Genomic DNA, 138,745 nt, shown 5'->3' on the forward strand with positions numbered 1-138,745 from the left:
GAAAACACAACTAAACAGGTAGAGGAAATGAACAAACTGTTCCAGATCTGAAAATGGAAATAGAAGCAATAAAGAAAACAAAAACGGAGGCAATCCTGAAGATGAAAGATCTCACAAGGCGAAGGGGGAAAAAGTCAATTTAATCAAACCTAGGAAACCCAAAGCCTCTTTTCAGAGCCTTTCTCCAAAGTAACTGAACGCTTATCAAAAGTGGTGTGTTATGAGGTTTGTTTCATGTATTTATTACCCCACCGTTTTCTCGAATCCTTAAAACCATTTACATTGTATTCCTTCTATTGAGCCAAATATAACCTCCCCCCCCCCATCCCCGTGAGGTGTACTAGGGGTTGAATGTTCTTTAGAGTTTAAAAGATTGGGACTGTGGCCTGGGTGTGGTGGTACACACCCTTAATTCCATCACTCCAGGGGCAAAGGCAGGCTGGTCTCAGAGTTTGAGGCCAGCCTGTTCTACAAAGCGAGTTCCGAGACAGCCAGCTACACAGAGAAACCCTGATTCAAAACAAATAATTCAACACTTACCGAATTCATGTTAAGACCCCTGGAGAACACATTTACTGGAAAACAGCTAAGCAGTATGTAATCCTCACTCGGATGCGGATTATGTGCGGGACTGACGCGTCCACACAGCCATCCGCCAACACCAAAACCAGCTACAGGGGTCAAATCATTTGGTGGTATCACAATTAGACACATTTCCACTCCCTTTCCCCACCTCTTTCTGGAAACCGAAGTTGACAAATTCCAGGGTCCAAGGTTCCGATCAGTAAAAGCCGTTTTTAGAAGTTATTACCCAATTCATGTCTTTTCCTATGGTCTGAAACAGAAAAGGGAGCCCTAAGGAAAAGCCTTTTAATGACAATTACATTGATTCCCACGAAAACTTCCACTTCTTTGCAATAAGGGAAGTTGCACACTCTGGCTGCAAACACCCAAACCGTCCTCCGCCTGCAGAAAACAAAAGGGCTCAACAGCCAATTATATTGTTCCTGCAGCCATGTGGACCAATCAGGATCCGGTCGTCTGTATAAAGGTTGGTCGCGAGGCGTTCTCCTCCAGAGTTTAGTTTGGGAGCTGAACTGTATCAATGGCACGTACGAAGCAGACGGCCCGCAAGTCCACCGGCGGCAAGGCCCCGCGCAAGCAGCTGGCCACCAAGGCTGCCCGCAAGAGCGCGCCGGCCACGGGCGGCGTGAAGAAGCCGCACCGCTACCGGCCCGGCACCGTGGCGCTGCGCGAGATCCGGCGCTACCAGAAGTCCACGGAGCTGCTGATCCGCAAGCTGCCGTTCCAGCGCCTGGTGCGCGAGATCGCGCAGGACTTCAAGACCGACCTGCGCTTCCAGAGCTCGGCCGTCATGGCACTGCAGGAGGCCTGTGAGGCCTACCTGGTGGGCCTGTTCGAGGACACGAACCTGTGCGCCATCCACGCCAAGAGGGTCACCATTATGCCCAAGGACATCCAGCTGGCCCGCCGCATCCGCGGTGAGAGGGCGTAAGCTGCTCTCCACGGTACTTTCTCAAAGGCTCTTTTCAGAGCCACCCATGTCTGCATAAGGAGAGCTGCTTCCTTTTAAGTCTCGGTCTTTTAGAGCCTTAACACATCACTAGACAGGTTGGCTTTTAATCACCCCTTTAGTTTCGCTCAGTGTCTCTATAAAGATGTACTAGTTGGGACAACCACTTCTGGTAGATTGTGCTTAAAAGGATTGGGTCTAGTGCATACATTTGGTGGCCAATATGTAGCCTGCTTTCTTGTAGGACTTTTAGGGAGCTGCCGAAGGCACATGGTAATAATGTAAAAGCCATTTTCCTTACAGTTGTGGGAGAGTTTAATGTCTTAACCCTGGCTGTAAGTCCCCACCTGCCCTTTTACCGCCTAGGAATTAGCAGTGATCTGCTTAAAAACTGGGTGTAACCATGCACAGCGCCACCTGTGTACCTGGTGCTCTCAGGCCAGAACTGGGTCCCCTGCCACTTTAGTTCTGGAGGCTTGTGAGCCAGCAAGTGCATGCTGGGAATCCGACGTCTTCCGGGAGTGCCGCAAGCCTCTGCTCCGACCCCAGGAATGCAACTTGTGTTAGTTTAAAAGTGTTCAGAAATCCCCCGAGAAACGATTCAGCCCGTGCAGAAACAGGAAGAACACCAAGTGGGAGATGCGAACCTCACAACTAACTAGCCAGAGTACTAAAACCAGTTTTCTGCGACACGTGTTAGGAGTCTACCCTCCGTTTTCCTTTACATCAAAGCATTCAACGTTTTCTGCCCCAGTGGCTATGGAACATCCCTGTCTCTACTTGTCAGTGAGCTCATTGGGAAAAACAAAGAAACAAGAGCTAACTAACTAACTAACTAACTAAGGAAGGAAGGAGAAGTTCTGGTCCCTAGCAATCAAGCGCCTTCCTGTAACACTAGTATAATGGAGGCTGGTAGAGAGCTGAGACAAACTGGCTGCCTTAACCACCACGTCCCTCAGCTGAGGGTTGGAGAGTTCACCTTGATGGCAGAAGGCAGACAGCGATCAGGCCAGTGCCAGCCTCTAGCCACACACGCTCAACCCGCACCACAAAACCACACAGTAGCACACTCACCGCACACAGACACAAGTAAAGACTATGGGTATGACAACATCATAGCGCTTCCTATTGGAATTAACCCCTAAAACAAAATAAAGTCCCTCCCCGAGAGAGGGACCTTCTGAAAAGGAAGGTGACTGTTTTGGGATGAAGGCCCATGAGGACACGGGTTGGACACAGGCTAAGACCATCTACAGACAGAGACATACAAAGATCTGTCACTCACTCCAGAAGAGCTCACACAGGTTTCAGCTTAGCTTAGCTTGTATTTGTTTGTGTTCGGGTTTGCCCTGACCAATACTCACAATTTTAAGCTTTCCATCAGTCCCACATTTTGAGCTCTCAGTTAGAATGACATGAACTGCTTTTTACTGGCAGTGATCAGGCATGGCTGCGTGTATGTGGGTATTCTGTTCCTGACAACATTTCAAGTGACGGGACTCTCACAGCAGCATGCTTGTCTTCTAAACAATCCCTACACACTCCAGTACACTTCATCTCCCATAGAAGAACCCAGCTTTGCTTTGGTGGATGGAATGGCTGCTCAGTGAGAGATGCCACGCTCTGGGGGCATAGCCTAGCGAGCAGGCAGTGATGTAGTTTATTAAGGCAAGGACCAGGAAAAAGCTGAGCTGTTGAGCGATGGAGCTAGGCTCTATTTTTAATTGGGTATTTTTGTTTATTTGTTTGGTTTTTTACAGGAAATCTATAACTTAAAACAGTAAAATAAAGGGGGTAAGTCTTGGATAGACAAAAAGGTCTTGAATTCAGTAGTATATCAATATATATATATATATATATATATATATATACGTTAAAACTAAAGGAAGAGGCTATTTCTTGTTACCTTTTGCCTTATGATCAATATTAAACTTGCTAGTTTTCCTTGTTTATATCAGTTGTGAATCTGCTTACATACATTCTCTGCTGAATGTGTTAGGATTGTGCAACAGTTATACGAGACTGGGTCCACATGGGAGGTTTTATTAAGGGAAGGGGGAGGGGGTCACAGAGACTGTCTCTGGGCAGGGTAGGAGAGAGAAGGACAGGGAGAGAAAGATATGGTGGGAGGAGGGGGTGCCCCAACAGAGAGAGGGGAAGAGCAAGAGACAATAGAGAGCAAGAAGGCAAGAGAGACAAAGTGGTGGGTGGATCCTCTTATGGAGCAACTGAACCAAGCCTGCTTGGTGGCAGGCTCTACTACCTGGCAAGGGACACATGATGACATCATAGGTTGCTAGGCAACCCAGAAGCAGGCTGCCTAAATACTAACAGATTGCCCATACTACCCTTAATAACTATTCCCTTTAATCCCCAGAGAAGATGTTACCTTTTAAAGATTTTACCCTGTTAAACCAGCATGGCCCCTGCTCCTCTAAGTCCGTTATATTTCTTCATCCTTCTATGCTTTTTGCTAGATGGTCTCTGGCTCAGACACTATACTTATGGTGGGGGTGGGGGAGGGGGTCTCAGGGTGAATTGTTTCTGAGAGAATAATTAGAATCTAAGGAGGTAAAATAACAGGTATTTTGCCTGATCCTTCCTGAAATGGCAAAACTGTTACGTGATATATAAAACTTCTTTCAGATGTCCAGATTTCCCTTCTGCTCATATGGGCAACATCAAGGGTATCTGACCTCACTGTCCTCCAGATGGTCTTCGGCTTTTCAGGAGAGACTGAGCTTTTGCTGAGCACAGGTTGTCCACTTTATTAGTACTTTTGGAATTGGGATGACAACCACTGTTATCACTGCAGCTTCATTTAGTATTCATCCTGTATACATAGCTGCCTAGTGTAGAGTAAGCTCTTAAATCACTTCTATATAGCAGGTTTGTTTTTGCTTTTTTGTTTGAGATGGGGTTTCTCACCGTATAGCCCCGACGGGCCTGGAATTCACAGAGCTCTGCCTGTTTCTGCCCCCTGAACACTGGTATTGGAGATGAGGGGCACCCATGTGCAGCAATGTTCCCAACAGTCATGGGAAGAGTCAGCGGCATAAAATAGCAGGCGACATCACTGGATTTTTATTAATCTGTAGACCCACCTCAAACCGCAGAGATCCTTTCTCAGACTTTGGCTTTTTCAAACTCAGCAATCCCAAACATCAGGGACCGTATTTACAGTTATGGACCATCCTACGCCTGGCTTGTAAAATTTCATTTTGGCGCTGGAGCAGCACAATCATACATACAAATACTGGGTCACTACAGAAAATGTAAGTTGTGTTTCTTAATGTGTATGTTAATAGAGCAAACTCTCCCTACCTATAACTCCAGTTCCCTCTTACTTCCATGCTGAGCCATAAACGGAGAGCTAATCAGAGGTTAAGTCAAAAACAGAATTAAGCTAATACTGCCTACTTTCTTTAAAAACCGTATCTATTTCAAATTACATCCGTTGGAAGGGTCGGGTATGCATATCTTCTTGGGCAGCAGCACGGCCTGGATGTTGGGCAGGACGCCGCCCTGCGCGATGGTGACGCGGCCCAGCAGCTTGTTGAGCTCCTCGTCGTTGCGGATGGCCAGCTGCAGGTGGCGCGGGATGATGCGCGTCTTCTTGTTGTCGCGGGCCGCGTTGCCGGCCAGCTCCAGGATCTCGGCCGTCAGGTACTCCAGCACGGCCGCCAGGTACACCGGGGCGCCGGCGCCCACCCGCTCCGCGTAGTTGCCCTTGCGGAGGAGCCGGTGCACGCGGCCCACGGGGAACTGCAGCCCGGCCCGGGACGACCGGGTCTTGGCCTTGGCGCGGGCCTTGCCGCCCTGCTTGCCCCGACCGGACTTCGTAAACCAAACCCTGTGTACAGTAATTTACGTGCAGAAAAGCTGTTCACGCTTTATTATTTACAAATGGCGCTAAAAGTGAAGATGTAGCATTCGTTGAAACGCTAGTATCATATTAACCAATGGAAGCACAAGTTTGAAATATCTGCATTCTGATTGGATCCATGTAACTTCGAATTAACCAGTAATTATGTGCTTCACTCTCCACCCTATTTGCATAAACTCATCTATCTAAGGCGCGAGCTCGCCCTAGTTTGTATGTGGGTAACTTTTTGTTTCTTGGCTTGTTAACAACTTTCTGACATGCCCGAGCCCGCGAAGTCCGCGCCCGCCCCAAAGAAGGGCTCCAAGAAGGCAGTGACCAAGGCGCAGAAGAAGGACGGCAAGAAGCGCAAGCGCAGCCGCAAGGAGAGCTACTCGGTGTACGTGTACAAGGTGCTGAAGCAGGTGCACCCCGACACGGGCATCTCGTCCAAGGCCATGGGCATCATGAACTCGTTCGTCAACGACATCTTCGAGCGCATCGCGGGCGAGGCGTCGCGCCTGGCGCACTACAACAAGCGCTCGACCATCACGTCGCGGGAGATCCAGACGGCCGTGCGCCTGCTGCTGCCCGGGGAGCTGGCCAAGCACGCCGTGTCCGAGGGCACCAAGGCCGTCACCAAGTACACCAGCTCCAAGTGAGCGCCCGGCTCACTCCTGACCCAAAGGCTCTTTTCAGAGCCACCAACACTTCTTTTGAAAGGGCTCGTACCTCACACTGGATTTATGTTCATGGTTCTTAATCGTTTTCTTCTACAAGTTTCAAGTGTTTCCAAACACGTACATCGCGTGAGCTTTGCGGCTAATTCGCCTGAGCATTCTCAAACTTAATTATTAATTGAAGTCCGCCCGTTAGCGATTTCCATGTTGTATCCATCTTGGGCCCATCTGTCTTTAACACAGATTTACATTTTTATTTTTTAACAGCCTCAAAACTGGGGAGTTGCAGTCGGTTCTGTTAGGAGTCTACCTGGGTGTGCTCTGGTGTCACACTGCACCGTGACCTGACTAGTTCTCAACTACTTTTCATTTTGTTTCCTGGGCACCAGGTCTCTTAACTCCCTGGCTTTGAATTTGCTCTAACCACCCAGGCTGGTCTCCCTAGTTTTGAATCTTCCTGCCTCAGCCTCTTGGGGAGATGGTTTTACAGGCCTCTAACCGAGTTGGACATAACAACTCCAGTTTTCTGTGGTTGTATATAAGAACTTATGATTGGTATGGTGTCGCTGTTTCAAAATTGAATATAGAGGGGAGACAACCTCATACGGCTGTAATGTGGTTTTCATTTTTATTATTGTTTTGGCATTCTGCCTACATGTAGTTTGGGTTTTGTTCTTGATCAAAATACTAGGTAAGGGTTCAGTCAAGCATAATAGGAATTTCCAGAAAATGAAAATTATTTCTAAGTCCTCTCAATAGGCTAATAAATGGAATAGCGTGGTAATTAAATGGTCACCTAAAAGTAGGTAGTCTGAATATTGTCCTATTTTGCTTTATGTTGCTGTTGTAAATACCACGACCACAAACAATTTGAGGAGGAAGGGTTATTTGGCTTACAAACCCTTTGTGGTTTAGTCCATAACTGTGAAGAAAGGGTAGGAATTCAAGTAAAGGTGGAAAGCAGACTCATTCAGATGCTTTTCTTCCCCTGCCAGGACCTGAAAGCTTGGCTCTTCCAAATCAATCCTTGTGAAAAGGCCCCACAGAATTATCTACAGGTCAATCTGATAATGGCATTTTCTCGGTTGAGGGTCCCTCTTCCATCAGGTGACCCTAGCTTGTGTCAAGGAGACAAAAACTAATCAGCAAAAAAATCAATGAAATATTGGTACACAGATGCTCAAAATGAATTTTAGCTAGGTATACTAAGATATACTGTCTAACTGTTTTGTCTATTTATCTCTGATCTCTCTAGTATCCTGTGGAACAAATTCTATTGTCTTTCTTCTTTTAAAGTCGAAGAAATTAGATGAGAATGGACTGAAGTCACAACTTATCTCCTATCTTGTGTGAGTGCAAAAACTGAGCTACGAATTTACTCTTCTCCAAAACAATCACACGATCCTCGAAAAGGAAATATGTGACAGAAGCAACAGACAAAAAAAAGGAAACCAAAAAGGAAATGGTGACAGAAGCAACAGACAGATCGCAAGGCCTCACCAAACGGGATCTCAAAACACGTAGCAGAAATCAAGTGGGGAAGCATTGTTGAGGCAGTCAGATGGATTTATTCCATGGAGGCCCTGGCATAACAGTGTCTCTTCCTGGAAGACTTTGAAGTAGAAATAGACAGCGTCTGTGGAGGTACCATCACATCAGTTGCTCACAACTCAAAGCTGGGGAAGCTGCAATCAGCAGGAGATCCCTGTTGAGCTTTCCGTCCATAGCTGTTTCCCATAACCGAAGGACTCGGATTTGGGGAGTTTTTGTGCGTGCATGTGTGTGTGTGTGTGTGTGTGTGTGTGTGTGTGTGTGTGTAACCTCTTAGAGATGGTTCACCTTCAAAGGACACAATATTTTTATAAAATATACAATATTTTTCTGTTCCATTCCTTCCCTGCAACATCAGGGGAGCCAGCTAATCCTTACACAAAGGGTCTTGTAAGCTTGTAAGAGACTTTGATTCTTTTGGCATTGGTGGGGGGAGGGGAGGGGGCGACAGGTTGCCTGGGGTGTTCAAGACATGGTTTCTCTTTGTAGTCCTGGCTGTCCTATAGACCAGGCTAACTTCAGTTTCCAAGATCTGCCTGTCTCTGCCAAGTGCTACAATTCAAGGAGTTGTCAACACCCACCTGTAAGAGACTTTGAGACTACATACTTGGGTCAGAGCTGTTGGGGAATGGTTCATCAACCCCACACTCAGAGGCAGCTTTTCAGTGAACTCAAACAGCATACGGCAATTTACCTATATAATGAGCATCATACCCACTCTGACAGTTCCATGCTTGAGTCGATGAAGGAAAACTAAATACTCCAAACTAGGGAGAGATCTGGAAATTTCTATTCCTTCTTAGTGGGGGAGGGAGACAGGCAAACTAGTGGAGCCACACCCCTAGTCTCGACTTGCAGAGCCCCCAGAGAAAACTCATGATAACACATTGCTTTGGAGTGGTTTGTCTTTGTTAATTTAAAGGATATTCAGATCAAGAACCTCCATGAACCTGTTGTTTCCAAAATGTCCTCAGCTTGCACTGCAAAGGGCAAAATTTGTGGTGTCATTTACCAAATACCTCTACCTCATCTATGCAAAGAATGTTAAATATATGAGAAAGAAATTTCCATTGATGTGTGAGAAAGAGGGTAATAAATTGATGTTATAAAAGATTTGCCAATAAACATACATAGGAAATACTGAGCAGCCCTCTCCTATGCCTCACGAGGAAAGTCTTTGGTGTAGGGGGCAGAGGAAGCCCTGAATGAGTGAATGTATATTGTGGACATGGCCATGGCCATATCAGAGGCCCTAGAACCTCAGACCCATGAAGGCATGGCGGAGCTCCTCACTGACAGGGAGATGCCCAGACACAGGGCAAAATCTGCTCTTCCCGTCCATGTGTGGATGCTGACAGAGCATGCGGGAAATGTCCACCTCAGCTCCCCTCCCACAGGGCCCAAAATCTGTTCCCCTACAGATAGTAGCAAAATGTGTCCCTTGATCTAGCTGTACGCCATAAACCCTGTCTCCTTGTTTACCTGTACGTAATAACCCCACCTCTATGTCCAGTGATAGGCAACAGCCCTGCCTCCTGTTCAACTCTATATAGGAAACACTGAGCTTGTGGCTGTGATTTCTACAGCCGAGAGGCCAGGCCATCCAATCTCAACCTTCTAGCCATTTGTCTTTCTGTGTCTCTGTCTGTCTTTTATTTCCTCATAGTCCCAATCATGAATGACCAAGTCCCTGGAGGCCATTTGGGATGTGCCCTCTGGACTTTGTTTTGTGGGCATTTTTCAGTATGATTTCCCCGATTTGTTGCCCTAATTTTTAACAGTGTGCATGAATTTCCTTGTGATTACTGATCCCGAGAGCTGCATTGGACGTTAGTGCTGCGTTAAATCACCCAAAGACAAGAAGTGACTCAAAAGCAGGCACAGGGCCTTCACCAAGATTGACTTCCCATCAGATGACATTTGCAAGTGGGTTTCCTAGACCACTGCTATTTCATTTGAAGATCCAGCGGTGGGTTAAGAGGTCCACGACTTCTCAGGCTTAATCATTTATCGACTGACTCAGGAAATCAAGGAAAAGTACTGGACTTTCTACCACACTTTCATCATGAAGGATTCTGGTCACTGTTTTAAAAAGTAAATGTCCTATTCAGGATTGGAAGGGGGATGTGTTGAGATGGCTTGTCAGGTGATCAGGCTCTTTTAATGACATTCCCAGCAGAGGAAGTAGGACTATGGTGGAGCTCAAGCAGCAGCCCACAGAATAAGGGGAAATCCTTTATAGCCTATAGAGGCGGAAAGTGTGTGAGCATGGCAGATTATTGAAGGTCCCAAGTAAGGTATATGGCCATGATTTAGAAAGCTCTGTTGTGGTGAGCTAAGGACTAAGGGCCTACCAAGAGTCTTCTGCTGCTCATCCTATTGCCCCACCCTACCCTGGAGATGGTAATGACTAGGAATTTAGCAGTTTAGAGAAGAAATTAGATAGACTATTATGCTCATTAAACACGGCAGTGATTAACTCTGAGTCATCAATAATGCGCCATTGTCCTATTAAGAAAGGGAAAGAAAAACATTTCCCTTTGCAGTCACTTATCCAAGAGCAAGTGCAAGTCTGAATTATCTGTCTGCTTCATGCCCGCTGTGTCTTGCCTATTCTGCATTAATATCTGCCTGTGTGAATGTACGAGAGTCTGAATCTGTGCCTCTCTGAAGGCTGCCTTGTTAATCTGTCCCTGTATCTTCCTTCTCTGTGTGTCTGTCTGTCATATGAGCCGTGTGAATGGTGTCTGTCTCTATTGAACAGAACAGAAAGCATCATGTTGCCCATAGAGCAATGGTTCTCAACTCCTGAAAGGTCGCATATCAGATATTTACATTATGATTCATAACAGCAGCAAAATTGCAATTATGAAGTAACAATGCAAACATTTACGGTCGTGGTCCCCACAGCACAAGAAACTCTGTTAAAGGGTCACAGCATCGGGAAGGTTGAGAGCCACGGGCTCAGAGAACTCTTTAATGGTTTTGCAAGGGTGACCCGTCCCACAGGTCTGTCAACGGAGACCCTGAGTGGGAGAGTGGGAACGGAAAGGGACAAGTGACGCAAGAAATGAAGACCAAGACAGTTTCTCTGATCAAGGTCTCAGTTTATTCGAATTTTTCATACAACTCTACAGGCAGGGCAGAAGGAATGTAGTTGCCTTTGGCAGGGTTACTAAGTGACTAGGAATTGCAGGATGGCCCACCAGAGGAGTCAAAAGATGGGCTAATAATGGTGGTTTGGAAAGTTCCTCAGAAGTGTTACTTGGGAAGCCCGGAGGGAGAGGAGGGTTTAAGGTATTTCAGGATGATGATCTTATCGAAAGCTCCAGGTCAGCCAGGAATGCACTATTGTATCCAAGCAGTAGGCCAGTAAGCCAGGCCAAGGCAGATGCCAAAAATTCAGGGGGCAGCAAGGTGCCAGAAGGCCCCACACACAGGGGGTTAAGTCACTGGCTCTAACAGGCCCCAAACAGACCAGACTACAAGTATTATTGTTTATGAACCAATATCCATGAATGTCATTTTCAACTTGTATGGTATATTTTAGAAAGTTGCTTTCAGTTTCTGTATTTGTTGCTTTCAGTAAATGATGCATGCACATTATTTAGGTCAGGAGTATGGAGAGTCCATAACTTAAGATAGACTTTAAAAGATGATTTCACGGAAAATCCAAGACAAGGTTGAATGTTACATTGTTACATTTTAAATGCAGGTTAAGCAAATAGACTAGTCTAACAGTCTTAAAAAGTGACTTTAAGAGGTTTTGTTAACTCTGGTTGTGAGCTTCAACAAGAGTTCAAATCTCTTAGAATATAAGAGATATTTTCAGAATATTACATAAGCACAGATGTGGCTGTTTTGGGTTCAAACGCCAACCCAGACTCTGTTTGGCTGCTTTCGTTAGTTAGCAGCTTCCATCCTGCCTCATCTCATTTCATTATATAAGTTTAGTTGGGATTGAAAGGGCTCGTGAAAAAAAAAAAAAAAAAAAAAGACAGCTTTGTTATTTAACAAAACTAAAAATACGTTAGTGTGCCTTATAAAGAGTTTTTGTGATACATATGATTAAGAGTGAGAAGTGGTGGGAAAATATGACAGGGTAAAGGATGTGAGCTATTGTTACCACACAAGCTTTGGTTACTGCAGCCCAGCGGGTTCAAATACCAGCGGGGCAGAATAGCAAAGAAAATGTAGATGTGCCTGTGATTACATGTATATATATTCACTGTATAAGTTTTGTTTCTCTAGAAATCCCTGATTGATACACATGCCTGGCTGATTACAGTATCTGTCAGTCTATAGAAGAGAAAATTCAGCGGGCAATGAAGCCTTCAGTAGAATGGGCAATAAGAAGTATACACTTCTCTGAACTGGCTCTCAGTGTGGAGCGGTGGTGGCACTCTTTGACACTACACTTCTCATCTGTGGATGAAAAAAATATGTCTATCTCAAAGGAATAAAAGAGACGGCTTATTCTAGCCACAGAACTTGGCTTTTTAGTGACTCTCTTAAAATTCACCAAACTGCGGCACTTTTACATGCTGAGGACATGAAGGAAATTAAGCTTTGGAAGCAGTCTATGGCTAACCTCTTGCCCCATCTCCCACCTCCTGGGGTCTGGCAGGGGAACGTCTGTAATCCCAGTACTGGGGGAGACAGAGGCAGGAGGATCTCTGTGAGTTCCTGGTCTTCAGACCGAGTCCAGGACAGTCAAGTTTGTTACACAAAGAAACCCTGTCTCAAAAGAACAAAACAAAACATGGGTTGTTTTCCATTCACAGGAATATTGTCTCTGCAGGTAAAGTGGAAGGGTCAGGCTAAGGCCAAAATTGTCTTTGTGGCTCGGATAGGCTGACACAACTCCGTATGACCCGAGGCCCAACCCTGGGACGCAGACCTGGGCGCTCTTAACGTCTCAGCGATCTCTCAGTGAGAGGCCAGAGAATTAAAAATTAGGTTTCTTGGGGTACTGAGCCATAAGTTTAAAAGTTTAAAAAGTTGACCTTGCTGCTTCTAGGTAGAGCCAGACAAATGCAGGGAGGAGCTGACCTGGCTGCACATTAGAGATATCGGTTGCCAGGAAACCGGCTGGGATGGCCCCCAACTCCTTCCAACTCAAAGCTTTGCTCCTGAAAAAGAGCACAGACCGAGCTCGTTGCCCCTCTTAGCCCAAGGCCAGCCGTTTCCCCTTGTCCTAAAAAGCAATGTTTTAGATAAAGAAAGTTTTGAGGGTCCCAGATAGAACCTTCTGAATGTGTCCTCTTCGGAAATGTGGGGTGTGACTCTTATTTCGTCAAAGATAGTTGCAGTCCCCAGGATGTAAATATTTAAAGGGTCACATTTCTGTGTTAATTCAACAAATTGTGTCCGCATCTCACTGTTCTCAGGGTTTCTGGCTCCTTGCGAGTATGACTTTCAACCTGGGCTGGAAGTGCTCAGAATAGGTTGTTTGTTTGTTTTCATGCTGTGATGGCTGTTCTCGGTTGTCGACTACCTCTGGAACTAACTAAAACCCAAATAGCTGGAATTTTTCTTAATTAAATCATTTGTAGAGGGAAGACCCACTTCCAAACTGTTATCTTTGAGGTGGGAAGACACACCTTCAATCTGTGCTGCCTCCTGGTGGTCTCTGAGGGTCCCGTGAACCTGGCGTTACACCTGCATGGTCCCCTTGAGCTGCTTAGTAGAGTCCTCTTCTTTGTTATGGGGATTGGACCTAATGGCTGTTGCAAATCACTGACAGGTCTCTGTTGTTATGGAAATGGAGCCTAAGTGCCTGCCATTCCTGGTGAATAAACGGTTATCTCCTAGCATCCTAGGTTTACTATCTCTAAGTGACCTAGTTAGCACACCACTGATTTCCAGGGTATTTGGGAGGCAGTGCTCCCTCACCTAAAGTCTGAGTATCTCCTAAACAAGTCTGCTGTTGAGTAGTCCTTTATGACATCACTTCTATTACTTTGGATCTCTTCCATGTCAGTGTGGCAAACACAGGAAGGAAAGAGAACAACTACATGAAGATATTATTCATCTAGAGCTAGCGCTTAGGATACACAGGCGGGAGAATCAGGAGTTCTAAGCCATCCAGGACTACATGGCTACCTCAGGGACAGCTGGCAATGTTCGGACTTTGACAGGGACAGCTTGTTTCAGCAAACAAACAACAAATTAAAATATAGCCATTTTGTCTCAGTGCAAATCCATTAGTCCTTTACAACATTCAATTCTGCTTTAAGTTTCGTCTGCATCAGCATTGTCTCTGCCTCTGCAGGAATGAAGTAGCTTTGCTCAATTCCCGTGTTGAGGGAGCCGTCATCAGCATGGGTCTTTAAGATGAAAGAAGATACTAACCACTTTTTGACAACTCCATAATTTAAATCTTCTGTGATGAATTAATGAAATATTAAAATATGATAAAAGAGTGTCAAAACATTTTTAGATATTTTCCCTCACACTTGAAATCACAGTATTTAAACCTTTTTTTTTTTTTTTTTTTTTTTTGATGGAGGGCTGGTTCAGCAATCAAGGGCACGTGTTCTTGCAGAGGCCCAGGGCTCTGTTCCCAGCACCCCACAGTGACTCATGGCTATCCATTCGCCACTCCAGCGTCAGGGGCTCTAACTGCCTCTTCTGACCTGCTGGGCCTCAGGAACACAGGGGGTGCACAAGCATCCATGTGCAAAAGACACTCGTACACAGAATAAAATGAAAAACTTGCAATTAAAATTAAAATAAAATAAAAAACTTGAACATTTTGAATGGCAACCACATAAGGGCAATAACTCTGTCCTACTATAATCAAGAAGTTACTATCTTAGTGACAGTACTTCATCTCTTGTAAAGAACTCAATCAATAAATCAAGGCAAGTGGCCAGTTTCCCTGATCAGACTCAGTCATCTACACTGAAAGTACATTTTGTGCATAAAAATTACATTTAAAAAATGTTTAGGCTGTAACTGTAGATGAGAGATAGAAGGCCATGTACGAGCTTTTGGCCCTAATTTCTCACAAGAAAACACAACAATCACAACGTCTGGGTATGCCGCTTATATTCATTCATAACACTCACTGCTGGCTCTAGTGAGTATACTAAATTTTTAGAAGCCTTTGGGGAGAAAAGGTACTGTTAATTAAATAATCTAACCTTGTGTGAACAAGATCTCTGGAAAAGAAGTCCTGTCTGCAAAGACTGATTAGAACTTCAGCCATGTGGTGACACAGGACTGTTGCAGTGCCAAATCCTAACTACACCTCATCTTGGGCACTGTTTAATCTCCTAAACAGCCATTCCTTGCCCGCCTCTGTGTTGGGCCTAATAAACATCCTATGGCTAACATATAAAACAACCTTCTGGAATGTAGTAACCTAATAGAAACCCTAATTTTCCACCGATCAAAGGGCTAAAAATCTTGTCAGCTAACAGCATTCTTTTTAAGGCCTGTGGTGGACTGTTCCTCATCTTGCAAAGATCTAATGACTGTATTCAAGGGGTGAAGTAAAGAAACGGCTGTCGCGACTGCTCCGTGATGTGGTTAAGGTTTTTACTATAGATATGAGAAGGGGAACAACCAGAGGCAACTGGAATATTTGAGGAAGGTGTAGACGGTACGTGGCCAGCAGATTGGAAACGCCCAGGATGATAAGCACTAGGAAGCTAGTGTGGATTTTGGAATGTAGACAGCTGAGGGAGCCTAGGGGCCACCATGGGCCTTGATATGCAGCCTTAGGTAGGCATTGGTTCCTTCTGCCAGAAGAAAGAAAAATGGCAAAGGGGAACCAGTTTGACAAGTTCCCGAGGAATGATGGCTTTTATCGACTGCCAGGAATTCTATAGTCCAGGCTGAGCCCATTGCTGGATGTATGGAATGCTTTCCTGAGTTCTGAGAAACGGAGATTCCCTTAGCACCCATGTAAATCATGCATCAGCCTTATGTCGGGTTGCCAGCCTGCCCAGAGGTGAGACCATTGTTGGAGTACCACAAAGCTGGGAGTGATTTTAATTCGGCAAACACTCCTGCTGCAAATGAGTCAGGGGCGCAGCTCTGGAGAGTCGGGGCACGGCTCAGGGCTGCGGGAGATTCCCTACCTGTGCGAAAAGTTCCTCAGTTGACTTGGAACTCTGGGGTTTTCTCCTCTTTGGATTGTTTTGTTCAGTTTCCTTCTCCTCTTTTTCTTTCTCTTTTGCAAAGTCACTTCACTAGACCCAGGAAGGACCCTTCAGTCATAGAAATTCGTTTTATGAAACTTTGTGGCTTCCCCCTCATGTTTTTTTCCTTCATCTTCCAGTCAGCACACACACAGCTGAGGAGCTGTTCCATTTGAAGGCCTGGAAGGGCCTGGACTTGGGCATAGTGTCCGGTTTCACTTGTTTTATTTTCTAAATAAGGATATATGAAGCTTCTGGATTAAACAGAATAAATTACTAATTTTTTTAAAAGAAAACAAATGGAGATTTTTTTTTTAATTGATAATGACCTCATACGCACGCCAATATATTTCTAAGTGCCTGGAGTTATGGATTTTCCTAGTTGGCGCACTGGGCGCCGGGGTCCCTCCGCAGCGGCCCGCAGCGCCCTCCCCGCCCTGGAGAACCGGCCCCTGCGGAGCCGCTCGGTCTTTCGTGCTTTGCACAGCGTCGGTGAGCGGATCGCGAGCACAGGCAGAGGCGCCGGTTCCCGGAGAAAGCGCGGGGAAACCGGAGGCGCCTTTTCTCTCCTCTTCCCGCCTTCCCCTCCCCCACGGCGGCGGCGGCGGCAACTTCCCGCCTCCGCGCACAGGTTCTCACTTCGGTCCGCCGCCTCCTGTATAAAGGCGGGAGCTCGGGGCAGCAGTTCAGTTGCCAGCTCGTCTGTGTGCAGAATCATGTCTGGTCGCGGCAAGGGCGGGAAGGGCCTGGGCAAAGGCGGCGCCAAGCGCCACCGCAAGGTGCTGCGTGACAACATCCAGGGCATCACCAAGCCCGCCATCCGCCGCCTGGCCCGGCGCGGAGGCGTGAAGCGCATCTCCGGCCTCATCTACGAGGAGACCCGCGGGGTGCTGAAGGTGTTCCTGGAGAACGTGATCCGCGACGCCGTCACCTACACGGAGCACGCCAAGCGCAAGACGGTCACCGCCATGGACGTGGTGTACGCGCTCAAGCGCCAGGGCCGCACGCTCTACGGCTTCGGCGGCTGAGCTGCCCGCTTCCCGGTCGCTTAACAAAGGCCCTTTTCAGGGCCGCCACCTCCTCCACGAAGGGCTGCAGCATTTTTCATCTGGCCAAGATTAACTACGTCTTGCATTAACAGGTACCACGTATTTTTTTCCTGAGACCTCCCTGGCTGTTCTGGAGTTCGTTCCTAAGAGTGGGCAGATGAGTTAGAAATTTAGAATTCTGTTTCTGTGCTCAGATACAAAGCAGGACTCCAGCTTACAGGCACAGGTCGGTTATAGGGAGATGTTTACGCTGGGGAGAATGAGTTCAGCCTGTGCATGCATCACCAGCGTCCCGTAGGTGGGCTACTGTCCAGCCCGTGTTCACTCCGCAGCGACTGGTATTACAGGCCTTTGCTACCCAATGACATTCCAGAGCTGATCCTTTTTTCCTTCCAATAGTTTTCTTATTTTGCAATGTCTGGGTGGCGTCCCCCCCAATATATGACTTGCCAGCAGGTACTGTGGTTTGATGGTTCTTACGTCTTTTCAGATTTACGACTCAGTTTACATCAGTGTCAGTATGTGAGTTTGCATGTTAACTTGCCTGCAGAACTCCCAGTCCCCAAACTATTTCTGCCCCCCTCAGAGACCACATCCACTGGGCCCCTGAAATAGCATCTGTCCCTTAGTGACTTATAAATTCCTGCAGCTTAAGTTTTCTTCCCTTGCTTCTGAAATACATCCAACTCTTTATTCACTTGTAAGTTTAATAGCCTAAGAGTAATAAGTGCAACACAAAACCGCTAGTATCCTTTCTCTGATCTTTTACTTGAAAATGAAAACAACTAAGCAACAATAAAGCCCAACCATTGAGAATCTTATGCTCTCTACCATTTAAAGGTACTGCAGAGATGTTGGATACTAACTTGAAGTTTTCTCGTTGTTAGTGATTTGATCTTTTTGGTTTATATGTCCAGTGGAATCGCTCTTTATTCTGATATGTAGTAACTTTACTAGGAAATACTGCTGTGGTGGTTGAACTCTTTTTTGCCTGTGTTCCTATAATGTTATAATTTAACATTATCACCCACGTACACCACTAGGCAAGCACTGATGGTATAAAACAACTTGGATAAAATTTAAATGCAAAATACAGTTTATTAACTCAATTTGTGGCTGGACCACTTGCTGTTTCCAACAGTTCACTTCCTGGTACCCTCGGCGCAACTCGGTAAGACAGGAACTCCAACTCCAGGTTACACAGGTATCTCACACTTACGAATTTTAAAAAGGGGGGGGAATCACTTAAATGTAAATGCTAAAGCAAAGGGACACAGACGGAGCCAAGATTTTACTTTATGTATTTTTTTTAATTATTTTATATTTTTGAGGTAAGGTCTCACATACCCTCAGCTGGCCTTGTTAAAGTAACTTTTATTCGTTTGATATAATCTCAGTGGCTTACTGCATCTAGTCTCCACACAATCTAATCTAGGCCTAGAATGTTTCAGCCTCTGAGGCTTACTAATGCTGAATAAGCTCACACTTTCTTTTTCTTTCTTTTTTTCTTTCTTTCTTTCTTTCTTTCTTTCTTTCTTTCTTTCTTTCTTTCTTTCTTTCTCTTCCTTTCACCTTCCTTCCTCCCTCCCTCCCTCCCTCCCTTCCTCCTTCCTTCCTTCCTTCTTTCTTCTTCTTCTTTTTTTTTTTTAATCTGAATTCTGCCTGGCTGGTTCAACTCAGCTGTTTTGGCTCAGATTCATCTCCAAGCGGACTTTTTCAATCCAGTGTTGCTCAGATTTTCACTGAATTGCTCTGCTTGGCCTCATACTAACTAGAAATCTGTTCTGTTTCCGGCTCCTCTCCCATTCTCTGTTATGTTTTATCTTTACCTGTGTCTATCTTGTTCTCTCTTCAACCTCTCTTTTTAAAACTACTTCTGAATGCCTCTGAACTGTCAGCTCACTGACTCAAGGAAACTGACTGAACAGAACTGACTAGAATTCAGAGAACTGCATGCTCTGTCTCCTGAGTGCTGAGATTAAAGGCGTGTACCACCAGGCCTGGACCTAAGCCTTTCTTTGTCTGAAACTTGCTCTATTCCAGGCTGGCCTTGATCTCAGAGATTTGCTTGCCTCTGTCTCTGGGATTAAAGGTGTGTCCGTATTACAGCCAGAGTAGCTGTGTTGCTAAAATTCCTCCACAAGGCCTTGAACTATTTTTGTAGCCAAGGCTTGCCTTAAAACTCCTGACTCATTTTCCTGATTTCATCTCTGGAGTGCCTGAATTCCAACATACAATACCACCTCTGCCTTGTGTTTTTTTTTTTTTTTGTTTGTTTGTTTGTTTGTTTGTTTTTACTACTGCAGCAGGCTTCTTCAGTGGTCATGAAGACAAGGGTTCCAGTTTGGCCACACAGAAAAGTAGCTGGACCAAATGACTTGTATCCCCTTTATTCAAACAGGCAGATAAGCTTGGTCACAGCTATGGCTCAGGTTTTATTTGTGGTTTGACAGCTAAAGACACATAGATCCAGAGTGGACATCACCCGTGGGTCGCTGAGTTTGGGCACTCCATATATATTTAGTATATGGTGAATATTAGCATCCAGGTGTTTCATGTTTAAATAGTACTTCATAAATACTGCCAGCTCTTGGATCTTTACCCCTTCATGAACCTTAACACAACTGTGTCACTAACTCTTTATCTATACCAAACACATTTTAAGATCTTGTGTTATCTATCACATTTGTTACTAAGTAATTTCAAATAATACCAGGAAGGCATATTTAAAATGCCAGGATACCATGACTTTGATTTTTTTCCAAGTATGGTCCACCTCTGGAACAGGTGTGTAACGATATGGCATTATAAATCTAGTGTTTAGTTCTGCTGTTTCAATAATAAAGTTATCAGAAGATAAAGAGCATGCTTGCTTTAATAATAGCAATAAATATACCTTAATAGAACATTTTACAGAAAATCTGCTCACTCTTGTGCGTTGTTTTTCGATCAGGCTTAAAATATGAATCACACATTTTCTACAAAGCCATTATTCTTAAATATTCCTGCTATTACTGGAAGAATATTTTTGCAAAGTTGAGAACATAGTGTGTCCGGTAAGAAGGCTTCTTTCTGCTGGTGGAAGCCGTCAAGCCACAGCAGACTTGGCGTCCGGTCCCGAGTAATTGCTGCTGCCTTGCCTCAAGTGCCGGTCTAGACCCTTGGTACGGCATAGAACTTCTAAAACCAGTCCAGGTGCTGTGTAACAACGGACTTTACCATTCTTCCTTCTTTCCCTCACTGCCTTAGGTGCTGGGTCCTTCAGGGTCAACCCAATGTCTTGAGTACCACACCTTCAGCCTTCCTGTTTCAGTCCCAGGTCTCTGGCATTCCAGATCTTGGCTGTGGATGACCTTCAGAGACAGACTGTTAGTAAGAACTCTTCCTCGGACCAGGACCTAACCTCAGCCTCCTTCCTCTTCTACCCTCCTTCCTGGAACCTCTCCTTCCATTTGAACCCTTCAACTGTTGTCACGTTGCTGCCTTGACGTTCCGATGCCTCTGGAAACATTAGTTGTCAGATCTGAACTTGGTGGCGTGGCTCTTTAGGCAAGCTTATGGAAAACAAGAAATGTTTGCTGATGACAAAACAGAATATGTCTAGTTCACCTATTACATGAATTGATATCCTTATGAGGAAGGGTTGTGCTGCCTATTGGGTGTTACAGGATCAACACTATGGATAATGATTAAGTCCAAAAGCCTTACGATACATTCCCAGGTGTATTGGCTATTATTGCAACCAAATAATAATACACACAGGGACAAAACTAACCTGTTGGCATTTTTGTGTTTCACTTTCTTGATGAGGAATACAATGTGTTTATCTTAAAACATCTTTAAAAGTAGTTGGTAAACCTTCATATTGATGAATTTCTCCTTGTTAATTGAGGGGTGTACAGTTTCCTTTTAAAATTACCTATAAATAACATAACAGCAGTTTTTCACCATTGTATAGGACTAATTCCAAAAACAAAGTGTGTCTTCTAGAAAATGAGGAAACAGTGTAATCTCTGGTCTGTGTTTACTTGGTAAACTCCAGAAATATCTAATATAACCAACACTTTATTAGCTTCTTTCACAATGTATCCTTAAACTGGAAAAAGTAATAATAAATGCCATATGAAACAAACCAATAGCCAACACTGTATTATTATATGAAGACAAATTGGGAGAATTTCCTCTAAAATCAGGAACAAAGGTGACAATCCTCCTCTCTTATTTATTATAATGCTTATCTTTAGCAACCAAACGAGGAAAAAAAAAAGACAAACAAGGGATAATAGAAAGCAAAGAAGTGAAACTATTCCTATTTGAGGATGATGGGATTCTTTACTTACAAGACCCTGTGGGTCTATTAGAAGCCTCATGGGGGAAAAAAAAAGTCTCATGGGCCTGGTAAAGACAAACTGAAGTTGCAGTACACAGAAAGCAGTAAAAACGAAAACAAACAAACAGTAGTCTTCATGTTGCTAACAGCTGACTCCCAGAAAGTATTAGGAAAAACATTCCTTTCAAAATACATCCAATTAAGGATTCAGGAATATATCTAACCAAAACAAACAAAACACAAAGACCTCTGCAACACTAAATCTTCAAGATACTGAAAAAAAGAAGCTACAGTGACGTGACTATAGTGTCATCATAATTGTGCACGGTGGCATGCCCCTTGGATCCCAGCACTTAGGAGGCAGAGGCAGTTGGATCTTTGTGAGTTCAAGGCCAGCCTGGTCTACAAAGCAAGTCTAGGACAGGCAGGGCTTGATTCATAGAGAAACCAAGTCTGGAAAAACAAAAAATAGTGTCATCATGTCCTGACTATTTCCTCTCTGTGTAGACATTTCTCAGCCCTCTGCTTCCACAATGGCCTTGTCACATTTGCTTTGTTGATGAACCTGACCATTGTCCAGATGTGTTAACCACTAAACAACTAGTAAAGACAAATCAAAATGATCATGCTGTATCGAAAGAGCTAATATGTTATGCCGATATAGAGGTAAGGTATGAGCCAGCTCCTACTCAACATGGCCCCCAACATTAACAGTACTCTGACCCTCACCTAGATGGATATAATTGTGGTCTGTGTGCTCTTTTCTATTTAAAAACACAGTTCCCCTGAGTTGCAGTCTAAAGGGACTTTTGCTCTAGCCCACTCCTGGTAGCTCACAAAACAATGAAGAACTCTAATTTGGCTTTATATGTAGGATGAAAATACTAGAAAATGAAAAATAATAAATATTCCTAGACATAAATAATACTGCAAACTTATCTTTATTAAAAAATAATAATAATGTAGAGACTGTTGGTAGCCGCTGCTTTGATATTTAGATGGCAGCAGAAAGACTGCTTTCACCTTGGCCTTCAGCCTGACAGAGAGGAGAAGAGGTGTCTCCAAATTCCATAAAAGCTTGTTCCAAATTCCTTAAAAGCTTGTCTGTGTGACCTTGGACCATAACTGCTTTAGGGAATTAGTTTTAGACGAGGGCTTTACCCACTAAAGGGAGATAGTTTTTTGAAGGAAGTTGGGCGTTTCCACGAACCTTTTCTTTTTGTATTGATGTGAGTTGTTTTTGCTTTACCTATAAAAAATGAACTCTGGAATAAACCCACACTGCTCCAGTCATATCGACAGCCCTCTCAAGCCATTCCGTGTGTAGTGTGATTTGTTTTAATTATTTTAAATCCTCACTCACTCACCACTCAGGTACTGTGGGCTCTGGCAGTTTGGTGCCCAAACCGGGGACCTGGGACACGGGGAAGCAGCGAAAGACACCGTGGTGTTGATTAGCTCGGATCATGAAGGGGCACAGTGAGTAAAACTGAGAGTAAAAACGGGACAAGGCAGTAGTGTCATGGTTTTTGTATGGTCTTTAACTAGAGACAGAGAAAGTGAAACTTTCAGGGTCAGAGAGAAGGAGGAAAGACAAACAGGGGGCTTCGAGACAAAATAAGATTAAACCATCATCTCCTCCTGGAGAGTTCTATGTCTCTTCTGATGTTGATGATTCTTTGTTAGGAGAAGACTCTGGGGATGACTTAAATCCTGATGAGATTGCAGAGCTGGAGGGTTCTGAGAGATGTCCTCTGATTCAGGCTATGAGTGTTAAAAAACTTGAGCCTTGGCAAAAAGAAATTAGGAAGTTGAAATGGGGCATCGAGGAAATAAACAGAAAAATTGGAGAATTAACGATTAGGGAAAATGAGGCTCAGTACCCCACTCCAACTCCCTCATTGATTTCAGGCTTGGACCCTCCTCCTGAGACAGCTACGGTTGCTATAGCTCGACATAGGAGGGGCCTTTTCCTTTGTCCACTGGGTGAGCAACTGTATCCTCCTTACAAGCTTCTTTACAACAAGCTATGCAGAAAGGAGCCATAACTGAGTTTTATGGCTTTCCAATTACAGAACAACCTGACAGGGTAATAGGGTAAGAGTCCATGCTCCTTTTTCTTTTAAAAAATTAAAAGAATTAAAAATTGTATGCTCTCAATATGGTCCTTCAGCACCTTTCACTCAAGCTCTGTTAGAATCCTTGTCTATCGAGGCCTTCTGCCCAGGGGAGTGGAAGCAGTTAGCAAGAGCATGTTTTTTACGGAAGTCAGAGCACTGTCAAGTTACAGCTGAACTCAATCAAGCTCAAGGAGTTCCTATAACTTATGACATGTTTGCTGGGGAAGGGATCTGCAGGGAAACAGGACAGCAACTGGATTTTGATGTGGCAGTTTATGTTCAAGTGAAAGCTGCTGCCTGCAAGGCCTGGGGTAAACTTCCACAAACAGGTAGACAGGTGGAGGATTTGTCTAAAATCTGTCAGGGACCTGGTGAGTTATTTCAAGATTTTGCGGCAAGATTAATGCAAGCAGCAAGTAGACTTACAGGCGATGAAAATTCTGGATTATTATTAGTAATCCAATTGGTTTATGAAAATGCTAACTGTGCCTGCCAAGCAGCTTTGAGACCCTTTAGGAAAAAAGGAGATATGTCTGATTATATTAGGTTATGTTCTGACACTGGGCCGTCTTATACTCAAGGAGTATGGCCCCCAACCTACAAGGGAATTCCACTGTTAAAAGGGCATTATTTCAGCAAAAGAAAGGCCCAAAGAATGGAATATCCGGAAGTTGTTCTGGCTGTGGGCAAGTGGGGCATCAAAGAAAAAATGGTCCTAATAATGCTAGTAAGAAAGAAGGGAATCAAAAACAAACCTGGTCTGTGCCCAAGATGTAAAGGAGGAAAGCATTGGGCTACTGAATGTAGGTCTATAAGAGATGCTGCAGGAAATCCTTTAATGCAGGGAAACAGGAAGAGGGGCCAGCCCCAGGCCCCGCAACAATATTATGGGGTGCTACAGGACTTCATCCCTCAGCAAGGAAATCCATTCAGGATCTCCGTAGAGCAACCACAGGTGGCGCAGGACTGGACCTCAGTTCCTCCACCTACACAGTATTAACTCCTGAAATGGGGATGCAGGCCCTACCTACAGGAGTTTATGGTCCATTACCTAAGGGGACTGTAGGATTATTACTAGGAAGAAACAGTACTACCATGCAGGGAATTTTAGTAGCTCCTGGGGTAATTAATGCTGATTTAGAAGGGGAGATTAAAATTATGATACACTCTCCAAATGGAATTTCTGTAATAAATCAAGGTCAAAGATTAGCTCAATTAATATTGCTCCCCCAAGTTCAGACAAAAAAAAAATGCAAGTAAGAAGGATAAGAGAGGAGATGCAGGTTTTGGATCCTCTGATACTTATTGAATACAAGCTATTGGCCCCAATCGACCTGAACTAGTGTTACAAATTAATGGAAGAAAATTTACAGGGTTATTGGATACAGGAGCTGATGTCTCTGTCTTAACTGCTGATCAGTGGCCTGTGCATTGGCCTAAATAATCCTCTATAACACAATTACGAGGAATAGGACAAAGCCAATGTCCTGAACAAAGTAGTGATGAGTTAACTTGGAAGGATGAGGAAGAACATGAGGAAACTTTTAAACCATATATTGTTCCTGGCCTTCCTGTGAATCTGTGAGGTAGAGATGGGATGAGTAACATGGGAGTGTATCTTTACAGTCCTAGTAATGCAGTTACCAATCAGATGCTTAATCAAAGATATTTACCAAATTCAGAATTAGGAAAATTTGGACAAGGCATAGCTCAGCCATTAATGCCTACCCCAAGAAATTTAAAAAAAGGGTTTGGGTTATATTTAGGGGAGGTCACTGAATGACTGGTACCCTATGCAAATCCAATTATGTAGAAATCTGATATTCCTGTGTGGGTGAATCAGTGGCCTCTTTCCCTTGAGAAAATTAAAGCTGCCGAGCAGTTAGTACAGGAACAGCTTGATAGTGGCCATATTGCTCCATCAAACTCACCTTGGAACTCCCCTATTTTTGTTATAAAAAGGAAAGCAGGGAAATGGAGATTTTACAAGATCTCAGAAAGGTAAATGAGACCATGGAGTTAAGGGAGCCTTACACCTTGGACTACCTACCCCTTCTGCTATACCCAAAGATACTTTTTAAATTATACTCGATTTAAAAGATTGCTTTTATACTATTCCTGTTGCTCCTCAAGACTGTGGAAGATTTGCTTTTAGTGTGCTATCAATAAATTTTAAAGAACCTATGAGGAAGTATCATTGGCTTTATTATCTCACGGTATGGCAAACAGTCCAACCTTATGTCAAAAATTTGTGGCTCAAGCTGTTTTTAAAACTAGACAAGCATATTCTTCTGTGTACAGTATTAATTACATGGATGATATTTTATTGGCTCACAAGAATGAAGGGATTTTATTAAGTGCTTTTGCACATTTACAACAAGCTTTAAAGGATCAATGTTTAGTAGTTGCATCAGAAAAAGTGCAGACAGAGCCACCTTATTTGTATTTGGGACATAAATTATACCCTCAGACTATTATGCCTCAGAAAATTCAATTAAGGAAAGACAACCTAAAAACTTTAAAAGATTTACAAAAGTTGTTAGATGATATTAATTGGCTTAGACCCCATTTGAAATTAACTACAGGAGAGCTGAAAACACTTTTTGACATTTTAAAAGGAGAGGCTGGTCCTTTGTCAAAAAGGGAACTTACCAAAGAAGCTCGTGATGCTTGGCAAAAGATATAATTAGCTATTGAAAAGCAGCATATTCAATATATAGATTATTCAAAAGAATGGGGCGCATATATTCTGGCTACTGTTCATACTCCAACTGCTGTATTGTGGCAAGAAGGACCATTATTATGGTTGCATTTGCCTATTTCTCTTCTGCGAGATCTGACACCAAATTATGAAGTGGTGGCTAGTTTAGTTCAAATGGCTCTCAAAAAATCTCACAAGTATTTTGGTAGAGAGCCCTCAATTGAAGTTTTTCTTGCCAAACAGTAAGTAGATTGGTTATTTCAAAAATGCAGATTGTTGGGACATAACTTTTGCTCATTATTTGGGACGTATTGACAATCATTATCCAAAAGATAAATTACTGTAGTTTGTCAATGAGCATGCTCCTATATTTCCTAAAATAATTAAGCAAAAGCCATTACCTCAAGTTCCAACAGAATTCACAGATGGATCTTCAACTGGAAAAGCTGTATATGTAATGTGGGGACAAACTTTTGTTTTCAAGCATTGCCAGCCTCAGCTCAAGCTGTAGAATTATGATCTATAGCTGCAATCTTTAAAAATATGACTTTTACTTCTTTTAACTTATGCACTGATAGCCATTATATTGCTAAGGCTTTGCAAGTCCTAGAGACTGTAACATATGTTGATATGGCTAATAAACAAATACAAGATCTATTTAGAGATACAACAAAGTATCCAGAGCCATGTGCAGCCTTGTTATGTAGGGCATATTAGAGCTCATTCAGGGCTTCCTGGATCTCTGACTTTAGGGAATAATTTAGCAGATCAAGCCACATGTTTGGTAAGATTAACTCAAGAAGAACTGGCTCAACAATCTCATGCCTTACATCATCAAATAGTCAGAACTTAAAAAAGTAATTTAATATTACCAGAGAAGCTGCTAGACAAATTTTAAAATTATGTTCTTCTTTTCCTGAACATTTTAATGTACCTCAATATGGTGTCAATCCTAGAGGCTTGACCCCAATCATTTATGGCAAATGGAAGTAACTCATGTCCCAGGATTTGGGAAACTAAAATATGTTCATGTAACAACTGATACTTTTTCAGGATTTATCATGGCAACTCCCTTAACAGGAGAAGCCACCAAACATGTTAAAAGTCATTGCTTAAAATGTTTTGCTATAATTGGTATTCCTTCCATTATAAAGACTGAAAATGGCTCGGCATATGTGAGTCATGCTTTTCAGCACTTTTGTGTGCAAATGAATATAAGTCATAAAAGGGCATTCCATATAATCCTCAAGGCCAAGGAATTGTGGCCCAAGCCCATGGATCTCTTAAGAACCAATTGCAAAATAAAAAGGTGGGGCGAGTTATATCCCCAAACACCACAGAATTATATTAATCATGCTCTCTTTATTTTAAATTTTTTGAATGTGGATATACAAGGCCATTCTGCGGTGGATCGATTGTGGCATCCTAATACCAAAGATAATTATGCCCAAGTAAAATGGAAAGATCTGATTACTGGAAAATGGCAGGGCCCTGACCCCGTATTAATATAGGGAAGAGGGCATGTTTGTGTTTTTCCACAGGATGCAGAAGGAGCCAGGTGGATTCCAGAAGTTCTTCCCCAGAAGGAGGATGTTCCAGCTGTAGACAATTGTAAATTCTGCCCTGACTGAGACTGAAAAGCTGCATTGGACTTAGGACTTGATTGTTCTGTTAATAAGGAGAATTCTCAACAAAATCAGGAAAAATAAAAAAGAGGACTAACTGAAACTTTGGTCTGACTCTGGTTTTCAGCAGACCAAAACAAGCTTGCTTCAAAAACTGTTGGGAGGCCCTGTAACGGGCCTATGTAATTTCTCCTTTTGTTTTGTTGTTTGGAAATGTTAACAAGATTCAAACTTTAATGTTTCTTGACTTCAATGTAAACTAACAAACTGTATTTGTAAGCTTTCAAATGGTTCTGATTGTTTGACAGCCTTTTACTATGGAGCGAGCCCATGGATCTCTTAAGAACCAATTGCAAAATAAAAAGGTGGGGGCGAGTTATACCTGCAAACACCACAGAATTATATTAATCATGCTCTCTTTATTTTAAATTTTTTGCATGTGGACCCACAAGGCCGTTCTGTGGCTGATCGATTGTGGCATTCTAATACCAAAGATAATTATGCCCCAGTGAAATGGAAGGATCTGATTACTGGAATGTGGCAGGGCCCTGACCCTGTATTAATATGGAGAAGAAGGTACGTCTGTGTCTTTCTGCAGGACACAGAAGGAGCCAGGTGGAACGATTTGCAGGAAATGTTCCCCAGAAGGAGGATGTTCTGGCTGTGAGAATCTTGAATTCTGTCCTGACAGTGAACGGAAAGCTGTGTTGGACTTATGCTCCTGACTCACCTTTGTTTCATTCTGCTCATGGGAGAAGTTACTGTGCAGAAAAACATTTTAGATACAATGTGACTGGACTTGATTAGTCTGGTAATCAGGACAATTCTCAACAAAATAAGGAAAAATGAAAAGGAGGACTGACTATGGGACTTTGGTCTGATTCCAGTTTTCAGGAGACCAAAACAAGCTTCAGAATCTCCTGGGAGGCCCTGTAACTGCCTAGGCATATTCCCCTTATGCTTTGTTTTTTGGAAATGTTAACATTTTTATACAAGAGCCAAACTTGAATGTTTCTTACCATTAATGTAAATTAACAAACTAACAAACTGTATTTCTAAGCCTTCAAATGGACAGCAAGTTCTGGTTGTTAGATCCCCTTCTTTTATTATGGATCCTGTGAATGTTTTTCAGGGTTGGTATTCTGATAAGGGATTATGAGTGCTAGAAGCAGACCTAAATGAATGGTTGGATTAATTATTGCAGGTATTATGGTCCTAATGGTCATCATTTTTACGTCACTTTTATAGGATTTGGTTTATTACTCATGTTAGGACTCTCTCCTACAAGAGATAATTAAAACCTTCATCAAGACCTTCTGGAATGTTAAAGCTGATCTGCATAAGATTAAACTACAGTATCTACCCTATCGGAAGTTGGTAGTCAAAGATGGGTAAGTTCTCTCAGAGGTTTATTCAACCTAAGACAGGGAATGAATGATGGAATTTATGCACCAATGATGGGTAAGAATATATCTTCTGTGCTGGAGAGATGGCTCAGTGGTTAAGAGTACTGTCTGCTCTTGCAGAGGTCCTGAGTCCAATTCCCAGCTACCACATGGTGGTTCACAACCATCTATGAGATCTGGTGCCCTCTTCTGGCATGCAGGTGTATATACAGAAAGAGCACTCATACAATAAATAAATAAATATATATTTATTAAATATATATATATATATATATATATTTCAAGAGAGACAACCTAAGACAGGCTCAATCTTCTGTTCCATAGCTCTTAAGTTATGGTCAATTTTTTTAAAAAAATAAAAAAGGGAGACCTGTTGGGAGCCGCTGGTCTCCCAGCTGGCTTTGATATTTAGATCTCAGCAGAAAGACTGCTTTCACCTTGGCCTTCACCTTGACTGAGAGGAGAGGAGGTGTTGCGAAATCCCTTAAAAGCTTGTCTGTGTGACCTTGGACCATAACTGCTTTAGGGAATTAGTTTTAGAAGGAAGTTGGGCGTTTCCACGAATTTATTTATTTATTTTTTGTATTGATGTGAGTTGTTTTTGCTTTACCTATTAAAAATGAACCCTGGAAGAAACCCATGCTGCTTCAGTCATACTGACAGCCCTCTCAAGCCATCTCGTGTGTAGTGTGATGTGTTTTAATTATTTTAAATCCCCACTCGGGTACTGTTCGACTCTGCGGGTGGGCCCCCACAAGAGAACTAATGCATACCTATGAGAATGTCCATGCCACATTCCACTGGCTTAGAAGACAATAATGCAAAAATTCACATGGAACCACAAAGAACAAAAGCAATTCCATCTAGAAAGAGCAACGCTGGAGGTAACCTGACCTCGAGTTGTGCTACAGATCTATAGTGATAGAGTCAGCCTGGTGTTGGCATGAAAATAGACAGGCCAATGGAATAGAATAAGAGACCTAAAAATGAAAAGGAAAAGCTATATGAAACCAATTTTGGAGAAGGGGGTGGTGGGGAACACTTTGGAAAAAGGTACCTTGTGCAACAAACACTGTTGTTAAAGGTAGATTTCTAAGTGGAGAGGAATAAAATTAAATTTGTATTTTTTCATCTTTTACGAAAAGCAGTGCCTCGGACCGGCCCAGTCGGGCTCCCGTCGTCTGTGGGAGAACAAGGCTTCAGACAGGAAGACACGGTTTCGGCGAAGAATTGACAGACAGAGACACCTTGATGGTTTTGACTCTGCTGCAACTTTACTGAAATCAAGCTAGTATTTTTATAATGATTTCACAAAAGGCACCTTAAAATTGGCATACTTCCCAGAACATTCAGACTTTTACCAAGAATACAAAGTTTACATTTTAACTCAAAATGCAGTCAAACATAAAGCAGTGCCCACAAGAAATCTTGGCCTAAAAACTTTTTGATCAGAGCAAACAAAGGAAAAGAAACCTCAAATATAGTTTCATTATTGCTAACCAGTGAAGAGGAAAGTCAGGAGCTAAGTCAGATGCCTGCCAAAATCTCTCTCTATATCAAAATCTAACTACACCTTTGTTAACCATCCTCCCATATATCCTGCTTAAGATTTATGATCTTCCTTAGGAACAAGGCACTGAAGGGAGGGGAAACTCCTGCCAGCTGTACCTCTCATGCTATTATTTCTTAAGAAGGAGCCTATTATTATTTTACTATTCTTAATGCCTATTAATACTAAATCTAATTCATTACCTTTCTTAAACTTATTATTTTTATTAAAATCTTTAACAATCTACTAATAATAAATTTCTTTATAAAATTAGTTGTGCTGTTTTAGGTGTCACAGAGAAAGATCAAAAAATTTATTATTCCAGCCCCAGAGCCACAACTGAAGAAGCGTAGAAATCTCAGAACACGTCTCTTTTCCAAGTGGGATGAGTTTGCCAGGGACCTTCCAGGGGGCGAATTTCCGGAGAAAGCATACCCCCCCCCCGCCCTGTAGCTTATACTACTATGGGCGACACTGGCGTGGGTGTTGGCAATCAGTTCAAAATGGATCAAAGATCCAGCACTTAAACTTTTAGGAGAAAACGCAGGGGATACCCTTTCAGGTATTGTGGTGTGAAGAATTTTTAAAGGAGAACAAAAGCAGCACAGGAACTAAGGCAAAGTATCAGCAGATGGAACAACATGAAATAAACAGTTTCTGTACCACAAAGGAAACTATCAGAATAGCAAACCGACAACCTACAAAACTGAATAAATCTATGTCAGCTACACTCCAGACCGGAGACTTGTACAGAATTTACAAAGAAATGCAGGAATCAAATACCAGAAAACTAAAACTGCTGATCAATAAATAAACTGAATTGATAATTTTTAAAAAAGGCAAGCAAACAAACAACAACAACAACAACAACAAAAACCACCACAAAGCCCACAAATGAACAATTAAGTGCTCAATAACCCAAGACATCAGAGATACACCAATTAAAACTGCTTTGAGATACCATATCAGTTAGGATGGCAATCTTCTGTTAGAGCTCAGAAGTGCCGCACAAATCACTCAGGCACCAGTCTTAGCTGGGTATCGATGGTCTATTAGATCGCCCTTTCCAAGCTGATCAGTCAGGTCCACAGGAAGGATTTGGGAGCCTAACTGTGAAACCCACCTGCTCTTAGGGTGGTCTTTCTATAGAACAGACCGAATAAAAGGGCAGTAGCACATTCTGGCTAGCTATGCAAAGCGATATTACGTGTGTGGCTGACTAGACAAAGTATTATCAGCTAGCCTTTAAGTTCACTGGATTTAGGTGAGGCAATTAAGGGTCTTCCAAAGTGCAGACAGAGTGTAGCCGAGTGTGTAGACAACAAAGTAAGGGTTATGACACTCTTGAATCATAGTAAAATAGAAGGTCAGTTTGACCCTCTGGCAGGCTCTGTTCGTGTAGGTGAACTTGGCCCCCTGACAGGGTTTGTTACTGTCAGCTATGAAGCAAACATGTAGAAAATAAAAACGGGCTCTTGGGCTACATATTATTAGCCCTAAGATTATCATGGTGGTATTATCTAACCTGCTATCACGAAGAATAAGACACAGACACCTGTTAGGTTTTCAGATTGCCCTATTTACTTTGGGCTGGACAGATATTTCACCTATGCTGGCTCAATAAGCTCACCATCCATCTCCCCGACCCCATCCAATGCCATCCGCCTTAATCCTCCTCATCTGGCCTGACTTCCAGCCATAATCCCAGGGTACTTGCTTGTATTTTTCATCTGGGCCTTTTCACACCATTGTTGGAGTCCTTCCTCCAGGCCTACATGACTGCTTCTCCATGCTAAGCCATCGTGGCTTTCTCTTTCTTCCTCTCTTCTGTCTCCTGTGATTCTCCTGTCCTCTTCAAGCCCTGGAACCTTAAGCCACGCCTACCCCATTCTGCACTGCCCAGGTAAAGGCCATTTAATCAACCAATCAGATATGTCCTTGCTTTTATTAATTACAGTTTATTCACTTTGTATCCCAGCTGTAGCCGCCTCCCTCCAGATATGTCTTAGGCAGGTTTACAAAACAAGGGTAGGTGTAACCTGATCTTGAGGAAGGACCTGTACCACACATCAGACCAACCTCCAACACACACGTAAAAGTTCAAACATTTTGAATTTACTTCCATCTTGTAAATAAAAAAGAAGTTGAATACACTAAATACAAAAATGGCTGCAGGTATGTCTCAGAGCAGGGTTAAACATCATCAACAAAAGTTGGCAAGGATGTGGAAGAAAGGAATCCTGATTCACTGCTCATGGGGGTGCAAACTCATACGGCCGTTGTGGAGATCAGTTTGGAGATTTCTCAGAAAATTGAAAATAGAACCCCAATATGATGAAACTTCATACTTGAGCATAGACTCAGAGAACCTCATACATATCATAAGGATATTTTGTTTGCCAGAGTTGATTGCTGTTTATTCATAACAAAGAATGGAATCAACCTAGCTGTCCATCTACAGAGGAATGGATAATGAACATTTTGTAAATAAATAAATAAACATTAATAGTCAGCTCTAAAGAAAAATGAAGTTACAAAATGTGCAGGAAACTAGATGGAAATAAAGTTTATACTGTGCAAAGACACACAATCTCAGAAAAAAAAAGGAAATCCATATGTGCTGCAGTAAATACAAAGGCTATTATTTATTATTATTAATATTTAAAACCTATAATGATTACGGTGGTTATCATTAACCCTATCACATCAAATAAAAGACATAGACACCTGTTGTATTTAAGTACACTTTTTCACCTGGTACTAGCAGATATCACCCACCTAGGTTCTCTGGCAGCCCCACTTCCCATGCCCTTTGCTTTAATCATTTCTAGCTGGACTACTTTCCATACAGTTTCTCCATAAGTACTTGTGCTTGTTTTCATCTGGGCCAGTTCACTCCAGCCTCCGATCAGTTCCCTCTACCTCATACCATAGCCACTCTGCTTCCTTCTTTCTCCTCCGGTACCTCTCTCCTCTTTCTTCCCGTGACCTTTGGCTATGCCTCCCTAACTTCTGCCCAGCCCAGGTGTGTAGTCATTTAATCAGCCAGTCTGGGATATTTTGGGGTATGTGAGTGTCTGCTTGTAAAAGGCATCAAGCAGACCTCAGGGGACAAAATAATTAACAGCAGCAGAACAAGGCGTTACACACATGCTCTCCTAAGTGGAATGTGGCCAGTGTATTTATGGAAAATAACGTACATTTGGGTACAGCAAAACATGAAGAGAGTAAGAAAGGTTAAGTATAAGGGAGAACAGATTGAACTAAACGCAGGCACTGGAGAACTTGTTCAAAACTAATTGCTTTTCTAGTACTATTTGTCCCTCACTTTTGTTTCTGGAATTGGTTGAGGACGCGAACTACACTTCTACCACGTGTAAAAATTAATGCTCCCATTCAGATTGTATACAACTGCAAAGTTCATCGAACTGACTCTTGGCCGCTAATGTTACACGTGCCTAAATTATAGTTGATAAAAATACTTAATTCAGAAATTCACTCCAAAAAAAGCGGCATCGCTTCAGTCTGAACGTTACTGTCACTACCCCTCAGGCATGTATGTAGCTTGCAAAGCCAGAGCAACCCATCTACACAGCTCAATCTACAAATTGTGACCGTATGGTGGAAATAAGTGGTCTGTGAGAAGGCATGAAAAGGACACAAGCAGATCCGGATATAACTAGAAGACTCCTGAACAAAGCACAGTAGCAACACAGAGGTCACAAAGCAGGGCATCTCAACCATTAGACCCAGGTTACCCTCATGCAAATTATGCGCATGATCGGGGCCTGACTGGGGTTTCTTTCCCGCCATTGCCCATTGTTAAAACCAGCCCGGAAAGCGGTGAACCTATGTGGCCTGGAAAAAGTGCCTTTTACCTAACAGAGTTCGCCATCAGTTCCCAGGGGACCAGCACCTGAACAGTTGGACTTCCCAGATGTACAGTGTTCATCTACCATACTGCTCAAGCTTAGCGCGTCAAGCTTAACGCGGTTTCCGGTCTAATGCAAAAGAGAAACAGCTGCCCTGAGATTGATACAATGTTGCAGCCCTTCGTGGAGGAGGTGGCGGCCCTGAAAAGGGCCTTTGTTAAACGACCGGGAAGCGGGCAGCTCAGCCGCCGAAGCCGTAGAGCGTGCGGCCCTGGCGTTTGAGCGCGTACACCACGTCCATGGCGGTGACCGTCTTGCGCTTGGCGTGCTCCGTGTAGGTGACGGCGTCGCGGATCACGTTCTCCAGGAACACCTTCAGCACCCCGCGGGTCTCCTCGTAGATGAGGCCGGAGATGCGCTTCACGCCTCCGCGCCGGGCCAGGCGGCGGATGGCGGGCTTGGTGATGCCCTGGATGTTGTCGCGCAGCACCTTGCGGTGGCGCTTGGCGCCGCCTTTGCCCAGGCCCTTCCCGCCCTTGCCGCGACCAGACATGATTCTACAAACAGATGAGCTCGCAGCTGCACCGCCGCCCCGAGCGCCCGCCTTTATACAGGAGGCGGCGGACCGAAGTGAGAACCTGTGCGCGGAGGCGGGAAGTTGCCGCCGCCGCCGCCGTGGGGGAGGGGAAGGCGGGAAGAGGAGAGAAAAGGCGCCTCGGGTTTCCCCGCGCTTTCTCCGGGAACCGGCGCCTCTGCCTGTGCGCGCGATCCGCTCACTGATGCTGACCAAGCGGCTCCGCAGCGGCCCGTTCTCCAGGGCGGGGAGGACGCTGCGGGCCGCTGCGGAGGGGCCCCGGCGCCCAGTGCGCAAACAGCTCACCCTGCTGCCATCCGGCACCCCTGCTCCAGGCCGACTGCATTTCGGATGACTTCCTCCAGTTCAGAAGGCTGCCTTGATATTTAATTTTATGTGCATTAGTGTGAAGGTGTCAGATCCCTTGGAATTCGGGGTGCAGACAGTTGTAAGCTGCCATATGGGTGCTGGGAATTGAACCTGGGTCCTTTGGAAGAGCAGCCAGTGCTCTTAAACACTGAGCCATCTCTCCAGCCTCTTCTTTTTATTGACAGATTCTTTCTTGGTTTAAAAAGCACATGGTTATTTTTTTATTATTATTTCTGGAGATTTTGTATTTACAAAAATTTTAAGCCATTATTTAATAGGCAACTTAACATAAACTATCTATAAAACAGTATTCAACAATGGCTGATATTAGTTACAATAGCACTATAGTCCATGCTACCTTGAAATTAACTAGGTAGGCCTGGCCTCAGGCTCACAGACATCTCTGTGTCTACCTCCCAGAGTTCCAGTATTTCAGGCCTGAGCATCAAACTGCCTAAATAACATACATTACTTTCCTCCCAAAGCATTATAAAATAGGTTTCATACTTGCAACTGCAATTTAGGACTCAAATAACTCTTACTCTCATTATTTTTATTTATTTAGCTTTATGTGTATGAGTGTTTTGCCTGCATATAGGTACATAAATATGACTGTACAAGTTATGTGTTCCTGGTATTTACAGGGACCAGAGTAAAGCATCATCAGCTGTCCAGGAACCAGAGATAGAGACAGTTGTGAGCCGTCCTGTGGGAGCTGAGAACTGAACCAAGGTCCTCTGAAAATGCCACAGGGGCTTCCAAACCTTGAGAAATCTCTTCAGCTTTACACACCACCTCTTTCTTTCTTTCTCATTTTCCTCTTTCCTTTTCTTTCCTTCTTTCCTCCTTTCTTTCTTTCCTCCTTTCTTTCCTCCTTTCTTTCCTCCTTTCTTTCTTTCCTCCTTTCTTTCTTTCCTCCTTTCTTTCTTTCTTTCTTTCTTTCTTTCTTTCTTTCTTTCTTTCTTTCTGTCTTTCTTCCTTTTTTATAAAGAGATGGTTGTGCTCCAGGGAGGAAACACTTCCTATCTCTCTCCCTTTGTCTCTCCTCCTCCTCCTCTCTCTCGCTCTGTGTGTGTGTGTGTGTGTGTGTGTGTGTTCAACAGGGATGATGACCCAAAGTCAGGAAGGGAGGCTGGAGCAAATCATGAAGAGTCTTGGTGCTGTATCAGAGAGCAGTGAGGAGGCAGAGTTTTCAGTGGAGAAAACAAACACTACACTGATGAAGATTCGTTTTTCTGAGAGCCAGAGAGAATGCTGTGAGCAACCAAATGACTATTGCAGTAATCCAGATAGGTGAGGCTGACTGGAACCCATGCGCTGGCACTTTTCTGTAGGTGTTGTGGAGGTATGCGCCCAGCTCTGCCTTCTCTGAGGAAGGTCAAGTCTCATGAGAAAAAGAAAATTAACAATAAAAAGTGAGAGGAAGGGCTTTTTATTCCTGAGTTTCAAATTTGTCATTTGAACACTGTCTAACATGCGATCTTCATCACGGAATCCGAGGGGAAACTAGGAGAGCCAACATCATGTCGAAGGCTTTTGATTGGTGGTCTGATCACACTTAGACCTAAAGGTCAACACACACACAAAAATGGTGTAGGCTTTGTTCATTCCACGTAAGTGGAGTTTGGCACATGACATGACAGGTGTAGGTACTCAACCTGTGAGGAAAATGGGAGACCAAGTCCTTTAAAACTAGCTCCTCTCTAACCCTTATTTCATTTTTTTTATTCATGTGTAAACGTGGTGTCGCTGTGTGGGCCACCTGTGTGCTGTGCCCAGGATGGCAGAAAAGAGTGTGAAGCCCCAGAGCTGATGTTAGGTGCTAGTACCTAATCGCTGTCCGTACCTCTTGCAAGATCAGCAATCGTGCTTAAGCGCTAAGTCACTTCTCCAGCCTAGGAAATTAAAAAAAAACTACTACCAACATATATACTGCAAATTGTTTTCAGATTAAATATAATTATGATAAACTTCGCACATCACTTTTCAAACCCTTCCTTTCTAGAGATGGTCTTCCCAGTAATTTCAATGGAATCACCATAAACACAGAAACACTAAATTGTCTTTACATTTCTGTTGGCAGCAGAAAACTTTTTCTTTGTAAACTTTCTTTAACCTTAGTTCCGTCAAAGCCTGTGCCAACACTTAAAATTTACTTTCTAAGTACCTTCAAAGACTCAATACCAAACGATATTTCAAAAGCTTTACAATATCTGCATACAAAATAAAATGCAAGTCGAGAGCAGGGATCAAACTGCATCAGGGCCTTGAGTTTAAAGTGTTAGCTGTTTAGCTCTTGAAAGGCGTCCGATAAATGCAGGGGGAAAGTATCAAAAGAATGCTACTATCCATTAAACGTTACTTGCAAAACTTGAATTAGATTCTTACGGGTTTCAGCCCACAAGGCACAGCTCCTCCTAGTGTCGTTGTAGGTGGCTCTGAAAAGAGCCTTTGTTTTCATGAAGTAAGGATCAGTCAAGACCCGCCTTACTTCCCCTTGGCCTTGTGGTGGCTCTCGGTCTTCTTGGGCAGCAGCACGGCCTGGATGTTGGGCAGGACGCCGCCCTGCGCGATGGTGACGCGGCCCAGCAGCTTGTTGAGCTCCTCGTCGTTGCGGATGGCCAGCTGCAGGTGGCGCGGGATGATGCGCGTCTTCTTGTTGTCGCGGGCCGCGTTGCCGGCCAGCTCCAGGATCTCGGCCGTCAGGTACTCCAGCACGGCCGCCAGGTACACCGGGGCGCCGGCGCCCACCCGCTCCGCGTAGTTGCCCTTGCGGAGGAGCCGGTGCACGCGGCCCACGGGGAACTGCAGCCCGGCCCGGGACGACCGGGTCTTGGCCTTGGCGCGGGCCTTACCGCCCTGCTTGCCGCGTCCAGACATAGTGCAGTAATAACAGAACCTGTTTAGGCATGAGAATACAGGACAACATTCCCGCTCTTTATAGTCAACGCAGGACGTGAAAAAGGAGCGATTTCATTGGCTACATTTCGCCTAAACCAATGGCAAAGTTGTTTTGTAACACCTTTGGTTTGATTGGGCACTTAGTGGATGACGATTACCAAGTCACCATAAGCATAGCCACAAGTTTCTTTAAAAGGCGGCGAGTGCCCAGAGTACCCTGCTGTTTGTTTCTTTTTCTTCCTGAGGTTCATCTTTCTGCTCGCTATGCCTGAGCCCGCGAAGTCCGCGCCCGCCCCGAAGAAGGGGTCCAAGAAGGCGGTGACCAAGGCGCAGAAGAAGGACGGCAAGAAGCGCAAGCGCAGCCGCAAGGAGAGCTACTCGGTGTACGTGTACAAGGTGCTGAAGCAGGTGCACCCCGACACGGGCATCTCGTCCAAGGCCATGGGCATCATGAACTCGTTCGTCAACGACATCTTCGAGCGCATCGCGGGCGAGGCGTCGCGCCTGGCGCACTACAACAAGCGCTCGACCATCACGTCGCGGGAGATCCAGACGGCCGTGCGCCTGCTGCTGCCCGGGGAGCTGGCCAAGCACGCCGTGTCCGAGGGCACCAAGGCCGTCACCAAGTACACCAGCTCCAAGTGAGCGCCCGGCTCACTCCTAACCCAAAGGCTCTTTTCAGAGCCACTCACTTAACTGGAAAGACTGGCACTTTATGAAGTTGTGTTTGCTCAATTACCTAGTGATGAAAGATTTAATTCCCTGAATGCTAAATTTCACAGTTTTTGAAGGAATGTGCACAAAATATCTATTGCAACTCTGCTTTTGAGCGCAGTGCTATTTGCATTTCTGTTTGGTTTGCCCTTTAAGCATTAACAAACTAGCAAATGTTTCTACAAAGTATCCAGCTGGTCAGTGGCGCTATTAGCCAATTGGAGCGTTCGGCGGGCAATTTCAAAATTGCGCGCCAAACTTTGTTTGTTTGAAGTGGAGCTTCAGCTGCGTTATTTTCCCCACCATTCAAGAGGTACTTGCATGTTCATTTCTTTCTCTTTTCAGTTTCTGATACTTGGGAGGAAGTTGAAAGAAAAAAAAATTTAGGCCTTTTTCCTGTATGTCCCATTCTCACCTTGGATAATCAAAATAATGCTTTTCATATTAAATATGCAATAGCACAATTAGAACACTTTTACATCTTTACGTGGAATCCATAAAAACGCTTCTTCAGTGAGTTGTTTGTTTATTTTAGTTATTTTGGCGGTACATTTTATATGATTAGGGTATTCTAGTGACTCCCAGCTGTACTCATGGCAGTATTCTGCACACACAAACAGCAGGAGATAAGTCTTTTGTTTGTTTTTAAAGGCACATTGTATTCTTTCAGACAAGTTGGAAATTACATGTTCGTGTGTTTTTTAATGCATTAATTGAGATAAATTAACAATGCATGTCACAGAAGAAAATGGCTGAAATAAATTATTTAATTTCATAATAATGTCTCAGGTTCACACACTATCATTTAATAAAACTAAAACCAAAACCAAATTACTTAGTTTTGAGGTTTCATTTAGAAACGTGTGATTACAAGCTCTTTAAATACATTGATGAATGAAAATGTAAAAATATTAGACAAAGACTACTTTCGCTATGAAGGCCAGCCAAGGTGACGGGAAAGCACAGAGCCTCTGAAATCTTTGTGGAGACCAGAAATTTGATCTTGGGTGTCTGACATAATTTGCTTTACATTTTAAGTGTGTGTTTCCTACGTCCTCTGTTATCAGATACTACATGATAGTATTATACTATACTGCTACAGCTCTGATTACAAAACAAGCAGTGCATAAGATACCAAGTTATAAAGTTTGCTTTTAATTCTTACTAGACAAAAAGCAGTTTTTTTGTTACTAATTTGTAGAAGAGCAACTTGGACATCAACAGCAGAGAATGAGGAGGGGCACTGATCCCGCTGCTGGATGGTAACACAAGAGACTCTTTCTGAGGGCAACTCCAGAGGCCAGAACTGAAAGTTCCTGGCTGTGGCTTCCACTGATAGTGGCAAACCAAGAGGCCATAATTACACATAATTACACACATACTCAAACATACACACACTTGATGATGTAGTAATATAGACTCCAGCAGTAGGTTCCAACAAGCTTCTTCTTTCCAGCTTCTCTTACTTTCCACATACACATATACATACATACATACATACATTCACACACATTCACATATTGGGTGGATGTAACTGGATTCCAACCTCACCAGCTCCTGTACGTATACACATATATACATATTTGATGGATGGAGCAAACCTCAAAGAGCGAGCTCCAAACTACACTTTTATTCTTTTTCCAACAGTTTATATTTCCCAGCAAAATCCTTCAAGCAGTACAAAGATCCCACAATGTGATTACATTCTATCTTTCTTGAAGTGAATGGTTACAATGAGCATACATGAGAAAACCATGTTCCCCAATATCTTCACATAATCAAATGTTTTAAGTATTATGGATGAAAAACAAATATGAAGAACAAGTTGTTCCCAAGAACCCATATACATCTGTACCCAATCAACTTGTTTATATATTAACAGGGTGTGAAAAAACAAGGTAATTTCTCAGCCAGCTTTTCTTTACTAAGAGTCTGCAATTTCTCGTTGCAAAGAAAGAATCAATTATGTGAAGAAAGTAATCTTATAAAAACCTTAAAAGAATCACAAACCTAAACTTTCATATATATATATATATATATATATATATATATATATATATAAACATTCGGCCATTTCTACTCTAAACCTTTGAGGTATCCATCTACTCATTATTGATTTTTACTAAATCACATTAGGACACTGAGGGAAAAAACAAGGTTGGGTAAATTAATTGTGGTCTCAATCACCACCTCATTGTGAGAGTTTCCCAGCAGCCAGTGCTACTCAGGTGTGTTGTCTTTGTTCACCAACCTCAAAAAGTCCTTGGCTTTACTATTTTTCTTAACTTCAAATTGTTCTCTAAAGTTCTCAACATCAGACCCACTAGCAAAAATATCTTTACCTAATTTTCCTAAACAACCTATTTTTTCTTCATCAAAGCCACTATAGTAAAAACATTTTTACCTAACCTTGCTAAACAACCTGTGTTTTTTTGTTTGTTTGTTTTGTTTTGTTTTGTTTTCAAATTCTTTCTAGGGGTACTTTTAGATGCCTCTATTTCATGATCTGATTCAGAATTTATAAATTCATTATCAATTTCTGTATCGAGCAAAGCTTGAGTATTGACTGGTCCATGATTGTGGCCCTGTCCTTAAATTGATACAGAATTATTTTCTTTTGTGCAGAATAGGCTCTTAGCACTGTTGGAGGGGATGGCGGAGGTTGAGATGACCTCAGCAGCAAACACATAACCATCACTATTGCCTTTACCTCTTGTAACCATTTAAGTATCTGATTATTTATGTCATCCATTTCTTCTGATTGAGTTTGTAATGCCTTTAAAGCCTGGGATATAAGTGACTAGAGAGGCCATACACGTATGGAAATGCCTTCTTTTCTGAGCCCATTTAAAGGTATTCTAAACCTAGTTCCATGTTTTATAATTAAGGACTGAGCTTCCGCTTGATTAAAACCAGCTGCAATAGTTATGTATTTGCACAACTTTTGACATCAACAGTAAAGAAACTGGGAAATTCCTCATCCGTTGAAAATCAATACCTACAACTGCTCAAAGCCTTACTTAAGGGAGGTAGAGTACGATTTAAAAAACAAAAACAAAAACAAAAACACAAAGCTTTCACATTTGTTTAAAGATGTTAAAAAAACATTGCTATTGGCTTCACCAGGAAGAAAGAGCAGTCCTTAATTATAAAATATGGTACAAAATTTTTAAAGTTTTTAATATGGGGAATTCTTCTTCTGTTAAATATCAGTAAATAAGTTTACTTATATATTCATTCATTCAGTTTGGTTTTTCGAGACAGGGTTTCTCTTGTAGCCTTGGCTGTCCTGAAGCTGCTTTGTGGACCAGGCTGGCCTTGAACTCACAGAAATCCACCTGCCTCTGCCTCCTTGAGTACTGGGTTTACAAGCAAGAGCCACCATGCCCAGCAGGACATGGAGTTATTAAAAGCCCTGAAAAAAGGATCAGATGTTAAAGTAAAAAATTCTACATTTAAAGAATTACTGGGTGTCTTTCTCTCTGGAAGCATTCTTATTTTTTTTTTTTTTTTTTAGGAGGAGGAAGAAAAATAAAGTAGTAACAGGCCAGTAACAAGGCTCATGGGCTCAGGTTTAGCCTAAAATTAGGAGTTGATGGCAACTTTTAAATCCTCAGTAATCTACAGACTCTTAAGATACCTTAACTAAGAATCCTGACTCCTAGGAAGTGCTTGGAGTATCCAAACACAGTTTAATTTCCATTGGTTTCTTGTGGAATTTGCCTTGAGAATGTAGAGACTTCTGTTTCTTCAGAGAATGCTAACACGGCTTCTACAGGGATGCACCTGTCCCTTCACAGCCCCATGGAACCTCATAAAAGCTTCCAGTAGAATCAACTGTTCCTGTGTGGGACTTGCTGATCCCTTACATGAGCCTCTGGGGTTTTCTGTGCTATGTCTCCTGTTCTAAGTCTGTCCTCTTCTTCCTCTCTCCCACGGAAACCCTAGAGTTCCTGGAGGTAAGCATGCTTTGCACCATGCTTCTGAGACTTGAGACATTCCCCCTGACTGAATGCCTCTTTGCTTCTTTCTCCTCACGTCCTGCACGTTTTACCAAACGATGACTCACCCAGATTCCTGATGGAACCCAGAAAACATAATGGTAGCATATTAGTGAGTTTTCCTGGTGCTGTGACAAAATGCCAAACGAAGGCGGCTTAAGGAAGGAAGGGTTAAATTTAGCTTCTGGTTTGAGGGGATACCGTCCATAAGAGCAGGGATGGCATGGTAACCATCCCGACAAGGAAAGAGCTATCCTACCCACAATCACTCCAAACCTCCCTTGAGATATCTGGCTACTGAAACTATGTGGAGCTCTACCCCAATTTCAATTGCCCTCCCCCCCCACACACCGGGAATCTCATGCTGAGGGAAGGAAAAGGTTGGAGATGGAACTTGTTCCCTCAGAAGAGTTTTCAATTTACCACGCTACCTTGCAGGACAAATCAAAGATGGGTCGGTGAAGGAAAGGACACACGTTGATCAGGACTGCATACTTACACATGAGAGGACTTGATGTCAAGGAGTCAGCCAATTCTAATTTAAGTCACGTAGGCTCCATCGGCACTAGCCAATCCCAATCGAGGTCACATAGGTGAGGGGTCTGGAGTCCACAGCATACCATCCCAGAGCGCTCTGCTCTATTCTGATTGGGCCTGGTTGACATTTGAATATGCTGGGGCAGATTTAGCATCTATCTGTTGGACTAATGTGACGCCATGACAGGCTTCTTTTCTCCGTTTTGTCTGACTAGGCCTGGATATCTGTTTCTCGGAGTTCGAACAAAGAATTCCTGGAAAAGCCAAAACCTGGGGACAACCAATCAACTTACAGGTCAAGTTGACCAAAAGCTATGTTTAGGAATACATGGCCTTGCTGTTCCCAAAGTAAAGTGCCACCCACCCTAAGCAATCAAGTTAAAGGTCGACGCATGAGTGAAAGCCAAACACAATGAGTCAACAAAGCCCCCAGTAACTAGGTAAAATCCCCAAGCATAAGGATGCCAATCCTGCATCCCCTCTTACCCTTATGTCATTCCTGACATAAGAGTTACCATGCAAAGCCCCTAAATGTCTAAAAAAAAGAGCCTATGAACTCACTTCCCGGTAGCGATTTGGCCTTAGTGGTGACCCCAGCATGCTGGTAACTTCTGCAGAATAAACGCTTTTTGTTCTGGCATGCTACCTGAGTCAGGGGTCTTTCTCCAGCAATTCTCAGACCCTAACACACATAACCCTTCCCCTTCTGTTTAAAGCTTGACTCAGTACCCTAAGGACAAATTTAAAGGTCACCAGACCTCCTTATTTGTTCCTCCTCCTAATGTGACACATTGCACAAATCTCCTTTCTATACTATTCTCTGTCGCTCCTCTCCTTAGCCATTATGTTGCAAATGGGTAGCCACACCCTGCTTGCTGTGGCCCAGGCCTTAACTGTAAAGATTCCAACACTAAACACGGTGTTAGGGAAACAAAGCAGCTGTCACACGGCATCCATGCCAGAGGCCAGAAAGATGCATGCTCGTATTCACCTTTATTCCTTGTTTTCATTTTTATTCAGTCTAGGGCCCAGACCAAGCTTGGGTTGGTACAGCTCGCCCAGTTCCAGCTGTGACGTCCCTCCGCAGTCAAATGCTAGAATCACAGACACATACAGAAGCGGATCTCCTAGGTGATTCCAAACGCTGTCCTTCTGAACTTAAACAGGAACCACGAGAATGACATAAATAAAGAGATGATAAAAAATAGACAGATAGATGGTGACTATTTTAATCTAAAGGCATGCTGCAATATAAGAATTACTTAGTAATGATATGATTTTTTCACATCATATGCAAAAGTTCATAAGTTCAATGTATAGTGAATTTTATAATAACAGGGTGAGTCACAGCCAGAAAGCTCTGTGTCTTACGTATGTGAAGATTTTACACATGGCAAAATGGCTTCTTTGATGCCTTCACAAACATTTTGTAATGGTGTCACATTTGAGAATCATAGAAATTAAAAAAAAAAAAAGTTAGAGGCTTGAATTTAATTTTGCTTTATTTAAAATTTGCAGCCCAAAACAAATGGATTTCATAATTGCATTTTAATACACACATATCATTGCTCCTATATGCTGCCCCTCTTCATATATGCTCTTCTCCTTTCTCTGAGAGTGTCTTAATCTGTGTTCTGTTTTTGTGGAGAACTGTGACAATGTCACATAACTGTGACACTGTTATGTTGGGCAGACAATTCATCTGGTCTGCCTTTAAGGTCCTGATGACATACTATGTCAGTTCCTGCCTCCTGTGACTCATCTGGGCCAGGTACCTAGTAGCCTATCTGCCACTCCCTCTTTCTCTCTTACTCTCTCCCCTCTCTCTGTCTGGAAAGTCCCCTCCCCCTACCATCTCTCTCTCTCTTCCTCCCTTCCCCTCCCTCTCTCTGTCCACCTCCATTCAAAAAATATCTTTCGTATCAGATCTGTCTCATGCGTGGCACATTTTTTAAATATATCCTAGCAGATAGCACAACCAAAACAAATACTCCCCCACCCCCCCAAAAAAAGGATTTCCTTGGAGGCTTGCTTAAAATTTCAGAGGGTGAGTCCATGACCATCATGGTGGGATCACAGCAGCAGGCAGGTAAGCATGGCCCTGGAGGGGTAGCTGAGATCTCACTCATATCTAATACACAAGGAGGGGAGAAAAGAGGGACAGACAGTGTGGGGAGAAGGTGAGAGAAAGAGAGAGAGAGAGAACAGGACCGGCTTAGACTAGCCCGTGCCCAGTGACTCACTCACTCCAACAAGACCATACTTCCTAATCCTTCCAAAACAATTTCACCAAATAGGGGACCAAACACTCAAATATATGGGAGCCATTCTCATTTGAAACAACACAGAGAGGACATTTAATTATCACATATCAGTTTTAGACCAGAACATGATTTATATAGGTAAAATAATGTAACCCAACATTTTTTTTAACTAAAAATGTTGACATAGAATGTGGTCAGGATACAGGGAAGGAAGAGAAACTGTAAGAAATTTTTATTCATTGTAAATTAGTGTACAATGAATGATTAAATAAATCAATAATAATGGAACTGGACATGGTGGTACAAACCTATAATCCCAGCACTGAGGAGACTGAGGCAATCGTGATTGGCAGCCCTGCTAGCCTCAGACACCAAACAATATGCCCTAGAGAGATGGGTCAAAGATTAGGAACATATAAGGTTCTTACAGAGGACCCAATTTCAGTTACCAGAGCCAGAGAGGATCAGTGTCCGTTTTTTCCATTCTCAAGCTCTTGAACACACACACATGTACACACAGAGAGAAAATAAATCTTTAAAAGTGGTGTATTACTTACTCTTCTTCTGCTGTGACAATAACACCAAGATCAACTCAACTTACAGAAGAAAGTTTATTTTGGCTTACAGTTCCAGAGGGTTAGAGTCCACAATGGCAGCGACCAGGCATGGCCCTGGGAGTTCATACACCAACCACAAGAATGAACCTATAAGTGGGGCTAGGCCTTAGGCTCTCAAACCTGAACCCCAGGGACAACTTTCCCAGCAAGGTGTCACCTGCTAAACCTCTCCAAAAAGCATTGGCGACAGGGACAGGGATGAACATGTTCAAATACCCGTGACAATGGGGGACGCCTCTCTTTCAGTCCACTACAAGTAGCACCCCTGTGTGTATGTGTGTGTGTGTGTGTGTGTGTGTGTCTACATTTCACATCATTTCTAACATTCATGTTCCTCATTTCAATATTTATTGACTGTGTCCCTAGAGTCACATTCACAAGTGAGCAGCGAACCCACTCCATCCTCCTCCTCCTGCAGCTGACAGTCTGAGGATAAGGTGGCTGCTGCCGTAGATAATTAGGTGCATCTTAATTTCCTCAGAGTGGCTGAGGGAAATAAGCAGGAGCAAGGGAAAACCTCCTTTGGGCCCCTAGGTGGAGATGCAGGTAAGTTTTGAGGCAGGCTGTGGAGAGGAAAGAGAATTAGAAAGCAGAAAGCAGGCGGCGTGATGAGCAGGCTCTACTTTGTGAACTTGGTCACGTGGACAATCTTAGAGCTTCCGCCCCACTCACAGGGACTTATATTTCCATTTCTTTCTATCCATATTTGTCAATTGCAGCAAGAAGCCCAAGGCAGTCTACTTGTGAAGAAAAGACATTGGGTTAGCTTACAGTATTGGACACCGAAAGTCTAAAGATAATGAAGGCCCCATGACAAATGGCCGATTACCCCTGAAGAGATCGCTTCTTCAAACAGGACAGGCTACAGTGGATGGTGGCTCACTCTTCTAGAATGTGCTTTCCACAACTACATTGATCACTTCCAAGACCATGGTCCACAGTGACCTAAGAGCTTCCCCAAAGGTCTGAACTGTTGCCCATATAGGCATACTGGGGAGGAAATTTCCAACACAGTGACATCTGTAGCCCAATCAAATGAAACCCAAACTACAGTACCATCCATTAGGCACTCTCCACCCAGCAATCCACCCATTCATGCAGGAATTCATCCATCCTATCCATTCATCCATCCGTCCGTTCCAAACCATGCATACCATCCTTCCACCTATCTTTCTTCTAACTTGTCCACTGTTCTGGATGACCATCTCCCTAACCTCTCATACTCACTGAGGCCTTCTGTACAGCCCAGCTGGCCCGTTCCGATCCCCAGGCTCCAATTCCTTTTCAGTAGCCTCAACCGTGGCTGGAGGGAGTGAGAGGTTTCATGTTTATAGACTGTAGATTGCTTGCTCGGGTCTCTCCAAAGGCAGGAGGAGGGGCCTACAGCAGCTCACACAGAGACACTTTATCCATAGTAGTAGACCTTCGTCTCCTTTTCTCATGTGGATTTTTCCCGTTTCTTCTTCAATACCTACTCTCCAAGCCTTAGTCTCCATCATGAGTGGAGTTATAGGATCACTCAGTCATGAGATAGGTGAAGGGACCCCAGACCCTACGTTTGAAAAATATTTGGGGCTAGAGGGCTGGCTCCAGTTAAGAGCAGTTGCTGCTCTCACAGAAGACCCTGCTTCAGTTCCCAGAAGACACAGAGCGGCTCACACTATGTTTAACTCCAGTTTGGGAGGGTCTGACTTCCCCTGGAGGCTTTCCCAGGCACTACCTACCCTTGGTTCACCTGCAGGAACTCTCAAGCACATTAGGTAAAGATATACATCCCTTTTAAAACTGTGTGTGCGTGTGTCCACATGGGAGTGTGTACACACTTGGCAGCTAGAATCATCATCTGGAGTCACGGGAGTGTGTTCGTTGTCCGATGTGAACGATGGAAACAGAAGTTGGGTAAGAGCAGTATCTGCCCTAAACTACTGAGTCTTCTCTCCAGCACCCAGGTAACAGGAGCCCTCTTTTTGGTTCATTCTTTACAATAATTTTGTCTTTGAATGCAGATGCAATGGCTGCAGCCAAAACAATCTATTCTGGACAAGACCTAGAGGTCCAGATGGAAAGAGCTTGAACCCAGATCATGAAAAAATGAAAAAGCTCTGTGCTGTATTTTAGGAGCTTTCCAGTAATTCAGGCCAGAAGTTCCAAGTCTGAAGAAGGCACAGCTCTCCCCTCAAAGTCTTGAAGTAGAAAGGCCAGCGGCTCCTCACTGTCCTCAAGAGTGGCATCCAGCTGTGAAAGAGAAAGCTGTGACTCTCCTGTTTCTGCACCCTCTTCCTGGCCTTCTGGTAACCTGCCTGCATGCAGCAGTTGAACCTGACCTTACCTGGGGTTTTCTACAATTATTTTTCTCGGTAAGAACAGAGAAACCCTGTCTCAAAAAAACAAAAACAACAACAACAAAGTGTCATTTATTGCTGGGTGGTGATGACACATGCCCTTAAGCCCAGAAGGAATTTAATCTCAGATCTCAGGAGAAAAAGGCAGGCACATCTCTGTGAGTTCAAGGCCAGCCTGGGTCTACAGAGCTAGTTCCAGGACAGCCAGGAGAAACCCAGTCTTGAAACACACACACACACACACACACACACACACACACACACACATCCCCATTTGCCTACCACACAACACATGTTAAATGCTATCCGATGCGTGAAGGTAGACATGGGGCCAAAGCAGTACAGTCAGAGGAGTCAGAGAATGTGTCTGGATTTTTTTCAGTTCTCGCAGAATAATTCTGTCAGGGGTTCCAAACCACATAAGTCCCTTGCTGGATCTTAATTCCTCTATCCGGAGCCTCACAGGGACCAAAGTCAGCCTACCTCAGCTCCACAAGCTTCGAGGAAATGATGAGACACGGATTAATACACTCAAGAACAACTCCTGCCTGTGCGCTAGTCCTCACAGATGCAGAAAGAGGCACGCTCTAGTGGAACAAGTCTTTCTGCCGCTGAGAAATCCAAGGGCTCAGAACTGCTGACCTCTAAGGGCAGAGTAGGAGCATGCTAGCTCTGGCCTTCATGCCAATGGGTTTCATAGAAACAACCTCCTGATCTAACCGGGAACCCTGAGCTGCTCCGTTTCCTTTGTGTTCCATTTTTCTGCCCCTTTTCTCTCTCATGCCCTTGTTTTCCTGTCTGCTTTCCCTCCTCTTTTATTGCCGTCCTCCGACTCACTGTCTGCTGTGTCTTGGAGTCTGTCCTTTCAGAGCTAAGCCACAGTGTCCTGCACATTGCGCCGTAGCACTAGAACATCTCCCTCTGGAGTCACAGGTTCAGCTCAGTCCTTAGGTAACTCAGCTAGAGTGTCTCCCATACTGCAACACACGAGGTAGGTGTCGAAAAGTGTTACCTACTGTGACACCCCTGGGCCTGCACCTCGCTGGGCCTGCCTTCTTGCCCGTTGGGCCTGAGCCTCACCGGGCCTGTGATTCAGCTGCAAGCCAACCAAGCACGGCTTTTGCGGGTGGCCAGGGTGGCCAAGCATGACAGCAGAGATTGGCCTGCCTTGCCCAACTGCAGGTCTTCTCTCCGTCTAGCCCCCTCTCTCCTAACCCGTAGGGTCATCACTAAAGCCAGGAGTTAGCTGTCTTGTGGGCCTAGATAATGGGATTAAGGAGGGTTGTCAGAAGGGGTTGCCTTTGCGCCCCGGGTTCAGTGTTCACCCCCAGAAGAGACCCTGTAAGCCTACCTTACTTCCCTATAGTCCATCACTACCTCATCCGCTCCGATAACATGAGATTGCCAGAGGCACAACGAGAAGAGACAGGTTCTTTTCCTGATTTGGGCAAAACTACAAATAAATGCATTTCCCTTAACTAATTTCTCTTTCCTAATCTCTTTTGGAATACAGCAAAGCTAAGTCAGTGGGGGCGGACCTAAACGCCACATAAAAGTTCTGGCGAGAACCAGAATGTGCCAGGGCTGGGGGAGGCAGCAGCAGGGAACTGAGGGGAAAGGCCGCTCAGACTGGCCACTCCTGGCACTTGGTCTCTCACCTCTCCATTTCTGGTCTGGGGCACAGGGCTCTGTGACTTCTGTACTGACAGCACAAGAATGGCGACAAAATTAGTTTTCCCTTTCCTCTCCTACTGGTCTAGACCTGTACACAAACTCACACGCACACACACACACACACACACACACACACGGAGAGAGACTGAGAGAGAGAGGGAGAGAGGGAGAGAGGAGAGAGAGAGGGAGGATTCCCAGAGTCAGGGTTTCTGATATAATCACGTTCACCATTTAAACTCACTGGTTTCCATTTGTTCAAAACTGCAAAGACACACAATTATTAGCAAGCTTAGCCAAGATCTTCATCGCTAGTATACTCTATCCTCTGTATTCTCAGCCTAGTGTCTTCATCACAGTTTAAAATAATCATTGCCGCCATCATTACTAGAGTGTCAGTGCCAGGATCCCAAGGTGAAGGAAAGCCTCCCTGTAAAGTATACTTGAATTCTGCATATAGGAATCCGCAGAAGATAAATATGTATGTGTGTATGTGTTTTGTTTTCTTTTGTGTTTCCAGATAGGGTTTCTCTGTGCAGCCTTGGATGTCCTGGACTTTGTAGACCAGGCTGGGTCTCAAACTAAAAAGCGATCTGCCTACCTTGTCTGCCTCCCGGAGTGTTGGGATTAAAGCATGAGCCATCACGCGCGGCTAAGCTTCAAATTTTAAATATTTAAAGTGACAATGAAGTCGAAGCACTAAAATATTAACAAATGTAATCACAAAACTTTTCAAAGTTCTCTTTTGAATTACTAAATAAAGGTAAATAAATAAATAGAGTAGCATTCCTATGAAGAGATATACAAAAATTTCAGGAGCAACGACCAATCAATACACATTTGCCTATTTCCTGTCTCTCTAGCAAACGCCTAAAAATTTTTGCTACTCAAGAACGAAAACATGCTGTCCTAACTATTAGCTACTTGATGCCTAAGTTTCTGCATGTTTAAAATACATAGAAAAATGTACACAGATGACCTGAGGTGTTTAAGTTTCAACATACTCAGGCTGGTCATTTAACATCTCTCAGGAATGAGGGCTTGTCAGGCAGAATGGTGCCTGCATTCTAACAGTTATGCCAGCAGTGAGGGTCAGTAAGAACTGCCTTCAGCTAGAGTTCTTGTTTGGGACGCTTCCTGAAAAATATGTAATCACACATACCGTTTTTAAAGGTGGGCAAAACGCAAAAAGGCAAATAAAACACCAGTAGCAAGATGAACCTATCATTTTCATTGCAGGAACTTCATGGTGAGGTCTGTCTACAGGACAAACGCGCCTACTTTGCTCTATGTAGGTCAGATATGCAAATTGGCACATAAAAAAAAATAAATCAAACCACCAGCATGGTCTGTACACACACAAGAAACCAAAACTACCTTAAGCTTGTGGGGGGCTTCAACTCAGCGTTGTTTTAATTCTGGAGAGCATTCAGGCATTTCACAGAAATCAAGCATGCAGCAAACAAGAAACAACATTCCCAATAACTACACCGCTAAAAAAAGACGTGGCTTGAAACTTCCCTTAAAATTTTTACTTAGAGCATTCCTGACTGAAATGGCGATGAAAACTAAGTTACCAACGGGTGACTGAGCCACGCCGCCAACGACCTAGCCTTAAATGTGGAGACGCTATACTACCTTTAACGCTTAAAACCCACCTAACGTTAAATAAACACAAGAAAACGCCTATTTAGAGGTGTCACGCCAACTACTGCATCAGCAAACCTTTAAAACAAAAGGGCTGCCAGCAAGGATCTTCAGGGCCTGTGTGCTTCCAATGGATAAAAGTGAATTTTTAAGAAAATCATAGGAAACCCAAGTCACTACAAAGAATGAAATTTTGGACAGCTTCGAACACGGCGTGTTTGGCCCTGGGAAAGATGCCGGCGCTGGGGTATAGCTGCTGCATCAATGTGCTGTGGCCATCCTTGTGCGCCCTTGGTCATTGCCTTATCCGACCTTTCCCAGTCAGGCGCGGAATTGGCGGGCTCAAGAATTGTGAAAAAAAGAAAAAGAAACTTGAAGAGGGAAGGGTGGAGGAGGAGGGTCTCTGCAATGGCGACGAATACAGCGGGATCTGCAAACGTCACCTGCTTGACTGTCCAATCAAGGTGAGGCTTGTACAAAACCATGGAACCATTGGCTCAGGGGACACGCTGAAGCTCAGCCAATAAGTTTAATCTCTTTCGCGCCTTGCGCAGCTCAGGGTGTGGAAGCCTGCCTTCACCATTAAGTGAGAAGGATCACATTCCAAAACGTACAATGCTTTTACACCCGGGGGGAAAAAAAAATAGTACTCGCGCGCGCAAGGGACAAAACTAGCCTGTTCTTGGTGGGCCTTGTTCCAGTAACCGCCAGCTCACTACAAAGGGATTACGCGGTCTGCCCTCAGTGCAGAGTGAACCTAGGCAGGGTTTTTCAAGGGGGTAACCCACTAAAATGTTAGCTCAGTGTGTACAGCTGCATTCACGGAGCTCTCTGGGTGGCTCTGAAAAGAGCCTTTGGGGCTTTGTTACTGGCAGAAGCGCATCTACTTCTTTTTGGAGACAGCCTTCTTCGCCTTGGCAGCCTTAGGCTTGGCCGTCTTCGGCTTGGAAACCTTAGGCTTGGCCGCCTTTGGCTTCACTGCCTTGGGCTTCGCGGGGCTCTTAGCTGCCTTCTTTGGCTTGGCTGCAGCCTTGGCCTTCTTAGGGCTCTTGGCCACTTTCTTCACTCCAGCCGCCGCAGGCTTCTTTGCTTTCTTCGGGGTCTTCTTCACAGTCTTCTTCGCACCGGCAGCCTTCTTAGGTTTTTTCGGGGTGGCACCCGCGGGCTTCTTGGCCTTGGCAGCGCCCGCCTTCTTGGCTTTGGGCTTGGCCTCGCCGGAAGCCGCCTTCTTGTTGAGCTTGAAGGAGCCGGAGGCGCCGGTGCCCTTGGTCTGCACCAGGGTGCCCTTGCTCACCAGGCTCTTGAGCCCGAGCTTGATGCGGCTGTTGTTCTTCTCCACGTCGTAACCGGCGGCCGCCAGCGCCTTCTTGAGCGCGGCCAGGGACACGCCGCTGCGCTCCTTGGAGGCGGCCACGGCCTTGGTGATGAGCTCGGACACCGGGGGGCCGGACGCCTTGCGCTTCCCGGCGGCGGCCTTTTTCGCTGTCTTCTTTTTGGCGGGAGACTTCTCCACCGGTGCAGGGGCAGCAGTCTCGGCAGGAGCAGTTTCAGACATGTTGAGACTAAAAGCTTCTAGGGCTAGGAAGAAACTCTAAACCGAGGAGCAAATTTTGCAGTGCTCCTTTGCTCCGATTCCGGGTTTATATAAGCCGGCGCTGGGCTGTGATTGGTGGAGCGTCCAGTCCACCGCCCTCCGGCCGTCCCGCGATTCAAGGTTTCAATCCCAAATTGTGTTTGTTAGTTCTCAAATTTTTAATTACTGCTGGAAATAATAGCATACAAATTCGCAGTTTGAAGTTCCAAAAGAGAACAGCCTTCGGTTTCACCTACTTGCGTGCGCTTTTCTGAATCACATGCAACTAACCAAAGATATTTTGTAAAAATCCCTCCAGTGTCTACTAAGAATACACCAAGCATGGGGTATCCTGATAATTACTTGCATGATTCCATGAACTTATACGACCTATGCAAGGAACATTGCTTAAAAGAATCTGTACACAGTTACCACCTTTAATGTTTTCAAGAGTAAACGTAGTAGTTTTTTTGTTTGGGCACAAACTTCGTTTGTGACTATAGCAAATAACACAGGTACAGGTTACCTGCCTGGTTGGCTATAGAATGAAATTCACTAGGTGTTTCTCTTAAAAAATCGTTCTGGCTCCTAGTGTTTCCCACTTATTGATATCTTTAATGGAGAACGCATTTTTTTTTCCATTGCGAAGGCGACTTTGAAGTAGGAAGACTATCAATCTATGTATGTGCTGGGTAGGGAGCACTCCCAGCTTGGCGTACAGAAAGGGGGGATGGACACTGTACCCCATGGAGTCTAACAATCGCTGGAGGGTTTTTCCATGTCTCCCATCCCCACCACCTAGGAGCTGGAAAGGATCATCAATACCAAGGAACATGTGGGAATCGAGCAGAGCTCTAAGCATTTAAGACAGGAGTCCGCTGCTCTAAACATGGTGTATGTTTAAGGCTCCAGTGAACAAGTCCTGGAGCTTAGAGGCTGAGGAGGGATACTGAGAATATGAGAGAGAGAGGATGTTTTAGATGAAGGTACTACCAGCCACAAAAGGATGAGAAGTAGATATGAAATTAGGAAGAATCTAGGTGTCGTATTTTGGAGTTCTAGAGATGGATTAGCTGTTAAGACCACTTGCTGCTCTTAGAAGATCTGGGTTTGGCTCCCAGCAACCACGTAGCAGCTTGCAACTGTAGCTGCAGTTGGAGGGGATCTCAGGCCTTCTAGTCACATGGTATCAGGCATTTAAGTGGTACACACACACACACACACACACACAGGCATGTACATATATGTTAGCAAAAGCTCATACACATAAAGATTTTAAAAGTAACAGAAATATTTAAAAACAAATCACGAACCTCAGACACCAACCACCTTAACTCTAGGTCAAAATAAATGCGATATGGCTCTGATTGACAGGCCTTCATCATTTCCTAGGCATACTTGGAAGACAAAATACTAAAAATAGTTTATTTTAGAATAATTATAAAACTTCCATAAAATTATCCAGGGAAAGCCTACAGCTCTCCAATGAGATGTCCACTGAGATTTTCAAACATTGAGCAAACAACAGGCATGCTCTTAAGCAAATAGTCAGTAAATTTGCTGTTGACCTAACACACGGGTAGTTCTTGCATATTTAGAAGCAACCAGGTTACTATCTTAGAATACTGCTCAAGGGCCATCACAAACATAGATTCTAACATTTTGAAAAGATGGTGATAGTGCACGCCTTTAATCCAGTCACTTGGGAGACAGAGGCAGGCAGATCTTTGTGAGTTCAGGACAGCCTTGTCTATAGATCCAGGACAGCCAGAACTACTCAGAGAAACCTTGTCTTGAAAAACATACAAGAAAAAAATGTTTTTGAGAGAAATAAAAAGTAAAGGATATGTTAGAAAGAAAAAAAAATGTAAAAGTTAAAGGATGCTAAAGAGGAATTTGTATTTGTCACAGATGATCTGCATAGGAAATTGTATGACCCTCGAGCTAGTAACTTTTTTGACTTTACAGAATACTGTTAAAAGAAAATGTCAGAGTATGATGCAAGATAAAGGGAATGGGGCACAAAACAATCAGACCTATATAGCAAATTGCTAATTTAACCTTACAATAGAGCATTAAACGAGAAAAAGGTAAAAAGGGTATATTTGATTCAAAAAGGTTAGGCTGTACTTGTCCTTAAACGCGCTAATTAAAGACAGCCTTGGCATTTAAGAGGGTTCCAGTGGTTCCAAAAGGTTACTATATAGTGAAGCCTTGCCTCTACCCACCCACCAAAAAACCCTTATCCTAGGCAAGGAACATACACTACTCAGCAAGCTCCAAGAAAATTAGGGGACACTGCCATCATAGTATTTAGGATGGACATTGTACATCTGAGAGGCTAATATACGCTGGAGGATTTGGCAGTTTTACAAACCAGAAAGACACCAAGGTTCCAGAAATTACCGTAAACTACCAAAGAACATGCAGAAACTGAGCACAGCTCTATTTATGCAATGTCTGCTACTGGTGACTTCTTAAATGCTCCAATGAACAATCTCCAAAACTTTAGATGCTTTAAGAGTGATCAAGAAAAATGGTAGGGAACAATAAATGGCGTTACAAAAAACATGGAGGCATGAAACTAAGAATTTAGGTGACCAACTTAAAAAATGTTAACTCGTAAAGTCAACAGCTCTTTTTGGGGAAAATGTGGGGGCTCTGAAAAGAGCCTTTTGCAGCAATGAGCGGATGGGAAATTACGCCCTCTCCCCGCGGATGCGGCGGGCCAGCTGGATGTCCTTGGGCATGATGGTGACCCTCTTGGCGTGGATGGCGCACAGGTTGGTGTCCTCGAACAGGCCCACCAGGTAGGCCTCGCTCGCCTCCTGCAGCGCCATGACGGCCGAGCTCTGGAAGCGCAGGTCGGTCTTGAAGTCCTGCGCGATCTCGCGCACCAGGCGCTGGAACGGCAGCTTGCGGATCAGCAGCTCCGTGGACTTCTGGTAGCGCCGGATCTCGCGCAGCGCCACGGTGCCGGGCCGGTAGCGGTGCGGCTTCTTCACGCCGCCCGTGGCCGGCGCGCTCTTGCGGGCAGCCTTGGTGGCCAGCTGCTTGCGCGGGGCCTTGCCGCCGGTGGACTTGCGGGCCGTCTGCTTCGTACGTGCCATAGCTGCTTGAGCAGAGTGTAACTATTGTCCCTACTGCTAAAGGATAAGTATATATAACGCGCCTCCCTTCCGGATTGGACAGTAAACTCCTGACATCATAGTTCCAGACAGGAGATTGGTCTGCGTTTAAACCTAGTGATGAAAGGGTCGCCCCCCTCTGTTTTAAAAATGCAAGTTTCTTTTCTTTTTCTTTTTCTTTTTTTTTACGTAAAATTTACTCTAAATTCTCCTAGGAATTAACATTCCAAGAAAAATCAAAAGATCTTTGAATTGTTAATTTAAGGAAGGCAAAAATATAATGAAAAGGAAAAAAAAAAAAACCCTCAAAGGAAAGTTGACAAGAAATTATGTATTCCTGGATTGATCCGCGCTTCTCACGCTTGATCGCACCTAAGATCGGCTGCGGAGGTTCTATCACGGGAAACTTCTTTAGAAACTGCACTCCCTAGTTCCCCCTCTCTCAACGGTTGAGATTTTTGGCGCGCAATTTTTCAAAATGGGTGAACGGACAACTTCCTGGATCTACAACCCCAGAAGGCACTGAGCTGTGGCCACCACGCTACAGTAACGTTAAAAGGGACCCGGGCTGGTGTTTGGCATCCTTCTGCAAGTTACAAAGTTACAGCATGCCAGTTCCCAGGCGACGCCGGGCAGTCTGCACAGAGAAACGTACACAGCTCTAGGAGGCAGAGGCAGCCTCCGCAGTAGCTCAGCCACGGCTGCCTCTCATGATGCCCGGCCAGACAGCAGATGGCAGGCACGGTGGGTGTCATTCCGTGTGTTGCCCAGGCCCTTTCCTCCCTCCCTCCCCCCGACCAAAAAAAAAAAAAATACATTTAGGGTCAGACTGTAGGAATGCTGTTTTCTGAACAGTTTTGACCTGATCTGCCAGAGAACCTTGCCAGGATTTTCAGGGGTTGGGAGGAGGCCTACTTGAAAATAGCTCCATCCACCTCACACTGGGAGCTAGCTGCCGCGACTGGGCCGTCCCTGCCTGTAAGGTAGGCTCCGACGCGGCCTTCGCTCACAGCCTGGATCGCAGCAGTCTTTGCGGCTGGCTGACAGGTATGCCTCGGCTTCTGCAGAGGTCTGCCTGGCGTTTCTAACAAAGTCAGGTGTGCAAAGCGCTCTCCTTACGACAGGAGCTAAAAGAGCCTGAAAGATAGAAGGTTGCAGTTGACGCGGTGCAACTGAGGCCGAGGCTCTGTGTGCATTATGGGAAATGTTGAAACAGAAATCTTGGTTCTGATTCTCTAATGAAAACGGTTGAAAAATGGAAAAAAAAAATCCCTCTGCCTCTTCGTAAAGTTCAGTGCTGGGCTTCAAAATTAAACTGACAAAAGGCAGGCTTTAAAGGGAGATGGTTTATGAAATATACAGAGAAGTGCTTTGCAGAAAGCCTAGGAAAATTGAAAAATGAAGCTTATCAGATCTTCTAAGGGTCAAGAAGGAGTTATTAATGTGTGTGAAGGTAATTAGATGTAGTAATCAGGAGAGGCTAGCCTAACAGGAATCCTCCCTCCCTGACGGGCAATATTTTTTGGTGTGACAGAGCTGAGCAACTTAACAGGAAATTTTTCCTGTTTCTTCTTTAATTCTTATATCCAAGTGACATATTTAGCGTCAAATATTATGTCCATTGCATAATGTATTTTGAAATGTAGCTGGTTTGGTTGCCTTGACTATAGTTTATCCTGATCCTGTTAATATTCTTGATGAGACACAGTTATATAGCCATCTTTTCTCCCATAGTTACTGAAGCCAGAATTCCTCTTCAGCAAAGTAGTAAGTACAAACTGTAGTTTCATACCTCCAAAGCAAGCCAGAGTGGGAAATTCCTTTCTCTAAGGCTCATTGCACGCCGGTAAGACGGCTGCATGCTGGCCAAGAACCTGGACAGACTGGCCTTCCTGGAGTTTCGCCTTACTGCTGGAACGATTGGGTGAAACGGACAAGTCTCCAACACTGTACTAATTAAACAAAAAAAGGGTATTTTGCAAGAGTTCAAGTCTGAATCCTGCTGGGGGTTTTGCTTACTTGATACTGTACTAAATTGGAAGCTAGCTCTGTGCTGGGAAAGGCACATACCATTCTGACCTGCTTACAAGTTCCTATTGTTTGTGAAACTTGATTGCAGGTATGGTTTTACCGTCCTAACCCACCAACATCGGATAGTGTAAACAGTCATTAAAGTGAAAGGGTGGTGGCTCTGAAAAGAGCCTTTGGGGAACGTTTGACTAAGCAACTTATGCCCTCTCTCCGCGAATACGGCGGGCCAGCTGGATGTCCTTGGGCATGATGGTGACCCTCTTGGCGTGGATGGCGCACAGGTTGGTGTCCTCGAACAGGCCCACCAGGTAGGCCTCGCTCGCCTCCTGCAGCGCCATGACGGCCGAGCTCTGGAAGCGCAGGTCGGTCTTGAAGTCCTGCGCGATCTCGCGCACCAAGCGCTGGAACGGCAGCTTGCGGATCAGCAGCTCCGTGGACTTCTGGTAGCGCCGGATCTCGCGCAGCGCCACGGTGCCGGGCCGGTAGCGGTGCGGCTTCTTCACGCCGCCCGTGGCCGGCGCGCTCTTGCGGGCAGCCTTGGTGGCCAGCTGCTTGCGCGGGGCCTTGCCGCCGGTGGACTTGCGGGCCGTCTGCTTCGTACGTGCCATTGCTACAGTTCAGCTCCCAAACTAAACTCTGGAGGAGAACGCCTCGCGACCAACCTTTATACAGACGACCGGATCCTGATTGGTCCACATGACTGCAGGAACAATATAATTGGCTGTTGAGCCCTTTTGTTTTCTGCAGGCGGAGGACGGTTTGGGTGTTTGCAGCCAGAGTGTGCAACTTCCCTTATTGCAAAGAAGTGGAAGTTTTCCTGGGAATCAATGTAATTGTCATTAAAAGGCTTTTCCTTAGGGCTCCCTTTTCTGTTTCAGACCATAGGAAAAGACATGAATTGGGTAATAACTTCTAAAAACGGCTTTTACTGATTAGAACCTTGGACCCTGGAATTTGTCAACTTCGGTTTCCAGAAAGAGGTGAGGAAAGGGAGTGGAAATGTGTCTAATTGTGATACCACCAAATGATTTGACCTCTGTAGCTGGTTTTGGTGTTGGCAAATGGCTGTGTGGACGCGTCAGTCCCGCACATAATCCGCATCCGAGTGAGGATTACATACTGCTTAGCTGTTTTCCAGTAAATGTGCTCTTCTCCAGGGGTCCTAACATGAATTCGATAAGTGTTTAAAACACCAGTCTTTTTGTTTTGAATCAGGGTTTCTCTGTGTAGCCCTGGCTGTCCTGGAACTCGCTTTGGAGAAAAAGCTGTCCTCACAGTGAGACCAGCCTGCCTTTGCCTCTGGAGTGATGGAATTAAAGGTGTGCACCACCACACCCCTAACTCTAGAGAACACGCCACGCTTAGCCAGCCTACCCAAGCGGGGAGGGGGTGCAAGGAATTTGGCCCAATAGAGTTAATACAATGTAAACAAATGGCTGCAATGATTTGAGCAAACCGTGTGGCAGTCAACCCGCGGAACAAATCCAATGCACCACTTTTGAGTGTTCAGTTTTTCTGATGAACGGCTGAGTGGCTCTGAAAAGAGCCTTTGGGTTTCCTAGGTTTGATTTGAACGATTCATTTCCACTTGACTTTACAGAGATTTTCGATTTTGAAGTGTTTTAGTTTGTGTTCATTACTGCTCTAGTTCCAAGTCTTGAAATTCTGCTAATTTCCTCTACCTGCTTATCCTGTATACCTATTTCTTTGTTTCCTCTTTAAAGGCCTCTACCTCTTTGGTTGCATTTTCCTTTATTTCTTCAAGGAGTTTACTAATGCCCTGTTTGAAACCCTCCATGGTCTTCATAACATTGTATTTAAAGTCATCTTGTAGTTCACCTGGGTCAGGATATCCCGGGCTTGTTGTCAAAGGATAGCTAGGCCCTAATGGTGCCACGATGCGTTGGCTTTTAGCCATCTGGCTGTCCTTGATGTACGATCGTACTTGTGCCCTCGGGAGACCTGAGCCTCTACTGGCTTTATCCCACGTGGATCAAAGCTCAATATAATCGAACAAGGCGCTCTTGTGCCTGGCTGTGAACACAGAAAGGGGTCCAAGAGGATCAAACAAGAGAAAGAATCAGTGAAGGTTGGGCTTTAAATACTCCTGGGGACTCCCACAGTCCTCCTCGGGAGGGCGGGGATGGGGGAGTGGCCTGCTTGCCCCAGACCAATGTTGGTTGTAACGCAGGAGGACCAGGGAAGCAGGGAATAGACAGAGGGCTGCAGGTTGAACGTGATCGGGAGATCCAGACCTATGAAACTAAAGTGGGAATAGTCAACACTCACTCCTTTCCCTATAATGAAGGCAAAACTAGCATTTAAACATCGATCGGTAGGTGCTACAATACTACGGGGGAATGAGAACTTGGGGAGTATTTTGCCAAGAAAAATAGCTACGAAAATAGCGTAAAGTGCCAGATCTTTAAAAGAGACTGTGGTGGCTCTGAAAAGAGCCGTTGTTTTTACACACGAAGGGATCCGTCAAGACCCGCCTTACTTCCCCTTGGCCTTGTGGTGGCTCTCGGTCTTCTTGGGCAGCAGCACGGCCTGGATGTTGGGCAGGACGCCGCCCTGCGCGATGGTGACACGGCCCAGCAGCTTGTTGAGCTCCTCGTCGTTGCGGATGGCCAACTGCAGGTGGCGCGGGATGATGCGCGTCTTCTTGTTGTCGCGGGCCGCGTTGCCGGCCAGCTCCAGGATCTCGGCCGTCAGGTACTCCAGCACGGCCGCCAGGTACACCGGGGCGCCGGCGCCCACCCGCTCCGCGTAGTTGCCCTTGCGGAGGAGCCGGTGCACGCGGCCCACGGGGAACTGCAGCCCGGCCCGGGACGACCGGGTCTTGGCCTTGGCGCGGGCCTTGCCGCCCTGCTTGCCGCGTCCAGACATGTCCAAACAGTAAACAGCCGTTACCAACTGTACAAAACGAACGCGAAGGACCTTCGCTCTTATAGTTTTCCATGGGCGCGAAAAGAATGCAATGCGATTGGCTGGCTTCGCATTTTCCTCTAGACCAATGGGAAGCGTTTATGACGACGGGCGTTTCGATTGGTCGGGAGTCCGCGGTGACGACACCTCCACTGTGAGCGAATCGCAAGTGTTCCTTCCTGCGCCTCATTTGCATGCGGCTTCTATAAAGCGAAGGGCCGGCGTCCCGGGCGCTGCAGTTCGCGCGCCGTGTCAGGATGCCCGAGCCCGTGAAGTCCGCTCCCGCCCCGAAGAAGGGGTCCAAGAAGGCGGTGACCAAGGCGCAGAAGAAGGACGGCAAGAAGCGCAAGCGCAGCCGCAAGGAGAGCTACTCGGTGTACGTGTACAAGGTGCTGAAGCAGGTGCACCCCGACACGGGCATCTCGTCCAAGGCCATGGGCATCATGAACTCGTTCGTCAACGACATCTTCGAGCGCATCGCGGGCGAGGCGTCGCGCCTGGCGCACTACAACAAGCGCTCGACCATCACGTCGCGGGAGATCCAGACGGCCGTGCGCCTGCTGCTGCCCGGGGAGCTGGCCAAGCACGCCGTGTCCGAGGGCACCAAGGCCGTCACCAAGTACACCAGCTCCAAGTGAGCGCCCGGCTCACTCCTGACCCAAAGGCTCTTTTCAGAGCCACCCACCCTTTCACCGCAGAAGGCTGTTGCACGCGCGTTCTCCCTTTTCCATTTTGGGGACAGACGTGGACACGTTGGTCCTTAGGTTTCCTGCGAGGCTCCTGCTCTTGCTGGTCCTTACAGGCGTTTCCGCGTGTCCCCCCGGGAAGCCTCGCTCTGTTTCCCTCCGACAAGTGACGGACGCAGTGAGCAGCAGGTGAGTCCCCGGCGTCCCGCGTATTTGCTGGACCAAATCAGGCGAACCTAGGCAATGGTGGCTTAGGCTGGGCAAGTCGGGCCACTGCGCCCATTTCCTTGAAGGGACTGTGGGCAGTGAGTCCTGTCTGGCGAGGCCATCAGTTAGCAGGCGGCCACGAGGTAAAATCCTGTCCTGAAGGTCGTTCCTCCTCTCCCAAGGCCTTTGGGTCTGGATCATTCCTCTCCCTGGCCCTGAGCCCACCAGGAGTTTTTCTTTTCTATCGGTGAATCCCTGGTCTTTTTCTAGCGCTCCACACGGAATTCTGTAGATGAATTGGATCCCTGGATTAATGTGTGTATTTCCAAAGAGTAAATGTGGGCTCACGGATATTAATTTAACCAAGAAAAAAAAGTCACCAAGATGTCTTCATTTGCTGCCTAACAATTTGCAGATTAGAAAAATGCACTTTACAACCTCGGTTGTCGTAGAATGGAAAGACTAGCCTTAGACCTCAGCTTTAGTGAGTGGGGATTATCTGTAGAACCAATACGCTGTTAGCACATCACACCTGCAACGGAGACATCACTTTTTCGAAATGACCAATAAGTTAACATACTTTCACCCAATTAACGACTTCAAGCACATTTTTAGAAAAGTCTCTGGATATCACTAAAGCCACCTGTGTTTCCTAAATGTTGCTGTCAATATCTGTTTACCTAATCAGCTTAGTAGGGTAGGAATTAAGTCTTGAACAAGCCTCCCTGACCATTATTCCAAATTGTTAAAACTTTGACGTAAAATTTAATAAGTAGCTGTTGGAGTTAGATATGCAAATATCATTCGTAACCTGAAATTCTACCTCTAGAATTAGTTTACAGGTTTTGAAAAATACCTAAAATGTGTGTTCTGAGTTTTGTTTTGTTTTAGCAACATAGTTTGTTGTTCAAAAGGCTGGAAGCCATCAGGCCGTAGCAAATTGCCATACAGCGTTCTGCTGAGTGTGATGAGGCCTGCCGCTTTTGGGTAACATCAGCAGAGTTTTTGTTTCAGGCTGACCAGGCACTTCATCTCAGCTTGTTGCCTGAAAGCTCCGTGCAAGGTCAGGTTGACCAAAAACTTATGTTTGTTCAGTGTCCTCTGTGGCCTTGCTGCTCCTAGGAATTCCCCAACCGGAAGCACAGCTGGCCCTAGCCATGAACTCCACTTGGGACCACTCAAATTAAACGTCAGCTAGAACTGCTTTGTCTACAAAAATGACTGAGTCAGAGAGGACTGCCCTGTTCCCCTGTCCACACTGCCCTCCATGTGAGCTAATTGAGGTTTTTGCCTTTAAGCTAACTGAAAGACAATCACTGTCACAGTTTGGCTCACGAGTCCACTGTGTTCCTGGCCATGGTCAGTGGTCAGTCTTGGAGTGTTAACGTTCAATAAACCATCCATATCTGAGATCGGTGTCCGGTTTGTGCAGCTTCCTCCAGACCCTAACAGTGGACAAACAGAGACAGAGGTACCTTTTCACAATAATTACTATGTGAAGTAAATTCTTATGCTAGATGACGCTTTTTAAAATCCTTTACATTCATTAACACATTTCAGTTTTAGTTTTTCAAGACAAGGTTTCTCTGTAGCCCTGACTGCCCTGGAACTCAATCTGTAGATCAGATTGGCTTTAAACTCAGATTTACCTGAGTGCTGAGATTAAGAGGTGTGCCACCCCCATCCCCCCAGTTTAAGTCATTTCATCTTTACAGCGTCTTCATGAAGTAACTTGCTCTTGTGCTGATACTACAGACCACAAGGCAAGTGTTCAATGACAGGTAAGAGACTGTCTGAATTTGCAGAGCTAATAAGTCTACATTTGTTTAAATACAGACTCCAGCTTCAGAACATGCTGTAGCCAGAGTGTCATCACAGGCTGTCTAAACACGGATGTGGTGAGTGTCTCCAAGACACAGGATAGTGCCAAGCACATACCATTGTGTGCCTGTGTATGTTTCCATGAGTGTGCACTGCTTCTCAGGGTGACAGAGGACGCTTTGTGGAAAGAAACAGGATGAAAAGGCCCTCTGCAGCCACCTACTTCCCAGACATTAGCTTGAGACTCAGGGATCATCAGCTTCCACTGACACAAATGACTTGGTTGGGATAATACAGATTGATCTGATCCTTGTGTATCCCCAACCGGACCACAACTGTCCATCCTCCTGCTTCAGCCTCAGGGGAGGCAGGATCATGGTGTCCCACCACTCCAGGCTACTTAGGTCTTGAACAGCCACCCAGTGCTCGCACAGCTTCTCCTCTCACTGTAAGCAGAGAACGGAACTCTGTTTTAACGTGCTGGGCTGTGATGCCGCTTTACACAGCAACAGAAAACTAAGAAGAGTTGTGTTTTATGAAGCAAATAACAGCAAAGATGGGAATGTTACGGTCAAAAGCTGGTTGCGTACAGTAGGTGGCTGAGGGTTGTACAGAGTGGGCTGAGTGCCTCTAGGCCCGCCAACCACCTAACACCTTTCTGTCCCTGTTGCCCTGATTCTCCAAGGGAACCCAAGAGTTCCTCTCATTGGCCACGGGGAAGCTGCTTCTTTTATTTCCCATTAATATGAACACATGTTTTCTGTGTGTTATAAGTACAACTTGCATAATTCAGCTCAGTACATGTGTAGTCATAGACATCAGCGTCACAGCTAAGGTGTAATTCAACATCAGCTGTCACTCGTTTTCTTCTAGCAGGAGAAACGAGTCCCTGCCCTCCCAGACTTGCTGGTACAGAGAAAGAGACTCCAGAGGTGGGTTGTCTTTTCAGAGAGAAACTAATTTCTGGGTGGGTGGGGAATAAGGATTTAAATTAAGCTCATCTGTTATAGAAATTGCAAAGGCATTCACACCCCGACCTGTTAGTATTTAGGCACCTGCTTCTTGGTTGCCTAGCAACCTATGATGGCATCATGTGTCCCTGGCCTGGTGGCCACACCTGGCAGGCATGGTTATGTTGCTCCTTAAAAGGACCAACCCATTACTTTATCTCTCTCTTGGCCTCTCTTGCCTTCTTGCTCTCTCTGTCGGGGCGCCCCCTCTTCCTCTATCATGTCTCTCTTTCTCTCTCTCTCTTCATCTCCAGCTAATAAACCTCCTTCATATAAGATCTACTGTGGGCCTCATCTTTCACTGATTGGTCCCAACATTGGTGCTGAAACCCAGGAAGGGTGTCTTCTTGTTTTGCTAGGACCCCTTTTGGACTCCTTTAATCTGATAGGACTAGGGATGGCTGCAACAGATTTTTTTTTTTTTTTCTGTTCCATCTCTCCCAGCCACCTATACCTAAAATCTTTAATTTCTCTCAACTGCCCTTATGCTCACATCTGTCTTGCTAATTGCGGGGGCAGCTGCTCGGGTGAGCCCCTGGGACACAGAGGCACCAAAATCGGCTTGGGGAAATCGCTGGCGTACTGCTTCAGGCAGACACAGCCTGCCTCCTGGTAAGCAATTACTGGGTACCCTGTGCACACTCCAATGGCCTTAGATTGCACCACTCTCTCTGGCTCCACGGATGAGATTCTAAATTTCCCGACTGTCGCTAGAGGCTGGCTTGCAGAGAAGGGTTTTCAGTTGAGCAGACTTCTGTGACATGCGCACGCAGAGAGTTTTAAACCGGGCCGGGACAGCCCCGTCCACCGACAAACACCTCAGTGTGGCCTCAATGTGCCGCCACAGTTGTGCACGCGCACTGGGGAGTCGTCCTGTCGAGAAGCCGCGCCGTGTGCTCGCCCCAACCCCACTCCTGCAAAGCTCCAAGTGTTCTATACGCTGGCCTCCAATATTTCTGACCCCTAAGGTGCTGTTTCCCAGCTATTAAAAAATCTTTTCTTCCTGATTTCTGTATGCTCTGCTCTTAAAATATATATATATATATATTTCCTTAATCATAAATAATTCTCTGTTTGTTTTGTTTCCTTTTAGACTAGGACAGCAACAAGCCACGTTTTAAAGTGGTATGGATTTTTAGAAAAATTCAAACTTATGTTTTACAATATCTATAATTCAACCCTGGTTCAATAATGCTAAAATTTCAAAGTTATAAAGATCTATAAGATTAAGTTAATTTAAAATGTACGTCTAACTGCCTACGTTATCAATTCCTAAATTAATAAATGCTGTTTCTCCTGCCATGAGCTGCCTGTGATCCAGATTCACCACTAGGCTTTCTGGCTATTAAGTTTGCTATAATAAATTTAAATATAATTTTAAAATTGCTCTATACTGTTCTATGCTATTGTTGGTTTTTTGTAAAGTTTTTTCATCTCTTATTTTTTAATTCACTTATTTTTTTATACAGCGTTTATTTTTATTTATACAGCATTCTGCCTCCACGTGTGCCTCCACACCAGAAGAGGGCACCAGATCTCACTATAGATGATTATGAACTACCATGTGGTTACTGGGAATTGAACTCAGGACCTCTACGATGAGCAGCCAGTGCTCTTAACCTCTGAGCCATCTATCTCTCCAGCGATATTGTTGGTTTTAAAACTTATAACTCAGGGGTTACTATGTACAAGTTTTTTACGAATTTCTAAATTAAGTTATATTTTAGAGGATTTATTTATGTTAAAACTTGGTCATGGTGCTATATCTTCACTATCAAAAGTTTAAAATATCCTTGACTTATTGTGTAAAAGTGGTATTATTATTAATATATAGAATAGCCTTAGAGTTTTATAAACTAAACATACAAAAAACTTATGCTCTCACTTTAATGGATTATATTTATGACTTTTCAGGCTTCAACTTAAAAGGGACAAAACCTAAAAGTCCTAATATTTAATGGTTAATAAATGCAAGTTAATAGTCATAGATGATCAAGTTCTCTAACATGTTCAAATATATATTTATAGTTCTACAGATGAAAACATGGTCTCACTGCCATCTCTACTAAACAGCTGAGGATGGTCACTGAGTCACCATACAAGAGTTGGTAAATATAATAAAAAAGAGAACCTTCCCGACAAGCTCATTTAGAGCAAAAACTATGCTCCAAACCTTGGCTGCTGCTGAGGCTGTTGGCATTCCCGCACACAAACAACACACACACACAAACAAGAGGTCTGCAGTGCCCCATCCCACCAGGGTATAGCCAAAAGTCAATTCTGCCAGATGATTGTTTCAAATGCAGCCAAAGGGAATGCTGGTCCCACAGCTGCCTTAACCAGCCATGGCTGCCTGCTGGCAAACTGGCCTCTGGAAGTCAAAATGCTCCCATGCAGGTTTGTTCTCTGTGCCCAGCCATGAAGTCTCAACCGCACAAGAGCCATAGACACAGCCTTGCAGCTCCTTGGCCTGGCAGAGGACAAATGGCTCCTAGATTCAGTGACCACCACCACCCTCACCCAGCCAAGGGTAACATTGCAGGTCTGTTTTGGCCTCACACTGGGGTCTCACAGACATGTTGCCAACTTCTGTCTGGGAGACTTCAGATGCCTTCTCAGTTCTCTTCATATGCAGGAGACCAGGCCTTAAGCCTGAGTCCTCGAGTTGCTATTGTCAGGCCATGATATAATATGACTTGTTGCCAGACTCTAGAAAAAGGCCTGAATGATACCTTTTACCATCCCTTTATTTAGCTAAAGGACAATAAATGTTCATAGCAGTCTCACCTATGTCTCGTGGTAAATAACTAGGCACAAAGTTCTGCCTCAAAAAAATAAATGTTGTTTGAGGGTCTAAAAAAATGTCTTAAGATTGGTAAACCCAAGTTATACATGTTTGAGTCTAAAAGCATCTTAAGGTTGGTAAATGCAAGTTATAAATGTTTGAGGGTCTAAGAAAGTGTTTTCAGAAAAGTGTTTTGTGTTGGCAAATGCAAGTTATAAAGGTTGCAAGGTCTAAGTTAACTTAAGGTGAGCCTAAATAGGTAGAATGCTTAATATTTCCTCCTGTTGCTATGCTACTTGTTGCATTGACTGTCCAGAGCTTTGACCTTTATAGAGCTCTGATTTATTAATCTAATGTAAAACATTCCACTATACCACTATCATGGTTCCAAGCTCAAAATTTTAAATCTCCATAATGTGTGCTTATTCTAAAGGTTAAGATCAAGTGAGCCTCCACTTCCACTTCATGAAAGGCCTGTGCCTTTTCAGAGCTCACCGTAAAGAATGCTTATGCTGTTAGCACAAATGTGTATGTCTACTGCCTTTTCTACAATGTATATTTTTCAGTGCAAATTACAATTGCGATGCTAACATGTCTAAAGTTTTACCTCCTTCATAAAACTTAAAAATAATTCTTGTAAGCTGCAGGAAATCCACCTGAATCAACCTCTCAGGTCAGCTGGGCTCCAGATAAGTACTTGCTTTTATTGCCTGTCTCAAAAGGTGGGATTCCTCCCCTTTCCCTGGTTTTGGGACTTCCCTTTCCTGGCTCCTAGATTGCTATCTGTTGCATGCAACACCAGCTAGATTGGTGAGTTCTCTTCATTTGTCAGCATAAAATGCCTCTCTTGGTAGGGGAAGCTTGACCGTTGAGCTCCAGCTGAAAGACTCCCATGAGCCTATACAGACGGGGAGACCCCGCTTCCCAAGGAACAGCGAGACCAGCCTTCGGATGCAAGCCGCAAGAGGTTTATTTTGATACACGGGTACCCGGGGCGACCAAGCCTATCCGAGGACTTGCGCGCCTCTCGGTTAGGGTGACGGGTTTTTATAGGGCTCGGGAGCAGGAGGCGCGGTTACAGAAGCGAGAAGCAGTTACAGGGTTCTGATTGGGTGGTTTGAACAAAGCCGTAGTTAAGTTACGTACCCAGAACAGGGAAGGCAGATTGTGAGCCAAGTCACGTACCCCCCGGAACCGGAAGGCAGGAAAGAATGCAGCGAGGTAGCTCTTGCTATACCACGCCTACTCTACATAGTGTTAACGATCGCTGCTATCTTTTGGTCTTTCACAGCAACTTCCTACTATCTTTTGAGATGGAGGGACCCCCTCCCCCAACCACAGTCTTCACTGGCTACGGTTGACCCTTCTTGCTGACCTCCATTTAGGACTTCCTCTTTCCCTTGGGAGAGATTTTTTTTTTCCCCTCTGTGTGCACAGTTTTTAACCCTCACACTCGCCTACGAAAATCCGAGCGCTAGGTAAACTGTGCCTCCTACAGGCAGCTCTGCCCTTGGTCTCTGGCCAAAGCTGATGAGCTATTGGATCAGGTAGGACCATTTCTACTGGGTTAAATCTTGCTCCTGGGATGCCTTGACAGGTCACCGACTCCCACCCTCCCAATGGGAATAGTCCATTTGTCCGTTCCTCCAGATTCTCTTCTGGATATCTTCTGCAGGATTTCAGGTGTGCCCGCTTTAAGGATCTCTAATCTTACACAGTTCTGTAACCAAACCCGGCCTCAGTTTCCTTAGTTCACAGATCCAAAGCAAAACCTTTTTAATTATGCCAGTGATTGGGTAAATGGAGGTTCCCATGTTCAAGTCTCTTTGATCCAAACCTTCCACCTCTGTTCGCTCTCCCAAAAGTTTTAAATTTACACCTAAAGGAATTTTCTACATAACCTACTTAATTTTGTCTTTTGCCTCTATATATGTTCCAATATCCTGCCTGACCCAGGTGTTTCCTACACCCACCACAGCACCAAAGCAGCTACCACAAGTGTTATCTGACCTCACAGACTTCTGTCAAGCTGGACCTGCCCTTTCCCTCCCAGCCATGGATGTTCTCACAGACCCTGGACAGCATCATAACAGCCTGTTATTCCTAGACCTGGCCAGCATGTCAGCCTTTTGACCTCCCTACAGCACCCCCAGTGTCAGCAGGAAGTAGCCAGAAGAGAATCTATGCCCATCATTCTCTTATTATTAACAAAAGGCTGGAATGGTGTGCTTCAGGACCAGAACAAGCAGCTCCAGGTTCTCCCAGAGTTCCTCAGTTCCTACTTGCTGCCTTACATGGCTGGCAACTCTGTACTGGCAACCCTCTACCCTGAACTTTCCAGTGCAGCGGCTTTCCCTCTTCCTCTTGACCATGTAATCTGGCCATTTTGTTGCTATTATTATTTTTTCCTTTCTTTTTTACCCTGTTGCACAGCAACCAAGAGCTGCTTCCAGTGAACCTAAATTTATATACTTTAACTTGTCTTACAGGAGAAGAAGCCCAAGTTACTCATCTTTTAATTATGGAAAAAGGGAGGAATGTTAGTATTTAAGCACCTGCTTCTGGGTTGCCTAGCAAACTATGGTATCATCATGTGTCACCGGCCAGATGGCCACACCTGGCAGGCATGGTTATGTTGCTCCTTAAAAGGATCAACCCATTACTTTGTCACTCTCTTGCCTCCTTGCCTCTCCCCTCTTTCTGTCGGGGCACCCCCTTCCCCTATCATGCCTCCCTCTCTCCTCTCTCTCTCTCTTCATCTCCGTCTAATAAACCTCTTTCATATATGCTCTGCTTTGCGCCCTCATCATTCATTAATTGGTCCCAACACTACCACCTCACCCTAACCAGCCTGTCTTCACCACTTTATCAGTCAGAAACAGCACCCATCTGAAGTGAGTCTATGCACAGAGAGATGTGACTGACCACTCCCCAAACCTGCAGTCAGCAAGCTGGAGTCAATGGTGTAGTTACGCTTCAAAGGCTACCAGCTCAAGGCCTGGAGAGACCTGGTAACCTTTCAGCCTGAGCTTGAGCACAGAGCAACGTCTCAGCCCCAACGCAGTGACAGAAGGCAGGGCCTCCTCTCTGAGGTGTCTGCTTCTGTTGTACCTACCTCTGCGCTGGGTTGGGTGAGGCCCGCTTCCGTGCAGGATGACCCTCCTCTTTTCCCCGGAGAAATGTTAAACTCATGTGAGGAGAATGAAAAGCTGCAAGGGGAAACCTGTGCTGATGCTTGACTAGCTGTGTGACCATCTCATCGCCCCGTTAGGAAACCATGCGACATTAGCCAGACAGCAGAAGACAAGATGTAAAAATAAGGAGAAAGCTGGAGAAATGGCTCAGCAGTCAGGAACCCTTGCAGCTTCTTGACCCACATTTAGTCCCCAGAACCCAGGTGCTGACACACATGGCTTGTCTCTCTAGTTCCAGGGATGAGGTGTGTCTTGTGAGTTATTTCAGCCCCTGCAAGCACATGGTGTACGAACATACAAGGCCCACAAGCATGCAGAAGGAAAGAGATAAAGCAGACACCTTAAAGAAGAAAAGCCACATGTGGTGTTTATGCTGTTTTTTGGGAGACTGAGGCAGGAGTTGAAAGCTATACACTAAAACCTTTTCTTTCCTCCTCCTGTCCCGTCTTTAAAAAGCAAAAGCAAAACCAAACCAAGGTAAACCAAAACAAAACAAAAACCACAGGAGGAGGAGGAGAAGCATTTTACTCACACAGGAAAATAAGAGAGCAATTTAATTTTGTTCATATTATCAGTAGTTTTGCACATGCAATACATATATCTCTACACACATACTGATTATAGAGCCAATGCATTTTAATGTGGCTACAGCAGATCTCCAGAGACTTCAGAAGAAGGCAGAGTGTATGGGTAAGATTCCCAACCATGGTGGTGGCTGCAGGGAGCCGCTGGAGTCAGGCTTGAGGGCCAAGCAGCTGAATCGAGTCTGAGGTAACACCCGCGCCAGGAGCAGCAGGCAACACATGTCAGGCCCAGGTCCAGAATGATGAACACGTGGGCCGAAGTGAGTGGTCTAACCCAACAGTGGGGGACAGAGCAGAACTGGAAAGCTGTCAGGTGACGTGTTGAGGAGGCCTGAGTCCTCTCAGTGTAGGTGCATTGCTGTGTGGTGTCTAGGCAAAGGAGTTACTCCCTTTCTGCATGCACCGTGTTGGAAAAGTTCTTGGGCCTCGTTTTCTAGGCATGATCTTAGTGTAAACCCCTGCCCCATAGTTCCAATGTTTTTCCTTTCAACTTATAGGGCAGTCTCCATTTCTGATCCCAGGATCATCAGTCTGTGCTGGATGCTCAATGGCTGACAATTGGTGCAGTTTCTGTTGTCCAGCTAGGGGCTGCAGTCATCTTTTCCCCTCCAAATGGAATCAGAAGCTGATGGCAAAGTCAGGTTTACCGAGTCAAGGCATAACTTGAATGAACACCATTTTCCACATCATGGAGGAAGCTGGAGTAGGACATAGCCTTATTTCAACATATAGAGCTGTATTTCCTGCATGTGACCTGAGAGTTAACATTAGCAATTAAGATTGGGACCAAAAGCAAATGTGTTCACCTCAGCATGTTACCGTGAATATCTAAAAAATTGTTGACATTAAAATTACTACATCTTGTATGGGCAGTGGTGGCACAGGCCTTTATTCCCAGCGTTTGGGAGGCAGAGGCAAGCAAATCTCTGAGTTCAAAGCCAGCCCTGGTCTATGTGGGGGGCCTTCTGGCACCTTGCTGCCCCCAGAATTCTTGGCATCTGACCTGACCTGGCTTAATGGCCTACTGCTTGGATTCAATAGTGCATTCCTGGCTGACCTGGAGCTTACGATAAAAGTCATCTTCCTGAAACACCTTAACCCTCCTCCCCACTCGGGGCTTCCAGAATAACACTTCTGGGGAACTTTCTAAAAAAATCCTAGTTAACACACCTTGTGACTGATTTGGTGGGTCATCCTGTGATTCCTGGTTACTTAGTAACCCTGCTAAAGGCAATTACATTCCTTCCGCCCTGCCTATATAAAGGATATACTAAAAATAATAAACGGAGATCTTGATCAGAGAAACTGCCTTGGTCTTCATTTCTCGTGTCTCTTGTCCCACCCCATTGTCACCCCCTCTCGTATGGTCTCTTTCGACTGACCATACGGGTCGGGGCAGGTCTATAATGTGAGTTCCAGCACAGCCACGGAAGCACAGAGAAAACCTGTCTCATACCAAAGCAGCAAAGAAACAAAACAAGACAAAAGGAAACAAACAAAAACGAAAAAGCAAAACAATCCCCCAAAACAAAATAAAACTTCCACCTCATCTTGAGAATTTGTAATAAATGGCAATTTAGACACAAGATATACTGTTCTCAAAGAAGCCCATACCTATAGATTTGAGGATGTATTGTTTTCCCAAGCTTCTCTTTCATTCTCTTAACTCTACTAAAAAAAAAAAAAAAAAAAAATCTTATAATTAAAATAAAATATTTAATTCTTTCTCACAATTTTGAACACATATATTTATCAAAAGCAGCTAGCTTGCTAAGGATCATTCTTCCATAAATTTCATTCACATTTACTGTCTCCCAGCTTGAAAAATGTTCATGAAAATCTTTTCCTCTCAGCAGGAAAAAAAAGAAAACACTGTTTACACCAAGCTGACACCTTCACCCCCTGCCCCCAGTGTATTTCCAGAACATGATGGCCTTTGCATCAGTCCCCTTTAAACTAGCTGTTTTCGAAAGACTGCAAGGTGGGATTCCAGTCAAACAGAAAGAGACTGTCACCAGTTGCATTATGGGAAAAACCAAGTGAACTTCCGGTGCCTGGGTGCTTGTTCGCCCAGTTTAAGTTCCGGTGTCGTCTTTTCCTTCCTTATTTATTTATTTAGCCAGGGAGGGTGTCGTCATGTAGTCTTGCTGGCCTGGAGCTCTTTTTTGAGACTTGGCCAATCTCAAGAGCATACGGATCTGCCTGCCTCCCAAGTGGTAGGGTAGGGTTAAAGCTGGTAGGTCCAAGCCCCCTGCCTGGAAAGCTCTTTTACAAGAAAGAAATTGCCTTAACGTGATGCTTTAACTTTGTCCTCCTGTCCTTTGTGCGACACTGGGATTATTCCTTTCTGTGTCAAAACCAAAGACCCGAGCTGGGATCCCCCCAAATATTAAGGGGACGCATGCTGTCTGGCTGCAGTGTGGTGCGTTTCTTTCCTTCCTGTTGCCCCGGAGACTCACAGTGTGCTTCCTAATAGTGTTGTGGGGTCTGCTTATCCCCAACGTAACTCAAACACCAGGTCGATGCAGGTGACACAATTTATTGTAACAGACCTATACTGACTGACCAGAGCCGTAGTACAAACTCAGGGAGCTGAACTGTGACGCTGAAGGGACCTTGTACAGCATATTCAAAGGATGAAACCACAAATCGAAGGAGTGGGTTGTAGCAGTGTCCAATCATATTTTTTGTCTTTTTTTTTTTTTTTTTTTTTTTTTCCAGAGCTGAGGACTGAACCCAGGGCCTTGTGCTTGCTAGGCAAGCGTTCTACCACTGAGCTAAATCCCTACCCCCTCATATTTGTACATAAAGGGTTGAGCAAGGGAGTTTCCATCGATCAGAATAGGAGTACGTTCCTGGGCCTGAGCGCATGAACTTAGTTGACCGGCCAGCAAGATGGAGAAGTTGTCCCTGGGATGGCTGGGCTCAGACAGCTGTCTCCTTTCAACAGAAGCTGTTTGGTTACTGGCGAAGTCCCCAGGTTTCCTAGGGCCTGGGACTTAGAACTTAAGTTTCCCCGTATAATTAAATGTCTGAAAATGAAATGGCAGTCCTTAGAATCAAGTCTCTTTTCCTTGTTCCCAACAATAGAAGTATTCAACTTTTCATATATGCATATGAATTTGCTAAACTCTACCCCACTTTATGCCTTTTTTGCCGGGAGCCAAAGCTATTTACTGAAGCCAAAGCCAAATAGTGAGCAAAGGTCATTTAGTGGAGAGCTAAAGCTATTTAGTGAAAGAGTTATCTAGGAACCTAAGTCATGGGTGATAGATTTGTGAGGACATCTGTTTGTTAGTTTTAGAGCATCCATGAGATATCTTAAGAAAGCATCCTTATGGTAGGTGCAATATTCAAGCCATGAAAGCACTCTTGCTATCTCCTGCAGCAGTAAATTAACCTTCCCCCTTTCCTGCCTTCTCCCTAGATATGTTGGGTAAAAATTTCTCATAAATGAGGTTTTCATCAGATGAACAGATTTGGCCTCCTTTGCATCTCTTTGTCCGACCCCATTCTTTTCACCCCCCTTTAGGACCCCATTGAAATCCCTCGGGTCGGGACATTCTGGCACCCAACGTGGGGCTAAGGTATGGGCGGGGGTGGGAGAGCTGAATTGAATGTTGTTCTTCGTGGCCACAAATCTACATAGGATCTATCGTTTCCACCGGGAAGCCAAGAAGATCCTGCATAGAGATCTCCACAGAGCCGCCCGTCTGTGAGTCTGATCCGAGAGGTAAGTCAGAACGACGAATTATGGGACAAGAATTGAATAAGCATGACTTATTCTTACAGGGTCTCAAGGAGTCCTTCAAGACTCGAGGAGTGAGGGTAAAGAAAAAGGAATCTCACAAGCTAAGGAGTTACTTGGGAAATTAGAGCAGCCAAACAGACAGAAAAAAGTACTTCTTAGGTTATTTCAACTGTTCATAAAGGAGCTCAAACAGATTTATGTAATTTGAGAGCAAAAAATTACTTAGGAGCTAGATAGTGAGGATGAAACGGAGTCAGAGGAAGAAACTGCTAAGACTCATAATTTAGACTGGCCTCCTGCACCTGCTTCCCTCACATCACTTCCCTTCCACCCAAACAAAGAAGAAAGGCCCCCAGGTGGGCTAGGACAGAAGGCGTAGCCCGATGAGCAACAGGAACTGGACACTACCTGTCTCCTTCCCACTCCCCTACAGCGGGCCAGGCTTGGATGGTTTGTGGAGAGTTGGGTGGTTGAGAACACTCACACCCTCAGAATCGGCCTAAGACCTACCTCTGCCAGCTGCAGAGCTGAGTGGGGCTGCTGAGCTGAGCCCCAGTTTACCCCGCCCCCTCCCACGGGCTTCAGTCAGTGTAGGCTCTCCCACAGGAGCCAGAGGGATGGAGCCACTTCTAGTTTTAAGGATTCAATTGTGTGCACTGATAAATTCTGAGTTTTAAATTTAGTTCTGACTTTTGAAATCATGGTTATGCTCTGTATACATATTTAAATGTTTAAAAAGCAGGTGCTGTAGTTGTTTTTTGTCTTTGTCTCTGTGTCCCCCTATTCTTTTCAACCCCCCACCCTTAGGACCCCGTTGAACTCTCGTGGGTCCGTGGGTCGGGACAACTTTTGCACCACAAACTGAAGGCATTTGAGGATCAGCAAATTATGGGACTTCTTTGAATTTCTCTTAACTGACCAAAGACAATTGTCCAGAAGCTACTGTCATGACCTCTAGGAGCATGTCAAGTCGAGATTGCACCCGCAGACTCCCTGCTCAAACAGACAAGCCCCAGTGGGCTTCCCCAAAACTGCTCCCCAGATCGCTTCCTTCCCACTAGAGTTTGCCTGTTTCCTCCCTTCTTCACTAATAAAGATGATAAACTTCATGAACTCTCTGATTAGTATGCACTCTGTTAAACCTGAGAAAAACCAGTTTCACAACTGTCTTGATTAAAACATTTTTTTTAGAACTGGCTAGTTGGCTGCCTCTACCAAAGTCGGGATTTCAGACTTTGCTGAAAAGGGATTTTACCCTTGCTGGCTTTTGAGGTATCTTTTTTGATGAAACATTAGGGTTGCTAGACAAGAACTGTTAGCACTAAGAAGTTTAGCAAGACGAATGGTTGGGCAAACCTCATGAGGTTTAGGGTAGGTTGAGAAAACAAGGCTTGCAGGATACATTAGGCTTAGGAAACACAAGATTCCTCTGGTAAGGTAGGGAGACTTAATAACAATGTAGCTCCTGTTTGGTTTCACTTCTCTTTGGTTAATATGTTTGCCATCATACAGTTAATCCTTGAACACCCAGAGTAGAGAAGGGAAGTTTATCATCTCTCAGAATTCCGCAGGAAATTCAAACTCTGAAAAGACAGCCAATGGACGCGCCTGTAAGCACAGTGGGAGGCCGAGGGAGGATTTCTAGTTAAGCCCTGCTACAAAGCTAGACCCTGCCTCGGTCTCACACACAAAATCCAAAATCCAAACCTAACCACCGCCCCTTGAAAACACAAACCCAAATGGAGAAGCGAAAGAGTGGAAGACATTGTGTTCCATCCTGGGAGAGCTAAAAGCGTTTATTTCATAACGTATTGAGCATTTATTTTTCAGGACCATATTTTTGGGGGTAGTTCCCATGTTCTGGGAGGTAGTTCCCATGTTCTGGGAGGTAGTTCCCATGTTCTGGGGGGTATTCTTGGTCTCCCCCTCAGACAAGACTGGATTTATGTTGCGGCCTCACTTCAGTCATTTTAATCTCCTCAACTTCAAAGGAAGAAAGACAATAGAATTTGTTCCACGGGATGCTATAGAGATTAATAGAGATGATTAAGGGAAACAGTTACGCTTTATGAAGATCTTACTAGTCATACAACAGCTCACCTTTCATTGGCAGTACTGTCCCAACATTTCATTGATATTCAACTATGCCACACTAACTCCAGAGTCTATGTGAGCATAAAAATGTGCTATATAAGCATAAAATTAGGCTGCTAAGACGAGGAGACATGTTTCCTGCGGGAATCAGCTCCCTGGAAGTCCCTGGATGTTCCCTCTGGCCATCTAAGCTAAAGAAACATACTCTAGAAATCATGTTTTCTCGGATGCAAGATTGGATTAATGAGCCTTTTGATTTTTCTCTAGGATTCCTGGTACAGCACAATTAACTATTCAAGGAAACATATTTTTGATAGATTACTAAAAGGTTTAACAAGAATAGAATGGAAGAAAAATAATTTTAAGAGAAGTAATGAATCAGATTCAGTATCAAAAAGCATTACAAAAATAGTGAAAAAATAATGGGCTCCTTTTTAGGAAAAGATAGCATAAGATAAGCAAGTACAGCAGGCTAGAGCATGTCTCCCTTTGGCATCTTGTTTCTAAGAAAGATTATAAATCTTTAGCAAGACATATGGGAGGATGGTTGACCAAGGTGTATTTAGACTTTAATGTAGAAAAAGACTTTGGCAGGTATTTGACTTGGCTCGGAGGACTATTACAGCTCCTGACTTTCCCCTTCACTAGTCAGTGATAATGAAACCACAGTTTAGGGTTTTGCTTTTTGTCTGTGTTGATCAGAAAGTTCCTATGCGAGGATTTCTTGTGGGCACTGCTTTATGCTTGGTTACACTTTCCTGTTAAAACATAAACTTTGTATCCTTAGTAAAAGGTTGAACGTTCTGGGAAGCATGCCAACTTTAAGGTGCTTCCTCATGAAATCACTATAAAATTATTAGCCTGACTTCAGTAAAAACGCAGCAGAATCACTCTTCAGTGTGGCCTTTGTCAACTCGCCTGAAACTGTGCCTTCCTGATATCCAAACACCCTGAATTTCCCACGGTGGTGGGAACCGGCTGGGTCGGTCCGTGGCACAACTACTGTTCAGCTGTTCATACTCACACTTAAATTAACGCTCTATTTGCTAACCTAGAGGACTTCCAGAAACGACTTTTTCTTCAAATTTGTTTGAATCAATCTTTAGTATTTTATGATCTGAAAAACTCAACGTCTACAGTCACAGTGAGATCCTCTTTGCTTGTTCTGCAAAGATTCAGAGATTTACCACCACCATAGCAATAGACAATGAAGATGGAACATAAGACATGAATAAAAACTACAAGCCACTTATGAAAACGGGAAAAACAAAACAAATCAAAACCGCTCTACCTTCTGTTAAGGCCCCAACTAAGCGCTGGTGGTATACACCTGTAATTCCTGCTACTCATGAAATTAAGGCAGTAAGTCCCATTCTGAGTCCAGCCTGGGCTAGAGAATTACCTCGAGAACCAATGGCTAATCAGTGAAAGTTGGTGTCAAAAGAAAACACAACTCAAGGCAAACAAAACCAAGAAGGCAGGACCCAATCTAGTTAAGCTGCGCAGGACTACATCTCCTAAGTTTTCAGCAAGCATCGTGCACAGCTCTGGGCTATGAAAGTTGGTTTAGGACTCTCAGACCTATGGCCATATCCCAGCTCCAGTAGGAAAACACCCGGTGAGTTACTAAACAGAAACTACCATGACGTCTCGGCTTCGGCGGTAAACAAGGGTATTGAAAATACCGCGTCATAACAGCGACAAAAAAAGGAAAAAGTTAATCATTTAACATTCCACAGGAAATATGGATTGTTAAAAACCAGAGGAGACAGAAACAGGTCTTGCGTTCCTGGGCCAGTAGCCTAACCCACATACAAGAATTCCATGAGTCAAGCTGAGAACATCTAGCATTAAAATGAAAAAGCTCCTATCATGCCCAGGTCACAACTCTGAAGAGGAATTCTGCTTTGGCCAGAGATTTGAGTTTAGCCAGACATTCTGCACAATAGCTCTCAAAAAGGAACCAGCTCTCCTTGGGGAACGTGCGTGGCTCTGAAAAGAGCCTTTGGGTGGGCGCGGGCCGGGCGCTCACTTGGAGCTGGTGTACTTGGTGACGGCCTTGGTGCCCTCGGACACGGCGTGCTTGGCCAGCTCCCCGGGCAGCAGCAGGCGCACGGCCGTCTGGATCTCCCGCGACGTGATGGTCGAGCGCTTGTTGTAGTGCGCCAGGCGCGACGCCTCGCCCGCGATGCGCTCGAAGATGTCGTTGACGAACGAGTTCATGATGCCCATGGCCTTGGACGAGATGCCCGTGTCGGGGTGCACCTGCTTCAGCACCTTGTACATGTACACCGAGTAGCTCTCCTTGCGGCTGCGCTTGCGCTTCTTGCCGTCCTTCTTCTGCGCCTTGGTCACCGCCTTCTTGGACCCCTTCTTCGGGGCGGGAGCGGACTTCACGGGCTCGGGCATCCTAACACGGCGAGCGAACTGCAGCGCCCCGGACGCCGGCCCTTCGCTTTATAGAAGCCGCATGCAAATGAGGCGCAGGAAGGAACACTTGCGATTCGCTCACAGTGGAGGTGTCGTCACCGCGAACTCCCGACCAATCGAAACGCCCGTCGTCATAAACGCTTCCCATTGGTCTAGAGGAAAATGCGAAGCCAGCCAATCGCATTGCGTTCTCTTCGCGCCCAGAGGAAAGTATAAGAGCGAAGGTCCTTCGCGTTCGTTTTGTACAGTTGGTAACGGCTGTTTACTGTTTGGACATGTCTGGACGCGGCAAGCAGGGCGGCAAGGCCCGCGCCAAGGCCAAGACCCGGTCGTCCCGGGCCGGGCTGCAGTTCCCCGTGGGCCGCGTGCACCGGCTCCTCCGCAAGGGCAACTACGCGGAGCGGGTGGGCGCCGGCGCCCCGGTGTACCTGGCGGCCGTGCTGGAGTACCTGACGGCCGAGATCCTGGAGCTGGCCGGCAACGCGGCCCGCGACAACAAGAAGACGCGCATCATCCCGCGCCACCTGCAGCTGGCCATCCGCAACGACGAGGAGCTCAACAAGCTGCTGGGCCGCGTCACCATCGCGCAGGGCGGCGTCCTGCCCAACATCCAGGCCGTGCTGCTGCCCAAGAAGACCGAGAGCCACCACAAGGCCAAGGGGAAGTAAGGCGGGTCTTGACGGATCCCTTCGTGTGTAAAAACAACGGCTCTTTTCAGAGCCACCACAGTCTCTTGTAGAGAGCTGAACATTTTAAATGAAAAATGAAATACACTTAAGAGGCGGCTTATTGAAAGTGTTTGCTGCACCGTAGGTCACTCCACCCCGTGCTGCAGTTGAGGACGTTAGCAAATGTGGGTTCAGGTCAGGATTTGTTTTCCCTGAACCGTGAGAAGCCTTGGGAACCGGCCACGTTCAGTTCAGAAGCATTGTAGCTCACGGATCCCGTTCCCCCAGGAGGGCTTCTCTGTCGCCCAGATGTCCTGGGGCTCTAGGCCGCCCCGTCTCCCTAGAACTGGGATTACAGGCTCAGGCTGTCGCCGCCACCTCCGCACTGCCGCCCCTGGCTCCGTGGTGATGTGTGGGGTCGCGGCTCTAGGGTGTTGGGTCCTTGGACCGCGTCCTTCCAAGTTCCACAGCACTTCGGTGCCCCATAGCGGGAGGAGAGAAGCAGGTGCTGCACCTGTGCCCTTGGTGATAGCTGGGATGAACTTTTGTTTAGACACCCAGGGATCGCGCTGGGTGGAAAAGCTCTGTACAACCCGCAACCAGCCGGGCACGGTGTCGCGTGCCTGTCATCCGGCATCCAGCGAGGCAGAGGCCGACGGACCTGTGCGTTCGAGGCCGGCCTGGTCTCCAGAGCGAGTCCAGGGCAGCCAAGGCCGCCCAGGAACCTGTCAGCCAAATCAAACAAGCCTGAAAGCTCCTGAGCGCGCACCCGTCTCCTCCGTGTTCGACACAGAGGAACGACCTAAGGGCGGCCCTGCGCGACCTACTAAAAACCACCGGCGCGGGGCGGGGGGTACGGAATCGGCTTCCTGTCTCCAGCCCGTAGCGTTCAGTCCGCGCGAGGGCCCCGCCCCCGCCGCCCGCCGTGCCTGCCGCCGCCTTCCTGTTTCCACTCCGGTCCGCAAGGCCATTATAAAGCGAGAGGCGCCGCGGGCTGAGGGCCGTGAGTGTGACTCGCTGTTGTGCGTTCTTCGAACAATGTCTGGTCGCGGCAAGGGCGGGAAGGGCCTGGGCAAAGGCGGCGCCAAGCGCCACCGCAAGGTGTTGCGCGACAACATCCAGGGTATCACCAAGCCCGCTATCCGCCGCCTGGCCCGGCGCGGAGGCGTGAAGCGCATCTCCGGCCTCATCTACGAGGAGACCCGCGGGGTGCTGAAGGTGTTCCTGGAGAACGTGATCCGCGACGCCGTCACCTACACGGAGCACGCCAAGCGCAAGACCGTCACCGCCATGGACGTGGTGTACGCGCTCAAACGCCAGGGCCGCACGCTCTACGGCTTCGGCGGCTGAAGCCTTGGTCCGCGCTTCTTTCCAAAGGTCCTTTTCAGGGCCGCCACCTCCTCCACGAAGGGCTGCAGCATGGCTTGTCATGTTCTCGGGCAAGGACGCGTGTTCGATGGGGACTGTGTGTTTTATTTCTAACACTCTGCCTGTGGAACTCTCAGCCTCCACACTTTTTTTTTCTATTCAAACTCAAATCCTGGGGCCGTAAATAGCATCTGCCCTTCAATGACTTCCAACTTTATATCTCAAGCTGAAGTTTTTGTCCATAGCTTATAGAAAATATCCAACTCCCTGCTTTATTCACAAACCCTTGTGGGGGGGGGCTTGCTTGTTTGCTGTTCTATTTTCTTTATAAGATGGAATCTTAAGTAGCCAGGGCTGGCCTTGAACTCATTTTATTGAGACTAGGTTTGAACAATGATCCAGCTACCTCCTCTCTTCACCCACAAAGTGCTGGGGTTATAGACATGTGTAAACACACCCAGCTTGCGTAACTCTGTTACCTGGACCCAGGACTTCCTGCATGCTAGGCAAACGCTTTGCCAACTCCACCAACTGAGCCACAACCTCAAACCCACACATAGCTGTTGAATGAACTGAGAACAAAACATCAAATACACAAACACTTAACATTCTGTCAGTAGTCTGTTTCAGTCAAGATTACTATTGCTGTGATGGACACCATGACCAAAGCGACTTGGGGAAGAGGATTTATCTGGCTTACACTCCCACACCAGTGTTCGTCCTTGGAGGAAGCCGGTGCAGAGACCTGGAGGAAGGCACTAATGCAGAGGCCATGGAAGAGTGCTGCTACTGGCTTGTTCCCCATGCTTGCTCAGACTGCTTTCTGTCCTTCTGGGTTTGGTGTACTTAGGTTTCCCTGTTTCCAGTTTTGATTCTCAACTGTCCTGTAGAAGGGTGTGGTCGTTCCAAATTAAAATACCGTGGAAAGTCTCTGTTAAATCAATTCAAAGCATATGTCAAAGGGAAAGAAAGGGGGCAACTTAGCACTTCCGGTGAGGATGCAAGAAGGCGTGCCGCACAGCAGCAAGCTTGTGGGTGACACTGTTGGTGTATTTTATCCTCCTCGTTGCATCACGGCTCTACTGTGGTTATGAAGACAAGTGTCCCGGTTTGGGCAAAGTGGAAAGTAGCTGGACCAAGGACCTGTATCTCCGTTATTGAAGAGCACAGACAAAGAGCCTGCTCTAAGCTGCCATCCCAGAGCCTTGTCTACCTGCTCCCTGCCCTTCTGCTGCTGTGCTCTCTGTCATGATGGTCATGGACCCAGGCCCTCGAACCATCAGTCTCAATGAACATTTTCTTTTATAAAGTGTCTTGGTCATGATGTCTGTTCACAGCAACAATAAATGTAACTAAGACAACATTGAGCAGCTCCTATATCTCATGTGTATTTAACGTCTGGGAATTTCATGTCTGACCAGTGCCTTCTGAATGCTAACCTCTTGTTGCTTTTCTATATGTTAATACGCATGCCCAACTTCCTCCTCATCTGTATCTTACACATTTTAGAGTATTACTTTACCTGTTGCATTCGTTTCTCAGTAGCAGAACTACGGGATTTCAAACAGTACCAGGAAGACATATTTCAAACTGTCAGAAAACCAAGACCATGAACTGTTCCAAATAGGATCCAACGCTGAGACAGGCGTGTAGCAATAATGGTGCGGAAAGTCTAACCTTCTGCTGTGCCGTGTTCTAACGATATGATTATCAGATGACAAGGAACGTGCCTGCTTTAAAACATTTTGTTTATTTGTTATTGCGTGTGCAGCGTGTGTGCTGAGCTCAGAGGTGCGAGTCAGCCTTAAGGAGTCGCTTCTTCCCTACACCTTTATGTGGAAGGAATTGAACGCAAGCCGTCACGGTTGTGCCATAAGCACTTTTATTTATTTATTTATTTATTTATTTATTGCTTGTTTTTTGCTGTTTTGTTTTTGTTTTTGTTTTTTGAGACCCAGGGTCTCACTACGTAGCTCTGGCTGTCATGGAAGTCCAGTGCAAACCAGGCTGGCCTCTGATTCCCAACTGCTGCGATCCACTATGCAGAGCGGTAGTGACTGCTGACTCAGTAGCCTGCCTAGAACTTGCTTGTTTTAAGAACGATTCATTCGTTCCAACCCCTGAGAACAAATTCATCCCCATGTAAAGTAGCGGGACCTAACAAAACCTTTCCTGTAAAATGCACTCGCTGCTCCTCTGTGTTTTTGTGTGGACCAACAAGCGTTTTCTGTGACTGTGTGTGTCGTTGCCATGTGTGCTTGTGCCTGAGAGGGTGTTTATCCTCCAGCTAGGCTTACAGAGGGTTGCGAGCTGCTGCGGGGCTGCTGGTTACTGAACTTGGTGTTCTCTGGAGAACACTGACAGCGAGCACCTGACCTACACGTTTCCAGCAAGGCCACTATTCTTCTTCTCTTTCTTCTGTGACAGGGCTCCAGACCTTAGTAGGCCCAGAGACCTTACCACGGTGGCAGTACCATTCAGCCCATAACACTCCGCCAGCGCCACCTGCCAAAACAAAGGCCCAATCCATCAAATCCCAGCTTTCTGGGAAAGCCTCTCAGTGTGTTAACCTTGCTCTTTGGATTCTGTAGTTTCGCTTCTGGCTGACTGTTATTGTTAACTGATGTATAGCAACCTAGGATATGGTTTGGGGGGGGATGGGTGTGTGTGCTTGAAAGCTACCTTGAGAAAGGCTCAGTGCTATGCTGTCATACCAAACACCCAGTGTACTTGCCAGCTATCAGCTTTCCTTTGGCTGAAACCCATGTCTGGGCAGTCTGCTCTGGAGAATAACCCACAGTTCTGGAGTTCCCACGGAGATTCCAGAGACCAGACATTGAGACATGGGGTTGTGGGGGCTGGGGTTGGTGTTCTCGGCAGCTAGGAGCAAGGGGGTGGGGGTGTGATATGCTCCAGATCCCCAGGGCTCTTTTCCCTCAGTCACTGCCTACTGCTTCAGAGGCCCCCTCCCCCCCCCACACCTCCACCCAACATCTGGTCTGTCACCTCTGGAGGTTAAGTCAGGTTAAGGGGCCTTTGTTTGGACACATAGGAGAGGTCAGATGCAGCTGCTGATCCACTGTCCAGGAGGCATGGGAGACAGCACCAGAGCCTCTGAGTGTATGGAGTTACTGTGCGTGTGTGTGTGTCTGTGTGTGTGTGTGCACGCACACTCCTATTAGTGCATTTCTGTCCGTTGTATTCCTCTGTATTGACCAGTGGCTTGCTCTGGTGTGGGACCCTCCCCCCATCTGGTGTAAGACCTGTGCCCCCTCCTGGTGGAGGTCAGGATCCTTTGGCTTGCCAGGTCACCCAGAGAATTTTTGCATTTGTTGTTGGAAGAATGTAGAGAGAAAGTTAAAAAAGCAGGGTGCAAAAAGCAAAAGCAGAAAGATGAGCAGGGGAGGTATGACAATCCATTTCCATATGGGACTCTCAAAGGCCCAAGAGCTAGAGGCCTCAAGCTGTTCCCTTTGTTTTTGTAAATCTGTCTGGAGTTGTTGGATTTTGTCTTTTACTATACCCAACTGGTTGACATAGAAACAGCATTCCTCCTGGAGGAAGATGCAAAGGCCACCTTCTTTAGCTGTGAGGAGATCCAGTCCGCCTTACTTTTGAAGTAATACTGCTGCCAGCAAGTCAATCTGTCCTTGGAGAGTTAGTATTGTCTGAGCCACTTGCTGGAGATCCTGGATGAACTGGGAAGAAAGCTGATAACACAAAGTTAGGGAATTGGCTAGTCCTGCTGTCCTGGTCCCGACAGCTGCCGTGATTCCTGCAACAGCCAGGAGGGGCAGGATTTGAATTACCCTCTTATCCTGCTGGGCAGCTTTTGAGTCCATGACAGGGATGGGTAGGGGCTCCTTTTCATTTATCACCCTCAGCTCAGGGAAGAGGAGTACCAGAGTGCAAACTCCCGACCATCAAGCAGGCAGATGATGGTAGACCTGAGTGCCACAAAGAATTGAGATGTTATTAGCAGTAGGGCATTGGAGTTGAGATGAGGTTTCAAGGATTACAGTTTTATTACAGTCTAAGGAACTTAGCATTCCTACAGAGTGTGTCCCAGATGCCTTGAAACAGCTTCACATGCCAAAGAGGGTGATATGAAAAAGTCAGAGTCAGGGCAGTTAGTAAATGGTGAAGTGAGGTTACTTGACAGAGTCACTGCAGAAGCTGTCAGTGGTACCTCTGACTTGGTCCCCTGTGGTACACAGCCAGCAAGCTTTAAATGGCCTGTTTGGGTCCCATTAAGGAGCTTGTAGGCCGAGGTCAGAGTCTGAAGTAGAAGATGAAATGACAGGTTTGTATTATTTAGGAGAGGGAATGTTAGAGAGGTAATGACCTTAGAGGAGTGTTTAATTATCTTCTCTACTTCTCCCATCCCCAGGGATTGGAACATATTTTTTCAGGATATGGATAGTACTTATTGGTAAATCAGGTGTATAGTGGCAGTAGAGTTTTCCAACAACACTTACTTCCCATGTGGGATCCCATGGGTCTTAGATGTACAAGTAGAGAGGTGAAAGGCTTCTTCTGTGCTGGTACGTGGATTTGGCAAGACCAGTATGGGCAGCCTCCATACCTATTGGGCCATTTTTTGCAATGATCCTTTGTTTGATCAAAGAGGAAACAAACAAAAATTCTATCAAATAAGAGAGGAAGGATAGATGTAGGGGCGATGGCTATTCCAATCCACTCCTGGAAGCATCCCCTAGAGCAGTTTCCCAACCCTATTTGGAGAGACTGTTTATTATCAATGGTGGTTTCTTGGACCTTGAATCTCCTTATGTAGGGATTACCTTGGACAGAAATAGGCAAGAGGAAGAGGAGGAAAGATACATACCCAATCCAGTAGGGTCGATCATAGCTTCTGTGTTGAGGCCTCATTTCTCTGGAACCAGAGACAAAGTGGTTGATCTTGGCATCTTTGAAGCTTGAAGGAGCAAGGTCCTGTTGGAGTTGATATGTAGGAGGGGGTGTTATCTTGAGGAGAGAGTGTGAAAGGCTTGAGATGGGATAGATGAATCCAGTGAGGGAAGCCCTCAAGTTTAGCAGCTGTGGGGGTCACAAGAATCACCTTGAAAGGGCCCTGCCATTTAGGAGAAAGAGTTGGGGAACTTTGGTTTGGAGGGGAGAGAAGGACCTGGTCCCCGATGTTAATAGGAGATGGACAGGGTTAGTGTGTGGCCGTGGTAAATAGTGGTCAGTAAAGACCCATAGAAGAGAAGGGAGATGACAGAGTAAGGGAGTAAGTATGTGGTCATGGAGAGGAGAGGATTTAGCTGAAAGACCAAGGGTTAGGACCGGTCTCCCATACATGAGCTCAAAAGGTGAGATAGATAGAGGTTTGGGGGGAGAGCTTGTAGCCTGAAAAGGGCCAGGGGGAAGAGTTTTACTCAATCAAGGTGAAGCTCTTGTGATAGTTTAACAAGAATATTTTTTAAGGATCAGTTAGTTCATTCTATCTTTCCTGAGGACTGGGGATGGGATATGAAAATACCAAGGAATGTTAAGGGCTTTAGAAAAGGTCTGGGAATGGCCCTGAGAAGTAAACTCAGGGCCATTGTCTGACTGGAGAGAGGTAGGAATTCCAAAACGTGGGATGATCATGGAGATCAGAAACTGTCTGAGCTCTTTTGTTAGTAGTGGGGATAGCCTCCACCCATGCCGAGAATGTGTCCACCAAGACCAGGAGGTACCGGACACGTTTGACTGCTGGCATGTGGTTAAAATCAAGTTGCCAGGCAGTCCCAGGGAGAGAGCCTCTAGCCTGGTGGGTAGGGAAAGGAGGGCTGATATCCTGAGTTAGGATCTGAGGTCTGGCGAATCTTACAAGAGGCAGTAATGGTCTTTAGGAAGCTCAAGTCCTCAGAGGTAGGCTGGAGGTGAGCCGTGACAAAGTTAGACAAGACTTGACTGTTAGGATAAAAGAGCTGGTGCAGATAGGACAGAATCTGACAAGTGTCGGGAGAGGGTGGGGGAGATGTTTTGTGTGAGGATATTTTGTGGTGAGTGGGATGAGTCTAGGCCTTTAAGGGCCGCAGCCCTTAGCTGCCTCATCAGCCCGGTTATTTGCTTTGGAAACTATGGAATCATCTGTCCGGCATCATGGGACCGGCAGTGGACTACTCCAATGGCTGTGGGAAGGTGGGAGGCTTCTAGCATGGCCATAATTTGGCCTACATTGGTTACCGATCCTCCCTTTGCTGTAAGTAACCCACACTCTCTCCAGATGGCAGCATGGGAGAGAAGAATATGAAAAGCATATTTAGAGTCTGTATAGATACTAAGGGACTGCCCCTGGGCCAATTGGAAGGCGCCGGTAAGAGCTATTAGTTCGGACTGTTGTTTAGTGGTGTGGGCAGGGAGGGCTTGTGCCTCAACTACCTCAGTAGTCGACACTACGGCATAACCTGCTTTTCGAGCTCCCTCATGTACAAAGGAGCTGCCATCTGTGTACTAGGTATAGACTGACTGAGGTAATGTGCCCTCCTGTATGTGTGAGGGGTGGGGCAATAGTTCCTCTAAAGTTTCAGTGCAAGAGTGAGATGGCGACTAGTCAGTTAAGTTGAGGAAGAAGGCTTGAAATATTAAGAGGTGGGCATGGTTGGAAAGTGAGAGTAGAGTCTTCTATTAGCAACACCTGGAGGGAAAGGACCCTGGAAGGAGGTAAAGCTTGTAAGCCTTTGTATGTTAAAAGGTGACACAGATTATGAGACGTGAAGACAGTAATAGGTGACCCAAAAGTTAATGGTTTTGACTCTCGAATAAGGAGCTCCACAGCCACTAGGGCACGAATGCAGGGGGCCCATCCCTGGATTGTCAGGTCTAATTTTTTTTGATAGGTACGCTACAGGTGCAAAGGAGGGTCCCAACCGGTAGCCCAGGACCCCAAGGGCATATCCCCCTTTTTCTGTTACATAAAAGGAGAAAGTCTGGAAAATGGAGGGCTGGGGCCTCAACAAGAGCCTGTTGGAGCCTCTGAAACAGCTTAGTAACGGGCTTAAGAAGGAGTTCATGCAAAGGGCCTAAGGCTGCCTCATATAAGTGGCGGGCAAGAAGGGAAAAGGAGGGGACCCAGGACCGTAAGAAACCGACCATTCCCAGAAACGATAAGATTTCTTCTTTGTTAGAGGGAACTGCCAGGACCGTATTAGTTCTTTCCTGTCTAGGGTGATGCCCTTGTGGGTTGGGGTTATTGTTAGTCCCAGGTAAGTGACCTCAGAAGTGGGTAATTGGACCTTGGGGGGTGAGATCCAATAGCCCATGCTGGATAGGAAATTTAGAAGAGCAGAAGTGTTAGTTTGGCTAACTTGTAGGGATGGACTGCAGAGGAGAAGGTCATCTACATACTGTATAAGTTTAGATTTAGGGAGATATAAGGAGAGTAGATCAGAAGCTAGAGATTGGCCAAAAAGGTGTGGGCTGTTTCCGGGAGCCAAAGCCATTTACTGAAGCCAAAGCCAATTAGTGAGCCAAAGCCAATTAGTGGAAAAGTTACCAACAGCCGTACTAGGACCCTAGGTCATGGGTGATAGATTTCTGTGAGAACATCTGCTCGTTAGTTTTGGAGCATCCTTGAGACATATTAAGGAAACATTCTTGAGGTATCTTGCAGGAGGTATCTCAACCCATAAAACACGTTTGCTATCTCCTGCAGCGGTAAATTAGCCTTCCCCTTTCCTGCCTTCTCCCTATATAGTTGTGTAAAAATGTCAAACAAACAAGGCTTTGATCAGACAAACAGACTTAGCCTCCTTCCTTGCGTCTCTGTGTCCTACCCATTCTTTCCACCACCCCCCTTTAGGAACCCGTTGAACTCCCGTGGGTCGGGACAGGCTGTCCCAGAATCCCTGAGGTAGAACAGTCCAGGTAAGCTGAGTAGAAAGAAGGGTGTCAGGGTCAGTCCAGGTGAAGGCAGAGATATTTTGTGACTGGGTGTCTAAAGGGATAGAGAAAAATGCATCCTTGAGATCCAGAACTGAGAAATGGGAAGTGTCTGAGGGGATAGTGGAGAGGAGGGTATAGGGATTGGCTACAACAGGGTGAAGGGGGATAACGGCAGAGTTGAGAAGCTGGAGGTCTTGAATCAGGCAATAGGCTCCATTGGGTTTTTTTAACCGCAAGTATAGAGGTGTTAAAAGGAGATGAAGTGGGGCGAAGGAGTTTTTTTCTTGGAAGGTCAGCGATTGAGAGGAAGTGGGTGTTGAGCCTGGGCAATATACCAGGTGGGGTCCTGTAGCTGAATGACTACAAGGGAATGATGTCTCGCCATAGAGGGGTTTTAGACATCCCAAACTTGGGGGTCCACTTGAGAGTCTGTTAGGTAGGGTAGCTAGGAGGAGGAGAAAGGACGCTGGTGAGCTTGGGGTCAGGCGAATGGGTGGAGTAAAGAAAATAGGGGCTCTCACTTTGGCTAAAAAGTCCCTTCCCATTAGGGGAACTGGACAGGCTGGCATTACTAAAAAGGAATGAGTCAAGGGGACTCCCCTAAAAATACAATTAAGTGGTGGAGTCCGGCAAGGCTGGCATGGTTGTCCCCCTATCCTGACAATAGAAGAACTACAAGGAGAGGTTGGTCCCCAGTACTCTGGTAGGACTGAGTAAGTGGCTCCAGTGTCCACAAGGAAGGAGATGGCCTGCCCTGATACCATGATGATTACCCATGGCTCACTGTTAGTGATGGCAGTAGTTGGGTCAAGGGAACCTGGACACCTTCAATCATCTGTGGCCAGGCCTAGGGTATCAGTCAGAGGGCAATCTGGGAGTGATGCCCCATATCATGGGAGAAACGGTGGTAGTCAACACCCCAATGTCCCTCTTGGTGGCATTTTGGACATGACCTTGATGGCTTGCAGGGATTAGGACAAGCCCGGACCTAATCCTTCTGACCGCATCCGGACCAGTGATCCTTCTGACCACATTTAAGGCAGGGGGACTGGTGGTCCTCATGTAGGTCAAGCCTGGGCCCAATGACTTTTTTGACCACTTGAGACAGGGACCTTGTGGTCCTCATGCCTTAAAAGGCAAGGGAGCCTGGGTAGTGGATGAGGCCAGTCAGATGGCCTTGGCCAGCATTTGGTATTTTTGCTTGTGGGCTTTTTTATTTCTCCCGTGGTACACCTTCTGCCTGTGGAGTCAGAGGTCCCTTCTCCAATAATTTAAGCTTAGTCCTGATGTCGGGGTAACTTTGGGAGAAAAAATAGGTCATTAGGAGTTGTCTGCCCTCTGTTCTTTCAGGGTCTAGAGTAGTGTGTTAAAAAAGGGCCTTTGAAAGGTGCTCTAGGAATTGAGAATGTTTTCTTTTCTGTCCTGAATGACCTCCTGGAGCTATTCATAATTGACTGGCTTAAGGGCCGCCTTGCAGAGACCAGCCAGGAGGCAGGTTGTGAACTGATCTCTGGCTAAAATGCCTTCTGGAGTATTGTAATTCCATTGTGGATCCTGGTCGGGTACCGCCTCAGCCCCAAGCGGGTGTGAAGCATTTGTTTGGTGAACCTCATCTGCATGCGTTCTAGCCTGTTCCCAAACTCGCCTGCATTCCTAAGGTGTGATAGGTTATTGGTAAGATTCATATATATCTCATGGAAGGTGAGACTATAAAATTGAGTGAGATACTGAAATTCTTTAATGAAGGTAGAAGGATTAGAGGTATAGGATCCTAATCTCTTTTCTACTTGAGAAAGTTCAGTTAATGAGAAGGGAACATGCACCCTAATTAAGCTGTCTACACCAGCTACTTCCCGCAAGGGAAGAATTGATGCTGGTTTCTGCTGAGTAGAGGGAGCAGACTTTGCTATAGAGCAAGAACAGGTAGCAGTGGGGCTAATAGTTGTTGGTGAGGTGAAAGTGGGTGCCAGAGTGAAGCGACTAGGACAGCCTATTGCCAGGGAGGGGGGTGAGGATTTTGGAGAAGCCGAAGGAAAAGAGGAGGGGGTAGAAGAGTAGGGGGAAGATGCCAGAGGTTGTGAAGATTCTGGAGAAGCTGAAGAGGAAGAAGCTGGGGTAGGAGAGGAGGGAGAAGACACCGGAGGGTGTGAGGATTTTGGAGAAGTTGGTGAGGAAGAAACTGGAGTAGGAGAGGAGGGAGAAGACATCGGAGGTTGTGAGGATTTTGGAGAAGCTGGAGGTTGAGAACAGCAAGGTGGCGATTCATCTGCAGGGTCAAAGGTAGAGAACTCCTGAGGTTGAGACTTTATAGCTGGAAGCAATTGGGCAGGAGGACAGGAAGAGCAGAGGGAAGGTTTAGAGCGGAGAAGAGAGAAAGCTTGAACATAGGGTATCTCCTTCCATTTACCAGATTGCTGGCAGTAATTAAGAAGATCCCATAAAATATTGGGATTTAATGAGCCGTTAATTGGCCAATTTGAACCCTTACCTAAAGAATATGTAGGTCAAGTCTTACTAGAGAGGCATATGAGCTTAGAGGCCTTTAACTCAGGCTCCATTTGTAATGTTTTAAAATTTCCCAGAAGACATCCTAGTAGGGACACTGGAGGAATGGACATCTGGGCCTTTTCCTTTGGGAAGCAGAGAAGTCAGTGACCTTCCAGAGGCCCCCCAAAGGCAAGGTGTGACTCAGATGAGAGGTCCTACCGGATCCAAAAGGTTGTCAGCTTTTGGACAGAGACCAGTGCGCAGATTCCTGAGAGCACGGTCTGCCCAGTGCTAGGACTTCCCTGAACGAGTGAGAGCCGGGGAGGTTCTCCCAAGGGAAAGTGGGGCCCTAATGGAGATGGAGGTCCAGCAAAGACGGTCAGCCGTAGCCAGTAAAGACCGTGGTTGGGGATCCTCCTCCTCAAAGGGCAGTGGGAAGTTGCCGGACTCTCAAAGGTCGCTCTTCCCTTACCCAGAGAAACGTTTATGCTGACCAATAGAGGGAACTCACCAATTTAGCAGTGTTGGATGTCGAGGTAGTGATCTGGTTATCAGAAAGTGGGGGTCACAGGCGGATTTGGAACAAAATAGGTCTCCAGCAGTCCCAGTGGGGTGCCGGCACTCCCCATGCAGTGTGCCCGCTGCAGTGAACCTATTCCCGGCCAATGCACCAATGATAGAAATCGTGCGCGATGAGAGTTACACAGTGGGTTCACAAATCACGCCAAGCAACCGGTTCCACATGGGAGGTTTATTGGGGAAGGGGAGAGAAAGGGAAAGGGAAGGGGGTAGGAAAAGGGGAAGGGGTCACAGAGACCATCTCTGGATGAGGCAGGAGGGAAAGAAAGAGGAGGAGCTTCGAGTTCTTATAAGGTGACCCAGAGCATGCACAGGTGGTTTCTGGTGGCCAGCGGTGGTCTTCTAGGTGGCCTCACAGATGCCAGACAACCAGTTTGTCAGGTCCCTTGGGGCTGGCTGTAGAGATGCCTGCTTACAGATCCCAACAATTACAACAAGCCCTTTTGGCATAAACTGAAAGCTGCCGTCACCTTCTCTGATGACAAGATGCAGCTAGACTTGCAGCTGGGCATGACAGATGCCCAGCAAAATTTTGGTGTCTCACCTACTGTCAGAAGAAACCAACCCCCAACTCCCCGGCCCCCAGAATTGGCCCAACAGCAAGCTCCTATAATTGTTTAATTAACCAGTTCAGCTAACCTCCTTCCCCTCTGCTCCCCTCCCATGCACCCCATCCAGATCAAACACTACCCAATGACTCTGAAACCAAAGAGAAATTGCTTATTGCCTGGCTTAAAGAGACAGGCATCCTGGTGCCCTGTCATTCACCCTGGATTATGCTTCTCCTGCCTGTGAAGAAACCTGGGACCTCTGGTTCTCATGAGTCTGATTCCTCCAGGTGTCCACTGTCTTGGAACTAAAAGACACATTTGTCAGCCTTCCACTGGCAGAAGTGAGTCAACCCATATTTGTTTTTAAACGGACAGTCCACGTCGGAGGTTACGGTGGGCAACGTACCTGAAACAGGTTTCCCCAGGGTTTAAGACACTAAATGCTGACCACCTGCCCTTCGTCAGAGGTTTCTTGGGAAATAGATTTTAGAGGGGCCACTGAGGGACTGCTGCCAGAGTTACAGACCTTGGGCTACAGAATGTCAGCTAAAAAAGCCCAGCTTTGTAGAAGGCTGCCTATTTTGGCTAACAGCTGAGGGGGAGGCGAAAGGAGCCTGGCTCAGAGTAGGATTGATGCCATCTTTCAGACCCCAATTCCAAAGCCCAAGAGACAGGCTCTAGCATTCCTAGATGCAGCTGGATATTGCTGCCACTGGGTACCAGAGTTCGTGGCAATAGCAAGCGTCTATACACCAGCACAAAGTGGAGCAGCAAGCCCCTAATCTAGACTGAGACTAAACAAAAGACATTTGAGGCTTTTAAAAACAGCTCTGACTTTGGCTCAAGCCCTAGGCCTTCCATATGTCCCAAACATTTTCCTTTATTTGCTCATGAAACAAAAGACAAAAGGGATTTTATTCTAAACTTTGGGGCCAAGGAAATGTCCTATGACATAGGTGCCCATCCAAATGATTGGAACCATTAGCCACAGGATGGTCCACCTGTCTAAGAACTGTGGTGGCCACTGCTCACGTAGTGAAAAGGAAAAACGCAAACAAGTTAGCCGCTGGTCAAGATCTTATCGCACCCCCATTACACAGCTGAGGACCCCCCCCTCCTACAAGCACCAGAATGCTGGCTGTCTAATGACTGTGTGACCCAGAACCAGGCCCCCACCCGTAAGTCCAGTTTGAGAAACCCACCACCACCAATTCTGCTACTCTCTTGCCTGATGAGTCAGGTGCTCATCCGTGACTGTCATGAGATGAAACTGGTCACCACAGTCCTCCATAAAGGCTATTCATTCCACTGGACCACCCGAGGGACCCAGCGGACATCCAAGTCCAAGAAGTTTCCCCTTATTCCAGTCCGGTGATACTGCCTGCCTCAGGCAGGAAGCCAAAGAGGCACCAACTTGGAAAGGACTCTCCACAGTAACTCTCCACTCCAGCGGCTGTGAAGGCAGCTGGCACTACAGGTGGATCCACCACACCCAGGTCAAGAAAACAGAAGCCACAGATGTTGGGGTCACCTACTCCCACACATACCACATCAGCTGGCTATGAATGTGTGCTCCTTCACTCAGTTATTACCTACGAAATCTAAAAGGACTTCAAAGGGTGAGTCTGATGAGCTTCTCTTACATTCTTAGAGGTCAGAATGCTGTGGTTCTGGGCCTTTTGATAAGTACATGGAGAAGACTCATTTGGCGATAACAGAGCAGAAACTGTCTTGTTAACTTACTGCAAGCCTTGACATCATTACGGAAAAGAGTAGTGGTCTCTAGTTAGGTCCTACGGGATCCTGCAGGATCGGCAGTGTGGATGGTGATAAACTTCCCAGGGTTTCCGAGGCAGTCCCCAAAGTTACTGCATCCAGAGCCAGCAAACCACAGCAAAGAAATCCTAAACCACACGAGAGCAAAACTGACCTGCCAGCATTTTTAGATGAATACAAGCGTGCGTTACCAGGCCCCAGGAAAGCTGCGGTGGCAGAGAGTTTCCACGCCCAGTGCTCGCTAGCTTGCCATTCAGAAGTACGTAAACCAGGCATGGGGGCTCACCGTCGTAATTCCAGCACTCTGGAGGTGGAGGCAGGAGGATCAAGAATTTAAGGTTGTGGCCTGCAGCAGTTAAGAATGTGTATTGTTCTTGCAAATGACCCCAAGCTAAATTCCTGGTACCCGTGGAGAGGAGGAGGACTGTCACAGCTGCCTCTAGTTCCAGGGGATCTGTGGGCATTTGTACCACCGCCACCACCCTGCACACAAAAATTAAAACAAAAACAAAAAACTTAAAAATTCAAGTTTATCCCTACCTAGCTACTTATCAATTCAAGGCTAGTTTGGTGGCGATAGTGTAGTGCAGGAAGAGCGGCCTGAGGAAAAACAACTAACTGGTCAAGACCCTAAGGGTCCTGCTTCCTGAAGACCTCTTGTTACTGCTAGCCTTCACTCGTTGCTGTCCTGGTCACCCTGTTTTGTGCCTTGTATAAATAAATATCCCTGGCAAATTTCTAATTTCCCCATCGGGCAATGCATTCACAAAACATAACAATAGTGGGGATTTATTAAAAAGCAATGCTGCTCAGATTAATGATTTAGCTGAAGATTTCTGAGAAAAAAAAATTAGAAGTATGTATGGTTAGGTCAGGCTGGACGGTGGTGGCTCATGTCTTTAATCCCAGCACTTGGGAGGCAGAGGCAGATGGATCTCTGTGAGTTTGAAGGCAGTCTGGTCTGCAGAGTGAGTTCTAGGACAGACAAAGCTACTCCCAGAGAAATCCTGTCTCAAAAGAAAAAAGATTAGGTCAAGGTGCTTTTTATGTATTATTAATTAAATCAGGTCAGGGTGTTTTGCCAGCTGCTTTGTAGCAGGGAACCAACAATACAACATGCAGATAAAAGACACATTCTCAGTTACCTAGTAAAAGGCCTGCTGAGGTCAGAAAACAAGAACAAACGAACCCGTTTGTTCCCTAAGGTTTCCCCTACAGAAGACAGGCTACAGTCAAAGTCAGCAATGAAAGCCCGGTGCTCTGGCACGGGCCTGTAATCCCATCGCTCAGGGAGACAGAGGCAGTCGGATCCCTGTAAGTTCCAGGCCAGCCTGGTGGTCTACAAAGCGAGGCCAGGACAGCCAAGGCTACACAGAGAAAACCTGTCTCAAAAAAAAAAAAAAAAAGAGTAATTGAGTTTCAGTGCCCACTGTTAATATTGAGCTTCTATGTTCATTGTGAAATCTGAATTTCCTGGTTTGTTCCTCTAAATTTGCTGACGGGCTGTGATGCACCGTAAGGACTTCGTGCTGTGCGTGTACAAACTGAACAGATTCTTCTTTTCCAGTTGTCTCAAGGAACAACGTGATATGGATGTATTGTGGGAAGAATCAAGAAGCTGAGCGATCAGATGTGAGATTTAGAAAGACTTGGTTTTAAAAATCTGACCTGCCCTCTGGCAGATTGAGATGTTTTAAATAAATAAATGAATGAATGAGCAATTTGTTATCCATTTTAAAAATGGGTAAATATTCTTATTGATGAGTTTATGCTGATGAATTTCCCTAAACTTCCTGGCTTGGTTTGGCCCTTTTTATACACAAAACATAAGAGCAGTTTTCACAATTGCATATGAATATTTACAAATGTCTTCAAAAACAACGAGGAAGCAAACTAATGCGTGGTCTCTGGTCACTTGGGAAACTCCAAAAATAAGCGAGATATAACTACTACTTGAATCATTCCGTTACTTCAAACTGTGGTCCTTTAATTGTTAAAAAAAAAAAAAAAGGTAAATAAAAAGGGCTGTAGAGCTGGCACAGTGGTTATGAGCATACACTTTACTGAGTTCAGTTCCCAGCACCCCTGTCCTGTGCTCATGACCTTCTATAACTTAAGCTCTAAGGGACCTTGTCTCCCTTAGACAAGACACATACACATACACATACATAGAAATCAGTCTCTCTGCTTTGAGACAGGGTTTCTCTACTTTGCTCTAGCTACAAACAAGTGCTGGGATGAAAGGTCTGCACCATCGTGCCCAGCTAATAGTAAATAAAAATAAACCTTAATCTTTCTTTCCTTACATTGGCTTCATGACGTTTCATCACATCAGAACATGCGCAGAAGCTCTAGATTCCTTCTCCATTGGGCTTAAGACTGGGTGTTACTGCTACTTGCTTCTGGTACTTGGTATGTAGACCAGGCTGGCCTTCAACCCAGCGAGCCACCTGCCTCTGCCACTCGAGTGTAATTGATGTTGCGTTGAGGGGAAGGGATGGTTATTGTTCTTGGGCGAGTTCACATCTTTGTTCCTTTTGTTTTTTGAGACAAGGTCTTACTACGTATTCTTCACTGGCTTTAAACTCACCATGTTAGCCAAGGCTAGCCTTGAACTCGAGATCGGCCTGCCTCTGAGGTGCTGGGGTTAAAGGAGTGTGCCATTCCCAGTCAACCCCAATTCTTAGAACATACTTAAGTGGCATTTAAATTAAACCTCGTCTCATGCTGGACGAGAGATCAGTTCTCTAGCTTTCCCTGGAGTTAGAAGCTCAAAAGCCCAAATTCAAGATCCTAGATGGCTTGAATTCTTGCCATGGAGATAGGAAATATACCATGGCTGTTTGCCTGCTGCCATTCTGAACCTGGCCAAAGCCAAGGATAAATACACAGTAGAACTAATAGGCTTATGAACTAAGACTGGACAAAGGATTCTGCCAGTAAACAATGCAAAACCAAGCTTACCTCGGCCATAATCCCTAGAGTAAGAATAGCCAGGTCTCAGCCTTTCGAATCCATAGCAGCCTTGAAAAACACCTGTAAAACTCGAATGGCACTTAACTCCATGTGTATTTGCACCCTAAAACCTCAGATGAAGAGCTGGACAAGAAACACTAATACCACTAAGCAGCTGAGTTTACAGAAAATTCAAAAACCCGGAAATGAACTTAAAGCTCACAATCAGAAATGCACTGAAACAGAATAGCAGAAACAGACTTTAGACACTGACCCAAGTCCCCACCTGGAGAAAATGCTGCAGCCCCTCGTGGAGGAGGTGGCGGCCCTGAAAAGGACCTTTGGAAAGAGTGGAAAGAAGCGCGGACCAAGGCTTTAGCCGCCGAAGCCGTAGAGCGTGCGGCCCTGGCGCTTGAGCGCGTAGACCACGTCCATGGCGGTGACGGTCTTGCGCTTGGCGTGCTCCGTGTAGGTGACGGCGTCGCGGATCACGTTCTCCAGGAACACCTTCAGCACCCCGCGGGTCTCCTCGTAGATGAGGCCGGAGATGCGCTTCACGCCTCCGCGCCGGGCCAGACGGCGGATGGCGGGCTTGGTGATGCCCTGGATGTTGTCGCGCAGCACCTTGCGGTGGCGCTTGGCGCCGCCTTTGCCCAGGCCCTTCCCGCCCTTGCCGCGACCAGACATTGTCCGAACAACGTACAACAGCGAGTCACACTCACGGCCCTCAGCCCGCGGCGCCTCTCGCTTTATAATGGCCTCGCGGACCGGAGTGGAAACAGGAAGGCGGCGGCGGGCACGGCGGGCGGAGGGGGCGGGGCCCTCGCGCCGACTGAACGCTACGGGCTGGAGACAGGAAGCCGATTCCGTCCCCCCCGCCCCGCGCCGGTGGTTTTTAGTAGGTCGCGCAGGGCCGCCCTTAGGTCGTTCCTCTGTGTCGAACACGGAGGAGCCGGGTGCGCGCTCAGGAGCTTTCAGGCTTGTTTGATTTGGCTGACAGGTTCCTGGGCGGCCTTGGCTGCCCTGGACTCGCTCTGGAGACCAGGCCGGCCTCGAACGCACAGGTCCGTCGGCCTCTGCCTCGCTGGATGCTGGATGACAGGCACGCGACACCGTGCCCGGCTGGTTGCGGGTTGTACAGAGCTTTTCCACCCAGCGCGATCCCTGCGGTGTCTAAACAAAAGTTCATCCCAGCATACACCAAGGGCACAGGTGCAGCACCTGCTTCTCTCCTCCCGCTACGGGGCACCGAAGTGCTGTGGAACTTGGAAGGACGCGGTCCAAGGACCCAACACCCTAGAGCCGCGACCCCACACAGCACCACGGAGCCAGGGGCGCCAGTGCGGAGGTGGCGGCGACAGCCTGAGCCTGTAATCGTGGTTCTAGGGAGACGGGGCGGGTGCACCCGAGCCCAGGGCCAGCCTGGTCGGCCTAGAGCCCCAGGACGTCTGGGCGACAGAGAAGCCCTCCTGGGGGAACGGGATCCGTGAACTACAATGCTTCTGAACTGAACGTGGCCGGTTCCCAAGGCTTCTCACGGTTCAGGGAAAACAAATCCTGACCTGAACCCACATTTGCTAACGTCCTCAACTGCAGCACGGGGTGGAGTGACCTACGGTGCAGCAAACACTTTTTTTCATTTAAAATGTTCAACTCTCTACAAGAGACTGTGGTGGCTCTGAAAAGAGCCGTTGTTTTTACACACGAAGGGATCCGTCAAGACCCGTCTTACTTCCCCTTGGCCTTGTGGTGGCTCTCGGTCTTCTTGGGCAGCAGCACGGCCTGGATGTTGGGCAGGACGCCGCCCTGCGCGATGGTGACGCGGCCCAGCAGCTTGTTGAGCTCCTCGTCGTTGCGGATGGCCAGCTGCAGGTGGCGCGGGATGATGCGCGTCTTCTTGTTGTCGCGGGCCGCGTTGCCGGCCAGCTCCAGGATCTCGGCCGTCAGGTACTCCAGCACGGCCGCCAGGTACACCGGGGCGCCGGCGCCCACCCGCTCCGCGTAGTTGCCCTTGCGGAGGAGCCGGTGCACGCGGCCCACGGGGAACTGCAGCCCGGCCCGGGACGACCGCGTCTTGGCCTTGGCGCGGGCCTTGCCGCCCTGCTTGCCGCGTCCAGACATGTCCAAACAGTAAACAGCCGTTACCAACTGTACAAAACGAACGCGAAGGACCTTCGCTCTTATACTTTCCTCTGGGCGCGAAGAGAACGCAATGCGATTGGCTGGCTTCGCCTTTTCCTCTAGACCAATGGGAAGCGTTTATGACGACGGGCGTTTCGATTGGTCGGGAGTTCGCGGTGACGACACCTCCACTGTGAGCGAATCACAAGTGTTCCTTCCTGCGCCTCATTTGCATGCGGCTTCTATAAAGTGAAGGGCCGGCGTCCCGGGCGCTGCAGTTCGCGCGCCGTATCAGGATGCCCGAGCCCGTGAAGTCCGCTCCCGCCCCGAAGAAGGGCTCAAAGAAGGCGGTGACCAAGGCGCAGAAGAAGGACGGCAAGAAGCGCAAGCGCAGCCGCAAGGAGAGCTACTCGGTGTACGTGTACAAAGTGCTGAAGCAGGTGCACCCCGACACGGGTATCTCGTCCAAGGCCATGGGCATCATGAACTCGTTCGTCAACGACATCTTCGAGCGCATCGCGGGCGAGGCGTCGCGCCTGGCGCACTACAACAAGCGCTCGACCATCACGTCGCGGGAGATCCAGACGGCCGTGCGCCTGCTGCTGCCCGGGGAGCTGGCCAAGCACGCCGTGTCCGAGGGCACCAAGGCCGTCACCAAGTACACCAGTTCCAAGTGATGGTGCCCAGTGACCCTGCATTGCAAATTCCAAAGGCTCTTTTCAGAGCCACCCACCCTTTCAGCGCAGAAGGCTGTTGCACACGCGTCCTCGCTTGTCCAGTTTGGGCACAGACGTGGAGATGCTGATCTTAGGTTTCCTGCGAGGCTCCTGCGCCTGCTGGTCCCGGACAGGCGTTTCCGCGTGTCCCACCGGGAAGACTCGCTCCGTTTTCCTCTGGCAAGGACACTGAGCAGCAGGTGAGTCCCCGGCGTCCCGCGTCCTTGCTGGACCAAGTCAGGCAAAACATAGACGAGGTGTCCTAGGTTGGGCAAGTCTGGCCACTGCGCCCATTTCCTTGAAGGGACGGTGTGGGCAGTGAGTCCTGTCCTGAAGGTCCTTCCTCCTACCCCAAGGCCTTTGGGTCTGGAGCATTCCCCCCAGCCTGGCCCTGAGCCTAACGGGTTTTTCTGTCGGTGAAACCCTGGTCCAAGTTTTCAGTACCGCTTGACCACGGAATTCTGTAGATGAATTGGATCCCTGGATTGTGTGTATTTACAGGGCAAGAGTAGATGTGGGCTCGCGAATATTAATTCAACCAAGAAAAAAAGATCACCAAAGTTCCTTTTCACTTGCTGCCTAACAAATTGCAATAATTTCACAGTTTACTTTCACCTAGTTAAACGACTTCTCATTTTTAGAACTGTCTCGGAACCACTAAAGCCACCTGTGTTTCCTCAACGTTGCTGTCAATATCTGCTATTCACCCAATAAGCTTAGTAGGATACGAATTAAATCGTGAACAAGCCTCCTTAACCAATATTTCAAATCGGTAGATCAGAGTGGCTTTAAACTCAGACTTACCTGAGTGCTGGGATTAAGGGGTGTGCCCCCACCCCCGGTTTAAGTCGTTGCGTCTTCACAGCGTCTTCACAGCGTCTTCATGGAATAACTTGCGCTTGTGCTGGTACTACAGACCGCATGGCAAGTGTTCGATGACAGGTAAGAGATTGTCTCAATCTGCAGAGCTAAGAAATAAAAATTCGTTTAGCTGCAGACTCCAGTTTCAGCACACAGGCTGTAGCCACTCAGTGTCAGCACAGGCTGTCAAAACACGGGTGTGATGACACAGGATAGTGCACAGTAGTAGCACTGTGTGCCTGTGTATGTATTCGTGAGTGTACACCGGGTCTCAGGGTGACAGAGGACACTGTGGAAAGGACGGATGAAAAGGCCCTCTGCAGCCACCTACTTCCCAGGCATTAGCTTGAGACTCGGGGATCATGAGCTTCCACTGACCCAAATGACTTGTTTGGGAGTTGATAATAAATATCCTTTTTATGTAGGCAGTGATCACGTCTGCTAAAACTGAGACCTTCACTGAGGAGAAAATCCTGTTTTACAAGCTAAGGAAGACCAGCCTGAGGCCAAGGTGGAAGTGTGAGGCGCTGGAAGACGTGATAGGAAAATGGGAAGACAACATCCTCTCTAGGAGACAGGTACCAGAAGACTTCCTCTACAGACTTGCTTACATACTCCCCGAGAAGCCTGTCCACTTGAGTTCTAGCTGGGAAGCACAACTGCCCTCTTCCTGACAGGAATCAAAATTCTAGGCCTTGCCCTGACACTCCAGGCATTCTCTCTTTAAAGAAACCCTTTACCCCACCCCTGCAGACTTCTGCTGCTGAGCCTTTCTATTTCCCCCACCCCCACCCCTATCTCCATCTTTCCTATAGCTCCTCCTACCCTGGTGTTTCCACTCTCAAAGGTCAACAAAATCCTAGAGTTTCCTTCTGAGTCAACTTTAAAATTCTTTTATATATGAGATCAAGAACTGCACGGGGACCGGTCCTCTAGGGACAGAAGAACACTAAACAGTTCTCTCCTCCCCTTGTTGAGATGTCTTATTATGTGTTTATTCACATTTAAAGGCTAAAAGCTTGCAAAAGGTTTCACCTCCTGGGCTGCTGCCCGTGGGTTTAAGTTTCCATCACAGGTGTTTGAGGTTAGATCTGTATATCACAGAAGCAAGAGCCTTAACTCTAACCTTATCCATTATCTTCCTTAGCAATGTTTCCTTCAGCATCCATTTTCACAAACAGTAAGCCACTTCATTAGGATACTTGTATCCGAGAAATGTGTCAGTGATTCAAAAACCTGCAAGAAAGAGTAGCAAAGAGGCTGGAGATGGCTCAGCCCTTAATACTTTTCACAAGGACCCTAGTTCGGTTCCCTGAAGCCATATCCAGTATCTCGAAATCACCTATAACTCCGGGTCCAAGGCATCTAACACCCGCCCCAGATCTAGGGCACCCACATACACGGTATACATTCTTACACAGTCATACACACACCAAAAGTAAAAATAAAATGGAAGATCCAGTAAGCAAATGAACCAAGTAGACTTTATTAGGATGTTTGTATCTGAGGAAACATAGAATAATTCTAAAACCTAGAAGAAATTCTAAAAGCAAAAAGGCTGATTATTAAGGAACACTCATAATTCTGTAAGGAGATATAACTTGGCCCATTTGGCCCAGCAATAGCCAATACAGTTTTCTATTTCTTCGTAAAACTTTTGAGATTGTAAGTATGCCAATTATAGTATGCATGTATCTGTAATTAAAATCAGAATTTCTGCTCTATCATTTTACATTTGGGATCATGATTTTTTAATATCTAGAAAACATTAGGAGGTAGAAAGAGTTGAAATAATATCTCTATTTTATTTCCAAAAATATTATAACCAAATTCCATTCAAATCTGAAGTGGGGGGTGCTGGAGAGATGGCTCAGAGGATAAGAGCACTGATTGCTCTTCCCAAAGGTCCTGAGTTCAATTCCCAGCAACCACATGGTGGCTCACAACCATCTAAACATGAAGTCTGGTTCCCTCTTCTGGCGTGCAGGTGTACATGCTAACACACATTGCATAAGTAATAAATAAATCTTTAAAAAAAAAAAAAAAACAAATCTGAAGTGGGGGAGGACCCAAAAATTTAAATACAGAAACACATTTGAGACTACAACATAGAATTCCTGAGTAGTATTCCTTAGAATTCACTCAGAATTTGGAAATTTTAGCACAACTCAGATTCTCAAGTCTACTGATCTGAAATCTCAGTGTTTGTCTGAACAGAAGAATATGGCCGTACCATTTTGAAATAATATTTTCACATGTGTAGGAGCTGGTACGAGAAAAAAGGGGAAAGTCAAGAAAGCCTACAGGCATGACTCCAATCCTCCAAAATCTGGCCCTCGATTCTTCCTGTGCACCTCTATGAATTGAGGCAGAAGGTAGAACTCTTTGACCCTTGGTGACAAAAAAGCAAATGTCTGAGGATTCCAGGCCACGGAGGATAGCCGAAGGAGTGCGAAGGCAAGAGTCACTTTGACTGCTATGCAGCCACAGGCAAGTCAATGGAACTCTTTACTTCATCCGCAGTGTAGGAGCAGAAAACCATCCCGGTGTCAAGAAGCTCTGTAAGTCAAATAAGAAGGAGAAATGAATATTAAAGGAAAAGCACTGAAATGGAGCTACCCAACACAGGATTATGCTCCTCCCAGAAGCCATAGGTACCTAAAAATAAAAAGCCCAGCACCAGATGGGGCTCCTCCACTTGAGTTGTTGGTGAGAATACAGCTATTGCTATGGTTTCGGCTGCGTGGACAAGGGACATGGAGAAATCAAGATGGGAGTGACCAGACATCTTCCTCCCTATTGGTCAGCTTGGGAGCGGGAGGGGGGTCGCCAACTATTAGCTATTAACCCTGTGAGCTACAATAATGACCCATATGGCAGGATATGCCCCTGGATGTAATATGGGGGGGAAAAATTCTGATTGGATAAGGCTGGCTCCACAAAATGAAAATCACCACACGTTTGATACTATAAATCCGGTCAGGAAATTCAGAGTCCCCAGGGGAGAACCTACTGCCGTTCTTCTTTTAAAGTGGACGTAGAATCGAGCTGCCCTCCAAACTGCTAACTTCTGACCAGCAGATGGGTGCAGCCCTCAGGCCTCACCAGAGAAGTCCCTCTATGTGGTCGCGGTTAACAGAGAAACTCAACAAGTTGTCAAAGTGCAAGGACTAGGCCACAGTGGGACAGCTCCACCATACACGCGTAGCTAAGGCTCAGGGATCATCTCGGAAGATGAGACCGAAGTCAGGGAGGCGGAGAGGGAACCAGCGAATGGTGGACGCAGTGGGACCACCGCATTCATGAACTTTTGAGTTCTTACAGCTAACTGTCCTCCTCCACCCCAATACCTTCCAATGCCCAACACTGGAACTAGGTAAGGCAAGAAAGAGGGAAATGGAGTCACAGATCTGTTTAGACTACTTCCTGTTGATTAGGGGTGTTTCAGTTCCTTGACAGGATATTCCATTTCTTTGACTCATCTCTTTGTGCGCGACCACTTGACAAACCACAGTAGCTGATTTCTCCGGAGCACCCCCAGCCTCTCTTGAGGCTCCAGCATTTATAATAGTTACCAGAATTTCAAATGTAAAGCATCCTCAGCTGGCAAAAATCATGCCCCTCCTAGAGCAGGAGGCAAATCATAGTCAGCTGCTGTGGACAGTCTGAAGCGGCCCCATATCCCACACCTGGGATTAAAACAAAACCCTATTTCATGGGGCCTGCTCCTTTTGGGTAGAGTAACTCTAGCCACTTCTGTTTCGAGCCTAACAGAGGTCTGTCTCAGCTTGCTGCTGATATAGAAAAGGATCTCTGCAAGATCAGGTTGGCCAAAAACTATGTTAATGTTTAGCATACTCTGTGGCCTTGTCAGCCACAGAAATTCCCCAACTATAAGTGCAGCTGGCCCTAACCATTAACATTACTTGGATCAATCAAACTAAAGGTCAGCTAGAACTGCTCGTCTGGATTAAAAATAATAATAAAAAAATAAAAACTTGAGTGAGAGATGACTACCCTATCCTCCTACCCCCTAATTGCACTGATTGCAATTAAATATGCAATGCAGCTTCACCTCGGAGACGTGGTTCAGATCCCAGACTGACCACCGCCCTGAGCTCAGAAAACAAAACTTTCATTTTAAGCATCTAGATCTGGTGTTAGTTTTCTTGGCTTCTACGCCAAACCCAACATATTCACGTAACATAACTGGCTTTTTTTAAGAAACCAAATTTATCACCACATATGAAAGTAGAAGTGGATTTGTAAGGTGTGGGGGAAGGAGTAAATGTGATGAAAGTACGTTCAAATAATAAACTATTTTGAAAAATAATGGTTTTGTCAGTTGTGCTTTTTTTTTTGGTGTTTTGTTTTGTTTTCTGGCAAATACCACTGGATATGTGTTAAGGTATTTTTCTTAGCTCAAATTATACTCATACGTTTATTTCTTTTAACCTTTCACATCTCATTCCACTGTTGCAGACCTGGAGTCAATACTGAAATGGGTATCATTTGAGGAGATATGTGACAAATTATTCATAATCCCATGAGGAGTCTATAGCCACTGAAGTTCACTGATCCATGGTGGGAAAAGGGGGCATTAGGCAACACAGGGTGAATATTTAGGTAAAATTCCTGTTTGGGGATTTCTTAAGGCTACCATTCCATTACACGTCAACCCAAAACGTGGTGGCATGAAACACACGTGTCATAATATTGATTTAGCATGTATCATAATTCTGGACTCTAGGGTCGGTGATAAGAATAGAACACAGCTGGAGTCTGAGATGTGCAGACTCGGGCGGGAAGGAGCTTGGGATATTTAGTGGGATAGCCCCTGAGGGCTGGAGCTCACATCATACCAGGCAAGTGATGTTGACGGCGGGCTGGGATGCTCAGACAGACACGTGACCACGAAGGGGACCTCCTACAGAGAATCAGACCTGCCACGGGACCGCTCAAGCCTGGGAAAGTGCGTCGTCCCGGGCTCCCTCTTCCCCCTCCTCCCACCTCTTCCCCAGTTCATCTAGTGTGAAGCTGTGAAGCTTCAGTTCAGAATAAAAGTTAAAATCGTAATGGGTCCTACCCTGCATCGGGGAGGACACTTGGATGGAAGGCATTACCAGACAGGATCCCCAGAAAACCTGACAAAACATTCACCAAAGCTGGATGGCCCCCGGGATCATTCTATGCGGCAGAACCGTCCTTAGCACCGAAAGAGTTTGGCCTCTTTGGCCTTGGCCTGTAAAAGGTGAAAAGTCTATTTTACGCTCCAGGCACTCAAAACACCCATGTAGCGTCCACATGTCCCACAAGAGGGCGGTAGAGTTCCGTAGAAAATGGCTTAGATTTTGCAGTCGGAGGTTATCTCCGGGATGAGTTAGGTCCACGGCAAAGTCTCAGACAACGGAAGTGCTGGCTGCCTGTTGTCATGTTTACTGCTCTGAGCTTTGAACCCAGTGATCCGAGTCCAGTCCTGTGGGGTCATCTCGGGTTTTTCACTATTGGGTAATCTTCTTCCTCGAAACTAGCACGTCTGCCTGAGTTAACTGCAGTTCGGCCCACGACACACCCACAGGCCGCACTAGTTTCCATCAGTCCCCAGACATGTGAGCTCACGGGTGTAAGCAGGGCCGTGATTAGAAATCAGAACCTCACGGAGCCTCCTCAACTGCTGGGAACCATGTTCTGAGAGAGAGGAAGGGCACATGTCTCGTTCCTGGGAAAGAATGCGCGTGCATTTTAAATAGGCCTTATTATTTTTTTTTTCCTGTTTTAGAAATAATGTTCGCATTATTTACCCTGTGACTGAAAAACGGTATCTGAGAAGTGATAGGCCTGAGGTGACACCAATAGCTTCGGGACGGACACGCGCTCTTCTCCCAGAAGTCTCAGGGTAAGGAAAGGAACATCAGCAGTCCCTGGGGTGGTCACTGTGTCCAGTCGTCCAGTCGGCCGCAGCTGCAGGTTCCTTGGGCTGTTTCTCAGATTTCAGTCAGGCAAAGCCGCCTTTGCAGCAGGGAAAATGGCTGTAGACGTGCCACAACACAAAATCCTACGCTTACCTAAAACACGAGTTGTTTTGCTCTGTCTTTTTCCTAAGCATGACTGAATACTTCCCTAGGGAGAAGCTCTGTAGAGGGCAACGCCCCGATACAGGGGTCAAAGGCTAGAGCTAACCGGTCTTTCCCGTTGTGTGTTTTCTTCATTGCTCTCATAGGGGGTCTCCGTTCATTCCTCAGATATTAACTCTGACCTCCCAGTCTTTCTCATGGATTCCACCCAGGCCTCCGTTTATGGGGCTTAGCTGCCCCGTCTGTGTTTCCCCTTTCCACGAGGCCCCAAACTCCTAATTCTTGTTTTGTAGCTCCACTCCCTGGTCCGGACAGCATGTTCTAAGACAGGCCAGTGCTGTCGTGCTGTGTCTTGCTTTTAGCTCCAGTCTTTCCCCAAGCGGATCGAAGTAGGAGTTCAAAGGTGGAACTGAGCCCCTATATCTTTCTAATTTGGGTCGAGAACTCACCTGAGGGAAGAAAGGGTCCTCGCAGCTACCCAACCCAACCCCAACTCTTGGGCAGCAGTCCTGGAGGTCCACTATTGGCTATAGTAAGACTCTGCCCTGGCAGAAGCCAAGCCTTTGGAAGACACTAACCTCACATGGTTAAACCGAAGGTTTTGTTCGGTTTGGTTTTTTGTGTCCCCAGCCCTATTACCATCCCCCACCACCACCCATTCCTACCACCCTCTTTCCCCCACCCCCACCCAGGCACACAACCACTCAGGGTGTAGGCTGAAGACATCTGTTAGATAGATTGGATAGACAGATAAGATAGATAGATAGATAGATAGATAGATAGATAGATAGATAGAGATATGTGTATCTCTCTATGTGTGTGTCTGTATATGTATCTATAGATTGATTGTTTGATTGACTGATTTTCGTGACGTGTCGCGACCATTCTCGATTGGTCTTCGCTGTGATTTGGGAAAACCCACTTGCGAAAACCGTTCTCTTAGTTGAAGGAAATCCAGCTAAGGGCCCCCGGTCCTTCATGGGCATTGGTTGCAGTTTTATTTGTGGTTTGCTGAGGTGGCTGACGCTAGAGAAAGCGCTTCATCCAGCAGAGGGTGAGTCACGCTGAGGCCCGCGCTGGAAGGTTTGCTCCTCAGCTTGTGCCATCTTCCTGCGCTCCGCTGGCCAAGAGCCGGCAGGAGGCGCCTGGAGCCCGTGAAGCTAGAGACGCCCCAGACTCCACAGGCAGCAAGTCTGAGAGGCGGGCGGGGTACAGAATGTGAGGCCGACAGTGTGTGAGAAGGTGATGTGGACATGAGAGAATGTGCGCGTTAAAGTGCATGAAAAAAAAAAAGAAATTATGTGAGGGTTGGAGAGGGTCACTCTCCTTCAGGACGCTGCCGGCGCTCAGGCGGGTGACCCCCACCTCCATGGCTGTGGGGCCATCAATAAGTAAACGTCTGCCAGGCATGGTGGCCACATTCCGTAGCCCCAGAATTCTGAGGTCGGAAGCAGAAGGATCTGTGAGTTTGAGGACAACCTGGGCGACATATCGAAATCCTATCTTACAACAGCAACCGAGTAATGAAGCACTCGCTGCTATTGCAATCACTACTAGTTTTATAAATACACGGTCACCAAGTAGAACGGTCACCAAGTAGAAGTTCAAGAGAAGCGTGACTCCCCGACCGGTAACAAAAAGCATTTGACAAGAGGGTTTCTCCAATCTCACACCAGTGACAAGAAGATGTAGCAATAAAATTCATTATTGGTGATAGATAACAGAGTTCAAGTTAATTTTACATATGCCTTTGCACTGGCTATAAGGGGGTGTTTGATTAGCTGCTTTTGGATTTTTTTTTTTTTTTTTTACTTCCTCCCGAGTGTGTCTGCGGAGTTCTGCTGCATGAGGTTCTGCTTTAACACACTCCCTCGTTCCTATCATCTTCCGCTGCTCCTCAGAGCATTTCCAGGGAGCCAATATGGATTTGGAAAGAAAGGAGAGTGTGTAAAGTGCATCTTTTAAGTTATGATAATATGGATCGCTTGAGAGAATTCATAGCCCGTGACCACTGAGTTGAGATGGTCTGACCAGGAACAAAGGAGAGCAAGAGAAGCAAGAGTCTACATAACACGGATGGACAGCAACAGTGTTCCCAGGCAGAAGTCAGTGACAGCACTCTACCAACTACGAGTGCGAGAAGCAAGGTCGTATTCTCCCCTCTATTCCACGGAAGACGCAACGTTAATTTGTTGAAATAAATGCAGCATTTGTACTTTTCTTTTCCCAAGTAATATTTGCCTGTGTTTCAGGTAAGTGAACAGGAGTTTTGCAATCACATGAAAAAGTGAAAGGATCAGAATGGAAGTTTTAAAAGCCAGGCACAACCACAAACTCTAAATGGATTTACCAGAGAAAGACACACATTTTCTTGGAAGCTGTACTCTGGACACTGTGTTCTTTAAAGGGGGAGACCACTAGCACAGGAAGGCTTTGACCTGCTGACCTCTAGATTGTGGGCACTGCACGTTTCCCTGAACCACTCCGGGAAAGATTTAGAACAAACAACTTTGCCATCCAAACAAGCAATCAGAGGTTAAAGCCCAGAGAACTTGCTTGTTCCGGGTTGCTTCCGTTTGTCTGTCTTGTTTTCCTTCTTGGTTTTTATTTCTCTTTTATTTCTTCTCCCCCTGGGTTTTTTCTCCTCGCTTCCCTAGACTGACTTTCAAAGCTGGGTGAACACTTTTAATCCCAGGAATAGGCAGGAGGAGTTTGAAGCCAGCCTGGTCTGCATAGTGCGTTTCAGGACAAACAGAGATTTTTACAGACCCTGTCTTGAAAAATGCCTGCCACCACCATCAACAACTTCCTAAACTGCCAAACAGTGACATCTTCTAAGACGAGTTGAACAGAGCCTGTGGGGACTGAGAATAATGAAAAGTTTCAAGTGACACTTACTTCAGGGAGAGAGCTCTATGCAGAAGTTCGGGTGGTAGCCTTAGAACATTAAAAACCCGAGCAAACCAGTGATGGTGGATAGGTTTTCCTCCCGTTGAAAACCTGAGAGGGCTGCGATAGAAAACCATCTGCCTAAGGTGAGACATGAAGACGGAGCCGCTATGCTCAGTGTGTTTGGGAGGTGTAGACGAGAGGAATCGGGAAGCCAGTCTTAGCTGCCAGGGTCTTTTGCGAAATGAGTAAATAAATAGAAAATATCACTCACGCGTATAGCGTGAGTATGTAATTTCTCAAAAGTACTAGAGGCCTCAAAAGCGCCCATACTGGGAGTGGGGTTCGAACCCACGAAGGCATCTGCCCATTGGATCTTAAGTCCAACGCCTTAACCACTCGGCCATCCCAGTGCTGATGATGAGTCACTGCAGAGTATAATTGATCCATTAGAATCTATAAACCTGTGCTGAATCATGCATTTCTCGTTGAAACGGGCTGATTGTGGTACCAAAATTTTTCTCTGTGCTTTATCACTTTTTTTTATTTTTCCTTGATTTGCAGAGAAAAGGCAGAGGGGGCGGGGCGGGGAGGTCGGAGAGCCTCCTGCTCCGAACGGCTGGGGTTACAGGAGGTTCCCAACACACTACGTACATATTTCCTCAAACTCACAGAGGTCCCTACCTTTGTCCTTCTAGTGTTGGCCCAAGGGTGGGCCAGGGGGCCCTGATTACACCCAGGGCTTTGAACAGGCTAGTCGAGGCCTATGTTAGTTGAATTTTTACTGTCTCCAGGTGTTGGGATTACGGCTGTGCCACTATGAGCCGTTTTTGTTTGCTTGCTTGCTTGGTTTGTTTGTTTTATGGTTCATCTGCCTTGTGTTGGGGACTCGTGGCTTTCATCTTAAACTTGAACTCAGGGACTCCCATGTGGTAATCTGGTTTAGATACTGTCATCCCAATGACAACTCAGAGTGAAGGAGGAGGAGAGTATTTTGCTTGTGCAAATGGCAAAGCGGTTAGGGCCTGAAAGGCAGAGAGTGGTGAGCATAAAATCGGGGCATTTCCCCATGCTTCACTCACGAGGAAACACCTAAAGCTAGAGTTTGAGGGAAGGAATTCTATAACATGATATCTAAGGCCACAGCTGGCGGGGCCATATGGTTTAGTTGGTTAAAGTACCTGCGTGGCAAGTGGAGGACCCTGGGTTTGGGTGGCAGCAAGGCACTTTCCTTCCTCTGCACGTTTTTAAGGTGATTTTAGGCAAATTCTTGTCACTGTTTGAAGCGACTATATTGTGTCCGTTGAAGGAGCTCGGTCTTGAATCTTCATGGCTGAAGCACTTGGAAGAGGTGGTGGTCAGGGTTAGCATTCCTTGTGAGTGGCCCTGGGTAAGAGTCTGCACTCGGTTCCCAAGAAGTTCACACTGCAGACCTCTGGCCCAGAGCTGAACCAGCGCCTCTGAGTTCAGTGGCTTTCTGCCATTCCTCAACAACATTATTATTTTTCATATCATTCAAGAAGGAAGGAGGAAAAAAATATTAAATTCTGGGATAACTGTTTCTTGTGTGTGTGTCTGTGTGTGTGTGTGTCTGTGTCTGTGTATATGTGTGTGTGTGTGTGTGTGTGTGTGTGTGTGTGTGTGTGAGAGAGAGAGAGCACTAGGGCCCCTGCGAGGGATGAGAAGACAATTGAGCTAGTCTTTTTCATTTGATCCTGGCGTGTGCTGCAGTCCACAAACGCCACCTCTCACTCACCCGCAGTACTGCTGCGCCTCCCTTCGGACAGGTGGGAACAGCCCTGTTTACTTCTCAACTTACACTTTTCTTCTTTCTCTTGACAGGGTTTCTCTGTGTAGTCCTGGGGGCCTGGAACTCTCCACACAGGCAGGCCACCCTGGAACTCACAGAGATCCTGCCGCAGCCTCCAATTGCTGGGGTTCTAAGTGTGTGCCCATTCATTACTGGGGGTTTTCGGGACAGCGTCTCCATAGCTGAGATTGATCTGATCCTTGTGTATCCCCAACCGGACCACAACTGTCCATTCTCCTGCTTCGGCCTCAGGGGAGGCAGGATCGTGGTGTCCCACCACTCACTCCAGGCTACTTAGGTCTTGAACAGCCACCCAGTGCTCTCACTGCTTCTCCTCTCACTGCGAACAGAGAACGGAACTCTGTTTTAACGTGCTGGGCTGTGATGCCGCTTTACACAGCAACAGAAAACTAAGAAGAGTTGTGTTTTATGAAGCAAATAACAGCAAAGATGGGAATGTTACGGTCAAAAGCTGGTTGCGTACAGTAGGTGACTGAGGGTTGTACAGAGTGGGCTGAGTGCCTCTAGGCCCGCCAACCACCTAAACTCCTTTCTGTCCTTGTTGCCCTGATTCTCCAAGGGAACCCAAGAGTTCCTCTCATTGGCCACGGGGAAGCTGCTTCTTTTATTTCCTATTAATATGAACACATGTTTTCTGTGTGTTATTAGCACATACATAATTCAGCTCAGTACCTGTGTAGTCATAGACATCAGCGTCACAGCTAACGTGTATTTCAACATCAGCTGTCACTCGTTTTCTTCTAGCAGGAGAAACGAGTCCCTGCCCTCCCAGACTTGCTGGTACAGAGAAAGAGACTCCAGAGGTGGGTTGTCTTTTCAGAGAGAAACTAATTTGGGGGGGAGGGGGATAAGGATTTAAATTAAGCTCATCTGTTATAGAAATCGCAAAGGCATTCACACCCCTACCACCTCACCCTAACCAGCCTGTCTTCACCACTTTATCAGTCAGAAACAACACCAATCTGAAGTGAGTCTATGCACAGAGAGATGTGACTGACCACTCCCCAAACCTTCAGTCAGCAAGCTGGAGTCAATGGTGCAGTTACGGTTCAAAGGCTATCAGCTCAAGGCCTGGAGAGACCTGGTAACCTTTCAGCCTGAGCTTGAGCACAGAGCAACGTCTCAGCCCCAACGCAGTGGCAGAAGGCAGGGCCTCCTCTCTGAGGTGTCTGCTTCTGTTAAACCTGCCTCTGCGCTGGGTTGGAGGAGGCTTGCTTCCGTGCAGGAGGACCCTCCTCTTTTCCCCGGAGAAATGTTAAACTCATGTGAGGAGGATGAAAAGCTGCACGGGGAAACCTGTGCTGATGCTTGACTAGCTGTGTGACCATCTCATCGCCCCGTTAGGAAACCATGCGACATTAGCCAGACAGCAGAAGACAAGATGTAAAAATAAGGACAGGGCTGGAGAAATGGCTCAGCGGTCAGGAACGCTTGCAGCTCCCTGACCCTCATTTAGTCCCCAGAACCCAGGTGCTGACACACATGGCTTGTCTCCAGGGATCAGGTGTGTCTTGTGAGTTATTTGAGCCCCTGCAAGCACATGGTGTACGAACATACAAGGCCCACAAGCATGCAGAAGGAAAGAGATAAAGCAGACACCTTAAAGAAGAAAAGCCACATGTGGTGGTTTATGCTGTTATTTGGGAGACTGAGGCAGGAGTTCAAGGCTTCACAGCAAAACTCTGCTCCACCCCACCCAGGAAAAAAAAAAAAAACTTGGAGGAGGAGGAAAAGCATTTTATTAACAGAAGGCAAGTAAGGAAAGTAATTTTGTTCATGTTTTCGATTAGCGTTACATGTGTAACACATTCATATAGTTGAGCAAAGTTCTGTGTTGAGATAGGGTCTTGCTATGTAGCCCAGGCTGGACTCCTCCTACCTTGGCCTCCCGTGTGCTGGAATTACAGACTGCACCACCACAGCTTGCTCACCCCAACTCTCACACTTAGTGCAGGGCCTTAAATGCAGAGCCTCAGGGATGCGAGGCAAGAACACTGAAGGATGATCACTCTGCCAGCTGAGCTGTGTCCTTGGAATTTGTTCCTTACTAGCCCACAGGCCGTAGTGAGTGCTGTCAAAGAGTAAGGTTTAAAAAAAAAAGCAATGAATTCGTCTGCAGTCTGTAGACTTGATTCTGAAGCAGCGGTCCGATGAAGGTGGTCAACCCTGGTAAAAAGAGGACCGTGCCTTTTCATTCTTGCTTTTCAGTTTACTTTTTGAGACAGGCCTCAGGGAGCTGGGGCAGCCTTGAACTTCTTGCCTTCACCACCTCAGTCCTGGGATTACAGGCATGTGCCATAGTGCCAGGCTTCCTGTGTTGCTGGGGATCCAGTTTCTTGCATAATAAGCAAACGCTCTCCTGACTAAGCTCCTGAGGTCTCACGGTGTAGCCTAGGCTGTCCTTAAACTCACAGCAGTCACCGTATGTCAGTCTCACGAGCTGGCATTACAGCCTACCTGCCCGTCCTCCACCCCTGGGAAATTCCTCCTCTGAGACTGGAGTTTGCTTCTGTCACTGTCAGAAAACACTGAGACCAAAAGCAGCTTGGGGAAGGACAGGGCTTGTTCTCATCTTCCAGGTTATGGCCTGTGGTTGAGGGAAGTCGGACCTGGGACTCAGGGCAGAAGCTTGCAAATGGAACCTAGAGCAAAGACCGTGAGGGAAGGCTGCTCTCTGGCTGGCCTCAATTCTTCATACTCAGCCAGGCTGTCTACACAGCCGAGGGCCGCCTGGCCTCAGCGGCACTGCCCACCGAGAGCTTGGCCCTGCTACATCAATCAGAAATCCATCTGCTGCCCCACAGGCCAATCCGAGGAAGGCCGTTCCTCAGCCAAGGTTCTGTTCTTTCAAGTGAACACAGCCGGTGTCAAGTTGACAAAAACTAGCCAGGACCGCCAACTTACGCAGCCCACTGTCACACTGCTGTGTGGATGAACACTCATGGCCACGACTGACTGCCTGATTTTACTGTGATTCCAGTTCAGTCACGTATTATTTCATGGATGTAGTCACCTTTCTTCTCTGAATGTTTTTTTTTTCTTCCGACAGGGATGAAATATACTGAGGACTCTGATGTTTTGTATTTTATTTTTCTTTTTTTATGTGTTTTGCCTGCATGTGTGTCTGCTGTCCTTCATTCTGCAAAAGACATCCGGAAGCTACCTATTGTTACATGCCAGACTCGGCACCAAGGGTCCAACAGTTAGACCTCAGGCTTCACTTCCCGAGGACTCAATTATTGCTCTCAGCCATAGAAAGATGACAGCAACAATACCAAAAAGGGATGGCATAGCCTCTCATCACCTCAGACTGGAGCTATGAGCTATTAGGGAGGCATTTTAAAACAATGAAAAGCAAGCATACTGGTGTTTAGGTCCGGGGGAAAAAATAATGACGTGTCAATAATAAGGGCAGCGAAGGGCAAAGAGGCAGTAAGCGGAGTGGACATTTTAGCCAGAAAAAGACAGGGGAATGACTCCAGGGAGGCTTGGCTGTTTTGCCTGGGACACACAATAGCGTTTGGGTTCAGTTAAGATCTTTACAAGGGGAGAACGGACACCGCGAGGGTACCTTTCAGGGAGGATGATTATTAAGGTTTTTGTTCAGGATTTTTTTTTAATTAACAGTTTGTGCAAAATCAACATTGGCCCGTACGGGGATCGAACCCGCGACCTTGGCGTTATTAGCACCACGCTCTAACCAACTGAGCTAACCGGCCAGGACACAAAATGATTCCTTCCTTCCAACTATAAAAGATCTCAAACAGCATTTTTTTTTTTTTCCCCTTGATTTTTGACTTTCCAAACACGTCACGGTGCTGACTCAGCCGGAACCGGGAGCGCCGTGGCCCCTAAAAGAGCGTTTGCGGTTCCTTGAAGGTTTGTTTTGGTTTCTTTCCCCTTGAGCCAGAGGAACCGGGGCGGGAAGCGCTCTCTCCCCTCCGCCCCCGGCGCCGTGGATGCGGCCGCACCTACGAGTGAGTCCTCAGCCGCAGGTGCGGCCAGAGGCTTCTCCTGGCTTCTCCGCAGGCCGACGCGGGAGGTTGTTCCCCCGACGCAGCTCCTCAACGCGACGGATTTCAAGGGAAGGTTGTTCTGTGGTGGTGACCGTATTCAAATAATGCATAACGACGCTGCCTCCCGGCACCGGCTCCGTGGCTTAGCTGGTTAAAGCGCCTGTCTAGTAAACAGGAGATCCTGGGTTCAAATCCCAGCGGGGCCTTTTTGCTTGGTTTCCTATTCGTTCCACCTGGTATTCGCAGGGATTGCAGCGGAGGGGTTTTTCCTTCCGGCATCCGAGTTGGAGCATATCCAGCCTTTTATTTACGCTTTGCTGAGAAACTGAACAGCCTTGCACTGGCAGATGGAGACGTGAGATAGAGGAGTTCGGGGAAAAAAACGCTCCGGGACGCCTGAGGACAGAACAGAGCTGCGGCTTTGAGGTTAGAGATGCGTAGCCTGGACTAGCTGAGGTTTGCTCCTTTGCATGACACACTGTTGAGAAGGAATGATACTGTATGGACCTTAACATGTTGGGAGTGATGGTGCAAGCCTGAAATTCCTGTGTTTGGGACAAAAAGGTGAAAAGATCGGGAGTTCAAGACTAGACTCCTGGTTTTGGTGGGGTTTTGTGTGTGTGTGTGTGTGTGTGTGTGTGTGTGTGTGTAAGATTATTAGTAATGAAACATATGTATCTGACAACTGACTATAGGTAACTGAAAAAGTAATCTTGAGATTTGATGTCTTGCGCCTTTTCAGGCAGATTTTGCATAGAATAACTGCAAAAGACATCAAACTCTGAAAAATTAAGACATCCATGTTAAACTATGTAAAATCCCCCTTCTTTGATAAGGTTCACAGAATTCTACAAAGAATTGATTTTTTTTTTTTTTTTTGAGCTGAGCTTTCAGGACTATGCAGTGTGCCGGAAGATTAACAGTGCGCAGGACTGCTTAGGTTGGGGTCATACGTCACGGACACAGGGCTTCCCTGGCTTGCTCCAGGCCCTGCTTTAGATTGCTATTACTACAAAATTAAAATCAATAAAATAATAACAAATTGCCCTTACCGTGAAAATTGACATTACAGAATCGTACGTAGCTCTGAAAGCATTGAATATATAAAAAAAGAATATGACAAACACATATAACTCTTTCAACATGGCTCAGGCAATCACAGCTGCATCTGTGTCAAAGGATGGCTGGAAGGCTTTTTTTCTTTCCTTCCTTCCTTCTTTCTGAGACAGCGTCTTACCCTGGAGCTGAAGCTGGCCTCTGTAGCCCAGGCTTACCTCAAGTGGTTTGATCAGGCATCTGTCTATGGTCAAAAATCAACAGTGTCCAGACCTATTGTGTTCTTTACTTATCCAGAGCTTCCTTCCTCAAGGACCAAGTGTCATTTACAAATAGCCTAAGCAATTTGCTTTTGTGGGGTTTGAAATAAAAAGCAGCAAAAGCTAATGAGGGAGGTTGGGTCCCGGGAGGAAAAAAACTTGCACTTAGCAACAGCAAAATAGTTTGCAAGTGGGACTGGAGCTATGGCTCAGCCACCCAGAAGACCCAGGTTCAGTTTCCAGCATCCACATGGTGGCCTAAAGCCATCCATGACCCCAGTTGCAGGGTATCCGGCGCTCCCTTCTGACCGCTGTTAGCTCTGCATACATATGGTACACCTACACACTCGCACACATAAAATAAACACTCTAATAAAAATACAATTCTAAAAAATATTTTACAATCATTTCCGTTTCTTTTTCATTTTTGGTTTTTAATTGAAAAAAAATTTTTCTTTATTTCAATTTCTTAAGAACTTGGCAGAAGAAGCATTAAGAAAACCTAGCATACCAGGCATGGTGTCGGGGAGTCAGGCTGGCAGATATCTGAGTTTGAGGCCAGACTGGTCTACAAAGAGACTTCCAGGACAGCCAGGACTACCCTTCTGGCTGTGGGGAGGTGGGGGATGATGACACAGATCTGTAAAAGTAAATTTTATTCTCTTGATTTAATTGTCATCTTGGAGGCTTATGCCTCCATCTTCAAACTAGGCCTGGTCCTAGAAAAGTCTAGTCCCCATAAAGAGACTTACTGCTCAATAAGCTCACCCTTCCTAGCTCTTTCTAAATGCTTGCTGACTGGTTCAACTCTGCTGTTTTGGCTCAAACCTCTCTCCAAGCTGGTCCCATCTGGCTTCTCCCTGAGTTTCTGACTGAATATCTCTGCTTGGCCCCAGACTCTAGCAGTCTGTTCTAATCTTCTTATTCTCTGGCTCATTCTGTCTTCACCTTTCTCAAGCTTTCTCTTTTCAACCTGTCTCTGTAAAGCTGTCCTGGTAAAACTGCCTCTGAACTCAGAGACCTGAACTGCCACAAACTCAGCTCCACTGCACTGCCTCTCAACTCACTGGCTCAACCAAACTGCCTGAGCAGAAAAGACCAGAACTCAGAAATCTGCATGCCTCCATCTCCTGAGTGTTGGCATTAAAGACATAAACCACCACACCTGGACCTAAGCTTTTCTTTACCTGAAATTTGCTCTGTACCAGGCTGGCCTTGAATTTAGAGATCTGCTTGTCTCTGTCTCCTGGGACTAAAGACATGCTTGTATTCCACATGGATCACAGAGACCTAAAAGTCCTTTGAATGTGATCTGTTGTAGAATATTAATATTTATTATTGATTTATCTTTTAGTTAAACAGTGGTTATTCGAGTGGTTAAGAGCACTGTCTGTTCTTCCAAAGGACCCGTGTTCAATTCCTAGCACCCACATGGCAGCTCACAACTGTCTGTAATGCTAATTCGAAGGATCTGATACCTTCACACTAATGCACATAAAATAAAGTTAAACAAATTATTAGAAAAAAAATAGTGGTTATTCCTAATCCAGCTGTGTACCCAAATCACCACACAGAGACTAGGAATTATTTAATTAACCTAGAGCACAATGCTGGACAATAGTTACTCCATCCTGAACCTCCAAGCCCACATAGCTTCCAACCATTCAGATATTACACATTGTGCTTGCTTTTAGTCATATCTTAGGTCCGGTTCATCTCTCCTCCTGGTTCCAAGTCCTCTCCTGCCCTTCTCCTCTCTGATTCCCCCCTACTTGCTTCTTTCTCCTCCCCTCCGGACCAGGATGTCCCATACTATTCTCTCCATTGCTCAGCACTGGCCGGATGCTTAATTGACAATATATTGAACAAATGGTGGCATGTTTACACAAACTTGAGACAGGAGATGCTTAGAATGAACATCACAATGCAATGTCTGGATTGAAACCAGATAGTGCAGTAGAGAAATCAGCATTTGAACGAACAAGGGTAAATTGTATACATTCCACAAGAACATTATCTCTTGCCGGAGGAGCCATGTTTTGAATTAAAATTTCTCTACGAAAAACTAGTATATTTCACAGGCCGTGAAAAACAAACCTATTTCAAGTGTAGCTGGTGAGTATTTTTGAAATATTACATTATTAAAGTATTAATAAATGCTAACATTATTAATAAATGCAGGATAAAGAAGAAAGGCAATGTCCCCGTCTAGGAGCTAAACAGACACAAGCAACTTAGACACCAGTAAAATTAAATGTTCAAGGGCTGTTCCTGGGACTCAAAAGCAGAAACTTCTACACTGCAAAAGCAACTATAAAAGAATAAGAAGAAAGTAGGAAGGGTTGAAACATCCATGGTACCCAAAGTCCAGGGCAAGGAGAAAAGCAGCAGTGAGAAAGCAGGCCACCCCCCTCCCAGGCGGAGAGAAAAGGGAAGGGCTCTAATGCTTGGCATTAAAGGTACAGCCTTCAAAGTCTCCAAAGAAAGCAGAGGTGAACTGGGCATGATGGTGCACGCCTTTGATCCCTGTGCTCAGGAGGCAGAGGCAAGAGGATCTCTCTAATTCCAGAACTACATAGTGAGACGCTGACTCACTAAAAACCAAGAGGTATAGCACTAAGATTGGGATTAAACGATGCAAAAATGTTTCACCTGGTTCCCAAACACTACTCTTTTCATGGGATTTCTTAGTTTTCTAGAAATAAAATTCTGCTGTTTGGAAGAGACAGCTGACAATAAAATAAAAAGTGGCCATCTCTTAAAAGCAAAAGAGGAGTATAAGAGAAAACAATAAAGGGAGGCATAAAGTGAGAGGAAATTTTACACCATTGAGAGCATTATCCAAGTAAGTACCCTATTATAGGCAACTTGATAGCATTCAAGTTTGGGAGACGTGAGAGAGAGGGTCTCCGTATAGACCATCCTGCCCTCAAACTTACCAAGTATTAAAGGCTGGTCTTTTACTCCTGACCGTTCTGCTCTATCTCCTCAGTGCTGCAAAGACAGGCACATGCCTGCCTGGTAAGAAACCCTGCTCCACTGTCACTAACCTCCCTTCTCACCCACCCATCCGCCAAAATAAAAGACATTATTATGCCTCCAAAAAGTTCTTGATTGGATTGGAGAGATGAGTATGTAAATGGTAGATACATAAATAGATAGATATATAGATAGATTGTAGATACATAGATACATAGATAGATAGGCAGTGGACACAAAGAATGTGGAGCTGATAACCTAAGGAGTGAAAGAAGTGGGAAGGAAAGAAAGAGCTTCACAGAGACTGCCTTTGCCCTGGTGGACTGAGTCTCACAGAGTTCATAGTCACATAGGGCTCAGGAGCATGAAAAGCCTTAGTCTCTGTTGCTGTTTGTTTTCTCTTGCTTTGCTTCTGTCAAAAGTTAGTCCTGCAGAGGCTCATGTTTCCTGAGCCTTCCCCTTCTCCTTTGTGAGGCTTAGCAATCGATCAGGTTGTGAGGCCAAGCTCCCATTCCCCTTGAGAGATGAATTCACTATGTACATTACAAGTGAAACACAGAATACTTCGAAATTGGCCCAAGTATTCTTGCCAGCCTATCTGGGATTCCGGCACACCCTTTTTGCAAAAGGAAACTTGTATGCCAACCTACTCTCACTTTGTTCATATGTTTCTTTGTGAGAAGTTGGGATCATTCTGTGAGTTTCTAACAGGAGTAAGCAGGGAACCCACGGAAAGACTCTCAGAGACGAGGATGGTGCTGCCATGTTCACCTGACTGACAGTCGCTGTCATTTCTCCTCCTCACTTGGGAAGAAAGCTCAACAACCAGCTGAAGCTGGCCCCAGCCCGATGCACAAATTCAGTAACTATAGATTAACGTTCCCGTTGCACAACAGATTATACTCAACATGTACTCTAAAACTCCAGACAAACTAAGCACAGGGTTTTATAGTAATAACAGGAGCCACGCCTTTTTTGTAACCACTTACATACCTCACCTACTTCAGAGTACCTGACACCTGGCAGGCAAAACCAAACAAACAAACAAAAAACCGACCACACGTCAGAGACAGTGTGGTGTGTGCTGCCTTTTCTTGAGGAGCAGGGAGGAGTTCTGCCCTGGAGTTGGGCGGTTGGCGTAGAAGAGAGCGTTCTCTGGAGAGTGCCTGTCAAGTGGAGCTCAGTCTCCTCTCCAGCAAATGATACATGTTAGTTGTTTTTTTTTTGTTTTGTTTTGTTTTTGTTTTTTTTTTTAATGAATACACCTTTAAGGCATTGGACTTTGAATCCAATGGAGCTCCCCCATGCAGGTTCAGGTTCAAATTCTGCTTACAGCTACATTTTCCTGCTTGATTTCTGCAAAACATTTGATGATCTAGTGGTGAGATCAGCATCCTACCCTAGCAAACCCGTTACAACCTGAAGCCATCCAGCGAACACCCAGGAGCTGAATTCTGTTTTACATTTAAGCGCTTTTTGTTATTTGTTGAGTTATAATGCCACTTTACAATAAATTTATCACTGGTGAGTATGTACTTTTTGGAACACGAGGAAAAGACTGGTCAATATCTTCTGAAGTGTGTGGAAAGACACCTCATTTTTTGCAACACGTACATTCCCCGAAACAACTGCTCAGTGATGAATGGTGTGCCTCACCCACATCCATTCAGCTATACTGTAGGAAAGTCAGTGTGGGTACGTGATCCAGCTGAACTAGAGTAACAAAGTTCAGAATGAGGCACAGAAAAGAGGTACAAACACAAAGCTGAAAAAAATAATAAATAAAGTGGTCTTCTCCCTATAGCATAACTAGTATCTTGGAGATAAAAGCGGTCTTTATGAAAACAAGGGTACTGAAGCACGGTGGGAAAACGGTCTAAGAGGAGGGAAATACAAAACACGGCATATTTTCCCTTCACGTGTAGAATCTGTATGTGTCTTAGGGTTTCTATTGCTATGAAAAACACCATGACCAAAAAGCAAGTTGGGGAGGAAAGGGTTCATTCAGCTTATACCTCCACGTTGCTGTTCATCAACAGAGGAAGTCAGGGCAGGAACCCGAACAGGGCAGGATCCTTGAGGCAGGAGCTGACGCAGAAGCCATGGCCGAGCGCTGCTGGCTGGCTTGCTGCTTCCCCTGGTTTGCCCACTGTCAGCTTGCGTCTCTCCTGAATGCTGCCATTCAACGCACACAGAAACAGCTCACAGTATTCAAGAGCCCAGGCATTCGTGATCTGTGAAGTTAATTTTCGGAGTCTGAAAGCTACTTCCAAAGCAATTAAGCACCCAGAGTCAGAAGAAATGCAAGACGGGCAGGAAAGCAGAAAGAGGACAGAGAAAGGGGAGGGAAAAGTCTAAGGTGTAGGGGGTGGGGGGGTGGGGTAGGGGGAGGGTGGGTTGGAGGTGTGGGACGAGAGAGTGAAAAGAAGTGTGGGATCTGAAGAGGATTTGGAGAGAGGAAGAGAACCGGCAAGGAAGAGAACCCAGGATGGCAAGTGGGATGATAATATCAAAGTATAAGGATGTGTGTGTGAAAACGCCGCAGGGAAAGCTATTGCTTTGCATACTAACTTAAAACTAGTGCAAACTAAGTTAGATAAACACGGTAAAGGAGAGACCGGTTGGCTCGTGGACCAGAAACGCAGTGTTCGGGAGGCGGAGGCAGATCCGCGATCTTACAGACGCTGGCACGAACCCACACAGGCGAACTGCCCAGCGGGAAGACGGGAGGGAGCGAGGGCGCTGAGGGAGCGCGGAAAGGAAGCCTTGGAGCGCGCCTAGGCGGAGTTGTTCTCTGCACCAGGCCAAGTGGGGAGGGAGGCTGGAGCTGGGGTTGCTGTTAAGCGGGAGGAAATCTGTCAAATGCAGCAGAGAGTGGGCGCTGCGCACCTCCGGGCGCGGTGCAGAGCGGACGGTTGCTTAGACGAGGCCGAGCAGCGGGCACCGAGGAAAGCTCCGCCCGGGGACCCTGGCACGCCCCGCTGCCCTGCAGGGACCCTTGCGCCTCGGCTGGGACTCACCTCTGAGTCTGAGGGCCACCTCAGCGGAAGGATCAGGAGTTCGAGGCCAGCCCCCGACACACAGCACTTGGGGGCCAGCCGACAAACCCCAAACCCCTTTTCTTGCCGCGATCGCCGCTCTCTCCCCAATCACGAATTGACTGCTAACCGAGTCGCCCCCCCCCCCCCCAACACACACTCCCCACGCTTTCATGGGCTTCGAACCCGTGAACACCTCCTCCCTCTGACTGCTGATGTGTGTCGTCACTGCGGTCTTCGCTTTTTATTTCTTGAACTTTTTAAAAAGAACCGAGTCCGGCCTCACTGTGCTGAAACGCTGAGACACGGCTGACTCAGCCTCCCGGGAAATCTGGCTGGAGCCAAAATGACTGCTCACTGGCCCGTACGGGGATCGAACCCGCGACCTTGGCGTTATTAGCACCACGCTCTAACCAACTGAGCTAACCGGCCAGAAGATGAGTAAGAGCGCAACAAAAGCAGAATTTCTGTTTGTGCCTGTTTCTTCCAAGTTGGTTCAAAGCAGATTCTCAGGGACCCGGGCACACGTCAGCATCTAGGCTGAGAACCAGGGCTACCATCTCCACAGCACATAGGAACCCGGCTGTGGCCTTCCTTCTCGGTGCGGAGAGGTCCAGGGAACCATGATGACGCCAGGGACAGAACAGAGCCTGGCACATGCAGCCACTAACTCTGAACTCCACTCCTTTCCCTGACTCTTACACATGCACTCAGTAACATCTGCTTTTACACAAATAAGGCGCCATGTGCGTGCGTGTGCGTGTGCGTGTGCGTGTGTGTTCCTACTTCCTTTTAGGGCATTAGCGAAAACTGAGGAAGAACTTATCTTCTTGGACACCTGAAGAGTTTCAAAAGCCCTTTTCTATGATAATCCAAAATTACGCGGTTCCTCATTCTATCACGGGGTCATTAGAGCAGCTTCAGCAAAGGAACAAAGTGCTCAGTGGGGTGTGAAAAAGAACCTCTTGCCGAAACCCGGGATTGAACCAGGGACCTTTAGATCTTCAGTCTAACGCTCTCCCAACTGAGCTATTTCGGCTTGGCTCTGGGTGTCTGGCCAGTAGTATCAGGGCTCCAAAAGGTCCCCGGAGGGAGACAAGGGACAGAAAAAGTCAAAGCCTTGGGGAGTCCCTTGTATTTCTCCAACCAACAACTCTAAAGGAGGCTTCTTGTACCTGGTGCTGGAGCTTTTGTTAAATACTTTATGGCTCTTGGGAAAACCATTATCACCCCACGTATTGTAAAAGTTCATTTAAATGGCAGTTCAGTGTCCAAGTGGGTTCCATAGTAATGGGAACAGGGACTGCCTCTGACATGAACTGATTGGCCTGCTCTTGGATCACCTCCCCCTGAGGGGGGAGCAGCCTTACCAGGCCACAGAAGACGACAATGCAGCCACTCCTGATGAGATCTGATAGACTAAGATCAGAAGGAAGGAGAGGAGGACCTCCCCTATCAGTGGACTTGGGGAGGGGAATGCGTGAAGAAGAGGGAGGGAGGGTGGGACCGGGAGGGGAGGAGGAAGGGACTTATGGGGGGATACAAAGTGAATGAAGTGTAATTAATAAAATTTAAAAAAAGTTTATTTAAACAGAGAGAGATTGTAAATTTAGGTAAACATAAAATAATATAATGCCTATGTTGTTTTTTGTTCACACAGTCTTAGTGTGATTTATCCTTCCTCTCCCACCAACTTCTGCATTGACCTCCCCCCGCTTCCCAGCTAACACCCCTCAGCCCCCCTTTTTTGGCATTTCCTTCTTTTAAGTGACCTGTTTCCTGCAAATACATTGCGGGGGGGGGAATAATAGAACGTCCATAAAAGGAACTAACACTGTAGGAAACATTTGCTTCCGAGAAAGAAGAGAGAAAGCGGGACAGGAAGAGGGAACCGTTAGACTTGAGAGACACAGGAACAGGGAGAATCAAAACTTCGATCCAGAAATGTTGGGAGCCAGACCGGAGACTGCCCCGAGGTGATGAGATCTGGGCATTTTGCCCCTCACCTAGCCAGAGCCAAGCCAGCTACGGACTGGCGGGGCTTCCGGCAGGGCAGTAGCCCGGGGCCTGGCGCTTGGTGATGACTCTGAGATGTAAAATGCTTTGTTTGCCATGCCAGAACGTACCTTGCTAAAGGAGGAATTGAGCGCTCTTGAGCTCCCTGTACTGCTCTCTGCTGCTCTTCCCTGACTTGTTTTCTGCTTCTCTATTTGGGGATGTAAAAAGAGCTGTTAATGAACTCTCTTAGCCCTTGTGACTCCAGCTTTCGACTCTTTACTTTCCTGACTTCTATTTGTTTGGTTGGTTGGTTGGTTGGTTTTTGGTTTTTGGCTTTTCCGTCCCTTGTCTCCCTCCGGGGACCTTTTGGAGCCCTGATACTACTGGCCAGACGCCCAGGGCTAAGCCGAAATAGCTCAGTTGGGAGAGCGTTAGACTGAAGATCTAAAGGTCCCTGGTTCAATCCCGGGTTTCGGCAAGAGGTTCTTTTTCACACCCCACTGAGCACTTTGTTCCTTTGCTGAAGCTGCCCTAATGACCCCGTGATAGAATGAGGAACCGCCTAATTTTGCGGTTAACAAAGAAAAAGGCTTTTGAAAGAAACTCTTCAGGTGTCTTTCTCAGTTTTCGCTAATGCCCTAAGAGGAAGTAGGAACACACACGCACGCACACAGCGCCTTATTTGTGTAAAAGTAGATGTCATTAAGTGTATGTGTAAGAGTCAGGGAAAGGAGTGGAGTTCAGAGTTAGTGGCTGCATGTGCCAGGCTCTGTTCTGTCCCTAGCATCATCATGGTTCCCTGGACCTCTCCGCACCGAGAAGGAAGGCCACAGCCGGGTTCCTATGTGCTGTGGAGATGGTAGCCCTGGTTCTCAGCCTAGATGCTGACGTGTGCCCGGGTCTCTGAGAATCTGCTTTGAATCAACTTGAAAGAAACAGGCAACAGATAACAAGTTACCGAGAAGTTTCCACTGGTAATGTAGGTTGGCGCGCTTCTAAAAGAGAAACGTGGGGTCATGAGCACCTTTTCAGGGTAACTTCATCAACTGTTAAAGCTTCTGGACTGAATCTGCTGCTGCAGTATCTCAGACCCCCTTGTTTAAATCTGTGAATACAGCTTTAAGAGCTCCTTTGGAAAAATATATAGTTTTCATTGCACAAACAGAAAAATCTCCTTTTGTTGCGTTACTTAAAATCAACTAAGCACATGTCCATCCAGTCAGTGCAATTGTTTAGTGTGTAGTACTTATACAGCAGCATTTGTGTGGGTGATGCCGAGGCTGTGAGTTCGAGCCTCACCTAGAGCAGGTTTTCTTCCCTTTCCAGCTCAAACATGTTTGGAAATTTTTTTTTTCCTTCCAAGAACACAAAAAATGGTAATATTTTCCATGGTGCCAACACAGAAATTCCTATGATAAAGGGTATCTGCTCCATTTCAAACATGGGAGTAAAAGTACTCGAGTGGAGAGAAATTTCTTGCTTGCTAATTTTTAGGTAAGCAGAACGTGAGAGCCTCACCCACCGCATCCCAGGACAGGATTCTTCACTTTTGGGGACTGGGTCAGTACCTGGTAATGCTCTCACTGGATTTATGTTCTACTATTTCCACAAGGTTTGCCAGGAAACTAAATCTGCCATTGAGCTGAGTCCAGCCTCATCACCTGTTTCAGAAAAGCCTGCCTGGATACGCCCTGCACTGGAGAAACTGAGGCTGGAAGACTGCCTGGAGATGAAGGCCAGTCTGGGATACATAACCAGTGTATCCCAGCCTGAGACCCACAGTGAGGTAAACTTAACCATCCCAGCTCTTTCTCTTGTCAGCTTAGCTCATAGAAACATCTCCATAAAACATACTTTATCTTGTATTAAAGGAAATAACGAGATCCCAATCTGCCTAACATGAAAGAACTACAAACAATTGAAAATGCACTAACCCTTGAAGGTGCCATTCTGAGAAAGACAGCCATCCATGCTCAGCTATTCAGAATAAGAGACTTCTTCTGCCTCAAACTAAGGTCCTTAACGCCTCTGAGTAGGACCAAACTAAGTTAGCCTGAAAAAACTGTAGACATGCATTTTAACTCTATTTAATTTATGTTTAATACCTCTTCTCCACCCCAACCCCTTCCAGCACCCCAACACCAGGTAGGAGAGAGAAAGAAAGTTAGTGGGGAAATGGGGCAGAGTTCCCTTTAGCTCCTTCCTGCTGGTTAGAGTCATCAGGTTCCTTGTGGGAAGTCCACTCTTCATTTTGGTATATCTCCAACGTCTTCTCATCAAACTACATCAATAGCAACCAGGAGTAGCAGATTGGGGTGGGTGGGCACCAGCAGCCTTCTTTCTCGGAGCTCCCCAACACTCTCTGGGCTCTGGCATTTATTCCCTCTCCAGAGTTCTCAGAGTTAAACTATCTGCATCTGGCAAAGAGCCTCTCTCAGAGTCGGCATGAGGTGAATACTTTGCTGTTGTGGACAATCTGAATCAGTCCCATATCCTACACCTGGGATCAAAACAAAAACATGTTTACATCCAGAGCAAAGAACTCCATGCAGTCTGCCTTAGGGCAACTGTTGTGTAGGTTTTTTAATATATGCTATTGATATATCTTTTAGTAAAGCTGCAGTTAATCCTAAACAGCTGTTTAACCAAATCACCACACAGAGACTAGGATTTATTTAGTAAACCTAGAACACAATTGTTACTCCATCCTAAACCTCCAAGCCTGCATACTGCCTATTCAGATTTCCCACATTATACTTGCTTTGAGTGACATCTTAGGTCCAGTTCATTTTTCCAAGTCGGTCCAGGACCTCTCCTCCAGCCTCTGCTCCCCCAGCTTCTCTCCTGCTGCTTGTTCTCCTCCTCTGCCTCCTACTCCTTCCTCTCCATTGCTCAACATTGTGGCTGGTTGTTTTATTTTGGCATGTTTACACAAAGTTGAGACAGGTGATGCTTAGAATAAATATCACAATGCAACGTCCAGATTGAAACCAGAGAGTGGTTGAGGGGAGAGAAATCAGCATTTGAATGAACAAGGGTAAGGTGTATACATTTCAAAAGAACAGTATACCAACATTTCCCCCTTCAAGTCTAACAAAAAACTCCTTTTCTTTCAATACAATAATAATTATGAAATTATGAAAACTGTTAGGTAAAACCTACACGTGCAATGTCCAGTCCATGTGTATTTAGCAACTTAGGAGAGAATATATGATTATGCTATCTATCTTGACAATTTAAAGTTCTATACCTAAATTAACTTTTATCTTAGTGGTATTACCTATATGAAAGCATTTCTTAACTTCTAAACAACTTAAGCTTATTTGTGGCACTATAACTATTTGGTCTTCAACCCCATCAGAGACTTGAGAAGGAATAAAATTAGTTATTAGAGTAAATAGGAAGTGCATGTTAGCAGCTTCCAAAAATTAAAAATTAACAGAGACAGTTTGCTGCCTGAACAGTCACCGATAACTCTTTGTGACGTAGGTGCATCATCCTCAGCCTTCTGGCTCAGAATATTTGACAGACATAAATGTGAAGCAGGAACTATTTAGGACTTGCTTACCCTGTCTTGGCAGAGTTCAGCAGTCGACTTGTCCTGCATTTAAGCTTGCCCATTTTTGGCAGAATTTGTCTATTGTGAAGTGAGGGTATTTTTTTACCCAAGTGGCTCGTTTGCCACATTTGAAGCCATCTCCATATGGAGGTTCTTCAATGCTCATCATCTTCTTTGAGGGAGGTGGGTTGCTGCCAGGAGATGACCTGTCTCATCGTCAAAGAATCTTTAAAATAATAAAGACATATTAAAATGCCATTTTCTGTAGGTCTCTGAAGTTTTTGAAGACTACCTATCTTTACGTAATCGATCTGTCTACAAAATCATACCTATCTGTTAAACCTAGGATGTATACCCCTGTGATAAATTAGACTAGTGTCTGACATGACTATGAGTTGATTAGCGATTAACTTGCATTACCTAATACCCTAACACGTTTTTAATAGCAGTTTAAAAGTATTGGAAGTAACCTTGAATTTGTATCAATATACTAAAGCTTATATACCAACATATCAAAAATACTTTTTTGTATCAATATGCAAAATCCTATACCAGAGTTAAAATTAACCTTATTTGACAATAACAAATAAAACCCTAAGTTGAGTAGATTCAATAATATACCTATTGTCTTATTCCTATAAGGTATCCCTGTATACTCCTTTCTTTTTAAGCCTTTTTCTCCTTAACTAAGAAAGAAAGAAAAAAGAAAAAGGAAAAGAGAGAAATCCCTGAGTATAACCTTGTTTCACTCTGATTAAGACCATTAATAATTTATAAACATCTCCCAACGACAATAACAATTCATAGCCATAGAAAACAACCAAAAACACACCCAACCCCCTTTAAGGAAAATTGGACATCATTCTCATTGATTTCTTCTAGCTGACATTTTGGACACACAGAAATCCTGTTAGGGAGCCCAAACAAAATTGGGAAAAATTGGTTAATTAAGCCAGCAATAACATTTGTGGTCCAGTCTTCGAATGTTGAGAAATTTCAGGCTTAATAAAAGTCCTGTTTGGAACAGTCTAAAATGCTGGACCAATTAAGATTAATACCTTTCTTCAAAGATCTCTTGGGAGCAGGCTTTGATGAGAAACAGCAATTGAAGCAGTTGAGGCAGGAACAAGCAGAATGCTGGAACATGCAAGGTGCTGGAACAGATGTGTCAATGTCTCAGAACACTGAAAAGATGAATTCTGTCAGGTTTGATCCAATATCTCCGGTGTCTGGTCCTTTTGTTCTAAAAACATATAATTTCTCACAATCATTATACAGCTCTAAAATTATAAATGTATGAGATGTGGAGGCTGAAACTAAACTGTAAGCCAATTTTATCTATGCCAAATAAAAGAATGCCATAATAAATTTTTTGAGGTTATTATAGCCAAGGATTTATTGGCCAAGTATTGTTGGAGTTCTGGCTAGAGACATTTTTTTTTTAATGTCTCAGCCAGTTTTAGAGTTGTTCCCATGTGAAGGGATTATCAACTCACGTTACCTGTTGTTTTTGATTTTCTTGATTTCTCTCTTCTTGTGAGTGGCCAAGGTCTTCAGGTGGTCGTCCTCTGTCATATCTGATTTTTATTAGTTTTGAAGGAACCCATAATTTCTCTTCTCCTGTATGAACATAAATAAAACCTCTTCCCCAGCGTAACACATTCCCTGCTCTCCATTGTGAAGTATCTTTGAAATACACAGGCCGAAATAATTCGGCAGTTTTTTCTATAACCCAGTGTCTCTCCGAAGCTGTTGTTTGTTGTTCATTAACATTTAAGACATTTAAGGTCAATAAAGCCTTAGGTAATCTATCTCTGGGTTTTTTTTAATACCCCTCTCTGTTTGTTAAGCATGTCCCTTAAAGTACAATTGGATCTTTCAATGACTGCTTGACCAGTAAGATTGTGAGGTATACCTGTTACATGCTTTAACTTGTAATATGTAAAAAATCCTTCCATTTTATTAGAGACATACGCTGTAGCATTATCAGTCTTAATTTGTTTAGGTATGCCCATAACTGCCATCACTTCTAATAAATGTGGAATAACCAAATCAGAACTTTCAGAACTTAAGGCTGTTACCTGTTGAACCCCTGAATATGTGTCTATAGTATGGTGCACATATTTCAGTTTACCAAACTCTATAAAATAAAGCACGTCCATTTGCCAAATTTCATTTCTTTGGTTACCTTTAGGGTTACTTCCTGCAGGTAGTGGAGTTTGGCTATATAAAGAACAAGTGGGGCATTTTCTCACAATTTCTTTGGCTTGTTGCCAAGTGATAGAAAACTGTCTTTTAAACCTTTGCTGTTAACACAGTGTTTTTTATGAAATTCTGAGGCTTCCAACACACTTCCTATCAATAGTTGACCAATTTCCTCATTGCCTTATGCTAGAGGACCTGGTAAACCCGTATGAGATCTGATATGTATTATACACAATGAATTATTTCTATTTCTGATTACTTGTTGTAATTGAAGAAACAGTGAGGTTAAATCCAAATTATCCTGAATTAGATCAGCTTTTTGGGTATTTGTTGTTGATTTCTCCCAAAAATTCACAGCAAGCTCTTTGCCAATATTCATTGTCTGCTCATAATGAGACAATCTCAGTATTGGTAATGGGCACCACAATTTCATCTGGATCTATTCCAGCCAGTTGACGAAGTCTCATTTTTCCTTTTAGGATCAATTCAGAAACCTTTTCTATATAGGTTTTCAATTTTTTATTTTGTTTGTGTGCCAAAAATATCCATTCTAAGACACAGTCCTCCCTCTGCATAAGAATTCCTGTGGGCAGCCAGCCCTAGTGAGACCTGATAAGCTAGGATCAGATGGAAGGGGAAGAGGACCTCCCCTATAAGTGGACGTAGAGAGGGGCAAGAAGGAGATGAAGGAGGGAGGGTGGGATTGGGAGGGAATGAGGGAGGGGGCTACAGCTGGGACACAAAGTAAATAAACTAATTAATATAAAAAAGTTTAAAAATTATATATATATATATATATATATATATATATATAAGAAATCCTTCCAAGATGAAAAAAAGGAAGAAAAAAAAAAGAATTCCTGTGGGAGAATGCGTGGAGGGCAAGATAACCAAATTACAGGCCATCTTTGGATTAATACGGTCTATATATGCATCTTGTAATTTCCTTTCTACCAGAGCCAATTCCTTTTCAGCTTCAGTTGATAATGTTCTTGGACTATTTAAGTCCCTATCACCCTGTAACATTTGAAATAAGTTACTTAGCTCTTGAGTAGCTAAACCAAGGGTAGGCCATAGCCAGTTAATATCTCCCAGCAATTTTTGAAAATCATTAGGAGTTCTTAATTGGGTTTTTCTAATTTGTACTTTTTGTGGTTGAATTTTCTGTAGAACTATTTGTATCCTAGGTAATTAATAGAATCTCCTTTTTGTATTTTTTCGGGAGCAATCTGTAACCCCCAACAAGCCAAAGTTCTATTTATTTCATCAAAAATATTTTCTAGTGTTTTCACATCTGAATCAGCTAATAAGATATCATCCATATAGTGGTAAATTATGGATTGAGGAAATTGCTTATGAATTAGCTCCAACAGCTGTTGTAGAAAATATTGGCACAAAGTAGGACTGTTTAACATCCCCTGTGGTAAGACCTTCCAGTGATATCTGTTTATTGGACAGCTTCTATTCAAAGCGGGTACTGAGAAAGCAAACCTTTCCCTATCATGTTCATTCCTTAGGTAACAAGGAAGGCAATGGGATTCCGGATTGTAACGATCCCATTGGCTGAATTATTTTGTTAATTGCTCTGAGATCTGTTAACATCCTCCATTTGTCAGATTTCTCTTTGATGACAAATACAGGAGAATCCCAAGGGCTGTTGGACTCCTCTATATGTTGAGCCTCCAGCTATTCCAGGACTAGCTGTTCTGGTGCCAATAATTTTTCTTTACTCATAGACCATTGTTCAATCCAAATAGGTTGGTCCTCCAACCACCTTAGTGGTAAGGCTGTGGGGGTTTTATCAGCAGTGGCTTCTCAACATGAAGTTGAAAAGACAGCCTCTGCTGTATTTTGTTTATGGACAGCCTGTAACTGTTTTTGATTGCACTTTTAATAATAATAATAATAATAACTAACTTCTTTATCAGTAGTATTACCTGTTTTTTGGCTTTTCTCTGAAATTTGGGGGCATGTTAATCTGGGTCTTCCATTGTTGTAACAGATCTCTTCCCTATAAGTTTATGGTTATCTCAGCCACATATGGCCTTAATTTTCCTGTTTGACCTTCTGGTCCTGTACATTTAAGCCATCTGACACTTTGTTTTACTTTAGATAAAGTTCCAGCTCCTTGGAATTAAATATCCCCCTCTTGAAGTGGCCAATTTGGGGGGGGCCAGGATTTAGCAGTGACATCAGCCCCAGTATCTACCATGCCTTCAATTTCAATATTATTTAAAATTATCTTTAACTTTGGCCTTTGATCATTTATAGAGGTTTGCCAATATATTTGTTTGTTATTCTCTTCCTGGTTTTTTGATTTATCTATAGAACCTGCTCTGGCCTCTCTGTCTAAGTTTTTAATGTTTATTCCCAGAGCAGTGGTGTTGAACTTTCTTGTGGAGGAGTATCCTTGTCCTGTTTTGGGGCCTGTGAGAGGCCCCCTTGGGTGTTTCTTGATAAAGGATTATCCCATTTATCTGTGACTGCTCTACATTCACTAACCCAATGTCGACCCTTGCCACATCTTCCGCATATTCTGGGAAGCAGAGGTTCCCTTCTTGAATTATTTTGGTTTTCCTGATAATTTCTTTTGTAGTAATCTCACCCATCACAATTATGACATTTCCTAAGGTCTTTAGGGGAGCTTCTCCTATCAAGGTCAAATTGGGTGAATGAGATCTGATGTCAATCGTATTTCCAATCCATTCGTCTGTTGGTACAGATCTTGCTCTTAATGGCCTTATTGCCTCTTTGCATTCAATATTAGCATTTTCAGAAGCTAAAGATTCTATTAGTGCTTTTCTAGCTAGTGGATATGATATACTTCAATCCACAGCTGAAGTCAATCTTTGCAAAAAGTTAGTGAATGTTTCACTTAGACTTTGTATGACCTGGGAGAATGGCTCAAGCCTTTTTTCTGATTCCTCAACCATGTCCCAGGCATTTAAGGCTGCTGGTGGCATAATGCTAAGGTTTCTTCATTACATAAAGCTTGTATCTCTGTATCAGCATACTGGCCATCACCACGTAGCTGTTCTTTGGAAACACCAGCACCTCTGGCTCTATTTTTGTGTGCTATCTCTCTAGCCTCTTCTCTCCACCATGATAGCCGTTATAAATATGGCCCAGGTTCTAATATTGCTTTTTGCCATAACCTCCCACTCCTTTGGGATTATTCTACTTCTGATTGACCAGGAAGTCAGCATTTGTTTTACAAATGGTGAATGCATTCCAAAATTAGTGACACTTTCCTTAAATTTCCTCAGATCTAGCACTTCCACAGGCGCCATTCAGCTTCATGATAATCCTGTGGATGATCATCATCTGCTGGTCTCTGCTGTATACTGACTGGATAAGCCAACGTTTGTTTTCTAACCACCTTTGGTTGGCTTTCTTTATTTTTGTCTTTTGCCTCTGGCTGGGTATTTTCTTTATTTAGTATTTTAAACTCTTCTCTTAATTTCTGCACCCATATTTCATACCTATCTCTCTGCTGTTTGTTTGGTTCAACAATCTCTTGAATCTCTAGTTTTATGCCTCGCTTCCAACTTTTAATTTTTCTTTATATTGTTCTCGTTGTTCTTTGTGCTGTTCCAGTATCTTTTCTAAAACCTCTGCCCTACCTTCCTGTTGTTTATCCTGTTCTGTAAGTTTGTGTATCTCTTGTTTTATGTCCTGTTTCCAATCTTCATTTTTTTTTCTTTATATTAATCTAGTGTCTTTCCTAAAGTTTTTGCCTTTGAGAAGACATAAAAGGCTAAGCCAATGATTAAAGTTAAATTGAGGACTATGAATGTAACCATAGTCATAATTTCTAAACTTTCCTTTATTTCTGTCTTAAAACCGTAGAATAGATTATCAGCCAAGCTCCAAGAAGTCTGTTTTGTTGTTCTTCCATCCTGTTAGAATGTAGTGGCATCCAGTTTTGTTATGTTAAGTCTCAGGTCTGCCCACAGTGGTCTGTCTTTTGCTCCTGGGCCGGTTTAAGCGTCTCTCTTAAAGAGACAGTAATTGACCTGGGAGTTTTTAGGTGTTGAGTTTGGGTTGTATCACTGGAAGCTTATCCCCCCCCCCCCCAACAAATTATGATAAAGTATGGTTTAAAGGGTGTGGATACTTAGATTAGTTGGGCACCATTTGTTGTATTGGCGTTAATATTTACTATTGACATATCTTTTAGTAAAGCTTCGGTTAATCCTAAACAGCTGTTTAATCAAATCACCACACAGAGACTAGGATTTATTTAGTTAACCTAGAACACAATGCTGGGCAATAGTTACTCCATCCTAAACCTCCAAGCCTGCATAGTGCCTACCATTCAGATTTCCCACGTTATACTTGCTTTGAGTGATATCTTAGGTCCTATTCACTTCTCCATGTAGTTCCAAGACCTCTCCTCCAGCCTCTGCTCCCCCAGTTTCTCTCCTGCCTCTTCTCCTCCTCCTCTGTCTCCCACTCCTTCCTCTCCTCTGGTTCCTCCCCTCTCCCTCCTACTCCTTCCTCTCGATTGAGGCTAGTTGTTTTATTTTGGCATGTTTACACAAAGTTGAGACAGGTGATGCTTAGAATAATTATCACAGTGCAATGTCCGGATTGAAACCAGAGAGTGGTTGAGAGGAGAGAAATCAGCATTTGAATGAACAAGAGTAAATTGTATATATTCCAAACGAACATTATACCAACAGGCATCCTGAAACCTGTGTAGAGAAATTTATTCTTTATTAAGCATGCTCAGAGTTTCAAAAGTTTGAATCCCTGGTAATATTTGCCTACATGGTGCAGAGAGCCAGATCCCCCAAGAAAACCCATACAGGTGTCCCACCCTGTGAGACTCACAGGGTACCTTGATTTTGAAACACTGATGTGCGTGCTGCCAATGCCTCCATGTGGACACCTTGCTCTGCAGTAATGTCTAAATAATTCTACTTATACCTTCATTTTCCTGATGGGTCTGTGTTGGAGGATGGTCTGCTGCTTCGTATTCTAATGCTAATCACTGCCCCGCTAAGATCTGGTTACACCCCAGACAAGCACATTCTCACATATACAAAGTGATGCTGTGTAACTTTGCTCCCCAACTATCCCTGATTGGTTAACAAAGTTGCTGACGGGCTGGGCAGAAGAGATGTAGGCAGGCCTTAGGTTCCCAGGCTTGGGGTCTGATAGGAACCACAAGGCTGGCAGCAGGGGGAGAAGAGGGAGAAGATGGAGGAGGAGGAGAGGAAGCTGGAGAGAAGGAAGTCACCATGGGGCAGAATGGACCGTGAGCACATGGCCATGAGGACAGACTGATAGAACAGAAGCATACCACATGGGAATGACTAAGGCAGGTAACGTGGGCTGTGCAGCTGGGAAATTGTAAAATAGCTTAGAGGGTTGATATCTGCCCAGCTCTAGTGCTTTAAAGCTTTTATAAAATAAATTGTAAAAGTCTCTTTGTGTCAATTATTTTGGGAGTTAGTGGGGCTAACAAAAAATTGTTACTTTATTAATGTCGTGCTACAGGTCTGGACATCAACCCTAATCACAGGGCACAGTACTATGAGGAGATGGTCTAAAGGATCTCTTGTGTTTTACACATGCCCCTCCTTACCCATTAGCTGATTAATAGTCCATGTTCCTTTTGATCGTCAGGGTAAGTCACTCTAGTCCACCATCTGCCTTACTGGTCTGTGAGGCATGAGGAAGCAGTCAGTAACCTCACAATTACACCTTTTAAGGGAAGCGTCCCTCCATCAGAGCTAAGATTCCAAGCCAGAAAGACATGCAGTTGTGGGAACAGGAACCAAAGATCCGCAAGTGGAACGTTAGGAGTCACGGTGAATGAGGCCGCTTTTATTTTTATCTGTTCATTCTGGGTATCGAAATACTGGCTGTGGGCAAAACAGCACTATGTACCAGATTCTGACTCAGAACACGCATAACCTCCTAGAAAGTTGTGTCCCAGTGCAAGGAACACCCACCCCTGCAAGGAAGGAATCACCTTCTAGCTGGTGTCACCTTGTCAATCCAGCTGCTTCAGGATGATGGGGACTGGATAAGGCGGACAAGTGTGGGTGGGCCAGCTGACAAAACTATTATAGAGGCGGCACAGTTCTCTGACCAGAAGCATGATGTCTGGAACATCAAGACGGCAAACAGGTGATCTCCAAGTCCACACACGCTGGTTTTGGCAAGAGCATTGCAGACGATGGAAGATAAGCTTCCATCCATACTTACATCTATTTCAGCATGAACAAAAGGTCTCCCTACTCATGACCAAAATAGATAAATGCAATCAAACTTGCCGTTGGGTAGCTGACTTTTATGCCCCTCTAGGGAGGATCTCAGCACTGGTTTCTTCTAGGGGGATACTGGACACTTAGGAATCGGTGAGTGAAAGTCAATTTGACGACCTATGACAAACCTGCATCTGGCTGGATAGAGCGACAGACACTTCTAACCCCTAGGCAGATCTCTGTGAGCTTGAGGCCTGCTTGGTCTATGGAGAAAGTTGCAGGCCAGCCAGGGCTACACAGTGAGATCCTGTCTCAAACAGCAACAAACCTTGCATTCATGTCACCGTAGCCATTTTGTT

The 138,745-nt window shown here is 45.6% G+C and overlaps 15 protein-coding genes, 1 long non-coding RNA gene and 6 other non-coding genes across 23 annotated transcripts in view; 9 read left to right on the top strand and 13 right to left on the bottom strand.

Moving 5' to 3' along the window:
• Window positions 1-1,097: 1,097 nt before the first annotated feature.
• LOC110560238 (histone H4) lies at window positions 1,098-21,971 on the top strand. Of its 2 annotated transcripts, XM_021656094.2 has the most exons (5): window positions 1,098-1,434; window positions 14,405-14,416; window positions 16,490-16,918; window positions 17,968-18,030; window positions 20,076-21,971. In XM_021656094.2, the coding sequence occupies exons 1-3, from the start codon at window positions 1,106-1,108 to the stop codon at window positions 16,803-16,805; spliced, it is 657 nt and encodes a 218-aa protein (XP_021511769.2). In that variant the 5' UTR covers window positions 1,098-1,105; the 3' UTR covers window positions 16,806-16,918; window positions 17,968-18,030; window positions 20,076-21,971. The 2 variants fall into 2 exon arrangements, with proteins under 2 accessions (XP_021511769.2, XP_060228863.1); XM_060372880.1 differs by lacking the exons at window positions 1,098-1,434; window positions 14,405-14,416; window positions 17,968-18,030 and having other exon boundaries at window positions 16,480-16,918.
• LOC110560245 (histone H2A type 1-H-like) lies at window positions 4,973-5,593 on the bottom strand. Its single transcript, XM_060372986.1, has 2 exons — window positions 5,583-5,593; window positions 4,973-5,387 (listed from the first exon to the last, which is right to left on the bottom strand). Exons 1-2 carry the CDS (start codon window positions 5,591-5,593, stop codon window positions 4,973-4,975), a joined length of 426 nt encoding a protein of 141 aa, XP_060228969.1.
• Window positions 5,649-6,093, top strand: LOC132649292 (histone H2B type 1-C/E/F/G/I). Its single transcript, XM_060372877.1, has one exon. It carries the CDS (start codon window positions 5,678-5,680, stop codon window positions 6,056-6,058), a length of 381 nt encoding a protein of 126 aa, XP_060228860.1. The 5' UTR covers window positions 5,649-5,677; the 3' UTR covers window positions 6,059-6,093.
• A 15,831-nt stretch (window positions 21,972-37,802) lies between the features above and the next one.
• Window positions 37,803-38,264, bottom strand: LOC132649285 (histone H2A type 1-E). The gene has a single exon (XM_060372869.1). It carries the CDS (start codon window positions 38,250-38,252, stop codon window positions 37,860-37,862), a length of 393 nt encoding a protein of 130 aa, XP_060228852.1. The 5' UTR covers window positions 38,253-38,264; the 3' UTR covers window positions 37,803-37,859.
• Window positions 38,265-38,491: 227 nt separating this feature from the next.
• On the top strand, window positions 38,492-38,959 carry LOC132649290 (histone H2B type 1-C/E/F/G/I). Its single transcript, XM_060372875.1, has one exon. The coding sequence runs from the start codon at window positions 38,538-38,540 to the stop codon at window positions 38,916-38,918; it is 381 nt and encodes a 126-aa protein (XP_060228858.1). The 5' UTR covers window positions 38,492-38,537; the 3' UTR covers window positions 38,919-38,959.
• A 13,934-nt stretch (window positions 38,960-52,893) lies between these two features.
• On the bottom strand, window positions 52,894-53,669 carry H1-5 (H1.5 linker histone, cluster member). Its single transcript, XM_021656086.2, has one exon. The coding sequence runs from the start codon at window positions 53,619-53,621 to the stop codon at window positions 52,950-52,952; it is 672 nt and encodes a 223-aa protein (XP_021511761.1). The 5' UTR covers window positions 53,622-53,669; the 3' UTR covers window positions 52,894-52,949.
• Window positions 53,670-56,280: 2,611 nt separating this feature from the next.
• Window positions 56,281-59,413, bottom strand: LOC110560244 (uncharacterized). The gene is made up of 2 exons (XM_060372516.1): window positions 59,002-59,413; window positions 56,281-56,770 (listed from the first exon to the last, which is right to left on the bottom strand). Exons 1-2 carry the CDS (start codon window positions 59,404-59,406, stop codon window positions 56,339-56,341), a joined length of 837 nt encoding a protein of 278 aa, XP_060228499.1. The 5' UTR covers window positions 59,407-59,413; the 3' UTR covers window positions 56,281-56,338.
• A 1,709-nt stretch (window positions 59,414-61,122) lies between these two features.
• LOC132649287 (histone H2A type 1-E) lies at window positions 61,123-61,702 on the bottom strand. The gene has a single exon (XM_060372872.1). The coding sequence runs from the start codon at window positions 61,685-61,687 to the stop codon at window positions 61,295-61,297; it is 393 nt and encodes a 130-aa protein (XP_060228855.1). The 5' UTR covers window positions 61,688-61,702; the 3' UTR covers window positions 61,123-61,294.
• A 259-nt stretch (window positions 61,703-61,961) lies between these two features.
• On the top strand, window positions 61,962-62,403 carry LOC132649289 (histone H2B type 1-C/E/F/G/I-like). The gene has a single exon (XM_060372874.1). The coding sequence runs from the start codon at window positions 61,984-61,986 to the stop codon at window positions 62,362-62,364; it is 381 nt and encodes a 126-aa protein (XP_060228857.1). The 5' UTR covers window positions 61,962-61,983; the 3' UTR covers window positions 62,365-62,403.
• A 17,453-nt stretch (window positions 62,404-79,856) lies between these two features.
• LOC132649293 (histone H2B type 1-C/E/F/G/I-like) lies at window positions 79,857-80,296 on the bottom strand. The gene has a single exon (XM_060372878.1). It carries the CDS (start codon window positions 80,265-80,267, stop codon window positions 79,887-79,889), a length of 381 nt encoding a protein of 126 aa, XP_060228861.1. The 5' UTR covers window positions 80,268-80,296; the 3' UTR covers window positions 79,857-79,886.
• A 242-nt stretch (window positions 80,297-80,538) lies between these two features.
• LOC132649283 (histone H2A type 1-E) lies at window positions 80,539-81,022 on the top strand. Its single transcript, XM_060372867.1, has one exon. The coding sequence runs from the start codon at window positions 80,564-80,566 to the stop codon at window positions 80,954-80,956; it is 393 nt and encodes a 130-aa protein (XP_060228850.1). The 5' UTR covers window positions 80,539-80,563; the 3' UTR covers window positions 80,957-81,022.
• Window positions 81,023-81,125: 103 nt separating this feature from the next.
• On the top strand, window positions 81,126-83,685 carry LOC110560234 (uncharacterized). The gene has a single exon (XM_060372866.1). It carries the CDS (start codon window positions 81,266-81,268, stop codon window positions 82,304-82,306), a length of 1,041 nt encoding a protein of 346 aa, XP_060228849.1. The 5' UTR covers window positions 81,126-81,265; the 3' UTR covers window positions 82,307-83,685.
• A 9,760-nt stretch (window positions 83,686-93,445) lies between these two features.
• Window positions 93,446-99,296, bottom strand: LOC110544798 (histone H4). Its single transcript, XM_021630633.2, has one exon. It carries the CDS (start codon window positions 99,250-99,252, stop codon window positions 98,941-98,943), a length of 312 nt encoding a protein of 103 aa, XP_021486308.2. The 5' UTR covers window positions 99,253-99,296; the 3' UTR covers window positions 93,446-98,940.
• A 941-nt stretch (window positions 99,297-100,237) lies between these two features.
• On the bottom strand, window positions 100,238-100,701 carry LOC132649286 (histone H2A type 1-E). Its single transcript, XM_060372871.1, has one exon. It carries the CDS (start codon window positions 100,684-100,686, stop codon window positions 100,294-100,296), a length of 393 nt encoding a protein of 130 aa, XP_060228854.1. The 5' UTR covers window positions 100,687-100,701; the 3' UTR covers window positions 100,238-100,293.
• Window positions 100,702-100,956: 255 nt separating this feature from the next.
• Window positions 100,957-103,954, top strand: LOC110560235 (histone H2B type 1-C/E/F/G/I). Its single transcript, XM_021656091.2, has 2 exons — window positions 100,957-101,602; window positions 102,689-103,954. Exon 1 carries the CDS (start codon window positions 100,983-100,985, stop codon window positions 101,361-101,363), a length of 381 nt encoding a protein of 126 aa, XP_021511766.2. The 5' UTR covers window positions 100,957-100,982; the 3' UTR covers window positions 101,364-101,602; window positions 102,689-103,954.
• Window positions 103,955-111,556: 7,602 nt separating this feature from the next.
• Window positions 111,557-111,639, bottom strand: Trnal-uaa (transfer RNA leucine (anticodon UAA)). The gene has a single exon. It is a non-coding gene; the product is annotated as a tRNA-Leu (tRNA).
• Window positions 111,640-116,702: 5,063 nt separating this feature from the next.
• Trnai-aau (transfer RNA isoleucine (anticodon AAU)) lies at window positions 116,703-116,776 on the bottom strand. Its single transcript has one exon. It is a non-coding gene; the product is annotated as a tRNA-Ile (tRNA).
• Window positions 116,777-117,205: 429 nt separating this feature from the next.
• Trnat-agu (transfer RNA threonine (anticodon AGU)) lies at window positions 117,206-117,279 on the top strand. The gene has a single exon. It is a non-coding gene; the product is annotated as a tRNA-Thr (tRNA).
• Window positions 117,280-124,764: 7,485 nt separating this feature from the next.
• On the bottom strand, window positions 124,765-124,838 carry Trnai-aau (transfer RNA isoleucine (anticodon AAU)). The gene has a single exon. It is a non-coding gene; the product is annotated as a tRNA-Ile (tRNA).
• Window positions 124,839-125,372: 534 nt separating this feature from the next.
• Window positions 125,373-125,445, bottom strand: Trnaf-gaa (transfer RNA phenylalanine (anticodon GAA)). Its single transcript has one exon. It is a non-coding gene; the product is annotated as a tRNA-Phe (tRNA).
• Window positions 125,446-126,809: 1,364 nt separating this feature from the next.
• Trnaf-gaa (transfer RNA phenylalanine (anticodon GAA)) lies at window positions 126,810-126,882 on the top strand. Its single transcript has one exon. It is a non-coding gene; the product is annotated as a tRNA-Phe (tRNA).
• A 1,697-nt stretch (window positions 126,883-128,579) lies between these two features.
• The window catches only part of LOC132649294 (uncharacterized), an 11,786-nt gene continuing 1,620 nt past the window's right edge, over window positions 128,580-138,745 (bottom strand). Inside the window, exons 3-4 of the long non-coding RNA XR_009587729.1 lie at window positions 131,022-131,206; window positions 128,580-128,904 (exon numbers count right to left, since the gene is read on the bottom strand). This is a non-coding gene — a long non-coding RNA (uncharacterized LOC132649294). The remainder of the gene's footprint in view (window positions 128,905-131,021; window positions 131,207-138,745) is intronic.

Source organism: Meriones unguiculatus, chromosome 19, assembly GCF_030254825.1.
Source record: "Meriones unguiculatus strain TT.TT164.6M chromosome 19, Bangor_MerUng_6.1, whole genome shotgun sequence".
Classification (NCBI taxonomy): Eukaryota; Metazoa; Chordata; class Mammalia; order Rodentia; family Muridae; genus Meriones; species Meriones unguiculatus.

What these genes read in the sequence shown, in the direction of transcription:
- LOC110560238 (XM_021656094.2), top strand. Translation starts at nt 1,106, where the DNA reads ATGGCACGTACGAAGCAGACGGCCCGCAAGTCCACCGGCGGCAAGGCC.
- LOC132649292 (XM_060372877.1), top strand. Translation starts at nt 5,678, where the DNA reads ATGCCCGAGCCCGCGAAGTCCGCGCCCGCCCCAAAGAAGGGCTCCAAG.
- LOC132649285 (XM_060372869.1), bottom strand. Translation starts at nt 38,252, where the DNA reads ATGTCTGGACGCGGCAAGCAGGGCGGTAAGGCCCGCGCCAAGGCCAAG.
- LOC132649290 (XM_060372875.1), top strand. Translation starts at nt 38,538, where the DNA reads ATGCCTGAGCCCGCGAAGTCCGCGCCCGCCCCGAAGAAGGGGTCCAAG.
- H1-5 (XM_021656086.2), bottom strand. Translation starts at nt 53,621, where the DNA reads ATGTCTGAAACTGCTCCTGCCGAGACTGCTGCCCCTGCACCGGTGGAG.
- LOC110560244 (XM_060372516.1), bottom strand. Translation starts at nt 59,406, where the DNA reads ATGGCACGTACGAAGCAGACGGCCCGCAAGTCCACCGGCGGCAAGGCC. An exon ending in GCCGTATTCGCGGAGAGAGG is followed by an intron (nt 56,771 to 59,001) that starts GCATAAGTTGCT and finishes TAGGGACAATAG; the next exon opens with TTACACTCTGCTCAAGCAGC.
- LOC132649287 (XM_060372872.1), bottom strand. Translation starts at nt 61,687, where the DNA reads ATGTCTGGACGCGGCAAGCAGGGCGGCAAGGCCCGCGCCAAGGCCAAG.
- LOC132649289 (XM_060372874.1), top strand. Translation starts at nt 61,984, where the DNA reads ATGCCCGAGCCCGTGAAGTCCGCTCCCGCCCCGAAGAAGGGGTCCAAG.
- LOC132649293 (XM_060372878.1), bottom strand. Translation starts at nt 80,267, where the DNA reads ATGCCCGAGCCCGTGAAGTCCGCTCCCGCCCCGAAGAAGGGGTCCAAG.
- LOC132649283 (XM_060372867.1), top strand. Translation starts at nt 80,564, where the DNA reads ATGTCTGGACGCGGCAAGCAGGGCGGCAAGGCCCGCGCCAAGGCCAAG.
- LOC110560234 (XM_060372866.1), top strand. Translation starts at nt 81,266, where the DNA reads ATGTCCTGGGGCTCTAGGCCGCCCCGTCTCCCTAGAACTGGGATTACA.
- LOC110544798 (XM_021630633.2), bottom strand. Translation starts at nt 99,252, where the DNA reads ATGTCTGGTCGCGGCAAGGGCGGGAAGGGCCTGGGCAAAGGCGGCGCC.
- LOC132649286 (XM_060372871.1), bottom strand. Translation starts at nt 100,686, where the DNA reads ATGTCTGGACGCGGCAAGCAGGGCGGCAAGGCCCGCGCCAAGGCCAAG.
- LOC110560235 (XM_021656091.2), top strand. Translation starts at nt 100,983, where the DNA reads ATGCCCGAGCCCGTGAAGTCCGCTCCCGCCCCGAAGAAGGGCTCAAAG.